The sequence below is a fragment of the Pongo abelii genome, chromosome 1 (genome assembly GCF_028885655.2).
Source record: "Pongo abelii isolate AG06213 chromosome 1, NHGRI_mPonAbe1-v2.0_pri, whole genome shotgun sequence".
NCBI lineage: Eukaryota > Metazoa > Chordata > Mammalia > Primates > Hominidae > Pongo > Pongo abelii.
In genome coordinates, this window is record NC_071985.2 from 134,490,555 (window position 1) to 134,634,733 (window position 144,179).

The window sequence follows — 144,179 nt, forward strand, 5'->3', positions numbered from 1 at the left end:
GGTGGAAATAGTCACTGGAGACTCAGAAGGGTAGGAGGGGAGTGAGGAATGACAAATTTCTTAATGGCTACAATGCACATTATTCAGATGATGGTTACACTAAAAGTCCAGATTTCACCACTAGGGAAATGTTTTGTTACATGTTATCCATGTAACAAAAATACACTTGTACCACTTAAACTTATACAAAAAAGAAGCATTCCAATATAAAACTGGGCAAAAACAGTAAAAGGTAGTTAACATGAAAGGGTGTTAAACTGACATTAAATTTAAGAAAGTATTACTTATCTCATTATTAGTCATGAAATACCAATTAAATGAGTAAAAAAATACCTTTTATATCTATTATATTGGCAAAAATAAAGGAGTGAAAATAAAACTTTTGCTTCTTTGGAGGATATACTAGGTCATGGCAGGTCAATGCTGCTGGTGATTAGAAAATAAAAAGCTATATAAATTATATATAACAGATGAGAAAATAGAGGCCCAGGGAAGATAAGTAATTTAACCAAGATCACACAGTTGATAAGTGATCATGGTGGACTTTGAACCTATATATTCAGGACCTAGATCTTATTATTATTACTACTATTTAACTCTACTGACTCTAAAAATGTACAAATTATTTACAGAGTCCGATGGATTTATTACTATAGTGAGCTCTGCTTTATCCAATTTTTACAAATAAGAATTGAGTGTTTAAGGTCTTTCATTACAGTGCAGATAATAAAATAAATTCAAAGAGCACTGACTTCCATGAACCTGCTCTAATATATATACTATTTGATGGCAAAGCACACTAATAATAATAAGGTCATCATACATAAGAAGAAAAAGCTCTGAAAATATACTTTTTAAAATACCACACCTTAATTATGTGCTACAGAAAAATTAATTCCAGACAAATTAGAGTTAAGTGTAAAATAAATGAAAGCATGTAATATTGAGATCAAATGCAGATTTACTATCTGATTTTAAGACAGTGAAACCTAAAAGTAAAGGAAGAAAAAAAACCAAAAGAATTAATCACATGCTTTGAAGAGAGAAATCTGTTCTGTTCCATTGGTCTTTATCTCTGTTTTGGTACCAGTACCATGCTGTTTTGGTTACTGTAGCCTTGTAGTATAGTTTGAAGTCAGGTAGCGTGACGCCTCCAGCTTTGTTCTTTTGGCTTAGGATTGTCTTGGCAATGCAGGCTCTTTTTTGGTTCCATATGAACTTTAAAGTAGTTTTTTCCAATTCTGTGAAGAAAGTCATTGGTAGCTTGAAAACAAAGCACCGCATGTTCTCATTCATAGGTGGAAATTGAACAATGAGAACACTTGGACACAGGATGGGGAACATCATACACTAGGGGAGGGGGGAGGGATAGCATTAGGAGAGATACCTAATGTAAATGACAAGTTAATGGGTGCAGCACACTAACATGACCCATGTATACATATGTAACAAACCTGCACGTTGTGCACATGTACCCTAGAACTTAAAGTATAGTAATAAAAAAAAGAGAAAATTTCTGTCTCAATAGTATTTTCCTGTTAATTTTAAATATATTCACTTATAAATTGCATTTATTCTTCTAAAAACAGGCTTTTATATTTCTGGTCAATTTTCCCCATTAATTTGTGTATCATTATCTTATTGGTTGATAAGAACACTTTATATTAATGGCATTTACTCTCTGTCAAATATATTGTAAATATTGTTTCTCTATTCATCTTTTGCTTTTTTATTTTCTTCTTAATGTTTTGACATGATTTTAGCATATCTCTATAAAATATATAAATAAGCTTTTCAAAGAATGTGCAAAGAATGTAAGAAAAATAGTTCAACATGACTGTTAATGAAATAAGTATTTTAAAAATGAAATATTATTTCCTCCTATCAGATTAGGAACAATTTCTAAATAATGATAAGACCTGGTGCTGGAGCAAATGCAATTACAAGTAACTCTACAACTTCTAGTTAAAATGTAAATTCGCACAATATTTTGGGAAGGCAATTAAAGAATTTACATCAATAGCATCAAAAAGAAGTTCAAACTTATAATCTCCTCTATTCAATGTATTCAGGACATTTTGTTAACCCTCTGGTTTATAGACAAACATGACATAGTGTCTGCCCTTATTGAATTAAGGAATCCACAATAGAGTCGAGTGCATGCTCAAGCAGATACAGCACCTGTTAATGGCAGAACAAGTTATTGAAATAATTTTCTATAAAGACCAACTAAAAATTCTGGATGACATAGAATAAAAGCATCTTCACACACACACACACACACACACAAAATATTGAGAGATAATTTGGCAAAAACCTAGGTCTAAGAAAATGTAGAACGTAGATAGGTAAACAAGTGTTCTAAGCCATACTTGTTTTGAATGTATTTGCCATCTGGACTAAATTTCTGTGAAATTGAGCTGGTAGTTTGTGGCTTTCAACGAATTGGTCTCTTTCATCTAAATTGTTCAGTTAATACATGCAGAGTTGTTCATAATATTTCCCTATAATTTGTTAATGTCTGCAGGGCCTATAATGATACCCCCTTTTTATTTCTGATATTGGTAATACCTTTGTAGCTTCTCTCATTTTTCTCTTTTTTAGTTGCTCTAGAAGTTTATTACTTTATTAATCATTTCAAAGAACAAACTTTTGTTTTCTTTGATTTTTCTCTATTGTTTTCTGTTTTCAATTTAATTGGTTTCTTGTTTTAAATTTGTTTTGCTTATTTTGGTTTTATTTTGTTCTTTTTCATTTCTTGAGGTAGAAGCTTAGATGATTGATTTAAGAACTTTCTGTTTTTTTAAAATATAAGCATTTTTAGTGCAAAAAATTTCTTTCTAAGCATTGCTTTAGCTGCAGCCCACAGACTTTGATATTTTGTATTTTCATTTTCATTTACTTCAATTTTTTTTGCTTTTTAAAAATGACATGTATCCACCAATATAGTATTTTACAGAATAGTTTCACTGCCCTAAATATCACTGTGCCCTGCCATTTCATCCCTCCTTCCCTCTAACCCCTAGCAACCACTAGTCTTTATACATATATGTGTGTGTGTATGTCTATGTGTGTGTGTGTGTGTGTATATATACATATATATATATATATATGTATATATATACTTTATTCAAACGGTATTAACTTTAGGGAGCCTCATAAAATTAAATGAAAAACTTTTCTTCTCTTTATGCAGTTTAGTTTAAATAATATTAAAATTATCTGTTCTTTATGAGTGATGTAGAATTCAGCTGTGAACCCATCTGATTCTAATATATAATAATAGATTTTTAAGTATATTTTCAATCATTTCTATGATAAATAATTGATTCAAGATTTTAGATTTTTCCTTAGTTAAATTTTGGTAATTTATATTTTACTAAGGAAGTATCCATTTCTTCTAGATTTTATAATTATTGTTATAGTTGCATGTAGTTTTTTGGGGTAACTACTCTTTAAATCTATTATTGTATTTCTTTACTCATTCCTGATTGTGCATAGTTTTCACTCTTTTTTCTCCTTAATCAAGTGCATGAGGGGGTTACCTAAAATAACTTATTGTTCTTTTAAGAAAACTAGCCTTTATAGTTATCTATTTTTTCTAATTAAGTTTTTCTTTTATTAATTTCAGCCTCTGTTTTTATTACTTACATGTTTCTGCTTTAGTTTGATTAAATTGTTTTTTTTTCTGATTAATTAGAAAACTACCTTTATTGTTTTTATTTTTATTTTTTAAAATAGACTTTATTTTTTAAAACACTTCTGGATTCACAGTAAAATTAAGCAGAAGGTACATTAATTTTCCACATACTCCGCTGCCTCCACATACACACAGTCTTCCCCTAGCCCCATCAACATCCTACACTAGAATGTAGTACGTTTGTTATATTCAGTGAAACTATACTGTCACATCATTATCACCCAAAGTCTATAGTTTGCATTAGAGTTCACTCTTGGTGTGGTAAACTCTGTGGATTTTGACAAATGCATAATGACATATATCTACCATATAACATCATAAAGACAATTTTCACTGCCCTGAAAATCATCTGTGCTCTTACTCTTTTATCATTTTCTCCCACAATTCTGGCAATCACTGATATTTTTATTGTTTCCATAGTTTTGCCTTTTCCAGAGTGTCATAAAGTCAGAATCCTGAGTATATAGCACTTTCAGATTGGCTTCTTTTACTTAATAATATGAATTCAAAGTTCCTCCATGCCTTTGTGTGTGTGTGTGTGTGTGTGTGTGTGTGTGTGTGTGTGTGTGTGTGGCTTGATAGCTCATTTCTTTTTTAGTACTGAATAATATCCTTTGACTGGATGTACCATAGTTTATTTATCCATCCATATACTGAAGGACATCTTGGTTGCTTCCAAGTTTTGGCAATTATCAATAAAGCTACATAAACATCCATGTGCAGGCTTTTGTGTGAACATAAGTTTTCAATTCATTTGGGTAAATACTAGGGAATGCTATTGCTGGATCATATGGTACCAGTATGTTTAGTTTTATAGGAAACTACTAAATTGTCTTCCAAAGTGGTGGTATCATTTGCATTTACTTCAGCAATGAATAAAAGTTCCTGTTGCCCCACATACTTACCAGCATTTGGTGCTGTCAGTGTTTTGAATTTTTGCATTCTAATATGTGTGTAGTGGTATCTCATTGTTGTTTTAATTTGTGATTTCCTAATGACATATGATGTTGAACATCTTTTCATATACTTATTCTGTTATATTTTTAAGTTTTACATGAGACTGCTTCTTTGACCCATGGATTATTTAGTAGTATGTTGTCTAATTTCCAAGTGCATAAAAAGCACACCTGGCATTTTCTGTTTTTCATATCCAGTTTGACTTCATTATGGTCAGAGAACATATTTTATAGAATTTCAATTTTGGAAAATTTGTTAGCGCTTGTTATAATGATGTCATCTACCTTGATGATGTCATCTACCTTGGTGAATCTTTCAAGTTTGCTTGAAAAGAAGGTGCATTTTGTTCTTGTAGGTTAATGTATTCTATAAATATTTATTGGGTCCCGATAGTTGTTGGTGTTGTTCAGTCCTTCTACATACTTGCTAATTTTATTTCTAGTGATTCTTTTTTATTTTTTTTGAGACAGAATTTTGCTCTTGTTGTCCAAGCTGGAGTGCAGTAGTGCAACCTCAGCTCACTGCAGCCTCCACCTCCCAAGCGATTCTCCTGCCTCAGCCTCCTGAGTAGCTAGGATTACAAGTGCCTGCCATCACCCCTGGCTAGTTTTTGTATTTTTAGTAGAGACTGGTATTGAACTCCTGACCTCAGGTGATCCACCCACCTCAGCCTCCGAAAGTGCTGGGATTACAGGCGTGAGCCACTGCACCCAGCTATATGACTAGTGATTTTATCAATTACTGAGAAAGGGGTATTCACATCCCCAACTGTAGTAATTAGTTTTCCTTTCAATATTGTCAGTTTCACTTCATATATTTTAAAACTCTATTGCTGGTGCATACATATGGAGGATTATTATAGTTTCTTGGTGAATTGACCATTTTATAATCATGTAATGATCTTTGTGCCTGCTAATTTCCTTTGCTCTGCAGTCTACTTTGTCTAATATTTATATAGCCATGCAAGCTTCCTTTTGATTAGTGTTGGCAAGCATATCTTTTTATCTTTTTCCATTCTTTCACTTTTTTTTTTTTGAGACAGGGTCTCACTCTGTTGCCCAGACTGGAGTGAAGTGGTACAATCATAGCTAACTCACTACAGCTTTGAATTCCTAGTCTTATGTAATCCTTCCACCTGCATTCTTACTTTTACTTTTTTGTTTTTTTTTGAGACAGTCTTGCTCTGTCATCCAGGCTAAAGTGCAGTGGCGTGATCTTGGCTCACTGCAACCTCCACCTTCCGAGTTCAAGTGGTTCTCCTGCCTCAGCCTCATGAGTAGCTGGGACTGCAGGCACATGTTACCACACTGGCTAATTTTTGTATTTTTAGTAGAAATGGAGTTTTGCCATGTTGGCCAAGCTGGTCTCAAACTCCTGACGTCAGGTGATCTGCCTGTCTCAGCCTCCCAAAGTGCTGGGATTACAGGAGTGAGCCACCATGCCCGGCCCATTCTTTTACTTTTAATTTACCTGTAATTATATATGAAATAAATTTCTTTTAAGCAATATATAGTGGAGATATGTTTTTATACCCATTCTGCCAATCTCTGTCTTATTTATATGATTAGACCATTTATATTTAATTTCATTTTAAATGATCAATCAATAGGGCATCATCCCATATTCTCTATGACCATAGAACCCAAGAATAAAGGACAGGAATACTGCCCTATTAGTGCAAAGTGGGAATTATCAATAGGCTTCGCCCAGCAGTCTCTGTGACTGCAACGTCTGATGGGTAGGGTAAATGGCACAGGTAAACCTTTCATGGTATTCACCTGGAGTATGGCAGGTTCGGTCAAAATAATTCTGTTCTACAGGACTGCCCTTTTCCTGGTCCTTTGGCTAGAGAGAGCATGCTCTTCTTGGAAACTTTTTTGCCTTTGACCTTTGGCCTTTTCTGATTTGGGTCTTCTCTAGAACTCAAGTCAGACTATATAAGTATTATCATCTGAATATTTGTGTTCTCCTCCACCCTCCCATCCCCTCTGCAAATTCATGTGTTGAAATTCTAACCTCCAAGATGATGACAATAGGAGGTGAGGTCTTTTATGAGGTTATTAGATCATGATCACAAAGCCCTCATAAATGGGCTTAATGCCATGTAAAATAGATCCAAGGGAGCTCATTTCCTGCTTCTATCAAGTCAGAACACAGGGAGAAGGTGTGTCTATGAGGAAGTGGTCTTTTGCCAGACACTGAACCTGCCAGCACCTTGCTCTTTGATTTTCCAGCCTCTAGAACTGTGAGAAATAAACTTCTGTACTTTATAAGCTATCCATTTTACAGTATTTTGTTATAGCAGCCTGAATGGATTAAGCAAAGGCCAAACAAAACAAAACAAGCCAGAGAACTCACCACCAATCCTTACCCAACCTGCCTTCTTCTCTTCACTTTTCAGTCTTCTGATAGTTGCCATTTGGATTTTGTCTAGAATTGTAGTTTTAATTAGCAAAAGAAATTGAGTGGGGTGTACTTATTTCATCTTTTCTGGAACCAGAAGTCTTCCTAGATTCTTTTCAAAAAAAACACCATTATGTTCAGTAGAATTGCTTATTACTGTAATTTATACCTTAAATATTCCTTATAGTAGTAAATTATTGAACACACTGAGCTTTATCACTTTAAAAAATATTTCACTTGAATGATACTCAAGTAAAGTTTAAATAACATGAATCTTTTTGAAAGAAATGTAAAATCATTATTTCGTTTGTCAGAATAGGAAATGAAGGGGAGATCTGTCAAATGAAGTAAGCATTAATATCAAGAAAATTAGGTTCTGGGAAAAGTTTTTGTTATTATTTTATTGAAATGAATAATCCTTTATTTTCAAGAAGCAAATTTTAGATATAAAACTCACTAGAACATCTTTTCTATGTATTTATGTATTTTATTTTTGATGTTGCATTTGTCCCTAAAATTGTTTGGGTAGTTATTCTGGTTGCGTAGATGCAATGAATCACTCCCCAGCCTAGCTCCTATGTACAGTATGCACGGCACATACTGAGTGTTCAACAAACATTAGCAACCAGACTGAGTGCTTATTTGATTATTAATTATACTTTTGTACCTTATTCCAAATTCTACTTTTCAATCTTCAACAAAATCACTGTTTTTCACATTCACTTAATTAACATATATTAAATGTCTTGTGTTCTGTGGTAGGCATAGAGAAAATATAAAATGTGACCTATTTACTCAAAGATTATAATCCCAACGAGAGAAACCAATATGTAAACAAAATCTACAGAGATAGGGGTTTGTAAATTGTTTAGGGAAACACAAAGCAGAAGGCAGTAAATTCTACCACAAGAATTGTAGGAAGCTGGTAATCAGAAAAGATTTCACAATGGAGGGAAGAATGTGGCAGGGAGCTGGGGATCATGGGGGGAAGAAAAGGCTTGCTACTGCTTGACTTTATGTTCTCATTATTTTTCAACTCCTGGTCATGTTAGAGGAGATAGAGGAGAGGATTTTGGTATGGGATATGTCAATGACACAAAAGCAACCCAAGTTTAGATTAATTATGAACAAGAGGGTATGAAAGAGGTTTCTTAGGGGGACATAATCTATCCTTCACTGGATTTAGGCTGCTTGGCGATTAGTAATACTGCTTCCTGAGAAAAAAGATTATTTATGGCAAAGCAGAGTGTAAAGCAAAAGAAGACAGAGTCCAATTTTGTTCTGAGATGCCCATTGTACATCCAGGTGAACATATCTAGTGTCCACTCTACAAATGTGTATGGAGTTCAAGGAAGAAATTGAGTGTTCAGATATAGATATGGAAGCCACTAGGACAAAGTAACGTAGAGGAGTGTATACTGAAAAGAGAAAAAGTAAAGGACATCCTCTTGGGGAATAGCGCGGCTTAGTGGAAACTGGAGTAAAAGGAGCAAGAAGGAAACAGAGAAGAGAAGTCAAACAGGTGGGAGGAGAAACAGGTGTAACCAGTGTCACTGAAACCAAGGGAGGTGAAATGTCAGAAGGGTCAAATGCAAGAGAGCAGTCAAGTAGAATAAGGATTGCAAAGTCCATTGACTTTGTCAATAGACAGTGTAAATAAACTGATACTGGCTGCTTGCAGTGTGAAAGGAGGTAAGAACATGGATACAATGTCTGTAGACCCTTTCATCAAGGATATTGGCTAAGATGGGAAAAAGGCAGATAAAGAGGGAGTCTGTAGGCGAGTAGTCAGAAAGAAGGAACAGCTTCAGGAAGAAGAATTGCTGATAGGGCAGGATTCTAGCAGAGATAAAAGAACATAAAGAATGATTAGCCTTGAATAGGATCACATGGGTCCCAGAAACCCAAAGAAAGAAAGAATCAGAACTTGTGTTTAAAATGAGTATTGTCTTTTTAAAAAATCATCTCTTTGAAATGTTATAAAATTAAAATTTTGACTCAGTTGCTTAAAAGGTTTTAGGAATACTCATCTCTTAACTTTACACTTAGAGATGGATGGATTTTACACCCCCCCATCCCCCAAAACACACACAAGTTTTCTTGTTTAAATGTAGGAATAACTTTTGGAAATTGCCCAAAGTTATTTTAAATCATGTGTGATAAACCAGGCAAGCTGGTGGATAATCCTTTGGTGTAAAATGTTTTCTGGAATGGATTTATTAACTGGCACAAAAATAAACTTTAAAAAGAGGGTCCCCAAATGTTTGTTGTTGACAAAATATTCGATAAGTTCATGGCCTTTTTGGTTCCATACTTTTATGCATTCATTCAACAAAAATGTATAGAAATTCCACTGTGTGTCAGACTTTAAGTGAGAGAGTACTTTTACGAACAGGACTCAATTGCACACGTTCTAATAAATTTGTTATTACCTAGATTTGTGTAACAATATATGCTAACTTGATATGACCACACATACTTCTCTCATTAAAACCAGTAAAAGGTAAAATTTGGCTTATGTTTTTAACTCTTCCAATGATTGTATTTCTATTGGTTCTAAAGCATTTGAGTATAATTCTCACTGACTTAATTTAAAATGATATATACTAACAAAGTAATTCAGCTGAATAGAGGGAGTTCTAAAATAGCATAATGTACTGCTGAATAAAGAATCCTGGGTTCACTGAACTTGACATCGCTTATATATCTCATTAGAAGTTTGGAAATATTAGCTGCATATAGAAAATGGGCTGGCATTAAGATGCATGGTAAATTTTCCCATAGTTTCATTATGTCTATGATGATGCTTCACTCCATTATAATAATGCCTCAACTTTTATATCACAGTTTCTCTAAGTGTGATCAGGTGGTGAATCTGCATTTTTCACAAGCTTTCTAGGTGATATTTATGCAGCATAAGATTTGAGAATCACTGCTAAAAGAGTTTGAAATTGCTGGGCAAATGTAATGAAAAAAAAAAAAACTTTGTATCCACCAGAGAAAACATGCTTTGATATTGAAGAACTATGCCCAGGTGGTCAGGTATGGCAGTGGTGCAGGCAGGCAGCACAGTGTATTGCCAAGAATATTGATTTTGGATTAAGCAGATTTGAGGTGGACCCCTGTAAACTTATTTCTAGCCTGTGTGCTTAAGAACAATGATTTAACTTTTTTGGTCCTTAGTTCCCTCCTCTGTAGAATGGTGGGAGACATTTCCTCATAAATTTACTGAGGGGATTAAATGGAAATAGAAGTACACTGTACATCTTTTTTTTTCTGTCTCTTTGTTAAACCTATATTCATTTCCCCACCTAGTCTCCATTCTAGAGGTACAATCTCAAACACCTTTATGATTAGGCCCATGGGGAATACAAATGACCTAAGTAGTCAGGAAAAGACCATAGAAAATTATGGAAATTGTGGTGAACTGGAGAATGTATACTCCACCCAAGGGCATTCTAATAAAAAATAAAATTAAATAAATCACTGCAGGTCAAACAAAACCCATCTGCTAATCAAATCAGACACATGACAGTCTCCATTCTCTGCCTTAAACTGGTCAACTCAGGTCACTTTTTATAAACCATATGCCTCTTCTTAATCATCATGTTACACATTCTCGACTTCCTGAACTAAGTAGGTGAACTTTAGCTCAGAAACCATGGATTTCCTTCCATTCTCCTGGCCTTCTCTTCAGGTATACTGGAGAACGAGCCTTAGTTAGCTCAAGAACACTTTTTCCTTTATATAGAGTTTCATTAAGTGTTGCGACCTCTTAGTTCTTCATTCTGCTCAACTTCCCATCTGCTTGAGGATGGAGAATAGCACAGTCACAATAAAGATCGAGAGCATATCAGATCATTCCTCTATTCTAGCTAGGGTAACTTATTTCATTGTTTTCCAGATTCTAAAACAAAGGTACTAATGGAGGAAACCTGATATCCAAAGGGAAGTAGAAAAAGATGGTTATTTAATTACATCAAATAAACCTGAGTTTTATACCCAGCTTCGTAACTTAGCTTCACCAACTTCTGTCAACTATCTCTCTTTTAGTTTCGATTCCCATGCTGCAAAATCAACACAATAATTCCTTGTGGTATTGTTTTGATGATAAAATGAGATGTTTGTAAAGCTTTTTGTACCACAAAAGTGCTCATCCCTGCTTTTTGAAGTCTTGCTAGGTAGTTAGCTAATGTATTTACACATTAGGATCAATCTTTTTTTTTTTTTTTTTTTTCAAATTCACACATAACAATCTTTTTTTTTCTTTTTATTATTATTATTATTATTATTATTATTATTATACTTTAGGCTCTATGGTACATGTGCGCAACGTGCAGGTAAGTTACATATGTATACATGTGCCATGCTGGTGTGCTGCACCCACCAACTCGTCATCTAGCATTAGGTATATCTCCCAATGCTATCCCTCCCCCCTCCCCCCACCCCACAACAGTCCCCGAAGTGTGATGTTCCCCTTCCTGTGTCCATGTGTTCTCAAATGGGGAAAGGATTCCCTATTTAATAAATGGTGCTGGGAAAACTGGCTAGCCATATGTAGAAAGCTGAAATTGTATCCCTTCCTTACACCTTATACAAAAATCAATTCAAGATGGATTAAAGACTTAAATGTTAGACCTAAAACCATAAAAACCCTAGAAGAAAACCTAGGCATTACCATTCAGGACATAGGCATGGGCAAGGACTTCATGTCTAAAACACCAAAAGCAATGGCAACAAAAGCCAAAATTGACAAATGGGATCTAATTAAACTAAAGAGCTTCTGCACAGCAAAGGAAACTACCATCAGAGTGAACAGGCAACCTACAAAATGGGAGAAAATTTTCACAACCTACTCATCTGACAAAGGGCTAATATCCAGAATCTACAATGGACTCCAACAAATTTACAAGAAAAAAACAAACAACCCCATCAAAAAGTGGGTGAAGGACATGAACAGACACTTCTCAAAAGAAGACATTTATGCAGCCAAAAAACACATGAAAAAATGCTCACCATCACTGGCCATCAGAGAAATGCAAATCAAAACCACAATGAGATACCATCTCACACCAGTTAGAATGGCAATCATTAAAAAGTCAGGAAACAACAGGTGCTGGAGAGGATGTGGAGAAATAGGAACACTTTTACACTGTTGGTGGGACTGTAAACTAGTTCAACCCTTGTGGAAGTCAGTGTGGCGATTCCTCAGGGATCTAGAACTAGAAATTCCATTTGACCTAGCCATCCCATTACTGGGTATATACCCAAAGGACTAGAAATCATGCTGCTATAAAGACACATGCACACGTATGTTTATTGCAGCATTATTCACAATAGCAAAGACTTGGAACCAAGCCAAATGTCCAACAATGATAGACTGGATTAAGAAAATGTGGCACATATACACCATGGAATACTATGCAGCCATAAAAAATGATGAGTTCATGTCCTTTGTAGGGACATGGATGAAATTGGAAATCATCATTCTCAGTAAACTATCGCAAGAATAAAAAACCAAACACCGCATATTCTCACTCATAGGTGGGAATTGAACAATAGGATCAATCTTAACTGAGCCAATTCTAACCACTTAGCAAGTCCATCACCAATTTTTTTTTCTTAAATAAGCAACTGGGTGGGCTGGTGGTATCTAGTCCTGGGTTTGAGCACAGACGTGTAATACATCAGGGTTGAAATTCATTGGCTTGGGGTCTTGGGAAGAGAGAAAGCACCATCTAGGAATTCTGAGTCAGTCATGGAATAGGCTGTAGCTGACTAACCAAATCTAAATTAAGGCAAGGCAAAGGAGCAAATCAAGAACAAAGTCAAGTTTTCGTAGCTTAAAGGGGAGCTGTGTCTAAAGTTAGGGTGGAGATAAAATGGCAAAACTAGAGAAATATTCTTGGCCAAAGAAGAGCAGCTTTTTATAGGAATTTTGGAGTGAAGGTAGAGTTTGCATGTTTAGGAAAACATCCTATGAATGTGTTCAAATATAGCTGAGTTGTATCCTAATTGGTATAGAGTTGAGACCCAAATTCTTGTTCATCATGATGTTGGCTCAGAGGTCAGCCAGTCAGCCTACTTGGCTGTCCAGTCTGCCTTCAGTCACAAGCTCTACTCTTGTGTCAATGTAGCTATCTAACTGAAGTAACGCAAGCTTCACAATATCCATTGTATTTTATGTGTATTTGCTTCTGCGGTTTCCTCCTGACCGTGAGCAGCTACCTCACTCTAGTGGATTTTCTTTTAAGAAACCCTGGATTCTCTGGATTCTCTTTCTCCTGACCGCAGGCTATTGTCACAGACCTTTTGCATTGCTTCTAACCCTGTCATTTTCAGTCTACATGCATGCCTGTTTAAGATGCAAGTGTTATTACTCCTTTTACACACTTCTGCTTCTTACTTGGGTCAGAAAATGCCTTCGAGTGAATGGATCAACCCAGCCTAAGCCATCTCCTGATATTTGGACTTCTTCATTCTAATGCTATTCACATCTCCCTAGTCTATCCCATAAATTACCTCCTTTATACCCTTCTCCTGGAGTAGCTGTGAATACTCCTATTAAAAGGCATTCAGTGAAATTTATGGAGGCTTCCTTCTATCTTCTAATCCTCATTCTCCAATTCTAGCTCACATCTGGAAGTTGAGGGTTCAATGTGACTAAGTTTTCAAATTATCTTTCCTACAGATTTTGAAATATGTCAACAAGATAAAACATATTTAAATAAATGTAATTTTCCCCAAACCTATGCTAATTATGTTTCTTTGGCCCTTCCTCCCAGAAATAGAAGAAGAAAATTCAATTTTTAAGGAATAGAAACAAGTATGTATAGTAGGTAATGAATACTATATATTACTTGGGTAATATAGAAAAGCACAGTGCTGCATAATACACTAATATAAATAACAGCTTACTGGGCAACATGGAGGAAGGAAAAAAAGTTAGCACCTGGTTTATAAGAACTCAAGTTTCTAAATCCCAAAATAAACCTAGAAGAAATAATATGAATTACAAGAGATTAACTTGATTTAGGACAGGTTTCATCATAGTTCTTTAAAACAGTAAACCACTGAAATTAATATAAAATATAGTTTTGATTTCCAAATGTCAATATTATATCTTTTCTAAAATACACTTGTATAAAGAACATAATTCACCTAAAACAATAAATAAACCACAAATAGAACTACTTGAATATCAGATACACAACTAAACTTCAAACCTAACAGTAAATTATACTAACTTCCTAGTCATACTGCATTATCTACTTTCAGAACAGAGATGATTACTAGATTTTGTTTTTTCTAGATTGTCTCTTGCTTCTTCCTAGGTGAGAAAAATGCACAAACACAATTCTGTTTTGTTTTGTTTTGTTTGTATTCAGGCTCATGGCTAAGGTTTTGCTAGAAGGTATATTTGGAGTAGAAAAAACATGAAAGTAAGTAGGAACTGCTGGAGACATGCATTTACAGAAACAAAATTTATCATAGAGTAAAATTTAACTTTATTGATAATGTGAATATATATGCATTTAAATTCTGATGTGCCTAGAATATAATTAAATCACTTTTGCTATAATTTTTCTCATTGTATATTATAAACGAAAAAAGCTGACAAACAAATCTCACCCATCTACACACACCAAAAATCAGTATATGTTTCAGAGCTGCATTCTAATGTACTTATTGAAGGAAAAATGTTCATAATCTGATGAAGAACATTTGTGATAATATTAAAATGGTCAGTATGTTAAATCAAGGTTATGCTTGATGTAGATCTGTCTTTAATAAATGAACCATAAAAATATTTAATACTCTCATTGTTGTATTCTTATTTTGTAACATAATTATAGGAGAAATCTTTGGACAAGAATTATCAGAAGGAGATTTATTTTAACATGGACACTGAAATGCAGATTTATGCTTTGCAACAATAACATGGTAGAAATTAATTAGATTCAATCTCTTTTTTTTTAGCCCATGAAGCAAGTTTGTGTCTTTTTATGAAAATATTACTTTTTGGCATTTAAATGTTGATTCAAGAGGGTGTAACAATGCATGCAAAAACAAGATCTGAATCAGTGGCTATAATTATACTAGCTGCATTTATATTATTTCTGTCTGTTTGAATGTGGCTTATCACATGTAGGTTTTGTGCACTAATTATTTCATGTTTTCTATAGATTTTGTTAGTTTTTGAAATATTTGTTTTTAATTAAATAGCCTGTTTCATTCATCCAATAAAACCTATATCTGAAGACTTGATATAATCTTATTGTTGATAGCAAATGAGCTTCACTATTTGTTATAAAAAGTATGACACAGTATTGGGAGCTCTTGGTAATTTAGGAGTCTTTTTGCTTTCCAAAAACATGTACTCTGATGGGCACATGAGTTTTTGTTTTTTTTTTTTTTTGTCAATTCTTCAAGATATCTGAAGAGCATTCTTTACCTACTTTGTGTCTCAGGACAAGCTTTCTCCTAAGCAAGCTCAAGATTATGTCCTTTTATACTTCTGCAATCAATTTATCATCAGTAAATTTCTGAGATAGGTGATGTTTAATGGCCATTATATAAGTGATTAGCTGGGACTCAGAATCTTTGAGTCATAGAGCTAGAAAATTACAGAGATTGGTCTTGAATTCAGATCTTTCACAGCAAAGTTCATAGTTTTTCTCCTCTACTCTATGTTTAATATCTATAGTTGACTCCTCCATTGTCTCACTCAGAGGATCTGCTATGAATCATACATGTAGATTTATTTTTCCATATATTACTTGGACCAATCAAGATACTGAGTTAATCCATTTTGATGGGGCATGAACATGCCTACTGCCAAACTCACGCATAAATAAATGTGTCTCTGTATATACACAAATATTTATATGAACAAATTTTGACAATATTATCACATTTTGAAAATATTATAAGAACTTTCTATTTAATTCAGTGGACATTTATTGAGCACCTACTGTGGGATAGGGATATATATATGTGTATATGTATAATATTGGTATTTCCTATAGAAATTTATTATTTTAATTTGCAATAAAGATATATCAACCACCAACCTGCACATAAAATGGTGTTCAGAATTTTAATGGTCTGGAAAATGCAAATTAAAACCAAATAATTAAATATTTTTCATACTTGCTAAAATTGCCTAACTACTGGAAATATTGGTGCAATTATGGATCAACACAAACTCTCATATATCCAACCACTTTGAAAAACCACTTAGTAAGTTTCTAAAAGTTGATCTTCCCTCTGATGCAAGAATTCCTCTCCTAGGTTTTTGCCAAAGAGAAAAACATATGTTTACAAAAAGATTGGCACAAAATATCTTAACAATTTTATTTATAATAAGCCAAACTAGGAAATAACTCAGATGTCCATAAATAGAAGTATATTCATGAAATACTGATAAAACTCAGTAACATTAATGACTCTCACAGGCATTGTGTTGAACTAAAGCCAGATATGAAAGACTACATACTGTATGACTCCAATATATGAAGGCCAGAACAGACAAAACTAATATACAGGGATAGAAAACTGACAGTGGTTGACTGTGCTAGGGAAGGGGTTAAGTGGCTGGTAAGGGGCATGGAGAAACTTTCTGGATAATGGAAATGGCTTATATCTTGATTTGCATGTTGGTTACTTGGGTATATCCATTTGCCAAAGCCCATCAAATTGGTCACATAAAATCTGCATTTCACTGTATGTAAGTTGTACCTCAATTTTTGAAAAGTAATTTTGTGGTAAATCCCTTTGCAAAGAAAACAACCTGTTTCTAAGAAACTTCCACCCTTTTATTGAATGTTAATAATTCATTTTAAAATTTAATATTTGCTTATAGTCAGGGGTACCAATCAGACAAATCTAGCTGAGCCATAAAAGCATGGATTTTCAACCTATTCCTGAATACTTTTGAACTTGGCTTCAGAATAGAGTTTATTCATTCATTTGTATACTTATATGTATGTTTACAAATGAGAAATAACATGCCTCCACCTGGAAACTGCCATTTTTCCAGTAAATTGATAGTAGCATGTATTAAAAACTCATATAGGTATCAAGCTATGATTTGTAACAACTGCTTCAAAATATTAAACTGTTATTTGTTAATTATTTCTAGGTGTGATGAATTTGAAAAGGACTCTAGACCTTTGTGTTTAACTGCTGCTACATAAATGAATTGTTTTGGACAAGCACACAGCTCTCAAGCATTATATGCAACACACAGGCTCAATCATCCTGAGAGGCAAAGTGAGCTTCCCTGCCTGAGCCCACGGTGCACCTTGCAGGTAACTTGAGAGGGCTCCACCCACTCTCTGTGTGAAGAGGGTTGTCCTAGTTTCCTGGAATGTTCAATCCATGGGCTCTGTGCAGAGCCTGCCAAAAGCACTGCAATTGGTTGTGCCTGTTGTGTTGGTGTTTTATGGCTCTGTTCATCTTTAATGATCTGTAGCCTCTCTCACCATGCAAGCTTCTGAATCTTGGCTCCTGCCCAGCTGCTCTATTGATCTGAAATTTGGCCAGCAAGCAAAATCTTTTGTTTGTTTTTGGGATTATTTTTATTATCTGGCTCCAGACAGGGAGCACAGAATGGGGTGGAGACTTCACAGAAATGAGGACATCCACTCCTCTGGTAGGACTCCGGAGGGACTAAGACCAGTCATCTGGTGCTATAAAAGAACACTGCTCAAAGTTATAAAGAGAATTCACATTTGCATTGTATTGACGGTAGAAACAGACCCCAGAGCAGAAGGTATTCTGCAGTTCAGAGAGTCAGGGCTCTGGGGCGCCCCTTTCCAGAGTAATCTGCTGCGAAACAGCAGACACAAGTTTATAGAAGCCTGGCTTTATGTGTGAGGGGAGAAGACTCTCCCTATCATGTTAGGGCTGGGAACCCAAACTCAAGTCTTGATTTATTCAAGCTCAATAGAGTTTTTAATTTCTGTAAACCAAAAACTGGGTTTTCAAATCTGAGTGTCCTAGTCACCCTAGTAATTTGAAATGAAAAAAAAAAGTGATTTCTCAAAAAAAGAGTTCTGTGGTCAAATATTTTGGTGAAAATCTACATACAATATTTATTTCTTAAAGATTTATAATTCATATTGACACATTTAGAAGCTATGAAAAATCCTCTGGGGGAAAAATCTATTTTCCTTTCTTTAAACTAACATTTTCCAAATTTCTTGACCATGGGATGCCATTTAACAGCGGTTTTGTGAAATATGTTTAGGATTGGAATATAAGATTTTCCCATGCAAAATCTTTCAGAAAAGGTATTTAATGAACATACATTAAGGTAAAAATGATTAATATAACGCCTTTACTGGGAGCAGGCTTTGATGGGACAGAATGTGTGTGTGTGTGTATGTGTGTGTGTGAGAGAGAGAGAGAGAGAGTGTGTGTGTGTGTGTGTTTATGTGTATGTGTAGGTATTAGAGAGGGTTAGTTATTCAAAAAATCCATTATTCTTTTCCATAATTATAAAGTTATATCTAGGATGCAGCTGCCCAACCAAAGACTGCACTTTCCAGCTTCCCTCATAGCTGGGTATGGTCATGCGATTCATATTTGCCAATCGAATATGAGAAGAATTGATGTATACAACTTCGGTCTGTGGCTTCTTCCACAGAACACAGACACAAGTCCCTAGAGTATATCATAGCCAAAATATGGAAGAAGTTTGTCCCTAAATTAACGTCTAAAGGACAGCCATTTGATAAACAGGAACAAAAACCTGTACTATTACATGAATGACAAATAAATGTCTGTTGCATTGAGGCATATTTTAGGATCTATTTGTTACAGCACTTTAGCCTTATCTTATTAATACTATATTGGGAGGAGTGATAAGCAATAATTTTTTGGAAGACATTCTAAAAATAATTAGGAAAATCACTTAAGAGCATCAAATGCCTGAAGGAGTTAAGCATTAATCACCTCCAGAGAGGATAGCCAGGACTGATGGTCCTACATTTAATTTTGCTTTTCTCATTATATTTAAGAGCCTAAAAGCACCAGCATCAGACACACCTGGTTTCAATGTTTGGCTTTGCCAGTTACTAGTTTTATGTCTTTGCCAACTTTGCCAAATCTTACTTTTCACATAATAAAAATGGATAATGACTTTCAACGTGTACAGTTATTCTGAGAATTAAACAAGAAGATATGTACAGTTTTTATCACAGTATCTAGCAAGAAACATACATAGAAAGTGATAGTCATTAAGGCTAGTCACAAATATTTTATCTGCACTCCTTCTGGGCACATAGTATGATTTCATTTCTTTATCTTCTTTAAAAGTAGTCACTGTCATGTGACCTTCTGGACAAAAGTTTTAAGAGCCACTACACAATTTTCATGCATCCCCTTTCCTACCTCAATAACTATGAAAGCATGGAGATGGATTTCCCTTTGGCCTGGGCCTTGAGAGAGGACAACTAGAACAGAGTTTCCAAATGGCCTGCATTGGACACGTAGCAGGAATGAAAAATAAATCATTGTGGTTTTAAGCCGCTGTAGCCTAATGTAACTTTACTGAATGATTCGGGAATTTGATACCATAATAACTGGAGTTCTCCCACAATATGAGCCCAAAATGCACCAAAATATATAGCATGCACTTACAGTTCAACTGGCAGTCACAAAACCTGTTATTGCAGGCTGGAAAGATGGTGACCTACATTATGAAGTCACAAACTATTTGGTAAACCTGTTGCCTGCAAAAATTTAGACGGCAAACAAGTCAGTACCCAGTGAATTTGGAGTTCTATGAGAAGAGATTGGTAAACAGAATGTCAGCCTGTGTTAGAGTTAGTCTTGGTTGCATTTGACAGGGCATTACAAAAATGAGATAAGCATTACAAAGCATTGGCTTGTTTGCAAGTAGAAATGAAAGGGGTTAGAGAGAGTTCAGACTTCTGCCTTTTTATAGGGTTAGAGAAGGCAACTGCTTCTCAACCCCAGGGGTAAAAGAAAAGAACTGAAAAGGCTTTTTAGCAACAAAGGACTATTAAAACTAAGCCTCATGAGAAGGATCAATTCAAGGATATGATTCTTATATCCATTGTTAAAATCCATGAATTAAATTCATTTCAGAGCAAAAAACCTAATTACAACAGTGGCAACCAGTAAATCCTTTTAATTGAACATTGATTAAGGAAAAGAGATTAAAAATCACTATGTGTTTTGAAAACAGTGAGACATATGTTAAGGGGATATCAAAAAAGCCAAAAAAGAGAAATAATTTAAATTATTTTAAAGACAAAAAATGGGTGTGACTGCATATATATATATATATATATATATGACTATAATACATGGATAAGGAACCCATTTCTTTTGAGAAATTTATACTATCAAAAAGACTACCAGCCTAGATTAAATAATTTGTTTCATATATGATGACCATCAATTTCCCAGCTTCCAAGGCATTATCTTCAACACCTACTTCAAATGTAAGCAAGAAGGATAATGAAGAATGCAGAACATCCCAGAAGGCAGAAGCAGAGGCCACAGAGAAAACGGAGCATAACCTAAGCATCCTGGCCTTTAATCTTGATGAGATATTTATGTTGAACTTGGTATTTTGTGATCACGAGGTTGTGTTATAGTGGTCATCAAGACTGTTCCTAAATATCATATTTTTCCACCATTTGGATACGTGGTAGGATGAAATATCTCTGATTTCTTTGATCTGAGAGTGTCCAAGTTACTTACTTTGACAAATAAGATGTGAGTGGACATGATTCACAGGGTCAATTCCAAGTAGAAATTTAGAGAGTTGGCTCATAATTTGCCACTTTCATTTTCATAATTGGCAGCAATGGTAACACAGAGAGGGAATCTTTCTCAGCTTCGGGGCTAATATGAGGATGAGCTTGCCATGCACATGAAGACTGCCATGCACGTGAAGACTGAAAAATCAACCACTGGAGTTTTAAGCCAGTGGGATTTTGGAGTTTGTTATTGTATCATAGTCTAGCCAATCGACTAATAGAGAAATTCAAGCTGATACAGAATTGTATTAGGATCAGTTAGAAGAAAGACACAAAAACAGATGTTTTGGAGCCATGTTTTTCTAATCATGGACTGTGGCTTGCTTATTAGTGGGCCATAAAATCAGTTTGGTGGGTTTGGGCCCAGCTTCTTTTTCTAGAGCAGGTTAGAAAATATCATATAGTAATATTAAGCATGGTTTCTATCTCTCTCTGTCTCTTTCTCTTTCTCTCTCATTTTGTGTGTGTGTGTGTGTGTGTCTGTGGGTGTATAAAAAATAGGAGAAAGATCAATAGAAAATGTATGTATTTCTTAGTATGACTCACTGTGAAAAACTTTGAGGGTTACTGGCCTGAAACCTAGTTAATGGAAACACTTGATTGATTGAATTTAGATATGAATGGCTATCCCCAAAGGATTTTGTGGTCTGTTGATGCCAAAGGGTACCATTCTCAAACTTTTTCTATTCAAATATTTGTTCATAGAGCTTAGTGAATAGCTTATCAATTTTTTATTGAGTTCAGATTAAACTGATAAACCAACGTTGGTGATGTATGAAATGCTATGTCAAATAGAAGCTATGGAGAATGAAGATTAGTATATATTGTCCCAGTTTTCAAAAATTGGATACAGTTAGTGACACCTATGAGCCAGTGAGCTTGATGTTGTGACAGAAAATATTATAAAATGATAAAATGGTATATCTATGAAGACTTAAAGAAGTGACAGCATGAGACTTTGTGATTAAGCTATGCCAGATGAATACATTATTTTTAATAGAATTCCTCAATATTGGTTTAGAGCTACGTTAAAGACTATGTCAAGATTTCAGGAAATCATTTGACAGAATTTCTTATAATATACTTTTAAAACATGAAGAAATTTGGTCTGGGTGATTTACTACTGGGTAGACTCAGGATTTCTGTAATGAGCATCTCCAAATGGGTATTGTTAATGAATCCGTTTATTGGAAGGGAGATAGCTAAGGGTGTGTTAAAGGGCTCTGCCTCATATCTTTCCTATTCAAATATATGTATTTAGTGCCTTCAGTGAAGAACTTATCTCATTTTGGGGTGATATAAAACTGAGATGGATATCGAATAAAGTATTTAGAGGCTAAAAGTTTAAGAATACCTTCCAAAGAGTGGAATTCTGAGTCAAACTTAAACTCTACAATTAATAAAGTTAAATGTAAATGTAAACAATGTTTAAAGAATGAACAAACCCAGAACAGACAAAATTACAGTTACACAGATATGCCTGTGTTTCAAAGACAATAGTCAATAGTAAGAGAAAACCCTTATATAGCATTTACTTTGTGAAAAATACTTTTGTGACTATTTATATTTCCTTTCCTAATCACAACAACTCTATGATGTAGGTATGACATTTCTCACCGATCATTGATGAAAAAAGCCAAGATGTGGAATGTTAAAATGACTGCATGGATGAGAAGATAAGCAGTCTGACTCCAGAATCTATTCTATCCATCTATTGTATCCAACAATGTGGTTAAATGGCTACATCATTCAATGTGCTTTTGGGTTGAGGAAATAAACGAACAGGACAGATCCAAACCAAGATAGAAGCCATGCGGTGATAAGCCTTTGTCTGAAATACCGTTATCAAATACGGGCTATCTCTTTAAGAGACATTGTAACAAACAAGAATATGTTTAGAGAGGGATTGAGACTGTATAGAGTATAAATTATGGAAAGGATCAATAATTAAAAGAACTGATAATATACTGATAATATTGAAACTGAAATGAGAAAACGTGAAGACTACAGTAGACATCTTTAGAGATTTGAATTTACATCATGTAGAAACGAGGTTCGTGTCATTGTGTGTGAGTCAGGAGAGAAGAGCCTTGGTAGAGTTAATGAATGGTAGATTTGGGGTTTGACATAAGTAATAATTTCCTAATAATTAGAGATACTTATGTAATAATTAATGGGATCCCTTATTGGGTAAATATGTTTTTAATACTACAGGTATTTATTAAAGGATGCTTAATAATATGTCAAAAACATTGTAGAGTTTTTACACACATAGCTGAATTCAGATTACATGATCTTAAGCATCCACAGTTCTAAGAGTCTAAGATTCCATGAATCTCAAAAGACGAAGCAAAGTGATGTCATTTCCCTTAGTCAGATACCACCAGAAACACACCTATATTTGACCCAATTTGGGTTTATTGACTTGTTTCATTATTAACTTGTGGGGCATCTCAATAAAAGAGTACTAGAAAGTACTTATTTTAGGATTTGTCTAGGGTTAGGTGATTTGGAGGAGACCTTAAGGAAGTGAGGCTTTATTCTGGATTTGATGCTGGGAAGAAACAGGTAATTCTATGATTGGGCATCTTAATAATTCTTCTCTTGAAGGTGAGTGAGGCAAATGTTTCAATGAGTAGTGATGCAACTACTCATATTGGCCAGGACAGAGGATATTTGGTCTATCTGTTTGGTTGGGATGATGTTTTTGTTTTGTCTATGATCATACATGATTATATAGTTGTTTTGTTTTTGTCTTGATTTATCACAGTCACAGTACGGTCTGATGATGGTACCTGTAAAAGTGTTCATGTTCAACAGAACAGAAGCTTAGCCATGAGTGCTAGGGCATTTCTTCCTTAACTCCTCACAGCGCCTGTGGCAGGATCTCCTCTGTGACTCCAAGTCCTGCTTGACAGGCCTACCTTTGTTCTAACCTCCAATGGGTAACCTATTCTCCAAGAAAAATCACAAGAGAAGGTCCTGTGTTTTATTTAAATGTGTATCCCAACAATGGAGGCCTGTATCTTAAAGAGTAGGCAGTAATATTATCATATTATTACCATATATTATAAATGTTATATAGTATATATTATGCACCTTATTACATATAGTTATATTAATATGTGGAAGTGACCTGCAGTCAATGTTTGTGTTTTGCTAGCTTCCTTGTCTGAATTAAGTAGAATGGTAGCAATTTAGGTGGAACAGCGGTCAGCAAATATAACAGGCTGAAATATGCTTTATTGGTCAAATGATTCCTAAAAATTTCAGACGTTAGATAATCTTGTAACTATAAGATTCTCCATGCCAAATTTCAGTTTCTTCACAGACACACTTGCCAAGCATGATGAAGAAAGCATAGAGGGTGTTGAACAATGTAACATGCAAACCACAATTTCGGATTTGTAGTGGCCCGGCTTGTATGTGCAAATCCACACTTTTAAGTATGTCCACTTCCTTTAATGAAGACCCCTCTTAGACAGAGTTGTTGTTGTTCTTTTTCTTTTCACGTGCATCACTGTCTCCATATAGGGTCATAGCTGTGAGTGAGGTTGCTAATTCTAAGTGCAAAATGTATAGCACATGTTTGGAAGCCCCTTTTTTGTTTGTTTGTTTAAAAAATATTGTTCACTTACACAGCAATCTAGAAAAAATACATGAAAATGACAGACATTTCTTAAAACCTCTACATAGGTGAGTCATCATAAACATCAATAATGAAGTCCTCATTATTGACATTTAAAAGTCCTCTGGAATGGTTTGGGGCTTGTCTGCGGTCCCTACAGTTATAGTTAGCTCAGTTGGTTACCCTCTGGTGCTAAGGAGACCAAGCTTGTGGCTTTGAACTAGAAAGCATTGTCAAGAGATTTAAAATTCCATTATAGTGCCAAAGGCTATGAAAGGCCAAATTCTAAACATGTGGTGGCCACCAGAGTGGGAGGTGAGAAAGCTGATTCTCAGTGCAAACCAATCACTGCCTCTTAGAAAATTCCATTTAAGAGGGTTTGGTTAAAAGTTATTGGGGGGTGTTAATAACCTCAGTAAGGGCAATAATAAGAATGAAATGCGGCCACATGTTTACTCACACTACAGCCTAGAAGTGCACAGAAAAAAAATGTACCTTTGTTGCATCTTTAATTCAAACTACTTCCTAAGGCGTGACACACTGGGTATTGAGGAAGAAAAACAACCTTTGGTCCTATCTATTCTAAAACTTAGTCTGATGTGGAAAATCAAGCTGTTCCTTTAGATAATGCTTAGTTCAACTTAGAAAAATGTCTGCTTCTCGTATAGTTCTATGTCTTCTGCCCTTCGAGCTCCTTTCAAGAAAGCAACCAGAAACCAAATGGGGAATGTTAAAGTCATGTCAACATTGAGGGCAGGAGACCTTAAGAGTGGTATTGCTGGCTTTTCAGATCTCCAGCACGTTATCTCTTGTCTACCTGGTTTCCGATTATCCTTCCATGCTAATGACAGAAGTTTGTCATGTCTGATGCTATGGTATCTTTTATCTCAGCCAGAGGTGCTAACTCAGCCCTTTTGCAGCCTTGGGGCCACTTGAATCTTTTGTGTCTCATCCTCCATTTAGTCCCTTGCCAGGCACAGTAACCCCAGCCTCTGCTTCAGGGTCACCTGGCCTTTTCCCAGGGTGGGTCAACTGTCTTTCAGCTCAGAGGAGGCAGTGAGGCCAGGGGGACACTTGAGTCCTATCCATAACACGGATTCTAGATTACTCTGAAAAAGCTGAGCTGGAAGTTCATCCCCAGGCTAACCACTTGGCACCAAGTTTGTTTAGGGGTGTCCATACATCTGGTTGGTTGGCCTTCTCACACAGTCCCAATAGGGAGTGAAAGAAAGCCTCCTCCCACCCTTACTCCCATCACTTTCTCTCCCTATTATCTCCCAGGTCCCCAATGAGTAGACTATCTTACTTCTTCTTCATATCTGGCTTTCATTTATGTTAAATTCAACATTCTGGACAGCTAAGTATGTTGTATTTAATGGGAGGTGAATATTACTTCTAAATAATTCCTGACTTCCACATCCATATTTTTCTGAGAAAAACAAGATTGATGTCAGAGGTGATTTGTTTGTAAAAAATATGGTTTGCAGAGAAATTAAAATATATTTGTCTAACATTTGCAAAGTTACTATGCTGGTTTCCTAACAAAACTAATCATTTATTAATCACTTACTATGTGCTCAGCACTGGGCTCTTTACACAATTCATATATCATTTAATTCTTACAGCAACCTGGAGAGGTATTATTCTTTTCTTCCCATTTTTCAGATGAGGAAACTGAGGCTCAGAGAAGTTATGTGATTTGTTCAAAGTCACACCGCTAAGTAGAAAAGCTAGGACTGTAGGCAGATCTGTCTAATTCTTATTCTGAGACTCTTAACCACGAAGATACTTTGTTGATCATTATACCCTTATGTTATCATATTTTTCAAAGGGCATCATGTTATTCATAATATATGAGTATACTTTTTATTTGAAATAGACACAACATAACATCTTTGCAGATGGTGACCTAAAATTTGTAAATATGTTCTGCTTTGCTAAGGCAGTAATGAGTGTACAGGGGGAAACATCAAGGGTGCGGGAACATTTTCAGGACATCTGGGGCCCATCAGCATCAAATCATTTAACAGAGTGCAAACAATTTAACACTGAGAGCCTCTCAATTATCTACTTGCAAATAAATAAATGATAAAGTATACATCTTTACCCCATAAGCAAAAGAGTACACTTCTGGGTTGCCTTCCCAAATTTGGCATCATTAGTATGGTGAATGTTAAAAAAATGCACACAAAATTTAACACTCGTTTGTGCAAAATATGAGTTAGATAAATATGTCACATATGTATAAACACCTCTAAAAACATTGCAGTAAGCCAAGCAGAAGTTCACTGTAGGTGACTCATCAGATTGGGTTGCTCATACTATTGTTTTACCAACACTTTTCTTATGTACCTGACTTATATCTGGTGCCCTAATACTTTATGTGTTTTGAACTTTCTAGTATCATGAAAAGTGCTAAGACTTGGGAGCCAGACAGATCTCGTTTGGCTTTGAATTTGCTAACTATGTGTCTTTTGTATTTTTTAAACATCATTTTTCCTATCAAAAAGTGTGACTAATAATACCTATCATCTCACAAGAAAAATTGTGAGAATGAAAGGAAGAAATGTGTGTAAAATGCCAGCATATAATATGTATTCATGTTATGGAAGCTATTACTGCTGATGTTATAATTATTACTATTTACTTCAGTCATTCACTAGCAGTGTTTTATTTGACTCACATATTTTTTCTTTTACATAAAGATTATGATGACAAGAAATATGAAGCCTACAAAGTGACTTTTTTTGTGTATGCAAAGTCACAGCCAGATCACAAATTCCAAACTTCAGTCAATGAAGTTTTCACTCTAGTTATTTCTGATTTTCTTAAACTTTAACTTGATATCCTCTTACTTTCTTTTCCTGAGCTTCATCTTATCCTGCAGTTACTCTTCTCTCCTTCCCAGATGTCACACAGTGAATACTGAGAAAACGTATGCTTCCCAGTATAGACCTCTTCTTACATATGAAACACAAATTCTAACAGTTTTCCCTTTGACATCTCTGAAATTAAAAAAAGAAAAAACCCTAAACCATTAAAAACTTCCATTTTCGGTATTTTGATCATCTAGGTTTAATGATAACAAATGATTCAATCTTGCTAGTTTGTATGTATCTAGGAATTTATTCATTTCTTCTAGGAATTGGGGTAAATGAGTCTCTGGTGTATTTACATTAATTTGGGTAGGCATTGAGGCTTTGTTTAATGACTGCTACTGCTAGAGATGCCAGGGGCTTTAAAGTCCCCTAGTGTCTTTGTTTGTGTCTTCTTTCCTGACTTTTGGTTTCCCTAAAGACTCCTCCTCAAAAGTCTTTGTCTTGCATCACTTTCAGCAGTAATCCTCTGTTACTATACCAGAGCCCTTTTGGTGTGATTGTAACATGTGGGAGAGAGGACACCTTAGAATCTTAGGATTGACTACATCTCAATCTTTGGTTAGGCTTATATTTCTGGCCTGTGACCCTCGTGTGTTTTTCCTTGTATAGCTCTCCCCACCACTTGAGGGGAGACAGGAAGACTCCAGGAAGTTGGTATGAGAAAAATACCCTTCTCCCTTGGTTTTAGGGTGAGGAGGCTCCACTAAAGTCTTTCCTCTTAGAAGTGGGCCTTTGTTTTGGAGGACCTGGGCCTATTTCACAAGGATTACTTTTCCCTGTGCTAGACAGAGCTATGAAGGGATCTCTCTCAGATCTTCATAATGGAAACCTGGGGTGGTTTCTGGAGGTAAATCCAGGAAAGTGTGACATTTCCTGTCTTCCAACATGATCACCTCCGTAGTTTCTCACTCTCATGCTTTCCCGTAATCAGCCTCCAATAATTTGTCAAAACTACCAGTTAAGTGACATCAGTGTTTGATTCCAGTGACTTCTACTCCAGATAAGTAGATTTCATCCATGATGACCCTGTGGACTCACCTGTCTCCCTAGATTTGGGGGTGATCCTGCAAATTCAGTTCTCTGATAGGTCCAAAAAGAGTAGTTGATTTTCAGTTTGTCTTTTTGTTGTTGTTGTTGTTGCTGTTTTTATTAGGATGAGAGTTATGACTTCCAGGCTCTTTACATGTAGGAGCTGAGACTAGAAGTTTTGATTGATTATCTTTTAAAAGGGATATTGATCTCAAAGGAATATATGTTTTTATGATTATAAGTTTATTATGCTCATAACAAAAAATATTAGAAAAAACAAGATTAAAGATAAAAAACAGTTTAAAATTTAAATGCTTAAGTAATTTCTACTGCTAAGGTTTTTATGAATTTCAGTATTTACGCATATACATATTTTATTCGCATTTTCCCTCTATGCCTATTTAATTTCCTGATATTTTTATGCTTACCATTATATAAACAATGAGAAATTATTTATAAACATCATTCTAATAGATGGATAATATTCATCATGAGCATGTTCTTTAATTTAGTGTGCCATCCAGTTAGTGGCTACTTAAATTGTCTTGTGTTTGTGTTTGCCTGTGTGTGTATGTGTATGTGTGTTTCCTTGGATCTCAGATGGTAAGAGTCTGTTTGCCCAGACTTCTCTGGTTTTTTGTTTTGCATATTTTTGCACCAGTGCATGCAAATTTCCTTTCTAATTCTTATTGTTTCTCATTTTCCATGATCTGTACTACCATTCTCATTTGCTATTGGCCCTATATATAATGTATCTCATATATATTCTCAAACATGCAAGTGTCCTTTTAAAGTATGAGACATTTTATGTTTATATGTCTTTCTAACTTTCAAATGAACAGTATAATGTTTTAAAATTTCCAACATCTTTAACTAAGGGACTTTTCTTTCCTAAGGATTATGCATTCTGCCATATATACATATAATTTGTTACCTCTTATTGCTGTCCAGTACACACTACATTGAAATCTATTTTACTTCCCAGTCTCCAGCACCTCAAGTAACATTGGGTTGAACATTCTCATATATGTCCATATTTGTACATATTTGGTGAGAATTTCTCTAAAGTATATAACCCAGAATGGGATCCATGGGATAAAGAGCACATGTGTTCTTACAGTAACGCTGTCAATTCTAACATTTGCTTTCTAGAATGGCTGTAATAGGGTCAATCACATTTGCTATTCATGAGACTTCCTTGTCAGCACTTGGTATTATCTGAGTTACTAATTTTGCCACTCTGCTGGATGTAAAGTGATACTTCTTTCTTGTTTTAATTTGCTTTCCTCAGATGACTAGTGAGTTTGACTGTCTCTTGATAGACCTCTTGGTCATGGGGACTTCCCTTTTGTGCCCTGCCTGGTCATTTCCTATGCCTATTTCCTTTTTGTAGCTTTAAAACTATCTCCACAAATTATTGGCTACTTTTCCCTTTAAAAGGTGGAGCTTAATTCTCTTCTTGATGGTGAACTAGACTTCTAAAGAATAGAATATGGCAGATATAATGGTGCATCACCTGATATGGTCTAATTATTACTACCTGTACCAGAATGATCCTGTTAATATTACTATGTCTTTCTGTCATGCCATAAAATCTAATAGGATGAGTGCCCAGGTTTTCTTCAAAGTTAACCTGAATATTTCTAGATTTTTACCCTTCCGTATTATTTTAGAATGAGTTTGTTGATTCTTCCACTGATAACAGGTTAAAACTGGCTTTTCAAAAATAAAAATACCATCATCATCATTCTGTTACTCATAAAGAAACAGAAATTTGTTTAAAAGGTTCAAATCATTTTTAATTCCTAATAAATACATTATTTGAATAATACGTAGCTATTACTTGTGGTACTTCTGACTCTACTCATAGATAGGACCCATCCATTTCCAAGGGGTTTGCTGTCCTGAACGGACATGAATACAGATATCAAAATTAATGACTGACATCTATAACTATGACAGCCATAAATTTCCAGATAGAGGCTTTAGCAAACAAAGGAAAATTTCTGATTTTTTCTTATAAATTTTCTGTAGCAACTGCAAGGCAAAATCTGTTCACAGAAATTCTTAGTCTTAATATACTTACTCCTCAATCCATTACTATATTCTATCAGAAATGAATTTAAAAAATAGTAGTAAACATTTTAAGTAAGAGTAACTTTACACCTGAACAGAATTCTAATAAGAACCTATATTCATTCTACTCAGAGAACACTTGTCATATCTCTTATAGGGATAGATCCAGCCATGAAGAGGGATTATAATATTAGTATGTGTCCTTCTAATCAGAAGAAAAATAATATCATTACCATAGTAGGATTAGAGGGATTATTGGTTCCACTTATTGATTTTTCTTAGAAACAACAGCCCATAGAGTTGTTTATTATGGATAATTCTGAAAATTAAAATTACATAGAGCTCTATTTTTCAGCTTGTTTTCCATGCATTATAGTGCCTAGACATAAAGTAATTAAGATGAAGACTTACCTGAAATTAGTTATTTACTTGCCAGTTAGTTACTTGCCAGTTACATGAACTAACAAACTCCCTGTTTTGTTTGAGCCAGTTTAGGATGGGTTTTATGTTACTTGCAACCTTGGGAGTCTTAATTAATGCTGCATGATATGAAACTCATGTTAGGTTAAGAGTTTAATGGAGGCCTTCCAAAACTGTCTGGATTGGTTGCTATAACTAACAGAAGGTAAATTTCATTTGAAGTACTTTGTGCTTATAAACACATCTGAAGTATCTTGAATAGTCCCAAGTAGTAAGAAAATAACCTCTAGCTTGTGTCTACTAAGTAGGAGGAGTAACCCATGCAGGGAAATTAATAGATCACTGGAAAATCAGCACATATAGATGTACAGGAAAACCAAGTGAGGAAATTATTGCTCCAGAATTTTCAGAAGTAATAGAGATATTTTGCCTCACTATATATAAGAGTGTAGAACACCATATAAACATTTTATTGCAATTCTTTTTATGATTACTATTTAAAATGCAGTGCAAGAAATCTCCCAGTAGCTGATAATGGTTTAAGATAAAATGTTCTTTGTAAAGCAATTTTCACTATTTCCCATCTACACCAATTTAATGTATTCAGTTGTTTAAAACAGCTATTTTTATATTCAGTTAAATGCAATATTACAGTTCATATCATTTTCTTTTCACAGGAAAGTAACTCTATGAATCTGAATCTAAAAATTTAAATCAAAGGAAAACAAATGTAGTATTTTTACTTGAAAAAATTGTGGAATAAAAATCAGTTATGTGATTTAACTGGGCCAACTATTTGTTCTACAAATCAACCAATTGTGAGATAAAATTGATTGGTCAATTTAGCTAAAATATTTATACAGATTTTTAATGGACATATTTATTTTGTCTTCCTATCTTTTACTTAACCATCAAGACTCAACAAACTAAAGATGGCATCATTCAAGAGACCTTGGACCTAACTCTTTTATCATTTCACTCCCAGTTTCCCAAAGGTTCAAATAGCATCTTGTGTTTATCATAACCCTTGTAGCAACAAGAATCTTTTATATATTGCATTTTTACAATACAATTTAAATTCGTCCACCAACACCATACTAAAACTATACAATGTTAATTATTGCTCTGTTTTATCTATCATTTCCTTGTGTTGGTTTTCTTCACCGACGTTCCCTTGGAATTCTCTTTTTTTCTGAGACCAAACACTATTCATGGGTTTAAACAAAAGTTCAAATATCATCTTGTGTTTATTTCTATCATAACCCTTATAGCAACAAGAGTTAACACTTGCTGAGTCTCAGCTATGTGACAGGCATAACTCTTGACATACATTATTTCACTTAATCTTCAACTAGTCTATAAGATAATTTTTTTGGTGATGATGTTGTTTTGTTTGCTCATTCAACAAATGAGGACGTGGAAACTCAGCAAGTTAATTTGTTTACCTACAATAAGTTAGTTAATAAATAGCAAAGACAGAGAAGGTGTGATCCAAGAGACAAGAGGAAACCCATGAATAGTATTTAGTCTCAAAAAAGAGAATTCCGAGGGAAGGTTGGTCAAGAAAACCAACACAAGAAAATGATAGCTAAAACAGAGCAATAATTAACATTGTATAGTTTTAGTATGGTGTTGGTGGAAGAATTTAAATTGTATTATAAAAATGCAATGTATAAGGAAATAGTCAAGATTCAAATCTGGACCTGTTTGATTTAAAGTTTATTGTTTTTTCTCCAAACTCATAATTCTCAAACACTAGTATGCATAAGAAACATCTAAAGAAGTTCTTGTGAATACCACTTCATCAGTCTCACACAACAAATCTCTAGAGTAAGGTCTGAGGTTTTTAAGAAGTACCACCCTTGGTGACTTTGAAGTTGCTAATGGACCACACTTTCAGAAACCCTGCACTCTCATGCTAATACTAACAGAGAGATTCTTAAAGGCAAGGATCTCATTGTATTTTCAGTATCCAGCACGCTACTTGATTTACAATGAGAATTTAATGTAATTTTATAGAGCTAAGCAACACTGTGGTTTGAAACAAATGCTTGATGATAATTTGGAAATATTCATCTTACATGGACATCATCATAAGTCCCATAAGTTTAGGCACCCTGTGGTTTGTGTTTTGAATTTGCACACTGATGCTAAAGAATGTCCTTTTTAATTCTCCAGTGAAATCCTGAAAAAGGACGCAGTGGTTTGGATCTTTGTCCTATGAATAATTTATTTAAACCTGTACTATTTTCATTGACTGTGGTTATAATTTTTTCATAAGGCTTTATCTTTCCTTAAAATAAACTGGCTTATCTCTACTCATTTAATCTTCTTTTTATCATGTCTTGTAAATATTTTCTGATTACAAAATCATATATGGTTATTATTGAAAATATCAAAATTTTAAATAAGAAACAGGTAAATAAATTTCTGTAATTATTCCCAAAGAGACATCATGTTACTATACCTCCTTTCAGCATTATATTTATAATTATCTATACACATTTACAAAAAAAGTAGTATTACAACATATATACCATTTCATAACCTCTTCCTGAACTTAATTTTAAATCATTAATAATTTTTATATTGTTAATTTTCTTTAAAACTACATTTTAATTGGCCACATAGCATTAAAATGAATGCATTTAATTAAATTTTGTATGTTTGCATATTTTGGGGCCATTAGGTTATTTTCAGTTGTTTGGTATTATAAACAATGTAGGGGAAATTTTAATATTTAGATTTTTTCTGACATTTAGAAAATTATTTTCTTAGCATACATTTCTAGAAGTAGAAATATTAGTTCAAAATATAATTGTCTTTGTAAGATTGCCATTGAAAAAGTTTTACTATTTACATGTCCTGATGTACACTGTATATGCAGTGTATAAAAATAAGTTTCCAGTAAGTATTGAAGGAACATATTCTTTCACACTGCATACTTCAAAATAATAACAGCCAACTATGCCAAGCCCACAGCCAACATCATACTGAATGGGCAAAAACGGGACGCATTCCACCTAAAAACCAGCACAAGACAAGGATGCCCTCTTTCACCACTCTTATTTAACATAGTATTGGAAGTCATGGCCAAAGCAATCAGGCAAGAGAAAGAAATAAAAGGCATCCAAATAGGAAGATAGGAATCCAAACAGTCCCTGTTTGCAGATGACATGATTCTATATCTAGAAAACCCCATAGTCTCTGCCCAAAAAATCCTTGAGCTGATAAACAACTTTAAAAAAGTTTCAAGATATAAAATCAATGTACAAAAATCACTAGCATTCCCCTGCACCAACAACAGCCAAGCCAAGAGCCAAATCAGGAATGAAATCCCATTCACGATTGCCGCAAAAAGAATAAAATGCGTGGGAATACAGCTAACTAAAACTCTACAATGAGAATTGAAAAATACTGCTCAAAGAAATCAGAGATGACACTAACAAATGAAAAACATTCTGTGCTTGTGAATAGGAAGAATCAATATTGTTAAAATGGCCATGCTGCCCAAAGAAATGTACAGATTCAATGCATTACTATCAAACTACCAGTGACAGTCTTCACAGAACTAGGAAAAAAAACTACTTAAAAATCCATATGGAACTAAAAAAAAGAGCCTTAATAGCCAAAGTGATCCTAAGCAAAATGAATGACGCTGGAGGCATCGTGTTATCTAACTTCAAACTACACTACAGGGCTATAGTAACCAAAATGGCATGGTACTAGTACAAAAACAGATACATAGACCAATTGAATAGAATAGAGAGCACAGACACACAGCTACAACCATGTGATCTTCAACAAGGCTGACAAAAACAAGCAATGGGGAAAGGACTCCCTATTCAATAAATGGCGCTGGGCTAACTGGCTAGCCATATGCAGAATATTGAAACTGGACCTCTTCCTTACACCATATACAAAAATCAACACAAGATGGATTAAAGACTTAAATGCAAAACCTGAAACTATAAAATCCTTGGAATACAACCTAGAAAATACCATTCTGGACATAAGAACTGGCAAGAATTTTATTATAAAGACACCAAAAGTAATTGCAACAAAAGCAAAAAGTGATAAATGGGATCTAATTAAGACAAAAATCTTCTCCACAGCAAAAGAAACTATCACAAGAGTAAACAGACAACCTATAGAATGAGAAGAATATTTGTAAATGATGTCTGTGACAAAGATCTAATATCCAGCATCTATACAGTACTTTAAAAAATTTACAAGACAAAAAACAACCCCATTAAAAAGTGGGCAAAGGACATGAACAGACACCAGAAGGAGACACACATGCAGCCAAAAAACATATGAAAAAAGCTCAATATCACTAATCATTAGAGAAATGCAAATCAAAACCGTGGTGAGATATTATATTACACCAGTCAGAATGACTGTTATTAAAAAGTAAAAAAAAAAACAGATGTGGGTGAGGTTTCAGAGAAAAGGGAACACTTACATGCTGCTGGTGGGGGTATAAATTAGTTCAACCATTGTGGAAAGCAGCATGGCGATTCCTCAATGAACTAAAAACAGAACTACCATTCAACCCAGCAATCCCATTACTGGGTGTACACCCAAAGGAATGTAAATAGTTACAAAGACATGTGCATGCATATATTCATTGCAGCACTACGCACAATATCAAAGACATGGATTCAACCTAAAAGCCCATCAACAGTAAACCATGGAATACTATGCAGCTATAAAAAAGAATGAGATCATATCCTTTAAAGGAACATGGTTGGACCTGGAGGCCATTATCTCTAGCAAACTAACACAGGAACAGGAAACCAAATACTGCATGTTCTCACTTATAAGTGGGAGCAAAATTACGAGTACACATGGAAACAAAGATGACAGACACTGGAGCCTACTTGAGGGTAGAGGGTGGAGGAAGGAGAGGATTAGAGAAAATAACTATTGGGTACTATGCTTAGTACCTGAGTGACTAAATGATCTGTACATCAAACACCTGTGACATGAGTTTACTTAGATAACAAACTGCACATGTACATCTGAAGCAAAAATAAAAATATTTTACAAAAGAAATAAAATATGTTTCTAGGAATGTCATCAGCATTAGATTTTATTACTTTTAAAAATTTGATCACTTTGATGGTGACACAAACTTTTAATTAATATCTTAATTTGGTTATGCAGAAGATGAATTATTTATTGTATTGCAAATGCTTCCTATGTCCTCTTTGCTGGATAGAACTACTAATTTGTCAGGACTTTATGACAGACCAAAAGGATGGCTTTTCCATCTCTGGTTGCAGATTCAATATTATTTCCTGATTTCATAATTTTTGAAAGTTTTCTACCAAGCGCTTCTGCTCCTCTGTTGTCATGATTGGCCCTGAGTTATCATGAGGATTAAGTGAGATATATAAGTAAATAAAGGCCAGGCGCAGTGGCTCACACCTGTAAACTGAGTGCTTTGGGAGGCTAAAGTGGGAGAATTGCTTGAAGCCAGGACTTCAGGAGACCAACCTGGGTAACACAGTGAGACCTTGTCTCTACAAAAAATTTCAAAAATTAGCCAAGCATGGTGGCGTATGCCTGTATTCCCAGCCACTCTGTAGGCTGAAGTGGGAGGATTACTTGAGCCCAGCAAGTCGAGGCTGCAGTGAGCCATGATTGCACCACTACACTCCAGCCTGGATAAGAGTGAGACCCTATCCCAAAGAAAAAGAAAAAAAAAAAAAAAGGAAACTAAATGAGAAAAGAAAAGTAAAGAGCTTATGTACCTGATACATAGTAAACATTCAATAAAAGGTAAAAATGATCTCATTATATTAGGCAAACAATTCTTGAAGTAACAGATAAGCAAAATGATCAAGCAAACAAAAGTTTATAAACAGGAAAATATAAGTATATCCTGATGCTTCTTGTGCAGCTGGAATTAGATAATATATGTGGATAGCGTTTGAAACCCAGTAGAGAACAATGAATAATATATTCAATGTGCCAAGAGAAAATAACATTCAACTTAGAATGGTATTTTCAGGGAGAAATAAAGGCATTTTCAGATAGATTTGCTCATCTTAACTAACAGACTGTCATTCTAAAGAATATTCTTTAATAAGGAGAAACATGACCCCAGAAAGAAGGTCAGAGTTATGGAAAGACAAGTCGAGTAAAGAAATGATAAGCATGTGGTTAAATATAAATAAAAAATGAGTATACAAATAATAAAAATCTAATTGGGTGGATTTAAACACACACACACACACACACACACACACGCATGCGACACACCTACTGAACAATCAGCAGAGGTTTACCAGTATAACAATTGAGAGCATAATTTCTGGCCCTAAATTATCTAATCTCCAATCCCATCTTGAACATTTCCTAATGATGTATCTTTGGTAAATTTAAACATCATGGGCTTTATTTTTCTCACATATAAAATGAAGATAATAATAGTGCTTGTCTCACAGGGCTTTTGTGAGGGTTAAATGAGGTAATTAGAATGGAGCCTGACATTCAGTGATAGCACACTCTGTGCTGTAACTAGATCTGAGTTAACTCATGCTAAGGAGTAAATATAATCATTGGACTTGACTTTTATAGAGTAACCAACAAAGAACAAAAATAGAGTTTACAGCTTCTATAGTTTTCACGGGACTGGATAAAATAGAGGAAAAAACCCTCAAACAATGAAAAGAAGACGATAAGAGAGAAAAAAGAAAAACCAAATAAAAAACAAAGAAAACTAGTAGAAATGAACACACACACACACATATGTTTTAAGTGTGAATCTTAATAATCTCCAATTGGCTAATATATATATTTGCCTTGGCCAGATACTTTAGTACACTAATAACCTTGGTTGACTTTAATAAAAATTCTGAAAATCTAAACTGTGATTCTTCAATTTGTAAAATTAATAAAGATTCAAGCTTTTGAACCATAAAAGGGCCTACTAAAGGCTATGATTTCTCAGGGAGGTAATTTTTCCTTTTCCACAGAGAACCAATGCTAAGAACTAAAAGCTTTCTTGATGTCTCACTCTGAAGAGAACTGCTCCTCCACCAGCCCAGTTCATCCTTTCCCTGAAGGTATGGCCTTTCCCAAGCCCTGGTTTTGGATGGGATAAGTCTACTCTACAAGAACTAACCCTGTAAAGGCCAAAAGTTTTTTATTTTATTTTTTTGTTCACCTTTCCACACACACTAACTGAAACTATGGTTTAGACTTCTCAAACGCCATATGTACACAAATCATATAGGCATGTAACTAAAAGACAGATTCTCGATAAGCAGGTCTAAGGTAGGGCTCACAATTCTGCACTTCCAACAAGTTCTCAGGTGGTACCAATTCTACTGTTTTGAGAACCAGCACTGAGTAGAGAGACTATGACTATCAGAGACTGCAGACCCAGGGGGCATTCAGCAGCTTCAATGCCAGCTCACCTCCAGTAATTTCTTCTCCCATTTTGTTGTTGGGTCCACAGAAGATTTCACTTAATTTCTTACAACTTCACATATTTATTTAATAGGATGTCAAATTTTATTTAGCGTGTTTCAGGTTTGTAGTATGCAGGCTTTAGTTTACTGTGTTGTGGGAAATAGAATTCTTCTCCAAATAAGAGGAAGGATTCTTACAATCCTTGGTATTCATACTTAAATTGATCCCATTGAATATTATTTGTACACCATAAAATATATTGTATGAATATAGATTTATTCAGACATTTTCATGGAATAAAAATTTAAATATTGCTGTAGATTGATTTTGGTCATTTTAAATGACCTTTGAATTTGTCTCAATGATGCTGGCAACAAAGAAAAATGAAGAAATAAAATAAAGACACAGTGAACTTTTGCATAATTTATATAAATGACAGATGAAAAACAGATCTCACAGAAACATGCTAGAAACTCAGGGCTTGGCTGTTTTCTAAATCACAGTTATACTATAGGAGACTATTGTACTTTTGATCAATGCACTTAAAAATATATTTTAAAATTCCTCTGATATATTTTTTAAAAAATCAGAATTGCAGGTTTGTCTTTGTGAAATCTGAATTGATACTTGTGCTATAAGTGCTTAGATGACTTAAAAATATTAATCCATACTTAATGGTACTTCTTTGTAACTTTTATTCGATCTTTGATGATGCAAAATAATTGGTTTCTGGTAGTTTTATGTCAGAAAGGTGAGTTCTGTTAAACACTTGCTCTCCCTTTGTTAAAGACCCATTACAATGACTATTTTTAAGTAATAAAAGGTTAATAAAACTATTATTATTTTGTTTAACTGCCTTCTAAAACAACCAACCTCTTAAAAGTTATCCTAATCAAAATCTCAAAAAGCTGTTCTAACCATCAGTTAATCTGTGATATATCTAGCGGCATTTGGATCGTAGAAGAGCTCAAAATCAAACAAATGAATGCTAAAACCGTGAATATAAATAATACTTATGAAGCCACACAGACAATCCTTCAATTTTTAAAAACAAAAAAGGATATCCACATATCCAAGTTATAAAGCATATTTTAAATAAGTACATGCCATCAAGAATAGATTTAAAAAATAAAAAAGCAAGAAAGAACCCATTCTTTTTCCACACACAAAAATGGTGACCCAGAAAAGAAACATCTATACTGGAAATAAAGAAACGAAGAAACTTAACTAAGCATAGGTTACCTCAACTATGATGTACAAATAGAACAATCAAATATGTAAGGCAGAATGGATTTATTGTAGAGAAATAAAGTGAATGAGGGCATTTTCCCAAATATGTCAAGGGAAATGATGAGATTAGCAAAAGGTAAAATACATACCATTAATGATAAACAAGGGCAAGAAATAACAAATTGCTCTTAATGGCTAATGTTCTGAATTAAGAGAGAAATAATTTGGTTGACTGAGAATCATGCAGACACTGCAGAAAGGGTTATTGACAAAAGACATGTTAAAGAAATCTTGGTTGGGAGGCCAAGGTGTGCAGATCACAAGGTCAGGAGTTTGAGACTAGTCTGATCAACATGGTGAAACCCCGTCTCTATTAAAAATACAAAAATTACCCTGGTGTAGTGGTTTGTGCCTGTAATCCCAGCTACTCAGGAGGCTGAGGCAGCAGAATCACTTGGACCCAGGAAGCGGAGGTTGGAGTGAGCCAGGATGGCACCATTTTCAGTCCAGCCTGGGCAACAGAGTAAGACTCCATCTAAAAAAAAAAAAAAAAGAAAGAAATCTTGGAACAATTTCAAAATGCACAAATTCCAAAACTGGATAGCAGAGAATCTGAAGGTGTCAGAAAAAAACTTATATTAATCTTCTTTGAATCCCTTAAAATTATTTGTAAGATATCCTTTTTTTTTCTTTTTATTATTATTATTATTATACTTTAGGCTCTATGGTACATGTGCGCAACGTGCAGGTAAGTTACATATGTATACATGTGCCATGCTGGTGCACTGCACCCACCAACTCGTCATCTAGCATTAGGTATATCTCCCAATGCTATCCCTCCCCCCTCCCCCCACCCCACAACAGTCCCCGAAGTGTGATGTTCCCCTTCCTGTGTCCATGTGTTCTCATTGTTCAATTCCCACCTATGAGTGAGAATATGCGGTGTTTGGTTTTTTGTTCTTGCGATAGTTTACTGAGAATGATGATTTCCAATTTCATCCATTAAGAACCAAACAAGTTTGAGAAGAATTAAAAAGCAAAAACAAAACAGAAAATATGAAACCTTACTCTTAAGAACTGGACAAGTGATCTTGGGTATGGCTTAGTGTAAGTGTATTAACAAGTAAATGTTATGAAGCTACGCCTCATAAATTGTTCAAGTTCTTTAAAGGTAATAAAAATTATATCTTTCAATAAATTTATAACATTCATGGTGATTGTTTCTTTCTATGATAATAGTAAGGTTATAGATAATACAGATGCCAGATTTTCCAACTCAGTGGTTCTAGTGAAAACAACAACAACAACAAAAGAAGGACTACTAAGTGAAATATGAAGTTTATCTATTTGTGCATCTTCTGTTTATGCCTATAAGTAAAGTGAAGTTAGAGAAATAACACCTATGCTCCTTTTGAAAGGACATAAAATCAAATCACATTTCTCTCAGTCATTATCTGATTAAAATGGCTTACACTGCATTCTGTGTTTTTGGCTGTTTTTGCTAAGAAGTAAAGGAGGTGGCGCTTTATCACAGAAAATGAGGAGGCTAGAAATAATGTTTTAAAAGACTTTTATACAGCTTACATTCTAAATATCTCACATAATAAAATGCAAAACAATAAGCTATTAATAACCCATGTTCACATAACCTTATAAATAAGGCAGTGTACTTTGAGAATCTTAAATCACTAATGTTTTTTATGTCTGTGTTTTTTTCTCCTATAAGAACAAGTCTGCACTAGTCTGCATTAATTAAATTTAAGTAGGATTTCTGAGCCTGGATCATCATTAAGTCTGTGGCCCTGATTTAAATCTGCAGTAAAACATTTCTCCATTAAGTCTTGTGCTTTTGTGTCATATTTCATACACTAGTTGTCTCTTAATTAAATCCATGATGGTCCACCAACACAGACTATTAAAATAACTATACTTTGCACTTGACATATTTATGAGACAGAGTCATAAGACTATAGACTGATACTTGAACTGCTCACTGAGAAATGCTAATAAGATTATTATGATGAAGGTAAGATTAGAACATTCCTCTCTTTTCTCTTCTCTTCTTTCTAGAGATTTATTTTTATAACTGCAGTTCACTTCTATTTCAGGTTCTGACTTTTTCTCCAGACCATCTGAAAGCTCTTTCATTCTAGAATGACTGCAAATTAATAGTCAATAGAAATCTAGGAAAGTGTTCACTTATATCACATGATGTTAATACAAACATTGAACTATATTTTTTGTTTTGCTTTATTCACAGCTGCAAGTAAATACGTTAATCTAGATATATGTTTGCCAATCCTTTAGGCGTTCAGAGTGAAGAGAATTTACAAGGACTGAAACGAGAAAACAGCCCTGAGTGAGAAAGCAGTTAACTTGTAGATGGGGTGAAAGGAAGTCCATATATGTCAACCTCAGACATACTGAATTTTCAATCTGCTCGCCCCAAAGAATGATGCTCTCTTTCTGCGTGAGCTTTCAGAGAACTTATCACATCATATGGTGAAAGACAGTTTCCAGTTTATTTTCTTTGGTTTCAGTGGCCTAATGTACACTTTAGTTTTTGTTTCATTTCTCTTACAAACATTTTTTTTTGTTTGTTTGCCATGTAGAGGGTGGGGTCTTTAAGGGAGAGAAATGTACTTGAAGGATTAGGACATTTCAAATTACTGAAAGTTGTGTCAAAGTAGAGACTGCAGAAAAAACAACAAGTAGAATAATCATCAAGTGATCTAACATAAACAGACATTATCTAATACAAATATAGGGAGGAGTTCACAACTGTTAAGTCCATTATTTGCTTCTTACTAGTTCAGTAGATGTTCTGTAGCTTTTAAAAATATTGCTGTGCAATTCATCATTCAGCTCTATTTTTTCAGCAGAAGTTTTTAAAAAGTATTGCAAAATAAGAGATGAACTTAAAATAAAATACAGTTTTATTATAGCAGTGGTCTGCGATGAAAAATGCAAGTATAAAATAAATTCTAATGTCTTGTCAAGAATAGCAGCCACAGTCAGGCAGCTCCACTAAACACATTAAATCTAATAAAATCACCCTCACGTACTCCTGACACTAGTAGTAATTAAAATAACTTGTTTCAAAAAAATTGGTCCTATACATGAATACTTATTGGCAATTATTTCTCAGTTCTTCAAACCAAAGATAACATAATTTGATTCTCACACAATTTTCTTGTAAATGCAGTTCATATTGGGTTTTATATGCAGCTTAAGACTGTTAATTGCCATTTTGAGCCTCACAGTAAAATAGGGTTCAATATGTTGCTTTTCTCAAGCATACAGAAATGTTTGAGAAATGCTTGTCTTAGTCTAATGAACTGTGAATAATTTACATCCTGAGTCCTATTTTTCAGTTTAAGTGGTTCTGACTTTTCTTGATGCTTGTAAAGCCTAATCAACTTGTTACATTCATCTGATTAAAGAAAGCTATGGCAAAGTAGATGAATCCAGTGCTTCTTAAAGGAAGCTACGGTGTTTTGATTTTCTAAAGGCCACTGTTTCATTTGGATCTATTCTTCCTTTGCCACACTAGATGACATATTGTAAACTAAGGATTTTATTTATATTTGTGAGAAAATATTATCTGACTTAAAATATTTGCAAAATCCCCTACCTCCTGGCGGGCGCACTCGATAACTTCCTGAATTTACAGAGACCAAACTGTTCTGTCAGGAATAAAAAGGAGCTGTTTCAGGGTGTGAACATTTTTTATTTCTGAAAGAATCACAAATATGAGATGTGATTCCAGCTAGTTCTGAACACGTGTGTAAACAGAACTATATCAAAGAGATCAAGGCAGTGAACGCATTCAACAGTGACCACTGAAAACAGCAGCTTTGTGTCACCAGCATGAGAGGGTGCTGCAGACATTTTATCTTGCACAGGGGGCTTGGTAAAGAAGTAAACTAATTTAATATTCACCATGTATTTGCTCAAGAATCATTTTTTGTTCAAGGCTTAATTTTAGAGAGACTTCAAAATATATTACAGAACCTGTGAGTTGAATGTTAGAGACAATCTGATTTTACTCCTCATTTTGTAAAAGAGGAAACTAAAGTCCAGAAGAAATAAGTAACACACTCATTATTACATAACCGTGCAACAGAATGATTGCTAACAGAACAAAAGGACATCATGATGTTGACTATTTAACATTATGGATGTGGGGAGGAGATGTGGGAAATATCTGTGAATTGACTGCAAACTGATTCTTTCTAAGACTCTATTATGCTGCGGCTGCCAGTAAAAGAGATCTCTGTTTGAAGCGACATGCCTGCCAGCTATGTGATTTTTTCATCCTCAATGTGAATTTTGAAAGACCTACATGTAGTGGAAAATGAAGAAGAAAATGAATTTATTTGCATTTTGAATCTATCTAAATATTAACAGTCCATGAAGTTAAATGGCAGAATGGATTTCTGTTGTGCTTGAATATGTGATTCAATATACATATATCGTTCCTGGAAAAACTGTTAATTAGAATGTATCAAAAGAATCATCAGACAAAGCTAAACTGTGGATATCAATCACCCAAAAAAGTCCAGGTAAAGAAACTGAAACACAGCCACTGGCAAGAAAGATGAAGGAAACACTGAAATTAGGTTTGGTAGTAAATGAGCAACAAGGAGAGGAAGGTAGGCCAGGGGTCTTAACCCCAAGACTAGGACAAGAGAAGGGTGAATAATGTATTGTGGAAAATCAAAGTAAGAAAAGGGACTGGCAGGGTTTTTTGTTGTTGTTTCTTTCGGGTGTTTTGTTTTTGTTTTTGTTTGTTTGCTTTGCTTTTTGGTTTGCTTCTGTTTTTTTCTATTTAGATAGTAAAGATTTGGAGTCCTGAAGATTATATAGTCTCTGCAATAACCACTCCACCCTGCCAGCTATAGATAATACAAATAATAAACAAATTGGCATGGCTGTGTTCCAATAAAACTATATTTACAAAAAATAGAGGTATCAGGCAGATTTAGCCTGTGGTGCTGTAATTCATCTATACCTATTATAGATAAAGTGGGAGATATGAATACATAGATAATAGGTAGATAAGAGAAAGAGATGGAGAGAGAATTGCATAGAAAGAGATAGTTGTTGATATATATATCTTTTTTCCCTTTATAAGCAACCTATCTTCCCATTCCTGGAGATGCATTTGAACATACTCTGAGAATGGTGGAGGCTTCTAATGAGAATGAATAGGCTTCTCATAAAATAAAGAACATGAAAACAACTGTTGGCAAGGATGTGGCTAAAAGCCAGCACTTTGAGGACTGTTGGTGGGAGTTTAAACTAGTACAGCCATTAAGGAAAAGAGTCATGAGGCTCTTAGAAAAAAAAAAACAAACCCTAAAAATAGAACCACCATGTGATCCAGCAGCCCCACTTCTGGGCATATATATAAATGAAATGAAATCAGTATGTCAGAGAGATATCTGCACTCCCATGCAGATGCACTATTCACAATAGCCAAGATAGAACCTGTGTCTGTTGATGGATGAATGGATAAAATGTGATGTATATACTATCCAGTCACAAAAAAGAATAAACTCCTGTCATTTGCAATAACGCAGATGAAACTGGAAGACGTTATGTTAAGTGAAATAAGCCAATAAACCACACACAGAAATATGAATGCATGATCTCATCCATATGTGGAATGTAAATATGTATGATACAGAAGCAGAGAGTAGAACAATGGTTATCAGAGACTAGGAAGGGAGGGAAGAGGAGGGGAGGTTCGTCAACAGGTACATAGTTACACTTAGGAGGAATACATTCTGGTGCTCTATTGCACAGCAGGGTAACTAGTTAACAGTAAAGTATAATATTATATATTACAAAATAGCTAGAAGGGAGAATGTTCTCACCACAAAAAAATAATAAATGTATGAGGTGATGGATGCACTAACTCCCCTGACTGGATTATTATACAAAACATATATGCATAGAAACATCAAATTGTACCTCAAAAATATGCACAGTGTCAATTAAAAAATTTAAAAAATTAAAATAAAGAACGTATCTTTCCTTCTACCACACCACAACCATCATAACTTTAAAAAATATAAATTAGATGACGTCCTCCTATGGTTGAAACTTTCTTTGGTTTTCATTATAAGTAGAATAAAATCCAAGGTTTTGGACCATGTCTGACTGATTTCATCTTATATCATCCTCTTCCTTATTCACTACACTTTAGCCAAACTGACCTTTTGATTTTTTTGAACATTGTAATTGATACCGAATTTGGCTTGCTGTCCTCTCTGTGTGAAACCCACTTTCTCATATCATAGTATGATTAGCTTCATTTCAATATTCAGATATTGGCTCAAATATAAAGTCAACAGAGATGCATTTTCCCAATTTTTTTATCGCATACTCATCAATATCTGAAATTATTCATTTATCTGCTTATTTTCTGTGTTCTTAACTAGAATAAAATTGCCATCAGGAAAAGGAATATGTCTGTGATAGTTTTCACTATAATTCCAGGACTCATAAGAGTGACTGATACATGGTAGATGTTTATTAAGTATTTGTAAATGGATGGATGGAAGGATGGATGGACGGAAGGATGGATGGACGGATGGACGGAAGGATGGATGGACGGATGGATGGATGAATAAATCAGACTTTACTTTTTCATGGTTTTTTTGGTGACACTCAAAATAGCCTTACAGTGTATTGCAAATATTATTGCCAGCTAGTAAAACAAGGTTTCAAATAAGTTAAGTTGAATGGCCCACATTACTGGTCTATAAAATGGCATAACTACAATATTAACTTTGAGTGTTTGCCTCTAAACCCAGTTTACTTATTTAACTCGTATCTATCAAAAACTCTACTACATTTTACAAACACTAGCTCTTTGTAAAATGCCTACGCATAAGTACTAGTATCATCATCATTGTATATATGAGAAAACTGAGGCACAGAGATGTTAAATAACTGTACAAAGTCTCATGAATAGCAAGTGGCAGAGCTGGAAATCCAAGCCTGCTATTCGGGCTCTAGAGTTCTTAATCAGTACATTTAGCTGTATTCATAAGACACAGCCTATGTGCAGAACTCTTGGATTTGAACCATCATAAATATCATATTTTTTTCTTACTGTTGCTATAACAAGTTACCTCAAATTAGTGAATTAACTCAAATGTATTCTCTTACAGTTTTGGAGGTCGGAAGACTGAAATGAATCTTCCAGGGCTAAAATCAAAGTGTCAGCAGGGCTACTGCCTTCTGACTCCCAGAGAAAATTCATTTCTTTGCCCTTTCTAGCTTCCAGAGGTCAACTGTATTACATGGCTTGTGGCCCCTTCCTTCATCTACAAAACCAGCGGCATAGCTTCTTCTGTCTTTGGGCTTCCCTCTGCTTCTGTTATCACATGGCCTTCTCCTGATTCTGCTTCCTCCTGCATCCTTTTTATAAGAACTCATGTGATCGTTTCAGGCCCACCTTTATAATCCAGGATGATACCCCCATCTCAATATGTTTAATTTAATCACATCTGCAAAGTATCACTTAACATATGAGTTAATATTTGCAGGCTCTAGGTGTTAGGACGTTGAGATTTTTGGAACGCTACCACATAAAATATCTACTTAGCTGCTCAAAACTGAATATTTTAACCACTTAACCAAGTATAAATGGAATGAAAGTGCATTATTAATATTGCTTCTGCTTGATGTCAACCTAGTAAAGTCTTTCCTAATGCCTTATTCTAAATTGCCACCCCCGCACCAATTTTCTGCGTCCCTGTTCAGCCTGCTGTAATTTTCTCCATAACACTGCCATCATTCACAACCATAAAACTTACAGTTTCTCCTCCACCAAAATATAAACTCTGTGAAGGAAGAGAATTTGATGGATTTGTTTACAGATCTACCCCATCCCTCATGCCTAAAACAATATCTAGCATATATCAGACACCCAATAATTATTTAATAAATAAAAAATATATTAATAAACATCAGTGCACAGGTCAGCTTCTGAGAGTAGGGTAAGGTTGATGGGCCAGCTCTGTACCTTCCCTCATACCTCACCGTATGCGTCTCTGCATCTGCATCCCTTGTGATATCCCTTATGATAAACTGGTAAGTGTGAAAATAAATAATCAATATTTTACATGGATTATTCTGCTACAATCATATTGTTTTATTATTGAACTCTTTGTGATGACAAAAACACACAATCTAATATAATGTATGCAGAAGATACAGGTGGCTAGCACATATTAAGCTAACAATATAATTTTGAATAAATGAATGGGTCACAGATTCAGGTAAAAAGAATTAACTCTCTTATTACGCTCATAAGCTTAAAATGAATCTTTCCATATGCTTAAAGAAAACTATGTTTATTGAGCATACCAGAAATCTATTAGTATATTCTAATACTGTGTAGATGCTCTCAATGATAAACCCATCATAAGTTGAAGATATCATAAATTGAAAGTGTTTTTGACTTTCTGTATTTTTAATGTATGTTGGGTTTCTCCAAAGGTAACCCCATCTTACACTGGGGAGCATACTGAATGCATAGAATTTTTGCACCATCATAAAATCAAAAAAATTGTAAGTTGAGCCATCATAAGTCAGGACCTTCTGTAATATTTAAATATAATGTATATGTCCTCCATAGTTTTCCATCTTAATCGTGTGTGTTAATGTGTGTGTGTTTGTGTGTGTGCATGTGCATATGACACACACACATACACAAAGAGTTAAAAATCTCATGTAATGAAATGGATTTTTTTTTTACTAAAAAAAATTCAAATTAGAATTTAGTCTAATTGTTATTGGTACCAGAACTTCCCAGAATTATTTTGACAGAAACAAATGAAGATCTTGAGCCCATCTACTTAAGTATGGGACTCAGAACTATCAGTCACTCTGTACCAATCAATGTCGTATAAAATGATACTGATTTCTCTAAACACACCATGATCAAGATAAATCTTTAAACTGATGGGTCACTGAGATGATGAGTAAGACTGGAATGCATTGCTATATGCAAATTATCTAAAAGACTGAAATTAGCCCTTATTTAGTTGTGGTCATCTCAAGAATGTTTTTCTAGATGTTTTATAGTTTCTAATTCTGTCAGCCAATCTGATGTGAGGTGATACAATTAATTTGACCTATGTCACTATATTGACTCTGTGTCCTGAAAACCTAATGTCTGAATTTAATTTTAGTGTTAAGAACATTCTTGACTGAATAGGCAGATTTATTTTGTGGAGTTAACTTGTCCATTCTCTGCACCGATTTAGTTTTTACCTCTCATGTGAACATCTACGAGTAACTCCTATGAAGCACTGCTTGCATTTTCAAGTTGTCCTTAGTAGTAACTTAAATACCTATTTAAATAAATCTTATTTATTTTATTTTGCTTTTAAAATGTTAGCCTCTTCCATAGACAATAGTCCTTCTTCCACTAGAATTTGCAAGATTGCTTCATAGTTTACATATGTGTGCTACATATTCATTTTGAAATTGAAAGCAAAAATCCATAATTTCCAGAAAGCTTTTTAAGATTAATGTGAAATGGCTGTGCTGCCCATGTAGGAGCCTCAAAATATTTCCTGTCAGAGTGCCAAACCAGTAGTTAGAAGTGCTGAGAATACTCCTGTGAATGTAGAATTCAAGTTACCTTGTATAATATTATTGCATTGAGGTGTCTTACTTTCAAATCAGATAAACTGTAAAGCTCAGCCTCACAAAGACTGAAACTGTCTCTAACTCCCCCATCCCTTCTCTTTTTAAAATTGAAACCACCACAAAGCTGAAATTGTGAATTTTTTACTGGAATTTTTTAAAAGTAAAAGTTGAGTTGGCAGTGATGTTAAAATTTATTGGCCCACTTCAGTAAAAAAACAAAATCTACAGATGGACTTATAATATTTCACTTTTATTCTTATTCTACATAGCTGGACTCCTGCTTAAGTAGGAGGTGTGGAAATTAATTATTTTCCTCCCATGTGTACCATCCTCTTGTGGCTTCTGTCACAAATCAACACACTTGTGGTTTTATAACCAGAATTCTATCTCCAAGAAAGCCTCATTAAATGGACGATATCACTACCTAACTAGGTGATTGGCTCAATTTGGTCATGTGACTCACTGTTTTCTCTATTCAGTATTGAGATAGGGCAAGGGCAGCCCTCATTAGTTCTATTTATAAAGTGGTGGAGTCCAAAATGAAGAAAAAGAGCACAGAAATTTCAAGACAAAGAAACCTTAAAGATCACTTGGTCCAACCTCCTCATTTGCAATGAAGAAAATTAGTCTGGAGATTTTGAGACTGTTGTCTAGAGTCCCACGGGTAGCTTAGGCTGGTGGTAGAGTTCAGTGCCTTTCCCACTATACTGCTCTATCACTCTCATCAGCCAGTGAAACAAAATCCCCTCAGCAATAAAGTAGACCCAATACCAACGGTCTTATGTATATGTGCTAGACTTCAATTCAGAACCTTCATGACTCAATTCAGTGTTCCTTCATGGTCTATCTCTTGACTTATCAGTTTCCTCTGTTACAACAACCTGAGCTGGGCCTGGTGGTTCACGCCTGTAATTCCAGCACTTTGGGAGGCTGAGGCAAGAGGATCGCTTGATGCAGGAGTTTAAGACCAGCCTGGGAAACATAGTGAGAACCTGTTTCTACCAAAAAAGAAAAAAAAAAAGTTAAATTAGCTGAGCATAGTGGTGTGTGCCTATAGTTGTAGCTACTCAGGAGTCTGAGATGGTAGGGTCGTTTGAGCCCTGGACTTCCAGGTTGCAGTGAGCTATGATCGCACCATTGCACTCTGGCCTGGGTGATATGGTGAGACCCTATCTCTGAATTTAAAAAAGAAAAAAAGAAAGAAAGAGAGAGAGAAAAATACCTACCTGACAGACAGCCTCATTAACACTCACTAAATATGCTAGGTTCAAGCACATAACTTTCTCCTTGTAAATATTATTTATCCAGCTGCCTCAAGTTCTCTTTTGTGAGAGGCAACCAGCTAATGACACCATCCTTCATGATCAGAACAAACATTACTTTTTTTGGAAGCATTTTCTAAGCCTCTCCTGATCATTCAGAGACTCTTCTCTATGCTTTTCCCAGAATACCCATCTTGTCCACCTCTTTTACATCTCTCATAAATCTATAGCAGTCATAGATCTCCTGTAATCTTCCATTAATATGAACACTTTGGTCATAGAGACTTTAACTTGTTCACTTCTCTATTCCTAGTGCCTAACATGGTATCTCACCCTGGTAAGCATGCAATATATGTTTGTTGAAAGGATGAATGTAAATAAGCATCTGTTTGATGGTCACACTCATCTTCTCCCCACTTCATCTTCATTTCCATCTCTATGCTTGTAGCTACCACTCTTTAGACATTTGTCAGCCTTCTGCTATCATTTCTCTTTATGCCAGATGAGTTTGCAATTCTTAATAATAAGATAATTCCCAGAAACTCCTTAATTGCTTTCATTTTTTACCATAATGCTCAGGGGCACAGAACAAAGGCTAGGTCTATGCATTACAAAGTGAAGGGAGACTTGGCACTCTGACCATTAATTAGATCCATGTAGATAACCAACCCAAATAATTTAATTCCTGCAATAGAGAAGGTAAGTGACTTTAACACTGCACTTTATATTTGTTAAGAAACACAACATTGCTGGAAATTGTGTGGCTATTTCAGACTGAGTTATCTCTAGGATATTTACTTAGATCGAATTAATGAAATGTGTGTTGAGTTTCCACTTCCCATTTTGCATACTCATTGTCTAAATGGTGAGAGACTTTTTTTCCTGAAATACCAGCACTGGGAAGAAGGTATAAAATATGTTTCACATCTTTAAAGGAGTTCTGTTATGTTACTGGGAGGCAAGGGGGAAGCAAAAACAAGAAAAAACTTGGATTTGAACTAGATTTATTACTAGGTAAGGCCCAAATTATCATGTTACACGTCATGAAACCATAAATAATATTAAGCTTTTCTGCTTAGCTTATCATATTAACTCTGATAAAGTTTTATATATGTAATATTATGTTTTTTTAAAAGGAAGTAAAATGTTAGGCTTTCTATTATTTTGTAGAATTAAAAACTTTGTTAATAGGATTACAGCAGGCATAGAGTACATCATGTAGTAACTTAAATGCATACTTCTTTTTTAAATGGTCACAAAAAAGTCGAAGTTATAACAATATTTTCAGATTACTGGCTAATGTTGCTAAACTATTCAAATGTAATGCTTTGCAATGATTTATTCCCATATTTAGAATGATAAATACTTAGAAAAATTAAGTACAAAGAAAAATAAAAATGTACACTATTATATAAATATTTTGTGACAAATAACATTGCAGAATAATTTTTAGAAACTGGATATTCCTTTCTGTTTGAAAATAGCTTATTAATTTAATTTATTTATTTATTAATTTTAGACAGAGTCTTGCTCTGTCTCCCAGGCTGCAGTGCAGTGGCGCAATCTCAGCTCACTGCAAACTCCACCTCCTGGGTTCAAGGGATTCTCCTGCCTCAGCCTCGTAAGTAGCTGGGATTACAAGTGTGTGCCACCATGCCCAGCTAATTTTTGTATTTTTAGTAGAGACGGGGTTTCACCATGTTGGTCAGGCTGGTCTCGAACTCCTGACTTCAAGTGATCCACCTGCCTTGGCCTCCCAATGTACTGGGATTACAGGCGTGAGCCACTGTGCCCAGCCTGGAAGGAACTTTTTAAAATAATGCTTCTGGTCCTTGAGAATGCACGTAGGAGAATGTATGTTTTATTCGCTGAACCAAAAACAAAACAAAGCATCAGGAAAAAGTAAACCATATATCATGTGAAGTATCATCTTGCCTATTCAAGACATCTGTTCTCTAGCAGTTTCTAGAATATCCATTTCATTTTTCTTTTGTTTGATAACTGCTAGATACATCTTGCAAAGTGACGGGATTGCAGGGGTTTGAGAACACATGATGATAGTTTCCTTCCATGTAGGAGACAAAAAGGCCAACCTGCAAAGGGACTTCTGTGAACTGGGGCCTCTGGCCAATTTTCAGGAAAACTCTTCTTCCTCCTTGAAGTAGTCTTTAATGGAACTAGAATCAAGCAGCTAGATGTCTGTTACCCTTCTCCTGGTTCTTCACAAGGTCCGGTAGATTATTTTCCACCAAAGGTCAACAAATCCAGGAGAGCAAATCATATCTGATATTCAGGGTCAAAGGCATTTACATCCTGTAATCAAATTTCAGGTGTATTTTTCTACTGAACCTGTCTAAACTTTCTCTGTCACTCACTGATAGAAAAGTGTGGAAAGAAGAGTACTCTGGTGGTGAGAAGATAGGATTATCACCCAGGATCTGATAGGAGTATGATATTGATGAGAGGCAAGTCATTTTATTATTGTGCTTATAAAATGAGATAACATATAACATTTTTATAAACTATTAAGATGGCAGCTTTACATATTAACATTATTAATAATTTGAGTCAGCCTTGTAATTTTTGTTTCTTAGTATTTTCTTACAATTTTCCTGTTGCTATTCTTAAAATAGATTTAGTTTTTCCAAGAATGCCTAGTGAGTACAGAAATTTTACTTCTACTTCCTTTAACTTTATCCACATTACCAAGGGAATTTCTATCCATCCACTATTTCTTGATGAATTACAAGTAGTTCAACAGGTATTATGGACGTTCACTGATATTTGGAAGCCATCTGACCCATTGCTGTTTATCATCTTACTTTCTTTTATCAGATGCTCATAGTAAACTTGGCATGATTGCTCAATTACAAGATTTCTTTTAATGAATCAATCAATTAAGCAGTCTAGTTTTATTTTTCTATGAAAAAAATGATAATTTGCTATCATAACAAAGGTTACAGTTGGGCAGAATCATATCTATGAAGTATGTTAACATTATAAGAATTTCCACAAAATTAATTTTTTTAAGCAATGATCATTGTTATTTTAGGCGTGCTTGTTCCAAGACACCATACTGTAATGAGCTACATGGTTTGTGCTGGGTAAAATCATTGCTTTATGTTTTCATGGTCAGTATAGCCCAATTGTTCCCAATTCTGTGCCTGCACTCTTTTGGCTTTTAGTGTCTTTTTCAGCTAGCAATAGCATAAGGCTTTGCCTCTAGAATAACAACAGTATCACGTCAAAGAGGAAAATGGGCTTCGTTGTACCTGTGGTTTGATGTAATGGTTGTTAGGCACGAATCCACAGAGAGAAATTTCACATAGCTCAGAGACACTCAGCATCTGCCATAAGCCTTGACCCTATTCTACAACAATGTCTATAAGCTTTGGGGAAACATGTTATTGAAGGATGTCTGATTCCAAGAACCATCACAGCTGTCACTGGGGTTTAGTCTATCCACTGGCTGATATGCTTATCATAAACCGCAAACCTTATATCGACTCTTGTTCAGATCTTGACTGTTCCCATTATACAAGAAAGAGTTAGAAAATAAACACTTGTAGCAGTTTCCGCTTAATGCTTTTTAGAATTGTGTTGGCTAGACAGCAAATCAAATATTCCCCTCCCTTCTTCCCTCCCTTTCTACACTTCCATTAAAACAAACACACAAAAATCAAATAAAGCATCAGATCATAGATATTTGTGGTCGCACTGCCAATGCTTGGAACTTGAAAATTGGACCTAAGGAACAGATATGATTTTCGCCAGTGGAGATATGTAAATCAGCAAATCAGCACAAGCTCATAGGATGAGACCTAAAAAAAAAGAAAAAAAGTCAGGCCTGGCAGAAATTATGGTCTTTGAAAGTAAGAATTTAAACAACGCTGTGACTCTAAGTATCAATGCTATACTATTGGTATTTGTGACTATCAGACAGGTCATCACACATATACAGGACAAGAAAATCTAGAAAAATAATGGAAATATTTTTTCAACTTATCAAATAGGTTGATCACCTTATCTGAGAAAGTCTGTTAATTAAATAGCTTTTTGTATCCCCATGCTTCCATGGTCATTTTTAATTCTCATAAAACTGCTGTGATTGTATCACTGCCAATAAGAGCTAAGATTGTATTCTTATGGACATCACTCCACTCTATGTTTAACTAGGAAGAGCTACACCTAGAACCTGGCAGTGTTCATTTTACACACTATAGGAAGTATGCTTGGCACAGTATACTTACCTAAGCCCACTCCCTCTATCATCTTAACTATGGATCTTGCACATAGTATGGACTTCACAAAGGAAAAGATGAACATCTGGATTCCTGCTGCTCATTCGCTTCTCTGTGCCAACAGCTTAACTTCCATTATGGTTTTGTTTAGGCCAGTTGGGGAATCATTTTTGGCCTCTGAGGAGTCTCTTAAAAACAATTAACAATATCTTCATTTCTCTGATATTATGCAGCTTACTGTAGAACCTAATTACCAATCATTGTTGAGTCATCAGTTCTGTTATTCCTATTGATACATTTCTGTTAGCTATCCTTGGATGTACTATGTTGTCACATCTATGCTTCCCACACTTAAAATTCTCTAAAATGCTATTATAATCAGGGTAAAAGTTGTCCTTTTAAAACATTTTCTGACTCCCCTCGCCATTGAGCAGATTTTTGTGAGACTCCATGAGCTTCTCTGTGAGATCACACTCTACTTGTCCTAGGCTGACAAGTGACTTCACAACAACCATATGGTGGTAAAGCCATTCATATAAAAAAGCCTTTTTCATGAGCTGTAAGTTGGTCTGTAAAAATGTGTTTTGTTAATGTGGCTATAACAACAAGTTTCTTCTGCTCAACTTCTATATGCAATAAAAAAAAAAGTTTCTCACGAGTTTTATCAGATCCATGGATTCTGGGGAGCATGGCTTTCCGTGCTCTTCCACCCCAGACTGTCACTGATCCACTGTCAACCGTGAATGATCTTGATGCCAGTCCTGTGTGCTGCAGGCCCCTGATTTCTAAGCCTCGCATTGTGACACAATTATCAGGGGAACCACATTAAAACGCTGATTCTTATGCCCTATATTCTACCCCATACCTACTGAATTTGAAACTTGATGGCAGTGGTAAGGTGAGCAGTTCTCAGATGAGAACGTTATTAGTCTTTATGTTTTTTGAAACAAATTACCCCTCTAGTCAACCCAATCCTAGTCCGCTTATTTGCATTTGAGAATTACTGTTTATTTGGTGTGAAATTAAAGCAAATTTTGCAGGACAAGATATCAGTCCTCTGGTAAAGCTAAGGTAAATGTAGCTTATCCTTGTGCTTCCCTTTCATTTTGTGGGACTGCATTCTGTCATGAAAGGAGATTTGAAATGTTTGACATGGGTACATCAGATGGTAATTACACTAAAAAATGAACTCATGATGACTTTCCTATTCTAGACACAGAGTATCCATATTGTTTGCTAAGTATCAGAAGACCTTTCATTCATTATAAATGATTATTTACTGGGAGCCCACCATATACCAGGCACCATACAGGTGTTCTGTTTCTCTGATTATACCCTGAATGATATACCCACTGTCAGTGTAATTAAGAATTAGTAGGCCATGCGAATTGGCTCACGCCTGTAATCCCAGCACTTTGGGAGGCCGAGGCGGGCGGGTCACAAGGTCAGGAGATTGAGACCATCTTGGCTAACATGGTGAAACCCCATCTCTACTAAAAATACAAAAAATTAGCCTGTCGTGGTGGCGGGCACCTGTAGTCCCAGCTACTCAGGAGGCTGAGGCAGGAGAGTGGCGTGAACCCGGGAGGCAGAGCTTGCAGTGAGCCGAGATCACATCACTGCACTCAGCCTGGGCGACAGAGCAAGACTCCGTCTCAAAAAAAAAAAAAAAGAATTAGTGATATAGATAAATCCCGAAGAAAAGATCATTCAAATACTTGAATGAAATGTTGTACAGAAGTTCTTGACATTGTAATCAGATAAGCAAAGCACAAACCCACTTTATAAAGTATGAAAATGACTTTATACAATAAATGTTTCATTATGATAGTGTCTATGGGTGTGACATAATGTCTAGGGGCCAAGGTACAGCATGAAGGCTTCCCTGAGAGGTAGATAAGAAAGCCTTAAAAATGTAAAAATGTACTGGGGCACAGAAATATTCAACAGTTGTGGGTGTATAAAGACATCCTTAGAGCCACAGTTTTACTAGAGAGGATCCCACCAACAAGAGATAGAGCAGTGGACCTGTTGGAATGGCAACACCATTTGGGTAGCAAGAATTATATCACAGGTACCTGTGGCTTCAAATATTACCCAAGTACTCTCTCTTTGAAACAGATTCAAAATGCAGTCTGGAAGGATTTTCAACCATTGTGTATAATCTTTGTAGCTATCTCACTATTCCTTTACTTACACTTCAATTTGCTAGATTATTTCTAATATGCTTAAGATTTGTAATGGAGGTCAGTCTCCAGGTTTGGCCAAAGGAGTAACTGCCAAAGTTTGTGAGTAGAGGAGTTATACTGCCAAAAGGTAACCCAGTCCTTAATTTCACTTCAAATATATGGAGATCCCAGTACAGTGATTAAAGACATTTTCATTCAACTACAAATTCCTTGAAGACATGGGCTGTATCAAGTCATTAATGTAACTTGTAAGAATAATTTCACTTGTAGTAGATTTATTTCTTTTAAATGTCCTAATGCAACCAGACTTATTCCATGAAAACTACACTGAAGGCAATAATAATAAAATTGTCACTGTAGAGAAATTTGAAAACCCAGAACACAGTGGCTCAGCCCTGTAATCCCAGTGCTTTGGGAGGCCAAGGTGGGAGGATGTCTTGACACTAAGAGTTCAAGATGAGCCTGGGCAACATAGCAAGGCCCTGTCTCTACAAAACAAAAGTAAAAATAAAACCCAGAACACACTAAGAGAGGAAGGAGGGGATTCAATATTCTGCCATAATCCTGACTGAACTCCAAGTAGTTACTGACATCCCACTGATGCCTTATTGAAAATAGTCAGTGTTTGGTTGTAAGAATTTTTCCAGAATTTTGACTTTGAAGTATTTCTTTTCTGTTTATTTCCATCATCCTTTTGTTTGGGAATTTGTTCCCTTATTCCTAAATACTTTAATAGCCAGCTAACCATCCTTCCTCCCTCTAGTTTGCCACATGGCCTCTGGGATTGAACTTCTTAAAACACCACTTGATTGGGCTTTAGATCTTCAATGGTTTCTTTCAATCACTGGATCCTGGATCCATAAGTCCTCAGTGAAGTCTGCCTAAATCCTCTCTCCATCTGAAAGCATTCTTTCTTTCCTTTAAACATTTTCTGTACCCTTTTAATGGCATCTGATGCAATACTACTTTTATTACAGTAATTTTCTTCCATAGCTTGTCTTCTGAACTCTACTGTTCTACTGTTGATGTCATGTCTGTGTCTGATTCATCTCTGGTTCCCATCAGGCTCCTGGTAAGAATGCTGAGCACATAGGAGCATAATGCTTTGCTAAGTGAGTATTTGTAGGATGAACCAATGGAGACTCTTGGCACTCTAGAAATAGAACTGAAAATTTCAGATTCTATAGCCAGTGCAAACTATATGTAATGTTCTTAGCCAAATATATTTATTAAAACCTTGGAACTCTGATCTTATACATAAGATTCTGTTTAGCAATGAGGTGCAGTGAATTATAAAGCATGACTCCTAGGACACTGTGCTGACTGGGTGGCCAAACATTTACAAAACAATCCAGTTAACCATTGGCTTAGTTTTATCATCCATGAAATGGGGAGAATATCAGCCTCATGCTATTGTTGCTATGGTTCGCCAAGACATCCTATGTGAAAATGTTATGAAAAGTAACAAGAACTATATAAAGATTCGGGTTATTGTCTTATTTTACAAATACCACTACTAAATTGATTATTTGCTTATCTGTTTCTCCCACATTTTTGCATATGTAAATATATGGACATGGCTGGGTAAGGTGGCTCACACCCATAATCCCAGCACTTTGGGAAGCTGAGGCAGGAGGATCACTTGAGGATCAGGAGCTCTAGACCAATCTGGCCAACATAGTGAAACCCTGTCTCTACTAAAAATAAAAAAATTAGCCAAGCTTGGTGGCATGCGCCTTTAGTCCCAGCTACTTGAAAGGTTGAGGCATGAGAATCACCTGAACCCGGGAGGTGGAGGTTGCAGTGAGCTGAGATTGCACCACTGCACTCCAGCCTGGGAGACAGAGTGAGACTCCGTCTCAAAAGTGAAACATAATAAATAAATAAATGAACAAACAAATAAAAATGAGGGGAAAATCTATTTAAACAGTGCTGAGACCAAATATTTTAGTATTCTTTACTATGCCTCTAAATATTTAATAGATTATTAGTAGACATAAACATAGAAGACACTATTTCACATTTGCATGTTAATGAAACATTATAAATTATACATTATTTTCTATGTGGAGTACTGGAAACAGTATTCATTTTTTATGGCCATAAAAACTTAGATTGTCTCCTGAAACACACATCAAATCCCCTTCTGTAATAATGCCAGAAAGATCTGCAAGCTTTTTAAACCATCTCTAGCGAAATCACATAGATTTGTTTGTGCCGCTTTGCAACACGCTAGTGTGAAAGTTCATTTTAAACAAAACAGTTTTAGTAATGTCATTACTAATGTACATTTGGTCATCACTAAAAAATGGGGTTTTAATATGAATGTTTCATTTTAATATACGGCAGAGGAAGCAAGTTGCCCTGAGTCAGCAGGAAGTGGTTATACACCAGAGAACAGCCTGATTGTGTTAGATTCATCCAGAACACTGAACAGCCCAGAGACGGTCCAAGAAAAAACAACTGGCTTTATTCAAATGATTAGGCTTACTGCAGCTCAGTAGTGAGATTCACACATTCTGCTATTATTTCTTGACCTTGTGCCAAAAACTCCTACTTACAGTAATAATTAGAATTAGTGTTTCCAGTGCATGCCTCCATCTTCCTAACAAACACTAAAAAAAAAGTGGCGCTTACAAACTATGCAGTTAATGAACATTTTCTTTATTTTGTTTGATTAATACAGCTCAATTTCTCTAACTCTTTACCATTACACCCAAATATATCTAACTTTTATAGCTAAATCACTACAAGTACCACTACTAGTACTGTCAATACTAAAATTTTGAAAACAACCAGTGTTTCTTTCTACCTCTCATTAAATTTTAAGAAACTCCTTTCATTTTCCTGGTCAGAGCACATACGTAAAGCTGTCTTTGACTGCTGTCATTCTGGGTTCTGTGCATTTTTGGTCCAGTAAAGTAGAAAACCGTAAATACCACAAATATTGAATCACAAATGTTGCACTTAGCATACAGCACAAATTACCGTGCCTGTTGTTTTAATGAGCACAGTTTGTGGGAAGGTCTGGAAGGGCCCATGAAATCTTCGTAGATGTTGATGAAATGCTTCTGTCTACATTGCCAGTCTGAACCCCTCACCAGGCTTCTCCTTAAGCTCAGCATGCACTTCCATGAAGGGATTGGCAAGAAGAGTCATGTCATATTTATGCGTTCAGTGATTCTTGTAGCTCTGTGGTTATTACCACTCATAGAAGCCTAACACATACATCCTAGGAGTTTACCCTTAGTTGGCAGGACCTAATGGGAAATCAAATAGGAATCATAAGGTGTGAAAAACAAACAGGAGAAAAATAATCAAAACTTAAAAAAATACTTCATAGAATAAATAGGAAGAGTGAACTGAATTCCTTGTAAGAGACAGAAGTCAGGATTGGAATCCCAAAACCTAGATTGGACCCCATACCTCTGCCACTAACTGATTTTACTCTGATTGGATGAGGCATCAAGTTAGGAAATTTGGGCACTGTGAGCCTTAGTTTTCTTATTTACAAAATTAGGTGAGCAAAATTCCTACTTCAATCACCTCACTGGTTTGTTGTCAAGAATAAATAAATGGATGCAAGTCTTATAAAGTCTACATGGCTACAGGTTGGTGATTTTTTAAGTTCATGGCAAGAGACTGTATGGTCAATCCATCACCTTGCTCCCTTGCTTCAAGCCCTCTTTGGCTTCATGCAGCACTTGGTATCCACGCCCCTTGCTTGGCCTACAAGTCCCTCCTAGCCCTGGGCTCTGCTACCCTTTTCAGCATGGTCTCCTACATGCAGCAGCGACATAGGCCTGGGAAGAGGCCAAGATCATTTTCACTTCAAGACCTTTGATATGCAGAACCCTCTGAATGGCATGCCCTTTCTGGAGAACCTGATGAGGCTGGCCCCTTTTCCTGCTAGCCTAGCTAAATTTTACCTCTTCAGTGGGCCTTTCTTCGCCTCTAGCTACAGTACCTTCTCCCACAGCATTCCCTATCTAACCTATTGTCTTTTTGCAATCTGAAATTATCCTCCCTGCTTCTTCGATCACCTGATTACCCAAGAGTCCTCACAGAATGTAAGCTAACTAAGAGTGGGACTGTTGCCTGTCATGTTCACTGCTTTAAAATTGGCACCTGGAAAAGTGCCCAGCCTGTAGGAGGGACTCAATAAAACTTGTTGACTGACTGATGAATATGACAGTTGGCAGTTCACTGGGAGGGATAGATAGTGGGAAGGGCCCAGCTGGTGTTTGAACACCCCGACCACTGCCCTTTTTGTAAACCATCTTAAATGTGTCCTGTGCCTTCATACTATGAAGGCACATACCATACTTCATACTATGGCTCCTGGTCTCTCCCTGTCTGAACTACCCATGTATCTTCACTCTATCTTATCTCCCAAGGTAAAAGTAATAATAATAATAATATTATTATATATATATATAATATATAATATAATATTTATAATATAATAATAATATTATTATATATAGTATATATAGTATATTATATAATATAATAATAATAGTATTATTATTATTATTGAAAAAAAGGAGCAATATCCTTTTCCTGAGTGATAAATCGACTGATACAAGTCAATTATTGGGAGATATACCTAATGCTAGATGACGAGTTAGTGGGTGCAGCGCACCAGCATGGTACATGTATACATATGTAACTAACCTTCACATTGTGCACATGTACCCTAAAACCTAAAGTATAATAATAATAATAAATAAATAAATAAATAAAAGTTAAAAAAAGAAAAAAAAAGAGTAATAATAATAATTGGGCACTAACTTGTAGCTAAGTATTTTACATATGTAATCTCATTTAAATCCTTAGAACATTTTATTTTTGAGTGAACCAAGGATTAGAGAGATGAAGTAATTTGTAGAAGGTCTCACCACCGCAAGAGGCAGGGCTTGCCCTCAAATGCGTGTTGGTGAGAGACTCATGCTCTCTCCTGCATCATAGTGCTTTGTATATAGCAAAGCCCTTGCAGAGAAGAACTCACACTCTTGCTTCCACACAGCTGGATTCATTTTTTCTTCCCCCCAGTATCCGCTATCCTGGGTGATAAATTGACAGAATTATCAGAGAAATGAATCAGGTAGCTCATGCTCTTGTTTTTTCATTAATGTATATATCTTTTCAGAAGCCTTCTGAATACAAAATAACTGGCAAAGGGACACTCCAGATTGATGATCATAATAATAGCTTACATTTATGGAGCACACACTATGTGTTAGGCATTTGAAGCTTCATGACAACTCTATGAGATATATCCTATTTGGATCCCTTCTCACAAATGAGGAAACTGAGCCACAATAGAGTTTAATATCTTGCCTCATGTCACACAGCTAGCAAGTGGTGGAGCTGGGATTTGTACTCACTAGCATGACTAAATAGGCAGTGTGCTCAATCACTATGTTAAGCTGATGGGCCCCTGAGATCAAGGCAAGGGCTAGTTTACTTGGCCTACATGTAAAAAAAACTCATCTTTAACAGCAACTCATTTTTCCACGTAACATCTGGCCTAAGATGAGCCCTTAAATAAATCATTTCCCATTTTTTGGCAATGTTAGTTAATGCTTCAGTCTTGTGATTATTTTTAATATTAGAATGATAAAAAAAGTAGCAGTCTTGGATAAATAACCTATTTTTTATTAGATACAGATGAGCCATCATCCAAACAATATCATTAATCACCTTAATATATCTATCACCATCACTTTCTCTAGATTTGTTTCTTCCTTTGTCAATGAGAAATGTATGAAATAAAACAATTGTGTGATAAGAAATCATGCAAACAATTCACTGGCATTTCCCGTTTCTATTTTAGAATTTTTGTTGCTGTTGTTAAAATCTCAAATATTACAGATTTTAGTTAGGCCCACAATATCATTAAATTTCTCAGTTAAATAAGGGAGGATTTTATTTAAAAAGGAGCAGAAATAGTTGCACAAAGACTCCTAAAGTAAAGGTAGTTTTAATGAGACCTTTTTTTCACTAAAAATGATATATATTTTAGAGAAAGTCAACCAAAAGGGGAAAAATATGACAGAAATTTTGGATCAGGCATTTCGTAATTAACCAACAATTTCCTGATGATAAGGCAGAAAGCAAGCTAAATCTTGGAGAAATTGCCCTCTGGGGAGAAAGGAAAAAAGGGATTTTTAGTTTGACGGTACCAGCACCATTTTCTCCTCCTGCTGGTTCAAGGAGTTCTAAGCACCCTTCTGTAAATCATCATCTCACATCTATTTATTATCTTCCAGCTCCGTGCACAATACTATCTGTTACACATGGATACCAGCAATAATACACGGGGGGCTCTGGTGTAGGAGACAGTAAGCTCTGTGCTCATCCACATTCCGAGTCTCATCCTGTAACAGGGAGTTCCTGCTCATGCTGTAGCCACCATCATCAGCAATTAACACAAAGGTATTATGTTTCTAGTATTCATTCCTCTTTACTTTACTTATGCAATATGATGTTAGCCACCCAATGCTATATGGATACAGAAAGTGTCTGACTGCCTTACAGCAGCATAAGGTGGAAGAGATTATGTTTATTTATTTAATTTTTTTACCGTTAGAGAGAGCAATTTAATAGGAATTTGTTAACCTGCGTTACAAGATACTTGTATACACAGTAGCACTGTTTCTGTTCAGTGGAGAGCTAAAATAAAATGAATTCCACATCCCTGCCAGAATTCTACAAAAATGTTAGCTATTATTGCAGAAGAGGAAATAAAACCCAGTGGAACAAAAATTAAGAACTTTAAATGTATGCTATGTTGCAGTGATTCTCAACACAGGCTCTAAAAAGCTTTAAAAAAAATCCAGACACCCAGCACCCATCCACGAGAGATTCTGATTCAATTAGTCTGGGGTGGGACCCAGGCACTTGCATTAAAAAAAAACCAAAAACTCAGATAATTCCAATTTGCCCGCAGAATTGAGAACAACTGGTCTGGGGACAAAACTTCAGAGCCCAATTTGTTTTAGTACTAGCACAATCGTTTACTTGTGAGACTTTCTACCAGTGCTTCATCTTTCATTTTGTTTCTAGGTTTCATCTATCATAAAGAGTTGTCATAACAATTAATTAAATCTTGTAAGTGAAACTACCTTGATAAGCATAAAATGCTATAAAAATATAAAATGAAAAATAAATGAAAGAAATCTCTGAAATCGAAGAATTGTGAAGTCTATCGTCAATTCTAACATGATTTTTAGACTCAGAATATTTGTCTGACTTCAAGCACATCCTTTTACACATCTTAACTTTAGTTTCCGTACCTGTAAAATGGAAACAACGTATTCAACTGGCAGCTCACAGCAAAAGAAGATAAATACCCCTTATAGAAGTGTGAGGATTAAAAGACAGTATCATTAAGGTATGAATCCAATCCAGTTTAGTTTTGTTCCTCTTCCCTTAAGGTTTATCTCAGAATCAAATTAGTTAATATATGTGAGAGCATATTATAACTATGATTCATTATCATTATGCTGTTGTTATTGTTATGTTTTCATTATGCCTCATTTTATTTAGCTGTAAAATGAGAGTATTGAACTAAATCATTCTAAAAACATCCTGTAAGCACTAAAAACCTGTGATTGTTAAAAAACATGGACAACCTTTGTACTCATTTGATTCTGGTTCTGTGTGTGTATGTGAGAGAGAGAAAGAGACTGAGAGAGAGAGAAAGTGTGTGTGTGTGTGTGTGTGTGTGTGTGTGTCTGTGTAAGTTTCAGGAAAAAAAAATTAATGAAAGGAAGTTTCCTGAGTTGTCTTAGCCTAGAATTCATCACACTTCGTGACTGCATTATTCCTCTGGGACAATTCACAGGAGAATTCTGAAGAGTTCACAAACAAGAATCTTGTTCTATTCTGGAATTTAGGTGTACCTTGACTTGGGCTGATTTTAACTGGTTTGGATACTGAGATTTAACTTTGTTTCAAGCCAAAAGTCTGAAGGAGCAAGCCCAGTAACTATATGCTGCTCTCTAGAATAGCCTGAAGATGTCCAATTCAAGTTGCTGGACTGTCTGAATCACTTAGAAGCACCGAACCTCCTCAAACAGACCCGTGTAGCCAAATTTCTGATGCTGGATTTGGAGTAGTAAAACACATTTCTGGATTTCTGAAAGCATTTAAGAGAAGTAACAGGAAAATGCTGCGTTCTGTTAGTAGGTGTGTACGTGTGCAGCTTCTCTATTGTGTGAATTTTTAAACTTGTCCTCTCTGTGGGATCATTTTCTTTTGGGTATAAATATTCTCAGGTTTCTCCACTCTTAAAACAACATTAAAATAAAAATAGAAATTAAAAATCCTCTCTTCCACCAAATATTTCTTTCTAGCTGCAGCACTACCTCTCTTCTTGCTTTCATAACCAACATGTTTACAGCACCATCTGTGTCTGCAACCTATGTTTCGTCTTTTCTGATTCATCCTTAAATCCCCTGTAACCTGGCCTTGTCTCTACCTTTGGCCAAGACTGGCAGTGTTCTCCTATGTGTTAATTTCAAAATGCCAGTTCTTCCCTTATGTGATCTTACTGAGTACTACTGCACTTCTAATTCCATCGATCACTCCTCTTATCTCAGACCTTATCCTCCCTTGGGTTTATAACACTGATCACTCCTAGTTTTTCTTCTCCCTCTCTGCCCTGTCCTTGGCTTTCTTCAGGCCCTACTCATGCCATTTGGTTATTATACACTGATTTCCCAGGAACCTACCCCTATACTTTTCTTCCAATCACTCTACACACACTTTCTGGACAGGCTCATTCACTTGCATGGTAGCAATCACTACCATTCCTGAGTTCCTCAAAAGCAGCCTAAGTGGGGCAAATCTTTACATGCTACTACTTTCTTAGGAAGTACAGTCTCAGAAAAGCATGAATGAGCAAAAAGGAAAATGAGTAAGGGAAGGAGTAAGAGCAAACACAGCTGCAGTTTTGTGAAAAGCACAACTGATTTTTCTCTCACAGTTTGCTTCAAAAAGGCTGTATGTATTCCCATGTGTCTGGACAGTGTCCTATGCCTCTTCAAATCCAATATATGCAACTTTAAATTGAACATCTTCTTCACCGTTCCAGTCTTAATATCTGCTCCTCCAACAGCATGTTATTTTTCTGTGAGTGCTACTTTCATCAACCTACAAAACTTAAATCATCCTTGAGCTTTCCTTCTGCCTCACACCTCTTGGTCCTGATATCTTGAGGTCACCTGATTTCAGCCCCTCTTCCACTCTCACCATTCATGCTTTCATTTGGTTTTTATTTTTTCTTAACTTTTTTCATTCTTCCACTCATTATTTTTCCAATCCATGCTTCAGCATCCAGGGTTACCTTCTTAAAGAAATATTTGGTAAAGTAATTCCTTGGCATACAAATACTTAAATGACTTACCAAAGCATTCAGGATAAGGGTGGAAGTGCCTAGCATAACATGATCTGAACTTGACTTCCACTTCAGCCATACCTTGCTCCATTCCTCTTTTTAAACTTTGAGATTTAGCCACATTGAATGACCTGTAAGTTTCTCCAGAGTGTTCTGTCTCATTATGCATTCTTCCTTTGCACACGCTCTTTATACTAATTATAATGTCCCCCTCCCTCAACTTCTTCTTCTAATTTATACCTGCTCATCCTGCAAGACTTATACCATCTTCCCCAAAACGCTTAACCTCACCCAGTCCCCTTCCTGCCATATGAGCTCAGTACCCTTACCATTTGCTCTCTTTACATGCTAACATTGCACTTCTCACACACCCTGCTATGAAAATATTTTTTGACAAATGTAAGTGAATGGCTAATTTTACCTGTACTTAACTGGGTTAAGGGATGCCTGGATAGTTGGTAAAATATTATTTCTGGGTACACCTGTGAAGGTCTTTTGGAAGAGATTTGCATTAAAATTGATAGACTGTGTAAAGAAGATCTGCCCTCATCAATGTGGGTAAGCATCATCCAATCTATCAAGGGCCTGAATAGAACAAAAGGGGAGAAAGGGGAGACTTGCTCTTTCTGTTGGACCTGAGACATCTCCTATCATGTATCTCCTCTATGTGTATCTCCTATCGGTTCTGTTTCTTTGGAGAACTCTGAAAATACAATAAGTCTTGGAGATTTCCTATTTGTAGGCTCTGCTTAACCAAACTTGCCAAATCTTGGATGCTGGGAGGGTTGAGTAAGCTAGTGCCCATGAATAAATTAGACTATGTTAACAACAAAAGAGTTACTGGATGTTTTTCCATCACTCGAATTGTGTCAGGCAGAGTGCTAAGCATTTTACATATATAATCGAATTGTCAAAAAATTAGTTTTGGGTTAGTCCATTTGTATTCCTTTTTCAGACCCAGGTTAAACCACAGGCAAATGTATCCCTGTGACCAGGATCAGATTTCCTTTCCAGCATTCCCTGCTGCTGTTCCAGGACTCTTCCTCCTATTAAAAGCTAACATTTATTGTGCTCTTACTATGGTTGAGCCAGGCACTGAGCTAAGCCTATTAATCTTCACAACAACCTGATGTGATAAAGACTCTTTTATTCCTATGCTGCAGAGGAGAAAAATATAGCACAGAGCGATAAAGTAACTTTACCAGGATATATTTATAGTAAGTGCTAGAGCTGGGATTTCATTATAGACCCCAGATTCCGGAGCCCGCACACCACTCAACATACCATTCCTATAGCCAGATGATATTGTGGTTGAAGGCATAAGAAAATACAGGCATTGAGAAACCTGGCTTCTGGTCTCTGTTCATTTTTATTAAGCTACAAAACTTTGTCGTGGTCACTGGAACTCAGTTTCCTCATCTATCAAAAGTGTGAAGTTTAATTCTGATATTCACTATGCTTTCTTCTGACTTCTATTTTGGTGAGTCTATTCTAAATGTTAAACTGAGCTTCACAAGCTCCATGGGAAAGGGAATCATCCATGTAGTCTTGACAGCCAAAAAACCCATTTGCAAAAGATTAACGAAAAAAAAAAGAGCCATTCACCAGAAGAGTGACAGGACAGGTACAGGCCTACACACCTCATACTAGGAATCCAAATGTCCCTTTGGATCGGTCTATTCTAAATGACCTCACTGTTGCTTTTTAAACCGGTTTATTATGGAAACAGTTTATAAAATTATTCTTCCTTTGTTCAGTTATCTTGAATTTTTATCTTTTACTTATTTTGCCAGTTAGATAAATAAAGTTATTTTCCAGAACTACTCAGGCACATCCTTCAGGGGACTGAACAACCACAAGGAGGCCACTTTGTAGCTCATGTCTCTGAAGATGAGGACCCCCAAGCTAAGGAAAACACCAAACACCATGCTTCCAGGGATACATTTAGGAAAAAAATATGATTCCAAAAGAAAGCAGCCTGTGTGACACAGTATTTATCTTCCCATTCACCCTAGTTGTGAGATCATGGTTGTAAATCTTACCTAAGCAGCCTCCAAAGGTAGGGATGTTGTGGGGGAGGTGAAGGGAAGAATTAAGTGTATATGTAAAAGGGTCCCTTTCCAATGGAGGTCTCTACATTTTGCAATTAATGAAAGATTAAGAGCTCTGGCTCCAAGCCCTGACTTTCAGTCCAGGCTGAATTAGCTACACAGCCTCCAATGTCTCCTCATCTCTGTGAGTCTCTGATTATCTACAAAATAGGTAGCTGGACAAAAATGAACTCTTAAGTTCCTCAGAGTTCTAAACATTCTATAATGCTGATTTTTGCTAAGGATCCAGAATTTGAATTTATTTCGTAATCCCAGATATTGCCACTGAAATGTTTTTTTGTTCGGCCAGTTTCACAAGCTCAGAATTTCACACTCAGTACAAAACATAATAAAGGCAAACAAAACAAAACAAACCCTAACAAACAAAAATCCCTCCTATTCCTGTCATTGAGTTTAAAGATGAGAAAGTGGGCTGCAGGTGACTGTCTTGGGTAAACTGCAGCGTGATCACCTTGTCCTGGCTTGGGACCCTCTTCTCTTGGATCAGAACCAGACCAGCTTTACGAAGAAGCCAGTTGCCTCTCTACATCTCATCTGAGTTAGATTTGAATGAAAAAATTGCAAATAAAACTCAAAAAAGGTTTTTGTTTTTTTTTTAGAAGTCAACAAATTGCTGTTAACTAAAAGGTTGTTTGGGCCCTGAATCAATTTTATTTCTTGTCTTTTTGCTCTTTTGAAAATAAAAAATCTCATTTCCAGCTCATAAAGTAGCATTTGTTCTTATTATTCCATACATTAGAAGTCAACTGGTAATTCACACAAATTAAATTAGTGATTTTGCATTGAATTTACTGACGACAAACTATAGGATTCAGCAGTTTGGCTCTGATAACCTTTAAAATGTATTAATTTCACCAGTGATTTACATAGGGGTTTATTTCCCACTGCTATAGCTTCATTCTCCAAAGCAGAAATGCCTCATGGTTTTTCAATTTGTTACCTAATCAGCACAATATATTCCTCCTTTTCTTCTTTGTATATTGTCTCCTAAATTTGAAACTTCAATATTTGAAGAAATTGTACCAAGAAATCTCACATGGCTTTTCTATTTCTGGGAACCTTTAAAGGAATAAACTGAGAAAAATTATTACATTGAACTAGTGGTACTGCCTTGCAAACACAGCAGTCTTAAGATGATTGCATTCAAATGAATTTTTTTTCAAATCATGATACTTGGACATTTCAAAAATATTTCCACAAATCCACCTAAAGCTCCTAATATCAATATATCAAAATCCTTGGGAACTACACCAATGACAAATATTGAAGTTCTGAAAAGCAGTTTCCTAAGGTGATTCTGATGAGGCATACTGTGTGACAAAAGCCGCTCTCTACTCCCTAAATGCCCCCGTTCTGGCACCAGACTGAGGACGTAAATTCTCTCCAATCTTGCGCTTCTTTATTGTTATCTCCAGGTTAGAGGACCCCAGAGACAACTGGGGTACAGCCACAGTTAAAAAAAACTCAGGCTTTGCTAGTCAGACAGAAATCCAGTTTCTTTAACTTACTATAATTCTATGAGCATCATAACTATATACTTCACATCTAGTTAAACCTCTGGCAAAAAACAAAAGACCCTTCTTCAGATTTTAAGGTGATTTTGGAGGTGTTTGTCTTGGCTAAAGGCAGTGAAATCAAACCGTATATTGAGAGTGAAAATACTCTATTTTTCCAAACTCAATTCAACAAAAGTGCTTATCTCACAGGAAAAAAATATATAGCGATGAGCACTAGGAACTACCAAAGTCCCCACCACAAGTGTCTGGTGCTCCATGTTGGGGGTGCAGAACATTTAGATGAACCAAGGGGGTTGATGCTGCAGGGCAAGAGTTTGGGAAGAAATGAACGTGTATTTGGAATTTTATACTGGGCAGTGATAAGTGTTAACAGAGAAAGTGGGAAGAGATTTGGCCATTTGAGTAGAAATATCTACTTCCTAATATGCCTTGGAAAGTTGACAAAGAAGAAATCTTCAGGGAACTCTTTTTTGAGGGCTGCCCTAGAGAAACTTGTTTTGAATGTAAATTGAAAGAACAAATATGACAACAACAGTAACAGCCTTAAAGAGATTCAGTAGTCTATAGGGATGAAATACAGTCAGCCCTACGTATCCATGGGTTCTGCATTCATGGATTCAACCATCCCTGGATAAAAGCACTCAAAAATTAATTTTAAAAATAACAATACAATAGTAAAATAGGAAACACCATAGTGTAACAACTATTTACATGACATTTACATTGTGTGAGGTATTATAAGTATGTAAAGATGATTTAGAGTATATGAGAAAATGTGTGTAAGTTATATGCAAATACTATGAGATTTCTTTATTAGGGACTTGAGCACTGGCAGATTTCAGTGTCTGTCGGGGAACCTGGAAACAATTCCCTGCAGATACTGAGGGACAATGGTAATACTCATAAAAAGTCATTCATCTTAAGTCATCGTATTCTTTTGATTGCGTTATATTTGTTATATCTGTTCTTCGCCACGTTTGAGTTTTTCTGACACTGAATCTGTGAGGTAAAAATATATGATGTACTACAAATTTTATTCATAACAAAATACACATACCATGATATAAGCTATGAAACATTACTTTTATATGGCTAAATTTGTTTTTTTATTTATGTATGTTTCTTATAAAATACAGTTTCTTATGTAAATGTTTCCATTTTCTTTGTACGCTGTTTTATAAACACTCCCCTTATCTTTTTCTTAATGTTTATTTTTATGAAAGAGGCTCTGGTTTTATTTATTTGTTGATATTGTGTGACATTTAAGCCAACTCCGTTTCTTAAGCTTTCTTTTTTTGTAATTCACATTTTCTGGCTTAGTAGCTATTCCAGATGAATGTTAGAAACCATGTTTTTTTCATTTTCCATTTTCCAAATAAACTCTCTTGGTTGATTACTATTCTTTTCTTATTTTTTTTTTTTTACTTTGTATTTTACATTTGCAGATTTCCACTAGGAATAAAGAGAGAAACAAAGATTACAACTTTGACTTAACTAGAATCTATACTTAATCTAAGTGATGAATTTGTCTTCAGTTCCTGCAAAATCCTCACTGTATCTCCAGTTTCTAGAACAGTGTCTGGCACAGAGTAGGCAGCCAAACATATTTTTTAAGGAATTAATTATTAAAAACACTCCCAAGATCAGTTGATCCATGAATCTTCCCAAGGCCAGCCCAGGAATGGTGCCAGTCCAAATGGTCTGCACCAAAGTAAAACTGGTGGGGTTTTTGCCAAGCAGAGCTGAAAGCAGTCTAATGAATCCTATCCCCAAAGGGAAGCTAGAGGTCAAAGCCATTGTAAAATATCATTTTACCTAGAGTGTAGATAGGGTGCCAGTTCTTAGCCTCTTCTTAAATGTTCCATCCTGCTTTTATTAATTGCGCATGTCCCATTAATTTCTAAGGCATGGCAACATCTATGATCTCACTGATCATAATGTGGGTAAAATCAATCTAAAGAGCAAGACCGTATCATATTTTTGAACCAAACAAGTGACTTCTAAAGTGTAACTGGGAGAGCAAAAAAATACCAGTGAAAGGAAATAGAAGTAAGCCACTAACCCAGGTCATTACTTTAAGATTGCATAGTAAGTTCTCAGTCCAGGTGACTTGGATATTTATTTCACTGAAAAGAAAACAATGTATGTATTAATCAAACAGTATAACATAATTCTTAAAAATATATGTATAAGCCTCATGATGAGCATTTGAAATATTTGCTTTTTAAAGTTACATATTCTAAAATAATATCCAATTTACTCAATACAAGTAAGGATATATATCATCAAAGTATTTGTATTTTATTTAAACTCTTTTATGCAAAATATGCATGTTTATCAGAAACTATTTAGCCTCTAGAATGTCTGACCTAATAGATTTTGGTTATATCTCTATGAGGCTGCGTTAGTTTGTTGTGGTAATACAAGCCAAAGTTTAAATGTTATTACATGGTTAAGAAAGATACCTTTATTTATTCATTTAGTTGGTTATTTATTTAGAGAATAAGACCATGTTCTAGTGCTTAAGGAAATTGATTTGCAAACAAGAATCCTACATCTTGTTTTAGTCTCTATTTTTGGCATTTTATGTAGTCTTAGGCAACCACCTTTGCAGTCTGTCCTTAGCACCTGCATTTGGAGAATCTTCTTGCCAAGGAGATTCCAGGAGTCAAATCAGGGAAGTTCTGAGACAAGATTCTGGTTGGAATCAGCACAACGAATTCTTGCCATACCACAAAAAGGTTTCTAAAATGTGAAGATTACTTCTACCCTACCAGCTGTTCCAAATGTGTCAGATTATTTTCCATCTGCTTGTGAGCGGGAGCAATGAGGAAAAAGGCCTTTCTTTTGTGCACAATTTGCAGCATTAAAATTTCTAGTCATATTGTTGACGTTTCTGTGATTGTAGTATAGTCGTCTTTCACATAATGACATTTTGGTCAAAAATGGACTGCATGTATAATGGTGATCCCATAAGATTATAACAGAGCTAAAAAAGTCCCTATCCACTGGGGACGTTGTAGCTGCCATAACATCATAGCCCAATGCATTACTCACCTGTTTGTGGTGATACTGGTGTAAACAAGCCTACTGTGCTGCCAGTTGCATAACAGTCTAGCATATATAATTATGCTTTTCTTTTTCTTTTTTTATGTTTAATGTATCCAACTGATTCATTTAATTTTTCTTTTCATATTTAATGTAATGGCACATACAATTATGTACAGTTCATAATACTCAATAATAATAATGAATAATTATGTTACTGGTTTATGTATTTACTATACTATACTTTTTATCATTATTTAGAGTACATTCCTCCTACTTATAAAAAATTGTTAACTGTAAAACAGCCTCAAGCGGGTCCTTCAGGAGGTATTCAGAAGAAAGCATTGTTATTATAAGAGAGGATGCTCCATGCTTGTTATTGTCCCTGAAGACCTTCCAGTGGGACAAGATGTAGAGGTAGAAGACAGTGATATTGATGATTCTGACCCTGTATAGGCCTAGTCTAATGTGTGTGTTTGTGTCTTAGGTTTTAACAAAAGATCTTAAAAAGTAAAATAAATAAACAAAAAATTTTAAAATAGAAAAATGCTTATAAAATAAGGATATAAAGAAAGAAAATACTTTTGTACAGCTGTACAATGCATTTGTATTTTAAGCTAGGTATTATCACGAAAGAATCAAAACTTAAAAAAATTAAACAATTTATAAAGTAAAAAGTAATAGTATGCTACTGTTATTTAGTATTGAAGAAAACAAAACCTCATACAAATTTATTGTAGAAAAAAGCCTCATATAAATTTATTGTAGTTTAAGTGTACAGCATTTGTAAAGTCTACAGTAGTATAAGGTAATGTCCTAGGCCTCCACATTCACTGTGAAGACCACTAGGCCTTCACTCACTCACTGACTCACCAAGAACAAATTCCAGTCCTGCAGGCTTCATTAATGTAAAGTGCCCTATAGAGGTGGACCACATTTTATCTTTTGTATTGTATTTTCACTCTATCTCTTCTACATTTAGATGTGCTTAAATATTCTTGCGTTACAATTGCTTGCAGTATACATTATTACATTGTGTTACCATTGCTTGCAGTATTCAGTATAGAAACATGCTGTACAGGCTTGTAGCCTCGAAGCAATAAGCCCTGTCCTATAGCCTAGTACACACCTAGGCTATGCCGTCTCAGCTTATATAAGTGCACTCTATGATGTTCCCACAACAATGAAACCACCTAACAACGCATTTCTCAGCACCTATCATTATTATTAAGCTACACATGACTGCATACAACATTTTTTTTCCTTCATCACCCAGGCTGGCATGTAGTGGTGCAAAAACAGCTCACTGCAGCCTTCATCTCCCACACTCAAGTGGCCCTACCTGCTTAACCTTCCCAGTAGCTGGGACTATAGCCGTACACCACCACCCCCAGCTAATTTTTGTAATTTTTTAGAGATGAGGTGTTGCTGTGTTGCTTGGGCTGGGCTGGTCTTGAACTCCTGAGCTCAAGCAGTCTGCCCACCTTGGTCTCCCAAAGTGCTGAGATTATAAGTGTGAGCCACCGTACCCAGCCTGTATATAACTTTGAGCTAAACAGTATATGTTGGAGAAAGGCCACAGCCAGAAGAACAGTACAAGCTCATGTGTACCACAAGTTTCAGAGCATTCCAAATCATGCAAAATTTATTTTAAAAGAGGGAGGTAACTGCTAATGTAAACAAACATATATTAGGTTGGTGCAAGAGTAATTGCGGTTTTTGCCATTACTTTTAATGGCAAAAACCGCAATTACTCTTGCACCTACCTCATATATATGTTTTAGAAATAGAATCAACGCTGTTTCACTTAGTTAATAACTCCTGCTTATTCTTTAAAGCCTATCTGTTGCCACAGACCTGTATTCTCAAGCAGAGGTCCAAAGCAGAGATAATTACTTCCTCTTTTGTGGTGTCTCTGTAGTTTTTATATTCCTGGATTATGGCATTCATGCAACTACTTATATAATGGCTTTCCCCACTTCTTCTTTCTTTTGCCCTTAGTTGAAATTTGAGATTATGTTATTCAGCGATATTCATCTCAACATTTTGCCTATCACACAAGAGACACAAAGTAAGCTTGGTTTACTTATTGAACATGCCAGAATTTTATTTTTATTGTCAGAATCAAATTTTGTTTTCTTCTATGTAGGCAGATGCTGTAGTCCAGGGGTTAGCAACCTTTTTCTGTAAAAGGCCAAATAGTAAATGTTAGCAATTGTCAGCCATATGGTCTCTGTTGCAGTTACTCAGCTCTGCTATTGTATTGCAAAAGCAGCCATAAACAATATCTAAATGGAGGAGCTTGGCTTTTTTACAATAAAACTTTATTTACAAAAACAGGCAGTGGGCTGGCTTTGGTCCACAAGCTATAATTTTTCAATTCTTGCTTTAGTCTACTAAAAAGATTCTATCTCTACTCCTTGCCCTCATTTTTCTTTCTTCCCGCAATGTGTTTCCCTAACGCTACCATGAGCTCCTGTCCTCATTCTCTCTTCTTTTGTCATCTGGTAAATTCGTTCTTAAATATTAAGACTCCATTCCAGCAGAACCTCCTTTATGAAATATGTCTTGACCTCCTTAAAAAGCATTGACCATTCTCTCCTTTGGGCTTCCACCATGGCTCTGTTATGTGATGGATCCCATCTAATGACGTTCACTTGTGTAAATTTCTGTCTCTTATTTTTGACTGGGAATGCCTGGTGGTTAGAATTGGGTAATTAATCTGAGTATCCCTATTACCTAGCATATGTCTGGCACACAGTAGGTACCTAATAAATGTTTGCCAAATTTTTAGAAATAATTGATTATTACCAGGGATCCAGAGTACTTAGAGATAGATTACAAAGTATGAATATATAATTTCAAATAGGTGTTACACTTTTTCATTTATATTTGCTAGATTTGCAAAGTCAACAACTAGCTCGTAATGTAACCAATTATGTCATGAAGCAGCCAGCATTTCAATCTCTTCCATTAGGATAGAAATCACATCCTTTCATTGAAAAAATATGCAACTGGGATAAAAGTGAATTCCAAGTCTGAGGGATAGCAATTAGCAAAATCAGTGTCTGGGGCACTGCCTGTATATAATTGGACTCATGGACTATTGCCTGTAACAATTGCAACAACAATATCTAGCACTTGCCTTGTTCAAGCTGCTTTGTGCAAAATAATCCATTAGAGCAGGCTTATAGATCCAACAGCAACATACCACACCCCTAAGTAAACTCTGAGCTGTTGCCTGTGCTGAATTTTATTGCTCTTGATGGACTGCACTTTTCAATATGCTGCTTCCCACATCTGTGGCCCTATTTCCAAGAACAGAAAGGATATGTGGAGTTTACTTTCCTAGTCAGAAATTTTACTTTTTCAGCATAGTCAGGCCTACAAATCTGAGTTGAGTGTCTCCTTTCTATTGGTTTTTTCTTAAGTATTGACAAGAAATTATCGTGCCATTCTCGCTAGGTTTTCACTATGGAAATGGAATGGATTTTGAAAACTCTGCCGAATACTAGCAGGTTAGCGCTGTCTGGAAGGATATTTTAGGTCTGATTTAAGTTAACACCTACCCTGAATTCCTCAGAATTGGCATTTATATCTAACTTTCATTGCCACTTGCATTCAGGTGATTCTTAATCTATGTCCCTAGTCTTAATTACTCTCTGAGCACCAGACCCTAAATTTGGACAATACCATACAGAAACCAATTCAGAGCTTATTTAATTTTCTCAACTCAAAACCAAGCTAAATATTTAAGGTGCCTCTAGGAAGAAAGCCAATTCTGTCACTCACTAGCCAGAAAACACTTCCTGTGTCCATCTCATTCCTCTGTGAGACTCCTCATTCCTATTCAAATATCTCCATTACCCCTCTAAGGCAGAGAAAGTATAGAATTTATTGTGTCAACTCTGGAGTCTGTTGGATGCCTAGTTAATGCAAATACAGGATGTCCAGTTAAATTTGAATTTTAGATAAAGAATAAATAATTTTTAGTGTAAGTATGCCCCCAAATTGCAGAGAAATTAAAAGTACTCTCTAATTATTGTATTGCTCCACCAACTTGCAGGGGACATACTTATACTAAGAAATTACTCATTGTTTATTGAAATCCAAATTTAACTGAATGTCCTGTATTTTTATTTACTAATTTTCACAATCCTGAATTATGCCATTAATCACCTAAGCTTGCCAAATTTCTTAGCCCTTCTGTTGAATGGCTACAATAATGGTACCTACCTTCCTAAGGTACTTAGCCATGTAACATGTTAAAACAGTGCCTGGCACATGGTGAGTGATTAGTAAGTGTTCCCTCATTTTATTATTCTGATCATCTAGAGCAGGGATGGGCAAACTTTTTGTAAAGGGCAAGATAGTAAATATTTTACACTTTGCAGGTCATATGGTCTCTTTTGCAGCTATTTGACTCTGAGACTCTAGTGTGGAAGCAGCCACAGACAATTTCTAAACAAATGGCCGTGATCATGTTGCAATAACAATTTATTTACAAAAATAGGCAGTGGGCTGAATTTAACTGGTGGACTAGAGTTTGCCACGATCTAGATTAAAACTCTATACACTTTATATATCTTATGACATTCATCTACTTCTATTTAAATATTATTGCCCCACCCTCTTTCATTACATCTCCTATTTAAAAGAAACTTTTGATGGATCACTGTTGCCTAATTATCTAATAATTCTAATACTACCTTATATTTAGATAGAGTGTGTCTCCTTTTTTTTTTGTCCTGAGATAGAGTCTTGCTCTGTTGCCAGGCTGGAGTGCAATGGTGTAATCTTGGCTCACTGCAACCTCCAACTCCCTGGTTCAAGCGATTTTCCTGCCTCAGCCTCTGGAGCAGCTGGGATTACAGGCACGCACCACCATACCCAGCTAAGTTTTGTATTTTTTTGGTAGAGACAGGGTTTCACCATGTAGGCCAGGATGGTCTCGATGTCTTGACCTCATGATCCGCTCACCTCAGCCTCCCAAAGTGCTGGGATTACAAGCGTGAGCCACCGTGCCCAGCCGAGTGTGCCTCACTTATTAAAGTGCTGCATATGAATATATCTAGTGAGAGTCTAATGATATCTGTATATGTATGTGCACGTGTACCTGTATATTGCGTATTTCATTCTTCAGAGCAGTATCATGGAGTAGGGTGGTATAAACTTTTCCCTTATATTTCTTGATCTTTTATTTTTTTGTAGATTCTATTTTTTTCTTCTATGCATTATCTTTCACTTTCTCCCACAGTCCCCTGTAAGTCTTCTATGTTGCAATCAACCTGGAAAATTTGCCATTTCCTGAAGATTTTCCTGCCTTTCACGAACTGCACGGGTTTCTGCATGTTCCTTCTGTATTGTGATATGTTTTCTATCCCTTCTCTCCATGTGATAGTCTGTATATTCATAGAACTAGTAGAAACCTAGAAAGACCAAGTTTCTAAAACAGGAAGCTAGAGGTTGTCTGTACCCTCCTCATTTTATAACTGTGTGGTGAGCATGTGTATATGTACATATATTCCAGCCAGTTTGCACCTTCCTGTTTATCCCCTTTGAAGTCACATCAGTTCTTTGTCCAAAGCTTGAGAAATAAGATACCAATGTGCCAAGATCCAATTTGGCATCATGTTTCTCGATACTACTCTGATTGCTGTTGTCACTGAGTGACTGTGGCTCGGCACAGTAATAGCTTTGCAACAAAGAAAGCTTAAAACCAGAAGAGAAGTCAGTTCTTTAAAGAAAAATTTTAAACAGTTGAGAAATTAGAAGCCCTCTCTTATTATTGTATTGCTCTCCTTTCATCTTTAGCCTTCTGATGTTTTCTTTTCATTTCCTCCTTGATGCTCTGAATGTATTACCAGACATTTTAATGAGATGTGGCTAGGTCCAGCCCTGGCCAATAATTAACTCCTTCCTCTCTGTCAGACCGTAAACATTTTCTGGCATTTCTAGCCTCTAGGAGTTTAAGTGTGGGACTTCAGTAAGAAAGTGTATATCACCTTCACAATTTCCAGGATAAGCTGCTTCTCAATCAGCAGTGAAGAATTCCACTTAAGAAGGCAACTTCAGATAGATTCCGGGAATGGGGAAACAGAAAAAGCAGGAAGATAGAGGCTCAAATAGAAAGGCAATTTTTGACTGGCTTGGAAGAAGTATGATGTGACTTAAAGAGAAGATGAGGCTGAGGAGAAGATTGCCACAACAATCACCACAAAGAGCAAGAGACGTATAGTTCCAAAGTCTCAAGTGAGACAGGGATTGAAAACATTAATCTATAATCCTCCTCATCAGAAAGTAAATTTCACAAAGGGGAATGTGGAAGAGATAAAGTTTAAAGTTCCAATACAGAAATCCTATTTTTCCTCCAGAAATGTAAGTTAAGAATTTGACAAGTTTTGCCAAATGTGTATGCATGTTCTGTATCTCTGCACAACTCAGAAATCATTGATTACGTGACATTTTGAAATGGTTCAATTAGGCAGCTCAAAATGCCTGCAACATGAATTATACAAACATTGCTGAAAGAGTCTCTGTTTTAGTTTTAAAGCTTTGCTGGTTATATTCCTTTTCCTTCTTCAAATCACTGTGCTTTCACATGAAAAGCACATTACTCTTTCTCATAAACATTCCTCAATGAAAGCTTCAGAGTATTTTGCCATTACCTACAATTTTTAATACTAGGGTTTCAGAATATTTAAGCCGTGAGGAGCCCAGTTGTCCTCATCGGTTCAAGAGAAAGTTTAGAAGACAAAAAGTTATCATATAATCTGGTTTCACAGCCTCATCTGCACCCTAAGGATCTTTTCTGTAAGGTGATAGCTAATGAAGATTTCACAGAACACAACAGATTGCTGGGCAAAAGGACTTGGAGCAATGGAACAAGAAGCTTAATGGTTCCCAATGGTCACAAATCAGAGGTGTCCATACAAATCACAAGCACCCCATTGGGAGTGCTAGCTCTGGTAACAGGAATGGCTGCATTGACCCTATGGTGATTTGGGCCCTGCTTTTCTGTGCTCTTCTTCCTTCTCAGCCCGGTGTGTTGAAACTTCATTGATGTTTGGTTTCCTAGCTTACTTTTTCCCTTCCAATTAGCACTTCCATTTCTTTGCTGGGAAATAACATCTCTTTCCTTTGGACAGATTCCAGTGTGGCTAAAATCAGGTGTCCTGTCCAGCCATGTCTTAACCTAGAAGGAGGCACTTGACCCAGCCTAGGCCAATCACTAGTTCTGGCTTAGAATGTGAATCATGAGTACATGACACACAAATAGAAATGATAGTAGGGTCCATTCATCTCACACCCCATCAGCAGGCCTTGCAACCTATTCTCACAGTCTCAGATTCACAGACCATGGAAACACCACCGTGCCTGCAGTACACTCCTGATGGCAGCAGCCACCCGTCTGGAGTGGCTGCTGCAAAGACACTGGCTGCAGTGGGGGAGGAGTGGCCAGGGCTGCATACTTTGTGGAGCCAGCCGGGTTGGGGAACATGTGGGAGCCCCACTCCCTACCAAGTTGACAGGGGCACCACCAGGAGCCCCATGCTCCTGGGCGCAGCTCTAGCCTCCCAGCCACAGCTCTAGACCTGGGCATCCCTGTGCTCTCAGGGCTCCGGAAGCCTCCCTTCCTCCACAGGCTTGGAAGTACTGGCTCCTGCTCCCTGGCCTTGCCCCACTCCCAGGGCCTGCTCTGAGGCAGAGCAAAGTCATGGCTGAGCCTGAATATTGTTGGAACCTGGTCAGGTGTGTATGCACTTGGGGCAGTGGTAACATGCCAGCCCCCTGCCACCACGGCACCCTCCAGACTTTGAACACAGACAAACACAGGAGGGAGGCTGGTACGAGGCTGAGGTCAGCTCAGCATTGGCCTGTAGATGTCCCTTGGCAGGAACAGCCTGGGTGCTGTGGATGGCATGTTGATGACAGCAGGTGACAGACAGGCTCCTGGGTGGAAAGGGGAGCATGGTGCCCCACCTTCATGCCACAGGTACAGCCTGAAGCCTGGGGGCCAGGCTGCCAGTTCTGGATGGAGTCTGTGGCCTTGGGTAGGAACTTATTGTGCTTTTTCTGGTCCTGCCCACAGCCGCCCAGACCAATCAGCATGCACTTCTTCCCTTCTGAGCACATAAAAAGCCTGGACTCAGCCAGACTTGAATGGACGTTGGGACTATGTGCCTGCAGAGAGGAGCTACCCACTGTGGATCTCCTGAGGGCTGTTCTATTGCTCAATGAAGCCCCTCTCCATCTTACTTTCCCTCCAGTTGTTCACATATCTCATTCTTTCTAGACACGAGACAAGAACTCTGGACCTGCCAAATGGCTGGATTGAAAGAGCTGTAACACAGACAGAGTTGAAACGTGCCTCCCTGCTCTTTGCTACATCGTGGGCCACGAGAAAGAGAGAAGAGCTGTGACCCTTCAGGAATCCCAGGCCACATCTCCAAGCTTCCAGGTCCAACTGTGTTCCCCTCATCCACACACAGGTGCCCTCAGCGGAAGATGTGTGTGGTACATCTGGTCCAGCTGCAGGCTTGCATAAAGCAGGCACCTGTACCTGCACCTGGAGCTGCCTGCCCTGCCACAGCAGCTGGTGTGCCTGGCTGTGCACAGTGGCGAGACCCTGTGCTCACTCACCCACACACCCCTTACTGCTCCATGCCTGGTTCTCTCTTGGCAGGTGTGGGATCCAGGCCAGTAGTGTGAGCTGAGTGCAGCCTGCCAGGCCGAGCGGGCAGAATGAGTCCAATGGTCATGAGCAATACTCAGGTGGAAGGCACCGCCAGCCACAGAAGTTTCCTCCTGGTGAGGAGACACCCCAAGGATCTCATAATAATCCCACACCTGATTTCTAGCCTTCCTATAGATTCTATGAGCTTCCAGTATCCCTAAAAAATACTCCCTTTCTCATAAGTTAGCCAAAATGAGTTGCTCCTGCTACAAGCAAAGAGATCAACTGACAGGTCCAAGTCTGTGGTAAGAAATTGCCAAGAAGCATTTACTGTACTCTCAGGGAAACTGTGTGTGTGTGTGTGTGTGTGTGTGTGTGTGTGTGTATGTGTGTCTAAGTGTTTATTAGTTTATTTTCATGCTGCTGATAAACACATACCCAAGACTGGGCAATTTGCAAAAGAAAGAGGCTTAATTGGAGTTACAGCTCTATGTGGCTGTGGAAGCAGCAATTCACATCTTACATGATTGGCAGCAAGCAAAGAGAAAGAACTTGTGCAGGGGAATTCCTCTTTTTTTTATTATACTTTAAGTTTTAGGGTACATGTGCACAACGTGCAGGTTTGTTACATATGTATACATGTGCCATGTTGGTGTGCTGCACCCATTAACTCGTCATTTAACATTAGGTATATCTCCTAATGCTATCTCTCCCCCCTCCTCCCACCCCACAACAGGCCCCGGTGTGTGATGTTCCCCTTCCTGTGTCCATGTGTTCTCATTGTTCAATTCCCACCTATGAGTGAAAACATGTGGTGTTTGTTTTTTTAACAGACACTTCTCAAAAGAAGACATTTATGCAGCCAAAAGACTCATGAAAAAATGCTCATCATCACTGGCCATCAGATAAATGCAAATCAAAACCACAATGAGATACCATCTCACACCAGTTGGAATGGCGATCATTAAAAGGTCGGGAAACAACAGGTGTTGGAGAGGATGTGGAGAAATAGGAACACTTTTACACTGCTGGTGGGGCTGTAAACTAGTTCAACCATTGTGGAAGTCAGTGTGGCGATTCCTCAGGGATCTAGAACTAGAAATACCATTTGACCCAGCCATCCCATTACTGGGTATATACCCAAAGGATTATAAATCATGCTGCTATAAAGACACATGCACACGTATGTTTATTGCGGCACTATTCACAATAGCAAAGACTTGGAACCAACCCAAATGTCCAACAATGATAGACTAGTTAAAGAAAATGTGGCACATATACACCATGGAATACTATGCAGCCATAAAAAATGATGACTTCTTGTCCTTTGTAGGGACGTGGATGAAGCTGGAAACCGTGATTCTCAGCAAACTATCGCAAGGGAACTCCTCTTTTTAAAACCATCAGATCTCATGAGACTTATTCACTATCACAAGAACAGCACAGGAAAGACTTGCACCATGATTCAATTACTTCCCACTGGGTTTCTGCCACAACAGGTGGGAATTCAAGATGAGATTTGGGTGGGGACATAGCCAAACCATATCACTGTGCATATGTATATGATGAAGAAAAAGATGGGTACAGTAACATTTTCATCTGGAAGTTATAGAAACCAGCATACAAAGGTGAAGTTTTTTAAGCTCTGTCCAACACAAGAAAACGCTACTGCTATGCATTTTCATGCTTCCCCAACAAATTAGAAGGAAGAAGTCATGGGAGATTGCTCAATCATGTAATGTCACTTCCTCCCTCTTTGAAACACCACCAGGAGCTGTTAGCAGAATACTCTTGGTTTTTAACATGGCTTACAGTAAGAATAACTTGAAATAAAGTAGGAGCTTGTTGCCTTTAAGTCCTAGGAAGGTGAAATCTCATTAATGGTTGCTGCTCTACCCAAATTCACCTGCATTTCAATACCCTCCGTTCTTATGCCTTTTTTTCCAAAAATCTCCCTAGTGTTGGAGAACTGGGGTTCCACTGGGGCATGTGCTTTCATTAAACCTCCACATGTACAGGCCAAACCAACTCTTCAAAGCCCCCAGCGTGAAATTCAAAAGAAAATGAATATCCAAATTTGAGCACTTTCTTTCAATTGTTTTCTCCACCTTTTCTTCTCTCAACAATTTGATTGGAGAAGTTTCCTACTTTACATGGCATTCTTTTTCTGGAAAAAGAAATTGCTTAAAGAAGGGAAATATTTAGGAACTCCAGATTTCTTTTTACTTTACCACTAATTGCTGTGTAACTCTGGGTGACACAACACTTCTAGAAAATGGAAGTGACATTATTAAAGATAAATGAAAGTTTTTAAAAGTTGCATTGTATTGCAATTTAAAGAAGATTTGGAAAACTCTGGCCTGTCTTTGATTTAGAGTGGAGAAAGGGAAGTGAGGAAGTGCTAACCATGAAAATTTTAATGTAAAAGTTGAACCACTCCCTGCTCAGTAAGAATTAAAAGAATGGCTTATGAAATCACCGTAATATAACTTGTAGAACTAGATAATAAATAACATTATTCACCAGGAAATTTCTTAGAAAATATTGGTTCTTTGCACTGAGCCACATTTTCAAAGCTTCCTATAGTTATTTCAAGAAAAAAGAGAGTCATAGGTTGCTCACTGCATTAAACACATCCCTAAGCACATCCCCATGTTAAAGTTGGACATGTGAGTTACTTTAGTGTCATGCCAAATTCTTTGACATGGAGCATGCAGTCATATTATGTTTATATGTGGAATATAAATTCAGAAACAATAATCTTAAATGTACACGAACAAAGTGGTTTATACAAATGATGCTTTCCTTAAAATGGAATTTTGAGAAGTTTCTTCATTATGTCCCTTAACCATTTTTTAAAATGTTTGTAGGCTTCATGAATACCCAAAACTCCAGAGGAGGCCTAATCTTTAACCTACATGAGATGTGATAGCGGACATAAGGAATATAGAAGAAAAAGGTCAGTGAACATGGACAGAGAGGTGATCGCTGTCACCTTTCCTCTGACCCCAGCTAGTGGAAAGAAATCAGTTACCAGAGCCTCAGCTGGCAAAAATGACTACTGTTTCTATGGAAGACAAAAGAAAATTATACAAAATATTTTCCATAATGTTCTTATCATCATTATAGAAAATCAGAGATTGGGAAATGTATTTTGGACAGTAATTACTCTTCACGATCTTCACTTGAAAGTTCTTAAAAATGCATCTCACCCCATGTTTGTAGATGGTGGAAACTTAAAAGGAAACAACACTTTATTCTTATTTTGGAGACTTTAGTTTATACACACTGATATGGTTTGGCTGTGTCCCCACCCAAATCTCATATTTAATTGTAGTTCCCATAATCCCCACATGTCGTGGGAGGGACCAGGTGGAGAGAATTGAATCATGGGGGTGGTTTCTCCCAACCTGTTCTCATGAGCTAGTTCTCATGAGATCTGATAGTTTTTAAAGGGGCTTCCACCCTCTCTTGGCTCTCATTCTTCTCCCTGCCACCATGTGTATAAGGATGTGTTGACTTCCTCTCCCACCATGATTGTAAGTTTCTTGAGGCCTCCCCAGCCCTGCAGAAATGTGAGTGAATTAAACTTCTTTTCTTTATAAACTACCTAGTGTTGGGTATGTCTTTATTAGCAGCATGAGAGTGCAATAGGACAGTAAATTGGTACTGGTAGAGTGGGGTGCTGCTAAAAGGATACCCAAAAATGTGCAAGCAACTTTGGAACTGGGTAACAGGTAGAGGTTGGAGCAGTTTGGAGGGCTCAGAAGAAGACAGGAAAATGTGGGAAAGTTTGGAACTTCTGTGAGACTTGGAAGGATCAGAAGACAGGAATATGTGGAAAGGTTTGGAACTTCCTAGAGACTTCCTGAATGGCTTTGGCTAAAATGCTGATAGTGATGTGGACAATGAAGTCCAGGCTGAGGTGGTCTCAGATGGAGATAAAGAACTTGTTGGGAACTGGAGTAAAGGTCACTCTTGCTATGCAGTGAGAGCATTTTGCCCCTGCCCTAGAGATCTGTGAAACTTTGAACTTGAGAGAGATGATTTAGGGCATATGGCAGAATACATTTCTAAGTGGCAAAGAGTTCAAGAGGAAACAGCAGAAAAGTTTGAAAAATTTGCAGACTGAGGAAGCAATAGAAAAGAAAAATCCATTTTCTGGGGAGAAATTCAAGCTCGCTGCAGAAATTTGCCTACGTAACAAAGAGCTGAATGTTAATCACCAAGACAATGGGGAAAATGTCTCCAGGGCATGTCAAAGACCATCACAGCCATCCCATCCCATCAGAGACCTGAAGGCCTAGGAGGGAAGAATGGTTTCCTGGGCTGCGTCCCAGATGCTTCAGCTCCAGCCATGGCTAAAAGGGGCCAGCATACAGCTCAGGTCATTACTTCAGAGCTTGCAAGCCCCAAGCATTGGTGGTTTATATGTGGCCTTGGGCCTGCAGGTTCACAGAAGTCGAGAATTGAGGTTTGGGAACCTCCACCTAGATTACAGAGACGTATAGAAATGCCTGGATGTCCAGACAGAAGTTTGCTGCAGGGGCAGAGCACTCATGGAGAACCTCTGCTAGCACGGTGCGGAAGGGAAGTGTGGGGTTGGAGTCCCCACACAGTCTTCACTGGGGCACTGCCTAGTGGAGCTGTGAGAAGAGGGCCACCATCTTCCAGACCCCAGAATGGTAGATCCACCAACAGCTTACACTGTGCACCTAGAAAAGCCACAGACACTCAGTGCCAGCCTGTAAGGCAGCTGGAAAGGGAGCTGTACCCTGAAAAGCCACAGAGAGCCTACCTCTTGCATCAGTGTGACCTGGATATGAGAAATTGAATCAAAGGAGATCATTTTGGAACTTTAAGGTTTAATAACTGCCTTATTGGATTTCAGACACAAACAGGTTCTGTAGCCCCTTCATTTTGGCCAATTTCTCCCATTTGGAATGGGCGTATTTACCCAATGCCTGTACCCCCATTGTATCTAGGAAGTAACTAACCTGCTTTTGATTTTACAGGCTCATAGGCAGAAGGGACTTGCCTTGTCTCAGGGGAGACTTTGGACTTGGACTTTTGGGTTAACGCTGGAATGAGTTAAGACTTTGGGGGACTGTTGGGAAGGCATGATTGTGTTATGGATTGTGAGGATATGAGATTTGGGAGTGGCCAGGGGCAGAATTATATGGTTTGGCTGTGTCCCCACCCAAATCTCATCTTGAATTGTAGTTCTCATAATCCCCATGTGTCATGGGAGGGACCAGGGGAGATAATTGAATCATGCGGTGGTGTGGGGTGGTTCCATCCTTTTCTCATGACAGTGAGTTAGTTCTCATGAGATCTTATGGTTTTATAAGGGGCTCCCCCTTCACTGGGCACCCATTCTTCTTCCTGCCATCATGTGAAGGAGGTATTTACTTCCCCTTCTGCCATGACTGTAAGTTTCCTGAGGCCTCTCCAGCCTTGCAGAGTGGAGCCAATTAAACCTGTTTCCTTTATAAATTGCCCTGTCTTGGGCAGTTCTTTGTAGCAGCATGAGAATGGACACACACACACACATATTCTGCACTTAGGTTTTGACAGGCAATAAATAGTTTTCCCTAATGTACTCCTCCTTCCTCTTCCCCTATTTCTTGTAATCCTCCTTCTTCTTCCTTTTCTTTTTCTCCTTTGTCTTTCTCTTACTCTTTGATTCTGTCTTCATACCTGAATGCTGTATAATTAACAAATAACTATACACTTAGGAGTATGAACAAGAGAGCAAGTCAACTGATAAAAGATAAAATTAGAGTTCTTGAAGAAAAATAGCAGCTCCCTTGTGTCTTTTGAGGATTATTGGGTATACAGTGAGTTCCACACATTTTGTACACAATGCTGTTCTTAATTTGTCTTTTCTGGTTAGTCTTTGTTGCCAAGCTAAATTTTAAATTAATTGTGCCAGTAATCCACTATATAAGCATCTTCTATGTTTTTTTGTTTGTTTGTTTGTTTTTGTTTTTTTTTGACAGAGTCTTGCTCTGTCTCCAGGCTGGAGTGGAGTGGTGTGATCTCAGCTCATTGCAACCTCTGCTTCCTGGGCTAAAGTGATTCTCCAGCCCCAGCCTCCTGAGTAGATGGGACTATAAGCACACACTATCAAGCCCAGCTAATTTTTGTATTTTGAGTAGAGACAGGGTTTCACCATGTTGGCCAGGATGGTCTTGAACTCTTGACCTCGTGATCTGCCCACCTCTGCCTCCCAAAGTGCTGAGATTACATGCTTGAGCCACTGTGCCCAGCCTGGATCTTCTATGTTTTTTTAAAACATCTAGAAAATGATACTAAATAGCCCATGCTGAACATATACTTGATAATTGGTTGATGTTTGATTGTCCTATTAATGGACCAGAAGAAAGATTAATAGATTTATAGATTAAAAAAGAAATTATATAATAAAAGGTCAGAGTTCAGGAAGATTGTATTATAGCAGAACAAGCTTTTTATTCATTCACTTATCAACAAAAAGTACTGAACATATTACATTTCTTTTGAAATAGTTCATCCTAGAGTAAGACGATGAGGAAGAAACATTTATTGTCTGTACTAGGGTAAATCCTGAAAACTTACCCTCAACTGTATTAAAAGGGCGCCTACTTTAGAAAGTTACTTTCCAGGACACAATGACACCAGAAGTAATAAGCTGTGATGTGTATTATCAGAAATAGTTGCTAAAGGTGGACTGCGGACAGCTCACCATAGGAAAAGCACTGGCCATCTCAATAGAGCCACAATTGGGAAGGGCACCACGGCAGCCTCCAGTTGAATTAGAAAAGTTTCCGTGAGAGAGAGAACATTACATATCAGCCAAGGTCAGAGATTATGAAGTCATCTAGGAAAGTAATTCTGTCAAAGAAAAAATAGTAGTTACAATGATAACAACAGATTTTATTCAGGATTACTGTAATTGGGAACAGAGATTTCAGTATAAAGCTGTGTTCAGTTCTTCTGGGCAAGGGAATTTACAGCCAGAGGACAGGATAGGGGTCAGTGGATGGAAAATTTGTAAGAGGAAACATTAGGGGTAGTGAGGATTCTGGCTAAACTAACCTAACAGGATTCTTGCAGAAGATAGACCGGGGTGATCAGATATCACCTGGGGGACAGTGGAGGGGGGATGAACCTGACTAGATCTCTAGGGTGATAAGATATTGAGGGTAGAGGGTTCTGGCTAAAATGACAGCAGGGTTCTTGCTAAAAGTGGATTTTATAAAAAAGTGCATAGATGGACCTACGAGAAGTTTCAATCATGAGCCTGACTAAAATTTGGTCAAGCAAGGAATCATTGTCATGTCTCACTAGTAAAGTATGTTCCTGCTCCCACTCCATACCTATGTTGGAGGAGAGAACAGCTGGTGAGAGAGGCTGAGGTGAGAGAATCAGTGAGAAGGTCAGCAGCCTACCTTAGTCTGTCCCAGCTTGGGGAGAGGGGGATTGAAATTAAAATGTTGGTTAAAGTATCAGGCTAGACACTTTGTAATTATTAAATTGAGACTGTACTTAAAAGACAATAGGGCTTTTAAAACAATTTTTTTTTTCATTTTAAGTTCTGGGGTAAGTGTGCAGTACATGCAGGCTTGTTACATAGGTAAATGTGTGCCATGGTGGTTTGCTGCACCTATCAGTCCATCACCAGGTATTAAGCTCCACATCCATTAGCTTGTCCTGATGCTCTTCCTTCCCCCTGCCCCCAATCCCAGACATACCCCATTGTGTGTTGTTCCCCTTCCTGTGTCCATGTGTTCTCAGACAATAGGGCTTTTTATTACCTGGATATTACTGGAAAACTTATAAGATTGCTCAAGTTTCTATCTTGGGAGGACAACCGACACTGAGGACATTTAAAGGGTTACTGATAGAGAAAATGAAAAATGCTTTTCTGATTACTCCCTACAAATCCTGCATGTTCCATATGTAGGTCATGAGCAAATTGCTTCATCCTAGTGGGAGATTTTCCTTTTCCTCGATTTGTTCTTCCTACCCTTTCAGTTGTACCCATACTATGGAAACCATGACCATGTTTTTCTCCACAATGAAAACACCACTTCATCTTCACAGCTTACAGCCTTAATTATTAAGCCACACTGAATTACAAGCAGAAGGATCTCATAAAGCCTGGTCCATGTGCTATTGCCAGTCAGCTCACTCAGCCTTTTCTCTGCAGCATATGAATTGGCTTAGAAATATTTCTTGAGTGAGAACTTTTTTTTATTGCTTTAAAGACAACAGAGGTTTACTGTTACATAACTGTGGAGGCCGGAAGTCTAAAATCAGCATTACTGGGTAGAAGTCAAGGTGTCCACAGGGCCACGCTCCCTCTGAAGACATTGGGGGATAATTTTTTCCTTGTCTCTTCCAGCTTCTGGTGACTGCTAACATTCCTGTGAGCAAGAGCTTTGAGCAAGTTTCTTGGAAATGTTGTCTGCGAAAGAACTTTGCTTCACCATTTTCTGAATGCTTATATTCAGCTCCATGGGTTAGAATTATAAAGAAGAAGAAGGAGGAGGAGGAGGAGGAAAAAGAGGAGGAGAAGAAAGAGGAAGAAGAAAAAAGAAAGAGGCCAGGTCCGGTGGCTCACACCTGTAATCCCAGCACTTTGGGAGGCCGAGGCGGGCAGATCACGAGGTCAGGAGATCGAGGCCATCCTGACTAACATGGTGAAACCCCATCTCTACTAAAAATACAAAAACAAAATTAGCTGGGCGTGGTGGCAGGCACCTGTAGTCCCAGCTACTCGGGAGGCTGAAGCAGGAGAATGGCGTGAACCCGAGAGGAGGAGCTTGCAGTGAGCCGAGATCACTCCACTGCACTCCAGCCTGGGGGACAGAGCAAGACTCCATCTCAAAAAATAAGAAGAAAGAAAAGAAGAAGAAGGAGAAGGGGAAGAGAAAGAGGAAGAAGAAATAAGAAAGAAATAAACAGAAGAAGAAGAAGGAGTAGGAGGAGGAGGAGAAGGAGAGAGGGAAGAGGAGGAGGAGGAAGAGGGGAAGCAGCAGCAGCATGGTTTGTCTCTACTTTAATAAACAATTTTAAAAGAATTATAATGTATACATCTGGGACTAGCTACGAGTTAGGCTGCTCTAATGTGGTCAAAATGACTGACTTAAACTAAGTAAAGTTTCCTTCTTTCACTTAGCAGTCTGTGTGTTAACAGTCTATGTCTCACTGCCAGTTCACTCCATGGAGTTGGGACCCAGGTTCCTTCATTCTGGTTCTACGATCCTTCACACCAGGCTCCTACTTTCTTATCTAAGAGGGCTTATCCAGCTCAGCCATCATATTAAAATTCTAGCTGATGGGGAGATGAAGAGGAAAGAGGAGGTATACGAATCTACACTCTTATTTTAAAGTATAGGAATTAAAGTATAGGAATCTATAGTTCTAAATATCATTTTTTTTTGTTCACATTCCATTGGCCACAACTAATTTAAAAGGATCCTGGGTAATGATCTCAGCTAAAGTCCTATTAATACAGAGGAAGGGGAGAATAGATAATGGGGAAAACAACTGGCAATCTCTCACGTATATACAAAGACTTTTAAAAAGAACTCTAGTAATAGTCACCCTATTGTGCTACTAATACTAGATCTTATTCATTCTCTCTAACTGTATTTCTGTACCCATTGACCATCCCTATTTCATACCTCCCTCTAAGATTCCCTTCCAAGCCTCTAGTAAAAATATATTTTAAAATAACTAAAAGAGTGGAATCAGAATGTTCCTAACACAAAGAAATAATATAGTCTTGGGGTGATGGATACCCTAATTATTCTGATTTGATTACTACATATTATATGCCTGTATCAAAACATCACATGTCCTCCATAAATATATACTACTATTATACACCCATAATGTTTTTGTAAAATAAAGAACTCCAGTATAAAATTTCATTTCAAGTAACATGCATGTTTCAGGATAGTTCTTCCAGATAGTAAAGTCGGGGGCAAGTATTCCAAGTGCTGATATTGGGTTTGGAAGGTACCAACTGAAAGTGTTGAGGATGAAGAAAAAAATGGGAAAATGAAGCAAGGAAAATGCCATAGCAACGTGATTTGATGCATCACTACGGCCATCGTTTGTCAAGGCGCTGTGAAGACCACAGCAGTCACTCAACATGTATTATTTCTTCATCATGCAAGACTTCTTCACAGAACTGACAAGGAAAAACTGCACCCAAGAGCAGTTCACAAATGGCAGAAAGGAAGGAGATATTATCCACCTGTTTCCTGCCCAATTCTTGTTTTCCAATAGCCAAGGCTTAACCCTCAGGGCTCTAGGTCTTACGAATGTCTGAGTCACTGCTTGTATTCAAGTCTGAAGGGTGAAAGCCAACACTGTTCCAGTGAAGCAATTTTTTAAAAGATAGAGACAGCTGAGGGACTCTAAGAAAGTGCACAACACTGTATCTAATATAATACATTAAGGTGAGAAATGTAATACTTAGTCCCCATTCCTGATGTCTCTTTTTATGTGGAAGGATTTCCATTAGAGTCATAGTTTTTGCCTTTCTCCCAACTTTCTCATTTACTCATCTCCATGGAAAGAGGAATGATTTATGTGACTGGTAAAGTTGGATGAGGAAACTCAGCACATGTGGCTCAGTCACTTCCCCGTGTTTTGTGATCTGTCTGTTTGCAGAAAGCATGTTCTCTGGTCGGCTTGGTGCCACGAAGTAAGCTTGCTGATGAGGCCCTGCCCCTGCAGATGCAGGGAGGCCTGCAGTTGTCTAGTTGGGATGACAGCCTCTTTCCGAGGCTGGCTTTAGGAGCTGTGTCATTGCCTTGAACTTTAGCTACATTCTCCTGTATCTGTTTTATCAGTAATAACGCTGATCGTTTTATTTCCACCTGCGTTTTCTCTCTGTCTACCTCAGAATTCTGTTGGATAGTAGGGAGTTACTTATTAGCTCACTAAAACTTCAACGAAAAAAGAGAAAACAATCATTGTCTCTACAGAGTGACTCTCTGCTGCTATTTAAAAAGGGAGGAAATTATAGGTGGTCATCTTATTTTTATTTGTATCATAACTATAGTTTATTGAGATGAACAGTGGTAAGCACTTTATGAACAATATTTCATTTATTCCTATAACAGACTTGAGAGGTTTGCAGATAAGCAAGCTGAGCCTTATTTCTAAAGATTAACTCATTAACTCATTCAACATGAATTTATTGAATACCTGCTATGTGCAATTATTAAATGAAAAAGTAGGGAGGATCTACCCTCATGTAATATAGAGTTTAGAGATACTCATTAATCAATTATTCATAGGAAGAAGTGTAAAATTGCAACTGTAATTACTGGCATACAAGAAAGATACTTTGCAATATGTTCAATGAGAAAGAAATGACTAAACTGGGTTCTCAAGCATGAGTGAGAATTAATTAAATGAGGTATGTGAACATTGTGGTTGTTTAGGGGTGTAGGAGTGGCAAGAGAAGCTAGAACTCCAGACAGAGGTAACAGCATGTACAAAGGCTCTGTGATATAAAGAAGTATGGAGAGGACAAAAGATAACATAACATGGCCAATTTGGCTGGAGTGAAGAGTGAGAGCAAGACTTGAGTAGAGGCAGTGCTAGATATGTACAGGGGTTGGAGTATGTTTTAGGCTCATTAAAGGCATTTTTACTTTATTTTAAAAGGAATCAAAAGCCATTGTGAGGTTTTAAGTGTGTTGTGGTGCAACGATACTTGCTTGATTGCAATTTGGAGACTGGATCAGAGGCAAGTCAGAATGCTTTTTATCAGTCAAGGAACTGTTGCCAGCATCCAGGTGAGATGAACTGACGAATATGGTGGAAAGATGTGTATAAATTTTATTTATTATTATTATTGAGAAAGAGTGTCTCTCTGTCATCCAGACTGTAGTACTGTGGTCTGGTCTCAACTCAATGCAACCTCCACCTCCCAGGCTCAAGCGATTATCCTGCCTCAGCCTCCCAAGTAGCTGGGATTAGAGGTGCGTGCCACTGCTGCCCAGCTAATTTTTGTATTTTTAGTAGAGACAGGGTTTTACAATGTTGGCCAGGCTGGTCTCGAACTTCTGACCTCAGATGATCCACCCATCTCTGCCACTCAAAGTGCTGGGATTACAGGCCCATGCCACTATGCCCGGCTAATTTTTATATTTTTAGTAGAGACAGGATTTCACCATGTTGGCCAGGCTGGTCTTGAACTCCTAACCTCAAATGATCCACCTGCCTTGGCCTCCCAAAGTGCTGGGTTTATGCGTATAAATTTTTAAAATGTGTAGGGGATAGACTGGATTACATATGAGGCATGAGGGAGAACAAGGTGTCAAGGATGGCACTTATATATCAGGATAGGGTGACTTTCTAAGAGGATAGAAGCTCTTTCCACTATAAAATAACCATAAACACATCTGCCTGAGAACTGTTTACTTAGACAGAGATAATCCAGCACACTGCTTGACCAGGTTTACAACAGGTTCTTTCCCTCCTTCATGTTTGCAATAAATGTCTACCTTAAAAAATCATAACCAGAGCATTTCCTTTAAGCATTTCCCAAAATATGTGTTACTGGGATAGAAAACAATACAAAATTGTCCTGATGTACAGTTAGACACTTGGTCAAAATTATACAATTGTTCTGAGTTTCAGATATATTCTTTCCTATGTAAATAAATATTTCTATGTTAACCAGGTATATTTTGTGAACCTGGTGGACAGAACTACTTAAAGTGATTGTACTTTTGGATATCTGGTGGGGTTTTTCTTATTGACCAAATTTCTGGGAGATAATTAGTGGGAGTGAAAGGTAAGAAACAAAGGAAAGGTGTAGTCAGCCAAAGGCTGGTTTTTATTTAGCGGGCCCTATTTTTGCCTCTTCTTTTCACATACTGCAGATCCCTAAGACAGATATAACTATACCAAAATACCTATTGTGTTTTGCAGCTGTGTGATGGATGCTTTGCTAGTTATGGATTCACAAATACCATGTCTTAGCTTAGCTAACAAGGCCTTTTTTTTTTCTTAAATGAAGCAGAATAGTTAAGTGAAAGCCCCTTAATTTCAGCATGAGAGCTCCATTCCAATTAAGCCTGAAGAATCAAAGAAAAGAGAGTTGATTTCATTTTTTTTTTTCTAAAGTGAAAAGTAGGCAGCACACTAAAAGATGAAAATGGTACAGTGGCATCTGCAAATCACACATTTTTATTCAGAACTTAGGTTCAATGTGAAAAACCCCAAACTATGGTATGAAAAAATAAAACTTACACACAATTTATTATTGTATTAATAAGTAGATGAGACAGACATTAGCCAATGCATTTTTATTTACCTTAAAATTGCAAATGCCAAAAGCCATCAATAGCACCATTTCATTATTGCCATGCTGTGCATGGCAACATAATATCTGTGTATGATTATCATCACTTTTATTAACATTTCCTGTGACCCTGTTGATATCAAAGGCACCATTTCTAGAAACAATTTTACTATTTGAGGAATGCAAGTCTACAGTCAGCTGCTGCACACTGCCGCCTATATTGCTGACTTTGCCCTATTAATTACTGTTGGGCCTAATTAACCAAAGATATTAGTCAAGATAAGCTGGGATATGCTCAAGAAATATATTTACTCTGAGGTCTCAGACATTTTACATGGTGAGCTATATGTACAGCTCTGGTTGGGGGTGGATGGTCAGGGGGCCACTAGGGGACCCAGACTGACCTTATTACAACTGTCTGACGCTGCCATTCCAAAACATGGCTTCTAGGACCTGCTTCTAAGCACCTCAGTCCTAAGTCATGCCCACTTCCACTCCCAGCCAGAATTCATCATCCAACTTCAACCTAATTACAAGGGATGTTGGGAAAAGTAGGGGAGCACGTGGAATATTTAGTAAGCACTACTGTATTTGTTACACTACATTAGTCAGCTCTGTACAATATAAGATTGACCAGATGGCAAACTTTGATTGAAATTCTTCTAAAAAAAGAATTTGAGCATGATTTCGTGAGAGGAGTGTTACAAAGATTCATCATTAAAAAGAGATTCTGTCTAGTCTGGAGAGGTGGCGCAATGAGCATGGTTATTACAGAAGATTGATGTAAAGGGGTAGAAGAAAATGAAGTAGTTAAGGGAAGAAAGAAGAATAACAATCTAAGATTCCACACCCATGGAAGCAGGCTAAATAAACTAATTAACCAAGATGACCTTGGAAGAATAAAAATAAAACATGAAAACTAAATATAACACCTTGAGAGCTTTCGTGTTCTCATGAGGAGTTTTGACTTCACATGACGAACCTCTGAATAATTTTGAATACAGGAATAATACATGTGCAGGGGACCTAAGGCAATTCCAATTGTGGTGTTTCAAACTGAGCAAAATCAAGATTAGTATCAAAGAGATGCAATGGTCTGGAAATTTGTTGAGGATTTAAGAATAGAGAAGAAGGTGCATATTAAAACGATGAAATATCATTTCAGCAACTCAATCGATGTGCATGTAATTCAAAGAGCAGAAATGAACTATGATGACCCTTAGAGTTGTTTATCATAATGTTTAAGAGTTGGACAGGAAATGGGGGGAAAGTGATAAATGTGCAGAACAAAGGAGAGAGAAGAGTACGAGGAAACGCATCTGCTTCTGGTCTTGAACTCCTGGGCTCAAGTGATCCTCCCACCTCAGTCACACGTAGCTGGAAGCACAGGCATGTGCCATCATGCCCAGAAAATTTTTGTCATTTTTGTAGAGAAAGGTCTCACTCTGTCGCCCAGGCAGGTCTCAAACTCCTGGGCTCAATGAATCCTCCTGCCTCAGACTTCCAAAGGCTGGGATTGTAGGTGTGAGTCACCACACCCAGTCTGATTCTGGTCTTTTAAAACTTGAAAACAGGCATCTATATACAAAGAGGTGCAAAATATTTTTCTCTTTCTATTTTACTTTTGATTGTATTAATCATGGAAATAGAAATAATTTAAATTGGTCACAAAGCTCTATAATAAATACTTAATATATATAATCTTATATTTATAACATATTATGATCCAGTTCATTATGACAAATTATGGTTTACAGATGGCAAGTAACTTACCAAGATCAATTAGCTGATAAACTGGACTTGAGTCCAGATTTACGCAAAATCAAATTGCCAATGAAACTTTGCCTCTCAAACTCTCTATTTTTCTATTTTTCATTTCTCCAGTTTTTTTTTTACTAATTATTTTACATCTATATATGCCATACTTCACAGTTGCAAAAACCCCTTCCCCCCCCCAAAATTAGGCTATACTTTACAAATTAAATTTTAGAGAGATAACAAGACTATGTAAGGGGGTAAAATGTTCAGGTCCTCATTTTTTCCTAATTCAGATCCTACTGGCATTTAGCAGGGAAATGAAACAAAGAATGAATGTACCACACAAAGAACTCCATATTTACTTTAGATATCAAATTATGTCTCCACAATTACTAAGCAACTCATTTGTAAACAAAAAGGACTACTTATCCATTTTTTAAAAATAGCTAGTGCTGCATAATCTCTGCATGTTATCAATTCTGGAAAATAAAAAATAATAGATCATCTTGGTTTTCTAATTGTGGAGAAATTGCAGTACTTACTCTTTTTTTCTAGTCTTGGTTACACTTTTATATTTTCAGGCATTTGACTTGGATTTAAGTTTTCATCTCATAAATTAAGTTCTATGGAACAATATTTCATTTTATTTTCTTTTTTATTATTATACTACACAATATTACCTGGAGTATTTCAACTGCTTAATCAATTTCTCCTTGGATTCTCTTGGATATTACTTTAAAATTACTACAATTGACTCACAGACTTAGTTGAAACCCTTTCCCCGCACTCCCCAAACCCCAACTTACTTTTCCCTTCTTATTTCATGAAATTCAAAATCGATAATAACCTCGGCAAATATTATGGCATATACAATGAACAAAATACAATGAAGATAGCAGAAACACTGTTGTCAGTGCACTTCCTAATGCCTGGTACTACAGCAAGATGTTTGGAAATCCCAAAGAGCAGCAGTGATTTTACAAGCAGGTTACAATTTTTATTGACCTCCATCTTCAGTCCAATATCTTTGTTCTAAAGAGTGGAACTAGCCCTTATAAAATAAAATTTCTTCATGTTAGGAATCCCAGCTGCCTTGTTTTCCCCAACTAAGTTATGTGTAAAACATAAAGAGAATTCTTAGATCTGCTGGGACAGAGGGTTGCTAGGGTGACTGTTAAAGAAAGTGAGCCTGAGACTACGAGAGATCAATAAGAAAAGGAAGGCACTAGGGGCTAAAGTTAGAAATATTAAATCTTTGGACAAGACCTTTTTTCTCTAAAGCTTAGAGACCTAATTGGTTTTCTTGGTTTTATCTTTCAGCAATGGTTACCTAACATACACACACCCCTTTTCAGATCATACACTTGTTATCTCTCTTCTTTCTTCAGACTTCTTCAAGACAGACATGAGATAAGTAAAAATTCATAACCAAGAAAGAGGTGCTGCTTTTGGCAGTCATATTCCATAGCTCACATTATCTCATTATTGGTCCCCAAATTTCTCTCTGCTTATTTTCCCCATTACCCTTGCAAGAAGAAGATAAATGGCCCATAACCTTCAAACTGAAACCTCCTCCCACTACAGAGACATCCCTACCTATATAAATAATAATGAACTGCAACTGAAAACATCATAAAAATGTAGTAAAAGTGTATTTCTCACTCTATGTAGTGGTCTCACACAGGAAGAAGGAAGAAGAGGAAAGGAAATAAGGAGAAGGCATGCATGCCTTTTAAAACCTCTGACCTAGAAGTGACACATCCAAAATCCATTGATAACTTATTATTTGGCCACACCCAAATACAAGGGTGGGGAGAGGATTGGAGATTATAATTCCTGATTGGATAGCAGCATTACAGCAACAAATGTACGGCAAAGAGTCTATAATGAAGATTCTATACCATGAACAGAAAAACAGAAATGTTGATGGATAGTCGGCTATTTACAACACTATTTAAATGTTAACATCAATATAATATAATAAATGTGCAATGAAATATCTGATGTTATGCTACTGTTTGGCTGATTTATTTCCTTTGGTTGATTAAACCAATGGTTTATTGATTGTGTGCTTATGATGTGGCCAGATGCTATTCTAAGTGTTGGAGATACAGTAGTGAATAAAACAGACAAAAATTGCATCCCTTATGAAACCTACATCTTAAGAATGGTAAGTCAGAAACTAAGAAAAATCTGTACTAAATTCTATAATATAATTAAAGAGACTAGTGCCACAAAGCAAAATAAAACTGAGGAAAGGGATAGGAAATGTGAGAAGTGAGATTTCAAGGATGGTCACGGAGGACTATTGAGAAGGTGATATTTGGATAGACCTGAATGTGCTTAGGGAGAGAGCCACTCAAGAGCATTTCAAGTAGATGTAGAAGTTCAGCTGGCATGTACATGGAGCAGAAATCTTTGTGGCTAGAGTAAATAAGGAGAGCACTAGGAGATGAATTCATGAAAGTAATGAAGGAAGGGAAGATCACACAGTCCTGCACCCTATATAAAGGCTTTGTATTTCACTCTAGAGTAAGAAATTTATTTAAGGTTTTGATCTGAAAAGTGCTATGTTCTGCTTTTACATTTTAACACACTCACTCTAGCTACAGAGTTGAAAATAGACTAAAACAAATGCAAGAGTAGAAGCCCATAGAACAGTTAGGAGGCCATTAAATAATTCAGGTAGGCAATACTGGTAACTTAGATCGAGTTGCTAGCTAGAGGATGGTGAGACATCATTACATTCTGGATACATTTTAAAGTAGATCCAGGACGATTTGCTGAGAGACTGGATGTGGGCATGAAGGAAACGTAAGGGTCAAAATGACTGTAAGATTTTTTGGTCTAAACAACAGGGAGGTTGTTGTTGCCATTAAGAAATGGAGGAAGACTTTCAATCAGGTTTGAGGAGGGATATAAAGAGTTCTATTTTGAACAAATTGAGTGGAGATGCTTATTTATCCTCAAAGTGGAAATGTAGGCTAAGAAATTGGATATAGAAATCTAAAGTTGGCCAGTTGCAGTGGCTCACACCTGTAATCCCAGAACTTTGGGAGGCCAAGGCGGGTGGATCACAACGTCAAGAGATCACGATCATCCTGGCCAACATGGTGAAACCCCATCTCTACTAAAAATACAAAAATTACGTGGGCTTGGTGGTTTGCACCTGTAGTCCCAGCCACTCGGGAGGCTGAGGCAGGAGAATCACTTGACCCCAAGAGACAGAGGTTGCAGTGTGCCAAGATCGTGCCAGTGCACTCCAGCCTGGTGACAGAGCAAGACTCTGTCTCAAAAAAAAAAAAAAAAAAAAAGAGAGAGAGAGAGAAATATAAAGTTTAGGAGAAAAGAACTACAGATGTAAATTTGGGAATTTACAGCTTATACAAGACATTTAAATCCATGAGACTGGATGGGATCACCAAAAGGGTGACTGTTAAAGGAGGATGTCCCAGGGATAATCAGTGGAGCATACATACCAATGTTAACAGATTGGGGGATAGTTAAGGAGACGTGTATCTTATTTCATTCTTCACATCTGGAAAAGTAGACTAAAGGTCAACTAAAGTTCCCAGCATCACAGTCAATAGGGCTATCCTGGAAGATAACTCAGAATAATCATAGTTAAGAAAAATAAATGGATTGTATGCATTGTTTTAGCAAACCTATAAGTGCTAGAATGCATACAATTAATTATAGATACATATTTTCTTAGACTCATTTCACATAAAGAATTCAGAGTTCTGACAAATTATCATTTTCAATGAACTTAAATGTTAATTCATTCTTAAAACAGGAAATAGGGGGTTTCCCAACATTAGTTTCCAATCATAAAATAGGCAAATTTCCACAAGTTCGGGGCTAAATCACAGCCATTTGCTGGGATGCCATAATCTGAATTAAGAAGATATTTAAACGAGAGTAGGTTTTCCAAGTAGAGATACCAGCATAAAATAACTATAAATTTCCAGTCTAAAAACTTCAAGTTTAAGAGTTCTATTAACTCTTCAGCCTACCAAATTCTATCTACTCTTCCTAAATAACAAATTATCTCTAGTTTCCTTTCTACCTCTAATTAATGGAATTTTAAGTCAGCCATACTCATATGGAAAATACTGTGGAAATTAAATTAAAAACAAGGATACTAATAATCACTAAACAAATTTTCAAAAGAGACTGGGAAGAGTACACAACAATCATAGTAGTAGTATAGTTAATACTTAAATAATTGTTTCTATGTATTAGGGACTTTTCATAGCACTTGATAGCTATTTAATATAATATCATAATAATCCTTCACAGCAGGTATGATTATAATCTTTCTTTTACTGATGAAGAAACTCCGGCACAGAGAGGTGTAGTAACCTGCCTAAAGTCTCACAGCTAATTAAAAAAAATCAGGATCTGGACCCAGGCGCTCTTGCCCCCAAATCTTTGCTTTTATCCACCATGCTATGATTACATCATCATCAAATTTTTTCATTATTTTATTTACTGCTCAACGTTATGTTTTCTTTGACCTATTTATTTCTATCCGTTGATTAAACCAAAGATTTCCTTAGAAGAATTTTGGCATTTTTGGCATTCACTGTCACAACAAATAGGCCCACTCACCATCATTGATTAACTTCACTCACTACTTCAATTAAAAAATACTAAATATCCAATTTATGTCAGAAATTAAATTAGGTTCTAGGTTTTGTTGGTCAAAAGAGTGAAAAGGAGTATTGGGCATGTAAATTTGACTAGAATTTAATTTGATAAGTGATATAGATCTGCACTGGATCCTATGGGAGCAAGAGGAAGAGGATCAGAAAAAAAATTATTCTAATTCCAAACTTACAACAGGGTTAGTAGGCAGTCATTTGATGAAGAAGGAAACAAGATGGACAGGCAGGTGTAATTGTGTGAGCAAAGATATGGAGACACAAATGAAGGAGAAATCTCAAGTAGTTCAACTTTTATTCATATTTCAAAGTTATTGAGGACCCAATAGGTGCCACAGACTTCCCTAAATGCCAAGAATTCAAAGAATAAGACACAGTCACCATCCTCAAGAAAGGGTAAGTCTGAAAAACGAAATTTTTTTTTGCATAAATTGCTTAAGACCTTTATGATCATTGCTGTTTAATTCTAGTTTCTCATGAGTAGCAAAAATCAGTATATCCTAATACTTGGGGACTGTAGTCTTTGTTTAGAGGATATTTCCATTTCCACATAATGGTCTTCCCTCACAAGAAGAAGGAACTTAACTTGCAGGGCCCTATGTCCCTGGCTATGAAGCTCTGATTTTATCCTAATGGCAAGGGAGTCTTTGAAGGCCTTAAATCTGAGACTGACATGAGATGGAAATGTCCCATGCTTCATGTGTTTTAATGTGCTGCTTCTCCAGCTATAATGTCTCTTTTAAAAAGAGTTTAAATCCTGAAAAATGGATAACAGAATCATAAAACAGTAAACCTCATATAGCAATTTACTATAAAGCAGAAGCTTCGATATAAAATGATGAAAGATAAAGTAGGCATGTAAGTTACCCTTAACATCTGTGCCGAATAAATTTAAAATACTCGAATTTCAGATGCAGAGAATAACAATTGTGTTTGCTAGCCAGAGTCTGCTTTGGTTCATTTGAGGAAAGCATGTCAGTCATTCTTAATGGTCTCTGCAAAATCCTAACCATGTCTTTGCCAAGACTCTCATGTAATAGTTACATGATAAGCCCCACTGTGCTTCACAGTAAATCAGAGAGTTCCACAGCTAAGTTACACGATAAGCCTTGCTATATTGAACAGTAAATCACGGAATTCCTCAATAAAGTTACACACTAAAACTCCCTAGCTTATTTATTTATTTTTTTCTTTATAGTATTATCTCCCAGTGGTGGATAAAGGTCAGCAACTTGCCTTCTGCTGAGCTACTTTCCTTTATCCCTTCTGCATACACATTTCCAGAGAATGCTTCAAGTCCCTCCCATCACAGCTAGAAAATGGTGAATATAAAACTTGACAGAAACCCCAAAAGATCTCAGAACTGGAATCTATATCAATAGATGGATGAGGATAGGAATGTAGGATGCAGAAGGGGTATGTGATGTGAGAACTCCATGACAGAGAAGGAGCAAATCTATGAAACCTTCATATACCATTTGTTCACGAAGAATCAATGGAACATAGGTAGTAGTGACATCAGTAAAATTTCTCTAATGGGAATTTAATGATTATAAACTATTACATTACCAAGATGCAGTTGTGTTTCCCTAAAGGCATTATGAATATTATTTAATGCACACCTGCAGATACCCAGTACTTATTCAGCTATGACAGGGTACTAATGGAGCCTGGGAGTAAAGAGTAATCACAGTCTGTCCTCTCCCTGCTGCTCCTCCCCAGGAAACAGAGTCATGCATAGAAATAACAAACTATGCTACTCGGTGGAGCATAGGAAACAAGAGGTGGTCTTCGTGATTCACTAGTCAGGAATCTATAGACTAGGAAGACCTTTTATCACAAAAGTCTGTGTACCCCTCAAGACAGATTTCCTTCTATTCAAGTTTAGTTATACATAACTGACATGAACAAATATGGCAGCCTAAAATAAATACAGCATACTGAGATATGAAATGGCTAACTAGTGTATGCTCAAACCTAAGTCTCAAATACAAGCACTGATTTTAAAAATTAAACATGACTTCTAGCTTATCAGAAAAGATTTGCAAGCAGAGTAGTACATTGGCTGCTCGTATTACTAAAACCTTATTACTGTAGAAAGTAGCCTACAGTACACTTATAAGGACACTATTATCATAAATAATTAAACTCAAACAATGGTGAAAATAAATAACCATAGTACATTTTGTACTTTAATAATCTTCTTTTGACTGTGGTTGTTTGAGGACCATTGGGTGTGTGTGTGTGTGTGTGTGTGTGTGTGTGGAGGCGGGGTGGTTAATTCTTATTTACTTAAGTGCTAATTCCCTTAAATTGGTAACCCACAATTTTTTCTCCCAGTTGTCAATTAAATTTAATAAGGACATATTTTATGGGCATTGATCTTATGCAAAATACTATACTATTAGTACAACAGTACAAGAAAAAAATTTGGTAAGAATTGCAAGTTTCAAAATTTCAATTTTAAGCACATTTTACCTAGTACAAATGTATGTATGTTTTTTTCTATTATTTATCAACATGCCTCAAAAATTCAGTCAATTTAAGTGTGGGTCTTAAGGCTTATTTCCAAGCTTCAAAAAGCTTATACTGTGTTTTTCTTCCAAAAAAAAAAAAAAAAGCTTTATTCCAATGATCCATAAACAGAAAGCATTGTGATTAGGAGACATGCATTAGCATAAAAATTCAGCATTAATTATATGTTTCTCTGATTTTCTAGAGGGATGGATGCATGGGTGGATGGTTAGATAAGTAGATGGATAGATAAATACTTACAACTTTTTTAAAAACACAAAAATATGTAAAAGGAAATATGTGCCATTTTTGGACATTTAATGAGTCAAGATCTGAGCTACTTGTATTTAATACACATTTTTTTTTTAATCCTCATGACCACACTTTGGTTACATTTTCACACATGGTCAGACTGAGGTTCAGGAAATTAATTTTCCTAAGCTCATGTAGTTAATAAGAATCAGAGCAAGGATTTAAACTTAGATTTGCCTGGTTACCAAGCCTGTGTCTTTCCTCTACACTGTACTTTCTTACACTTTCAAATGTGAGAGTAGATCAAACTGCACAGAGATTGTCCAGGGCCTCCCATTGCCTGTCTGGTGAAGAGATGAGTAGGAAGAAAGGTAAATTCACTTTCCTTTATATAATGTGCTGGCTTCTTCAAATTACATCAAAAAAAAAGGGTAGAGTCAGGGGAGTGTTTACTTGGTGCTGCTATGTAATAATCACTCCAAATAGAAAGCTTGTAGTGGGTAAGAAAAAACAAACAAACAAAAACAAAACCCAAAAAAGCAATACATCATATAAACTTTTTCTAATTTTCTAATTTAGAAAAATACTTTCCAATTAATATCTTTTCAGAGAGTGATATTTAGAGTTTTCAGATTATCCATATTCAGATTCAGATTTTCTTAACCATGTGACTGGGATGAGAATAGGAGAGAAAAGGTGAAATACATGGAAATTGTTTCTTCAGAAATTTAAATTTTTATGTGTTGAGTTGTTTACTCATCCACATTCAAAGCAGATTTTTCTTTTCATGCACCACTGGTTCAAAAATAGCCTTCATCAGGACACTCCTGGGATTGGCCTAGAATGCAATTTTTTTTTTTTTTCTTGTCAAGGCTCTTAGTCATCTCTGGAACTTGGAAAGGAAGGCTAGTAGATGTCTTTTTATCTTAAATCTAATTATTCTTCTCACTGAAACCTCATAAGCTTAGTGAAAGTCTCACAACCTCTGATGATGTCTGACTACCAGGGAGTCATTACACCACTCGCAAGTCTTGGCAATGCAATGAGAATCCTGTCTAGCAGGAGGGGTAACATGAGGTGAAGGGAGGATATGACCCTGTCCTCCAACATTAGGAATTAGGTCTGGGGGTAGCATTGAGTGGTTTGTGCTTCAAAATGAGCAATGTCCTAAAGGGTAGATTGTTTCATTGAGTAGAATGAAGAATTTTCTCTGACCAGTGCCAATGGAATGCTCCCTGTATTGAAGAAAGTGAACTTGATGCTATCTAGGGAAGGAAGAGTATTCATGCAAGATCCTGAGCTGTGGTCACAGGAGGCAAAAAGGGAAACCAGTGAGTGTCCCTGTCAGGGGAAGGGAGTTACTATTTGACAACATCAATGCAGGCAAGCACCTTTTGGGCAGTGCTCAATGTGACAATGCTGAATGCCTAGGGACAATCAGGTTTCCTGGTAAGTATGCATTCTCCAGAATGCTTTTAGAAGCATATTAGCCAGAATTTTTTAAAATTTAATTTAATTTTTTTTTTTTTGAGACAGAGTTTCACTCTTGTCGCCCAGGCTGGAGTACAGTGGCGTGATCTCAGCTCACTGCAACATCCATCCCCCAGGTTCAAGCTATTCTCCTGCCTCAGCCTCCCGAGTAGCTGGGAATACAGGCGCCTGCCACCACACCCAGCTAATTTTTTGTATTTTTAGTAGAGATGGGATTTCAGCATGTTGGTCAGGCTGGTCTTGAACTCCAGACCTCAGGTGATCTGCCCACCTTGCCTCCCAAAGTGCTGGGATAGCAGGCGTGAGCCACCACGCCCAACCCAGAAAGTTTTAATGTTAAAATTTCCCTCCAAGCCAAACTAAGTCTTTGTACATATTACCATACTATTTTACCAGAAATATTAACTATTTTATGCCTCTTTCCTGCCTGAAGAATATCTAATATCATCCGTTTACTTAATGAGATAAAGTGCACACACTTCAGTCTGGCAGTCAAAACATTGTACTTTCTGGACTTGATCAACATGTCTTGTTTTATACCCTACATTGTGCTGCTCAAGGTCTTTCACTATAATTATTTTAATCTATTCACTGTCACTTAAAAATACCCAATTTGCTCATCTCCATGTCTTTTGCTTATGCTATTTTTCTCTTCTAATCTGTTCTTCTTCCTCCCCTTTGCTTCATTTAAGGCTGCAAAGACTCCATAAAGCCTTGTTTGAAATCACTGCCCCTGCAGTGACTTCTCCCACTCCTGAGCTCCTATAGTATTTAATGTCTGGGAACCTCATTTGGTTGACACTTGCTGTCTTCTATTGTTTATCTTTATGTAAACGCTTTTCTAAGATTTGTGTAAGCAATTTTCTACTCATGACCATACCTGATTCTTTTTTTTTTTTAAATTAATTACACTCTCCTCCTCCAGCACCTTTCAGTAGATAAATCTTTAAGGTTTGAAAATTTAGGCTGAAAAATACATGCTAAGAAAGGATGTTAATGTAAACATATTTAATAATTACTAAGTTCATTTTTCACATTTTATCATGTAATTTTTCAAAACAGCTCTGGAAGGTAAATGATCTCAGTTTTATAAGGGAGGAAAGTAAAGCTCAGAGAGATTTTCAAACATGCTAAAGTCAGACCATCCAGTTCATTATTTCATGAGAAATATCTCTTATCTACTTCTAGATCCCCAAAATACATTTCCTTGCACATAAATAATTTATTTGCAATCAGTTTGCAATGATCTATTTTTAAAAAAACTAATGGATATATGTTGGAGTGATGTTTGCCTCTAAATTCCAAGTGTTGTATTTATGATACCAAAAATTTTAGGGATTTGGTAAGTTCTGACATATTTGTCATGTAGAAGTAACTTAAACCTGGTTTGCATCTCATAAAACTTTTAAAAAGTGTTAACTCTAAACAGCTGGGAAATACTAGGATAACTTTCTATCCTAAAAAGGGATATAAAACAAATATATGTAGAATAGATATTTAGGTCACTGTTTTCCAAAATTCAATCCAAAGAACTTCCACAGGATATCATTAGATGTTCTATTTCTTCTCTTTCTGTCCTTCCTTCTTTCTTAGTTGTGTGTGTGGTTGGGGTGATCTCTAATCAAAAGCGTTTGGGAAATACTGACTTAAAGATTCTTTACTATGACTTTAAATATGAGAAGATACATCATGACTCTCTGGGGTGAAGACAATATGGAACATTTCCCAACAGAATTTAACCACAGGGACTCTTCCTCACAACACCTCATAATACTGAAAGTCCATGAAACAAGCTTTGAGAAACATTCTTGAGGTTATGACTATATATGAAATATTTCTTATCGGTTCCTAAAGGACGTATGGATGTATGTGGTAATTCCTAAAATTAAGAATGCTGTCGAGAATGTATCCTCTTCATATGTCCTTTAATGCGTTGGAGGGGTTGGATAATGTGACCATGGGTCTAAAGTACAATCATGTTTCTACTCATAGCTTAGAGCTTATAATTGTGTGCTTCATCATCAAGTTTTCATCCACTGATTTGGGAATCCAATTGTGAGTGAGACAGCTCAGATGTATGTTTACCGTGTGCAGTGAATATTTATTGTACTTTTCTAATCATAGCCCCTTCTCCATTCTTCTGGTAACAGCACTCACTTTCTGTGGGCAACTGCCTTTCCTCATGCCTGTGTGGTTCCAGTGGGCCTGCCAAATGTGCGTCCAAGCGGCTTGGCAAGTGACACAGGTCTGGTAAATCACAGTTTACATTCCCCTTGCCAGCGATGGGTCTAGCAGAGAGGAGGGCATGTGGTCCAAGCCTGGCCAATCAGAGTCCTTCCCAAAGCTCTTAGGATTTGTATTTGGAGAAGAAGAGGTCCTCCAGCTTCTATATTCTGGAAGGATGCATCTCTGGAGCTACCAGTGGTCAGTCATATTCTCCACATATCAACAAATAAAGCAAGGCAACTTGCTTACTATGAGAGTGAATAAAGCTGTTTTGAGACAAATAGAAATGAGAGAGAAGGGTAGATAGTAAGAAAAGCGGATGGGGGTGATGGGGCTAGATTTTCCAAATTCCTGCTTTTGGTCATATCTGAAGAATGAGTCACCTTGGACTTCCCAGTCACATGAGCCAACAAATTATTTTTTTTTCTGCTTAACTAGTTTGAGTTTCTGGAGCTAATAATACTTATTCCAATATTAGGGTGGCTTTAGCTAGTGTGCTGGGGAAAGCATATTCTCTTACTGACTTGGTACATGACTGGGTGCTGAAGGTCAGTGTGAGCGAAAAGAGACTGTAAGTTGTTTAATTTATCAAGTACTACTATTGAGACAAGACCTTGAGAAAATACATAATCCAATGCCCTGATGGTGCAGGTGAAGAAACTGAGGTATATAAAGCTGAAGTGACTTGTCTAAATATATGACATCACTTTAGTAGTAACACAACCAGGACCAAACTCAAGTATATCTTCTTTTCCATTAAAACATATTTGCCATTTTTCCCCATTTAGTAGGATATAATTTTCTGTGTTGGGAGACAGCTTATGTCAGTGGAAAGGACACTGAAATCAGAGTGGGAGATCTGCATTTAAATCCCAGGTCTGCCATGTCCTTAAGCAAGTTACTTACCTCACCGAACCTGAGCTCTGAGCTCCCCTGCACAGAAAATGAGGCTAGTAGTCTATATCCTGCATAATTAAATGGATGATTTCTGTTAAAGCATTTTGTAAATTCTTCAACATTATTCAAGAGACGTTCTAAAAAGATTATTCTCTATCATCATAAATTTGCTTTATTTTCCTATTTTGTAAAATGAGGGTTTTATAACTCATTTCAGGGGCAGTTACCCCTTTATCCATTTAGGGTAATGACCTTATGTTTTGCAGTAGCTGTTTCATCTTATTCTCAAACTGGTAAATGCTAGCTTCCCTAATATCCATAAAATATGTTTAATTCTAGATGCATATTTCAGGATGGCAGCATAGACATGCGCTACAACTAATAAGGCCTATCCAATTTTTCTGATTCATATTCCTTATGGCAGGGTCATTTGACAGATTTCTCTTTCCTCAGCAACTCCAGCACACTGATTGACACTTGATTTTTTAAAATTTAAAAATCATTTTTATTGAATATTTTTCTGCTATAAAATCAACATGATAATTCTCCCTATAAGATTATCAGAGAGAGGATGGATGCTAGTTGCCAATCTAAATGCCCTCAAAAAACTTGTGTCCATATATTTCAAATGACATAATTATATAAAAACTTTAAGATATGTTTATGTAGAGAGGAAGTAAATTTTATTATCCTTTCCAAAATTGGTTCCCTTTTTTATTCTTCCCTACCCCACTAACATCAGAATTGACCTTGTAACTTGCTTTGACCATTGAAATGTGAGCAAAAATGACATATGCTACTTCTAAGAAAAGCTTTAAGAATTATTGAGTGCTTCTGTCCTGTTTCTTTTTCCCTCTCCCATGATACTAACAATATCCCAGATTGGGGATGATACTCTAGTCCGAGTCCCAGAATGAAGAACCAAAGAAAACACTCAATACATATGTGACATAAGTCAGGAATGCACTTTCATTTACGCAAACCCCTACACTTTTAGGTCTTTTGTTACTGCAGCATAACTTGGCCTAAACTGGTTGACTCTGTAACGATATGTTGTGTATAATGATCTACCATGCATTAGTAATGGTATTTCCATTTTAGTACAGATAGAGACTACTGAGGTATAAGAAAGAAACCCACCCAAGAGAAAAGTAGAGAAACATGAACTAAGGAAACTACATGTTATCAGTAATTTACTGTGGCTTTTTTTTCATTACACAATTGATTTTTAAAAAGATAAATTCAAAGATTTTTAATGAGGTTGGTTCCTATATATTTAACAATGTCTGGTCATGGAATCTAAACTCTGCTAATTGATAACCCTGATATCAATCCATAGACGTTCTTTAAAGTGAAAGCAAATCATAATCACACAGTAGCACTATTGACTTTTATTGTATTTTACTAGAAAGAATTAACCAGAATTGCCCTTTGAATTCCTCCACCATAAATTTCTTCACTGTATCATTTTTTTCTCTCTTTATTTAAGACATTTATACAATATCACTTGGTCATCAAAAATTTCCTCCAAAATTTTACTCAGCAAAGAGCATGCACATTGTAATTGACAGTAGATTTTAAATACAATTTGAATATTTATCAATTTCACATATAAACCCAGGCAATGCATATTTGATCACATTATCATCTGCTGTTAATTTCTTATTAAAAGTTAAACAATAAACATGCTTACACTCCTCTTAGAAGAAAATTGATTTAAAATACAAAGTTTGTTTCAAATGCTATTTAAATTGTGTATCTCCAAGAAAATCTTCAAATCAAAATAAAGAGGAATATGTGAAACAATTTCCAATATAACCTGACTTACTTCTTAATCTCTCTGTCCAGTGGCATAATATCAGCTCACCAACAACTATGCTTATGATATGGTTAGGCTTTTTGTCCCCACCCAAATGTCATCTTGAATTGTAATTCCTATAATCCCCATAATTCCTACATGTCAAGGGAGAGACCAGCTGGAGGTAATTGAATCAAGGGGGTGGTTTCCCCCATGTTGCTTTCATGATTGTGACTGAGATATCACGAGATCTGATCGTTTTTTTAGTGGTTCTTCCCACTTCACTCTGCACTTCTCCTTCCTGCTGCCTTGTGGAGAAGGTGCCTTCTTCCCTTCACCTTCTGCCATGATTGTAAGTTTCCTGAGGCCTCCCTACCCATGCTGAACTGTCAGTCAATTAAACCTCTTTCCTTTATAAATTACCCAATCTCAGGCAGTTCTTTATAGCAGTATGAGAATGGAATAATACAGCCTGATTTGTACAATTTAGGTACATTCCATTCTAATTTGATTATAGATTTTATCAAGGTAAAAATCACAGAATAATAAAAGGGAATAAAAAGCACCAACTTTCTGAGCTTCTTTGTTGTATTTACATCTTAAGAAAATTTGTCTTTAGTTGCGAATTAAAAATGAGTTGTCAAGTTCCCTAAATAATTAATGTTGAAATGAACAACTGTTGCAAGTACAACACATTGCATTTAATGTTAAACAGCGTTATATTTACTGTAATTCCACCTTTCATCCTAATGTCAACCTTTAAATCTTTAATGCTTTAATCACACCTCTTTTGCTGATATCCCTTGTGAGTTCCTCAAACCAATGCCCACTCTTTTGTGATAAGGTGGGCATTTTATGCTGCAAGGGTTAGTCAGCAGTGATTGTTAATTATTAAGGAAAACAAAATGCAGCTGCTGGAAAATTGTGTTTGTTCCCAGCAGGGCATGTTACCTTTAATCTCTACTGACATTGAGGCAAGTGAAGTCATAAAAGGGAGATAATGCATTTCAAGAACATGGCCCCATAGAAAATTAAAGAATTTCCTATAAAATTAATGAGCCTAATTACCAGATAATGTCTGTATTTGCCTTTCAGTAAGTTATCCGCCTTTCTGATAGAGAGCTGGAAAGAGAGGAGGCAGTGGGTGGGGCCCCAAGGAGCAGCCTTGCTCCTGATTTGGTGGAGCCAGGAGAAACAGAAAGAAAATCTAACCACGTACCTTAGGGCTCCTGGAAACGGAGAAGAAGATGAAAGGCTAACATTTTTTTTAAGAACATGCTATGTACATGTTCTCACTTTTAAATGAAAGCTAAACATTGAGCACCCACCGACACAAACATGGGAACAATAGACACTGCAGACTACTGAAGCGGGTGGAGTGGGGGTCAAAAAACTACCTGTTGGATACTATGCTCAGTACCTGAGTGCATTATATCCATGTAGCAAACCTGCACATGTACCCCTGTATCTAAATAAATGTTGAGAAAAGATCTTAATAGACAGGTGGAGTACTTTTTTAAAAATACAAAACAGAGATCATATTAAAATATTTTATGTCTTTTGTCTCTTAATTACATCGTTTGGTCATTTTTTCTTAATTGGCTAGAATCTGAAATCAGCCTTCGCTAATTTGGTTCTTTAGAAAATTAAATCTGTAGCTGGACATGGTGGTACACACACCTATAGTCTTCGCTACTCAGGAGTTTGAGGTGGGGGTGTGGCTTGAGCCTAGGAGGACAAGGCTGCAGTGAGCTATGATCATGACACTGCCCTCCAGCCTGGGCAAGAGAGCAAGACCCTGTTTCTAAAAATTAAATTAAATTAAAATAAAAAGTATGCGTTGTGTGCAAGGCAATAAATGAGCGCTTGGGTTATTATTTTAACTATCTGAGCCTTGATTCCCACACTTTAAACTGGGGCTATTTAAAGGATTAACTTGACATATTTTATTTTAAGCTCTTCATACAATGCTTGAAATAAAAAAAAATCACTCATTAAATATTACCAAATAGTCATTTAATTGCTACTGTTCTCCTGAGAATTATATACCATTATCTCCATTATCGTTATCTCCCAGTTCAAACAGCTGGTGTGTAGGGGGCACAAAAATGAACCTGGATCTCTCTGGTTACAAAAATTGAACTGAGACTGTGGCTTAGATATATCTTAGATGTGTTTCTCCCTGCTCCAAAACAGGCTGATAATAGTGATTGAATATTTATCCCCTTTCTTCAATAGATAAATTTTGTTTCTAACTTAGTATTTATGTAAATTCAAGTGGAAAAAATGTCTGTGTGGAAATTTTAAAAAGGAAGAGCCTCAATGAAGAGCCCCTCAAAGAAACCTAAATTTTCACATTTTTAAATGCCTACTTTGCATTGCTTGAATGCTGCAGTATCATTCAGGAGTCAAAAGCCACAATCATCATCCTAACAATGAATCTAGAGTAGTAAGAATAGATACAGGCAATTACACAAAGCCTAAACATGTTTTAAAAGGTTTTAGGGGGTTTAACTGAGCTTCATATAGCTTCTGGGGCAAAGGGAATTTTATTTGGCCAGATGTTTTGGGACCCCAGAATTTATGGGGATCCCCAGAACAGTCTCAAGGTAAAAAATAAAAAGATTCCTAACCATCATTGGCCCATGAACCACTCTGAAAATCTTTTGAATCCCATGGATATTCTGCTGAGAAAAAGAAATGCACGTATGTACTTAGGTTAAGAATCCCATATAGATTTTGCTTTTGACATAGTGATTTTTAAGAATTTAAAGTCTAAGTTAAACTCTTTGAAATCTAAATCCAAAACAGTTGTAAGCCAGAACAAGTGTTTTTGTACTATACTCAGCCCATGAGGCTTCCCTGAGGATTAAGTTTGGCCCTGATGTGCTCAGCTTGCTGCTGAGTGATCACGGGGTGGTCAGGGATGCCCAGAGCACAGTGTGCACTCAGAATTGGTGAATCGGTACTGACTGTTCTGGAACATCTGGCTCAGCCTAATGGTGAGGACCCTTCAGAAGCTGTATCTTTTCAACCCTCCAGATATGCTGGTCAAAATGAAATTACTACTACTACTACTAATATGTGTTACATAGAATATATTTCATAATGAATATTTTATATAATTAAGTATATATGAAGACACTTTTAAAAATTATAAGGCATTATATGCAAGTTATAGTTCAGGAAAAAGATGAAACAAGAGAGAGAGAGAAATGAACATTTTCCATTATTTCATTTAGTTCTTATAACAGCCCTCAATAATAACGCTATTTTACACTTAAGGAAATACATATAAATGTTTAAGAAAAATTTTCTCACTAATATCCTAAAGTTGTTTAATACACTTCTCTATGATGCCAAGATTAAATAAATCACTAAGGTATGAAACTTGGGCAGAATATTCTTTAATGAAGATACTCCTTACTGACTTTAGATTGATGTCCCAATCAAGGAAAAACTGCATTCAGCAGCTGCACTTCCTCAGTTGTAGGAGAATACTCATAATACTCAGAACCTATGCAACATGGCAGGATAAATCTTAGTTGTTAAAACCATGATCAGATTCAGACACAATTGGGTTCAAATCCTCTTCCTCCCATTTACTGAGTGTGTGGCCTAAGGCAGTTTACTTAATGTCTCAGAGCCCCATTTGCTTCATCGATTGAAGGAATTTGTCAGAGGCTGTTGTGTAGATGAAGTGACAGATGCAAGTTAAGTGCTCAGCATAGGTCTGGCAGGTTGTAAGCCATCTCGGAATGTTATCATTTGTCCTGTCATTTGTCCTGTATTTATTACATAACCCCTACGAGCCCCTTTACCATTTACGGGAAGTTGAAATTCCAGGAGAGTTAAAATACCCCTTTATATGGGTGTTTTATGCTTATGGAGTTGTATCCCTTTCTCTTAGGTGTTATCCCCTTTGCTTCACTTCCACTCATATACCATGCCTTTGTCTTTGCTCTCTCTAATCAGGCTTTCTGCTCAGCACTGGGGGAAATAGTGATGAAGAAGGCAAAGTGCCTGCCCCGATGACTGCAAAGTTTAGTGTGTCAGAGCAGAAGACATTAGTGACTAACTGACACAAAAGTGCTATGGGGGCCCAGAGAAGGAACAAAGAAAGATAATTACCTTAGCTGTGGTGGGTGAGGGACAGTTTGGCATAGGAAGCAAAGCACAGCATGTACCTGTGGTTGCAGGTGAGGCTAGTGAGACACCTCGAAGGCAAAGGATGGAGGCATAATAAACCTCGAGAATCTAGACTTCCCCCTGAAAGAAATGAGGCCTTAAGGATGTGGGGAGGGAGAGGATGTAAGGGAAAGGGAAGAGTAGAAGGCAACTCTCAAGAGGGAGGCTAGAGTAGCAGAGGAGAGGGGTGCCAGGCTTGATCTAGAGGTACACATGGCGGAGCAGATTTAGGGAAAGAAAACGACTTCAGTTTGGAGCACACTGGTTTAGAGGTTTGTAAGGATGTTGAATGATTCTTTTTTTCCACCTAAAAATAAAATTTGAGATGTGGACCTGTTTATTAGCTTCCTGGGGCTGCCATAAAAAAGGACCTCAAACCAGGTGGCTTAAAACAAGTTTATTTTCTCACAATTTTAGAGGCTAGAAGCCCAATATCAATGTGTTGGCAGGGCCATATTCCCTTTGGCTCTAGAGAAGAATCCTGCCTTACCTTTTCCTAATTTTTCATAGTTGTCATAAATCCTCTGTGTTCCTGGGCTGGTAGATGGGTCACTCCATTCTCTGCCTCTAACTTCACCTGACTTTCTCCTCCCCTATATCTTTATGTCTGAATTTACCCTGCAAAGACTCTATTTTCAAATGAGATCACATTCACAGCTTCCAGTGAATATGAATTTTGGGTGAACACTATTCCACCCAGCACAACCCCTAACAAGGGTAAAAGAGAGGTGGCATCCCATTTATGAGAGTGTTATCAGTAGTTGATGGGCTTTAGGGAAGCCTGCCATTGATCCAAGGAAACTGTGTACACCACCTGGGCAAGACCATCACTTGGTGAAGGCCACCAGAAGCACAGAGAACAGAATGAGCAAGAGTCTGCCCAGTAGCTTAAACAAAAAAATCTCATCCTCCTGTGTCCACCCTCTCTGCCTAGACCTGGTAGTGCTTAGGAAAAGAGGTGTCCCAGGGATCTGCATAAACCCCTGGAAGTGAGAGGGCTGGCCAAAGCCACTCTCCCCACTTAACAATGAAGAAGAGAGTTTGAATTAAATATGGAATTAAAGTTGTAAACTAGACTGGACTACATTTTAATAATTGACAGTGGCTGAAAAGCTCTGGAATCTTCCCGTATGTCATGAGATTCAATATAGTAAGGTTGGATATTACTAAGGCAGTTATTGGAAAACAAAATTCAAATCTATACCTTAGTATATGGATAGAGGGCCCTTTGATCATCTGATTACAGGCATTTGTGAGATGTCTAATTAGGCTGAGATGTCACAATGAAGGTGTAGCCAAAGGTGTTAACAGAACTCGTGAGAATAGAGGAAGATACCGCAATAAGGTGATCTAATCCAGCATGTCTGTTAGGCAGGACAACACCTAAATGTAGTCACAGAGAGGATTTCACACCAAATGAAAATAAGACAAGTTCTCATGTTCTGGAAGCCAAAGCAAGCCCCAGAGGACTTGTACTACACTGACCTCCTTCTCTAGCTCTGCCTTTTCCTTGTCTTTTTACCATCTGCAAAGGAATTTAAGTTTTACACAATAATATTCTTTTTTTCCTCAAAGCATTTTCTTTCTCCAATCAGGTCACGATAGTTTCTGGCACAGATCATTGATCCTTTTAAAAATACCCAGTGCCACTTTTCAAATAGCTAACCACACCCCGCTGCCAGTCAACCACATTCCCTGAAGATGCCCACTATATGCAGAGCAGGATATTAAAAGCCAAACAAGCAAACTGAAAAATGAAAAAGGAATATTAGAGTTGATCAACATGAGGAAACTTTATTAGCCACAGTTTCAATCCCCTCTGATCTGAATAGGTATTCCAAACATATTGTGTGAACTGGGGTTCAACATAAGGTACATTTTTTAAAGTCTGCTTTTCTAGTATTATCATACCAGCTGGAGTTACTTATTTCATTCCAGCTCAGTAGGAATCTACAGGCTGCATAAAAATACATTAAGGAATATTTATAAGATGGCAAACAGGACCAAATATATGGGAAAGAATAATATTGTGCATTGCTCATTACAAACATGATTATTTTGTGTATGTAACGGATGTGTTGTTAAAGCACAGTGGGTTGTTTGAAGTTTACAAGTTTGTTATGGATTGATTTATTCATGAAATGCTTTGTTTCTATGACAACTTTATTGGTTTGCCTGTGGTCTAAATACATATAGGCATGGCAGGAATTCCACGGTACAAAACAAATTACACAGTCACCCCTGAATCACTTGCTGCCTTTAGGGAGTGTAGCAAAAGGATTTCCAAGCAGGGCAGACATCACCATTCCCAGAGCCAGCGTTAGAGACATCACATAATAAAGGAGAAAAAGGCTTTTTAAAAAGAACAACTTAAAAGTCTCCAACAGCCTCCAAGTCTGTTATAGAAGGAAAGATTGAAATGAGCAACGAAATGCCCAACATAAGATAAGAGAAATACAATCTACCCACAATGCATGAGGGTTTTATTTAAGAAAAACACTGATCAAAGGCCCATATTTCCTGCTATAAATAATACCCCTTGAAGAATACCATTAATATTCACAACAGTTGTGTAACTACAAAAGAAACTGAGAATTGTTGTTTAGAGAAAATAATAATGGATTTTGGAAGATAAAAGGAAAAGGTGGAAGAGAAAAAAAGACAGAAAAAAAGATATTTACTGCGGACCAAAGATCATTATTCAGTGAAACTTAAGTCAGGGAAATCATGCCTAAGGGGACTTAGACCTTGTGAAAGCTAGAAAAAAGAAAGTGGAATCCAAATTATATTCCTCATATTACCCCTGAAATGCATCCCCATGTATGCATGGGAGGAAAAATTAAAATGAGAGGGATTATTTAGAATAAAATTATTGCTCTTCATAAATTTAAAGAATCTCATGCTACATCATGAAAGTAGCCTTAAACGTGGGGGCACAGTGATGATTTCAGTGAAAAATACATACGAAGCAAAATATATTTTCCCCAAATCTCTGTTACATATTTTTGTAAAAGTTCCTTCAATTTTTCTGCTCTTCTTTTATTTTCATGAACTTTTGTTGTGTGTTGATAAATGTCAAAGATCGATTATGTGGTATATGACGACATACAAAACTTAGAATTTCAGTTCCTCTTTCAATTCCCACTAAAGGGCTGGATTAGACAGCCATGCGTCCACCATGGTACCCAGCCATCACACCATGGCAGATTAAGTCAGAGGTGAACATCTGACTTAGGAAAATCAATCCATTCCCTTGCCAACAACTAATTCGTTTCTTTCAATAAATTGCATATTTAGAAAACAGTAGGGGAGAGGAGTACAAAATGAAAGGTCACGTCAAGTGAGGTTTGAAGTAGCCATTGTCAGCCATGACGCACCAATGTTGTTCTCTAGAGAAAGGTAGAAACAATGAAGCAGAGGCACCCAAAGAAGATCGATCACATTGGCCACTAAAGATGTGAGGTGAAATGCAGCAGGTAGATGCCTCAGTCCCTGGGGGCTATAGTTCCCAAGAGACGTGGTTATAACTTATTTCTCTTAGGATATCATACCTCAACAACAAATTGTTCATTTGAGCTAGCTTGAGGAAATTTCCACTGCAACTAAAGAGCCTTTATTAAACTGTGTAATCAGAGCTTGTCATTTCTAACCATGGTTAATTCATCTTTTCAATTGAAATTTGCTACTTAAGGAAAGCTATATCAACTATTGATATGACGTAGGTACAGAGTTCTGGTAACTAACTGAAAAAAAAAAAAAAACAAGCATACCCTAGACATTATCAGTCCATTGCTTGGATAAAATTAGCCTAATTTCTTGGTGGTCCAGTTGGTCTAAGCACCAATCATCAGTAAAATTTCAGGCCAATATTGGTGGTAAGCATCTCTGCAGCAACAAAGCAATGTTGTATATATCTTATATACTACACAGGACATAATTGTCTTTATTTGCTGCATTTGATAGTGTCCAGTTCGATAAATTTGGAATACGGAACAACCTGGAAATCATCTCTTCCTTAAAAAAATTAAAATTAAAACAAGTGCACAGTTGTATAGTTTACAAAAACCGCCCTTGTGTTAGTGAATCAAGACTATATTCACATACAATAGTTGAATGTTTCATATTTTGACTTTAGGCTTCAGGGTGTTTACTGTGATACTGTGAAGAACTTTCATAACACCATCCTACAAGGCTGCCACTGCCATGTAGTATTAGGAAATTGCCCCTTACATACTGTCATGTTTCTCTTGAATTCAAGCCTCTCCCAAATTTGAAAAGAAATCAGTAAACATGTTAATAACTATATCCCACCATAGTCAGTTTCACAATTTGACTCAGAAACACAGAAAAAGAATGAGTAGACTTTCAAGTGCACTGAAAACTAAGTTTTTCTTGGGAAAATTTAGGTGCTATAGTTACTCAATTATTCATACATCCTTTTAATACAGGTTGTTTGAGGTCCTTTGATGTACAATACTGGGTCCCTCCTTGGAGATTACCCACCATCGGATAAGCCAGATAATTCACAAGTAAATAAAGCAGTAGGATACTGACGGATGATGACAAATGCTGTGTAGGAAACCAGTGTGGGGCTGAGAAAGTTACAAATAGCGAGGAGGAGGAGATAAATGACTTTAGATAGAATAATTAGGAAGTGATTTTTAAGCTTAGCCCCAAAGAGCAAGAAGAATTTAGCCATGGGGTAAGAAAGTGGAAAGGGGCAGAAACTTTCTAAAATGGAAGGGAACAGTAAAAGGAGGTCTTGAGGCAAGACGGAGCTTGGTATGTTTAAAAACTAATAATGATAATAAAATTCACAGCTAACACTGTTCCAAGCACTTTACTTCTGTTTGGTAATTTAACTGAGAGAGGACCAGTGTGGCTCCACATGGAAAGTTCTCAGTATTTATTGAATGAACAGATTTTTAAAATAACTGCCTACTTCCTTTAAAATGTTAATTACTTATCCATGTGATGCAAAAAGTAAGATGAGAAAGGGCACTGACATGTGAATATTGAAAAAGATACTCAGATGACACTGATTTGCACACCTGCTATTTAAGTAAATACTGCAGTTCTAAGTCACAAGCACATTTTCAAGGTGCAACTCCTGGAATACATATTTTTTACTCCATGGTTACCAAAAGGAAATCTGTCCTGATGAAAGGCCACTGCATTGCACAGCTCCCGCTTTGCATGCCTTCATGGGCACCATTCACATCATATTCCTTGTGAATGGTGCTGTCTAGAATTTTGTAATGTGGCAGCCCTGCTGACAAAGCCATATTTCCAGAGGTCACCAGGAGTCTGACTTACCATGATCATGCTTACCTCCAAAGGTAAAAAAGAAAAGCGAAGAAAACTTCAATCTTCTTGGAAGAGGCACTCCGAGAATCCTTCTAGGGAACACATACCATATGAACATTTTATCTAACACTTTAGTGCCTGAACCGTTTTGCTAATTTGACATGGGAAGCACTAATAAGATAAAAAGCTCAGGCGCCCTTATCCCATTAGCACTTCCTCTATAGTTTTTCTGACCCACATTCTGACCTAATCTCTCCCTTATTCCCCATGATTTGTATTGTACTGATTAAAGCCTTCATCCTTTTGAAAAGATGCTGGGGAATTGTCTGGATTTCACTAAAATGTCCAGCTTAAATTACTGTGTGATTTTTAGCTGATCAGAACCCATTTAGCATAGGCGGCTGTGGCCCAGTCAGGGGATAGGCGACAGAGTGCACAGAGGATGCAACCAGAAGGAGCCAGTTAATAGGCAATTAAGGCTTCATTGCCTTCCCACCACCACAAAGCTCCTTATCTGGGCTCACAACCACGAGCAAGAAAACCAGCCAGTTGAAATTGCTGTTTATTTTGTTTGGCTATATCAGAGTTTTCTTTTTGTTTTGTTTTTGGTGGTGGTGGTGGTAGTGTTCTTTCCAGATTCATCTGCATTTAGTCAGAACTCATATTTTTCAACCTCCCAGTCTTAATCCTGACCAAACTGTTTTAGAATGTCTTTTTATTAGAAACATGTAGATTTCTCATTATTAGAAACATGCCAGTTTATTTTAGAGAAAAATAATTAAGGGATACGGTTGTATTCATCCCTATCACTCTAAGTGAAACATAAAATCCCTCTTTGCTCTTCCGCCTGCCAGGGTACATATCCAGGCTTCAGTTATTTCTTGTTTTAATTACCACAACCGCCTACTTCTTGGCCTTTGTTTCCTATATTTTCTTCTCCTAGTTCTGTTTAGATTATTACTGCCAAGTCAATTTCCCTTTCATGCTAAGGACCATGTTGACGTAGTCCTTGGATTTGACACAAGCTTCTCTAATATTTATGCTTCAACCTCGGACTCTGTCACCTTCAAAGCTTCTTTCCTTTATTAGCACCTTGTTTCCTGCCTCTCCACCTAGCTCAGTTTCCCAGTCTTTTCTCTCTTCCTGCTCACAGTTTGATGAGTTTGATGACTGTATGTAGGTAGAAGGCCCATCCGTCTTTATTCTATTGGTCAAAGAGGGCCCCGTACTAGCAAATAGGAGACCTGGTGACAGTCTAGCCATTACCTGGCATGAGTGTTCATTTCACAGAGGAGTAAACTGGGGCACAAGAGGTGCAGGTCGTTGGTCTGCAGTCACGCCGCAGGTCAGTGGCAGAGGCCAAGTGACATCCTGATTCTTCCCAGGGCTCTTGCTCTTCACCAGTGGTTGCCAGTGTTTCCAAGCATGAGGGTCCTTTCTTGATGTTAAAACTTTTGCAAAGAGATTTCTGGTTAAAAATGGTAGCTAGAGGACATTTGTTTATCCCGTTTCCCTAACAAAATTCCTGTAAAAAATCTAAAGATATGAATCCATATTATCTCCAGAAAAGAAAGAAGTCATCAATGGATAAGAAAATTTTACCAAATTCTGGAAAACAGTGGTTTAAAAAATGACTGCTGATCAAGGACAAAAAAAAAAATCATAGACTAGAACTGAGTGCTTTTTTTTATTAGTAGCCCTATCAATAAGAATATTTTAAATATACCCTTTCTCATATATATACACATACGAACATATATGTATATCTAAAAAATGTGTCTTTTTAAATTACTTGGCTTTCTAAGCAATAAAATACATTTATTTATCACTTAGACTGGAGTGCAGTGGCACAGTCATAGCTCACTGTAACTGCTAATTCCTGAGCTCAAGCAATATTCCCGCCTCAGGCTCCTAAGTAGCTGGAACTACAGGCATGTGCCACCATGCCTGGTTAATTTTTTAATTTTTTTCTAGAGACAGTGTCTCACTATGTTGCCCAAGCTAGTCTCAAACTCCTGGCCCCAAGCCATCCTCCTGCCTCAGCCTCACAAAGCTCTGGGAATACAGGCATGAGTCACCATTCCCAGCCCCTTGTTTTGACAAAAAATAAAAAGTACATCAAAAGAAAAAGGCAGCATTTTAAAACCGAGCAATCATGTATAATGGAAATTACATTTTTACTTTTGAGTGACTAAATGCCCAAAAAAGTAGTTTAAATTCAGGAATGTTTTTAAACAAGTTTCTAATTTATCAATCAATTAGTATCTGCATACATATGAAACACAGTACATATATATGAAGTGTCACTTTTTCAATATATAAGTACTGTTTGATATCCATCTGGATGATCAGACCCCTTGAAGTCATGGTGTTTGGGCAACTACCACTACAGATTATTCTTTCCATCTGCTAGGGAGTTTAATGACTAACAGCTTGAATCCAGTTAAGATTAAAAAATAACGGAACAGTAAGATTCTCCTTGTCAAAACATGATACCTGAGCAAAAGAAGACATTATTTCTTTGTGGGACCCAGTGCCAATAGAAGATTTACATACTCTACAGCAAATTTGAGCATTTGAAAAAGAAGGAAGAAGGGAATGAGTCATGAGGCAGAAAGTTTATTTACCTATGGAAAGAGAAGTAGAGTTGAATAACAAATCAATGCATTTGAACATTGCAAAAGGCTCCTTAAAATCATACTTAGGCGATTGGGCTCAACTGGTACCAACTCAGGCCTGATTCCTTTTCCTAAATAATTCAAATAATTGATTTTTTAACTTTTATTTATGTCTATTTTCATAATTTTAGTTATTTAGGTAATTTCAGAATAACATTGCCTTCAGTCTCCATTTGCTTCTCAGAAACAATGGCAGACCTTTTCCACCAATGATTATATCATAGGCAGCATTCCCATTTTCCCCAGACACTTTCAGTCAGTCCCAACCTTTTTCTACACCCTGTGTGTAAGGGACATTTATCCAGAACCTCCAGCAGCAGTTCTGGCTTCACTGAAATTACACTTTGCAATTATTGTATTTTCACTATTTTGTAATGACATTAAGTTTATCTTGATAGCTTTCAGAACTTGAAAGTCTTAATTCAAAGAAAATGATTAAAATGGCTTGATTCTATATTCAAGCCAAAATTAAGACTTCTTTTCCAAAAACAGAAAATCCTTCTAATACAGAAAAATTTGTATTCCTTTCCTCTGGAACAACTCAAAGTTACTATTATCCCAACTTCTTTAAAAGCACATTTGTCTCTTGTTCACTTTCTCTTTCCCTTTATTTTATCTTTTTGTTTGTATGTCTCTGTCACTCTCTCCTCTCTTACTGTCTTAATTTTATATCCCTCAAAATTTCAAGATGAGGTATGAGGTTCTATGATCATGTTGGAACTTTGAATAACATTTTTGTGACAGTCATGATTATACCTATCTTAACCAATAGCCTCGTAATGAGCAGATAGATTTATATGTAAGTATAATTCATAAATAAAGAAAATAGGTACACTCAATCTCTCTTTATTAGACTTAAAGAATAAGTTGCTTATAGTCAGACCAATAGATAAAGAAAAATCATTTTAAGGAACAACTCAGTGAGCTAAATTAAAGAAGCATAGACTTCTTAGAAAAAGTTATGATTTCAGCAAATATTTTATCCTTGTACATGACCCTTGTCAACAAAAATGAAGATGGGTAGTATGGAACCCAAGCCATTGTGATATAGCAATAAGTATTATACTATTAATAATCATGCGACTTTTCTGCAAAATGTCGGAAACACGTTACTTTTATTTATGATCAGTCAAGTCAGTAAAAGACAAGTCTGTTACAGGGATTTGGCCTGATACCATTGTTGGGGCTAAACACTTTCTGTAAGGCTGCTGTCTTTGTGTCTGCTGCTTGGGCATGAAGTCCAGAGGGCAGACAGTGAAAAAGAGAACATGATGTAATATAAGGATATTAAGAAAAAGCTGGAACCCACAGGCGTGAACTGCAACTCCTCAGAACAGAGCGAAACCACATTTATTGGCTTTGGTGGTATGGGTGACCTGCGGAAGCAAAGGCCCTTCATCATAGTGCTATAGAATTGGTCCAAAAGTTGGAGAAGCTGAAGGAAAGTTTAGAGGAAAGTTGAGCAGTTGCAGGCTCAGCTGCTGCCTCATTCCAAGGGGATGAATCAGCAGATAAGCGACAATGCGTGTGAACCACAAAATAGCTGAGGCTTCCTTCCTGCCTTCCAAATCTTGCAAGAATTTCTCCATGGCCCACCCTCACCAGAAATGTAATTCAGCCTAGCCAAAGTGGCATGTTACAAAGCCACCACAGTTTGTATATGGATCATTTTTGGAATTACCCTTTTCTTTACCCCTACTTCCAATCAAAAATACATTTCTATCAAGTCTACTTCCAAAGCATGTTTTGAATTCATCTTTTCTTTTCCATCTCTATTTCTACTTTCTAGCAAAAGCCTCCATTTTCTCCCATCTGGACTCTGCATTGTTTAATCTTTCTGTCTTCATTCACTCTTGCAGGTCTCCAACCATTCTCATAAAAGCAATTATGCCTCTGCCCTCTTTAAGGTCTATCAAATCTCATTTCCTATAAAATCAAATCCAAATTTCATGACAACACAATGCCCAACATGATCCCACCCCAGCCTCATCTCAGGACATTCCTTCTCTAGTCACACTGGTTTCCTCTTGCTTCATTCCTGAATCCCTCTAAGCACATTTCTGCTTCAGGCCTTGGCACATATAGTTTGCTCTATCTGGAATCATATTTCCTCAGATTTCTATTACGCTAGCTGCTTTTAATCATTTGGAAATGCCACATTCTCAGAAAAGTATTCTCTGAACACACAATTAAAATGGGTGTCCCCCTCCAATTCTCCAAGTGTTTTTTTCTCAAAGCACCATGGTTTTTCATTCATAACATTACCATAGTTCGGAAATATATAATTATTTGTATCCATTTTTAAACTACCTGTTCCTGCCTTCCCCCACTAGATTATACATTTTTATAAGGCCAGGGGCAATAACTTTTCTCTCTACCACTACACATCTAGAGACTAACTCAGTACTTGGCATCAATTAGTCAATAATGTATGTGGAATGCATGATTGAATGTGGCATTTCTGGATTGCATGAATTTATACCAAATAATCAGCTTAGTTTCACAAGCAAGAAAAAACAGAGAAGAGATATATTTACAGTTGTAAGAGGAACAGCAGGGATTATTTCAGAGACTTATGGCATATCCAGTACATTATTATGTTATATTAAACTGATTTTTTTTAAAAAAAATTATGTGGAAACAGAGAAACTACTTAGGATATAATATTAAATTAAAAACCAAGGTAAAATATATTTAACATGATTACAACCAGTTTGTAAAAATATAGATGGGAAAGCAAGGGAAAGGAAATGCATTGATATGTTAGTATTGCTTTACTGAGATTGCAAGATTAGGATTGTCTCTTGCCCCTGTTTTTTAAATTTTCTGTGACAAGGCAAAAATAGAAATGTCTGACTTTTTTCATATTGAAAGACTATTTTTTTAAAGCAGTTGTTGGTTCACAGTAAAATTGAGAGGAAGGCTCAGAGTTTCCATGTACCCTTTGCCCTCACATATGCATGGCCTACTCTATTATCAACATCTCCTGTGCATTTGTTATAATTGATAAAATTATATTGACACATCAGAATGACCCAAGTCGAAAGTTCGTATTAGCAAACATTTGTTATAATTGATAAAATTATATTGACACATCAGAATCACCCAAGTCAAATGTTTGTATTAGTGTTTGCTTTTGGTGTCCATTCGATGGCTTTGAGAAAACGTGTAATAAAATGTATCCATCATTACAGTATCATACAGATGCTGTATTTTCACTGCCCTGAAAATCCTCTGTGCTCTGCTAATTCACACCCTCCCCCACCCCCCGCTGCCTCCCTCCTGGCAACCACTGATCTTTTTACTGTATTCATAGTTTTGCCTTTTCCAGAATGTCACATAGTTGGATTATACAGTATGAAGCTATTTTTGGTTGGCTTCTTTCACTAATAACATGCATTTAAGGTTCTTCCATGTCTTTTCATGGCCTAATAGATACTATTTCTTTTTAGCACTGAGTAATGTTCCATTGTCTGGATGTACCACAGTTAATTTATCCATTTATATACCGCAAGACATCTTGCTTCTTCCAAGTTTTGGCAATTATGAACATAGCTCTTATAAACATTAAAGTGCAGGTTTTCTGTGGACATTAGTTTTAAACTTTTTGGGTAAATACCAAACAGCTGATCATACGGTAAGAGTATCTTCAGTTTTATAAGAAACAACCAAATTGTCTTCCCAAGTGTCTGTACTACTTTGCATTCCCACCGGTAATGAATGAGAGTTCCCGTTGCTCTACATCACCAGCATTTGGTGTTGTCAGTCTCCCAAATTTGGGGGATTCTAAGGGGTATTTAATAGTATCTTACTATTGCTTTAATTTGCATTTCCCTAATGACATATGATATGTAACATGTTTTCATATGGTTATTTGCCATCCATGTATCTTCTTTGGTGAGGTATCTGTTAAAGTCTTTGGCTTAATTTCACATTGGGTTGTTTGTTTTTTATTGTTGAGTTTTATGAAACCTTTGTGTTTTTGAATAACAGTCTTTTATTAGAAGTACCTTATGCAATTACAGTGACATACAACATAATGATGTTTCAGTCAATGACAGACTGCATATAAAACAGTCGTCCCATAAAGTTATAATGGAGTGGAAAAATCTCTATTGTCCAGTGACATTATGGCCATCAATAGTGCAATGCATTATATCATAATGCAATGCATTATATCATAATGCAATGCATTACTCATGTGCTGGTGTAAACAAACCTACTTCTAGTCATATAAAAGTATATATAGCACATACCACTTCTCTCATTGACTTATTTTACTATACATTTTTATGTTTAGATACATTTAGACACATAAATACTTACCATTGTGTTACAGTTGCCCACGGTGCAATAACTTCTGTACAGGTTTGTAGCACACAGGCAATAGTCTATAATATACAGGCTAGGTATGTGGTAAGCTATATCATTAGGTTCATGTAAGTACACTCTGTGATGTGGGCACAACAACGTAATCGCCTAACGACACATTTCTCAGAAAGTATCCCCATTGTCAAGTGATATCTGACTGTATTATCTTCCAACCTGTGGCTTGACTTCTCATTCTCTTGATGTCTTTCACAGAGCAGAAGCTTTTAATTTTAATGAAATCCATCTTATTAATTCTTCCTTTCATGGATTATACCTTTGGTATTGTTTCTAAAAAGTCATCACCATACCCATGTTCATCTAGGTTTTCTCCTAAGTTGTCTTCTAAGCGTGTTATAGTTTTACATTGTATATTTAGGTCTATGATAGATTTTGATTTAATTTTTGTGAAAGATGTAAGGTCTGTGGCTAGATTCTTTTTTTATCTTTTTCTATTTCTTTCTTTCTTTTTCGTTTTTTGTTTGTTTGTTTGGTTTTGGTTTTTCATCCAGCAGCATTTGTGGAAAAGACTGTCTTTGCTCCATTGTATTATCTTTGCTTCTTTGTCAAAGATGTTGACAATATTTATGATGGTCCAATTCTGATCTCCATATTCTGTTTCATTGATCTATTTTCATTTGTTTATTTTTTTATCAGTACCACACTGACTTGATTAATGTAGCTTTATAGTAAGTTTTGAGATTGATCATGTTGTTCTACCAATGTTGTTCTTCTCCTTCAATATTCTGCTGGCTATTCTGGGTCTTTTGCCTCTCCAAATAAACTTTAGAATCAGTTTATAAATATTTCCAAAATAAGTTTCTGAAATTTGTATTGGGATGGCATTGAATCTATAGATCGAGTTGGGAAAAACTGACATTTTGATAATATTGGATCTTCCTTTCCATGAACATGGATTATCTCTCAATTCATGTAGTTCTTTGATTTCGTTCATCAGAGCTTTGTAGTTTTCCTCACATAGATCTTGTACATATTTTTGTTAGATGTATATGTAAGTATTTCAGTTTTGGGGATGCTAGTGTAAATTGTATTGTGTTTTTAATTTCAAATTCCACTTGTTCATTGCTGGTGTGTAAAAAATAAATTGAAGATTTACATTAACCTTGAATCCTGCAATCCTACTATTATTGCTTTTTAGTTCAAGGAGTTTTTTTGTCCAATCTTTCGCATTTCCTACGTAGATTATAGTGTCAAAGACCAAAAGAGTTTTATTTCTTTCTTCCCAATTCATATATCTTTCATTTCCTTTTCTTGTTTTAGTGCATCATCTAGGACATCTAGTATGACGTTGAAAAGGAGTGATAGGAGGGGATATCTTTGCCTTATTCCTAATCTTACTGGGAAAGCTTCTCATTTCTTACCATTAAGTATGAGGTTATCTGTAGGTTGTTTTATTTTAATCTACCTAAGGAAGCTTCTCTCTGTATTAATCAGGGTTCTCTAAAGGGACAGAACGAATGGAATGGAGATATATATATATATTTATATATATATCTCCATATATATATATATCCATTTTATATATATATATAAGCTTATATATGTATAAGCTTATTAAATATTAACTCACAAGTTCCCACAATAGGCCGTCTGCAGGCTGAGGAGCAAGGAGAGCTGGTCTGGGTTCCAAAACTGAAGAACTTGGAGTCTGATGTTCAAGGGCAGGAAGCGTCCAGCACAGGAGAAAGATGTAGGCTAGGAGGCTAGGCCAGTCTCTCTTTTCACATTTTTCTGCCTGCTTACATTCTAGCCGGGCTGGCAGCAGATTAGATTGTGCCCCCTGATTAAGGGTGGGTCTGCCTTTCCCAGCCCCCTGACTCAAATGTTAATTTCCTTTGGCAACACCCTCACAGACACACCCAGGATCAATATTTGTATGCTTCAATCCAATCAAGTTGACACTCAGTATTAACCATCACGCCCTCTAACCCTAGTTTACTGAAAGTATTTATCATGAATGGGTGCTTACTTTTATCAAATGCTTTTTCTGCATCTACTGATATGATTGTGTGCTTTTTCATTTTTAGCCTATTGATGTAATGCCTGACATTTTATGTCCTTGATTTACAGAATAGTTTCACAAATATTATTTTAAGTGATACTCAGTAATCTTATATGGTGGCCAGTGCTGTACACAAAATCTCCATTTTACAATCAAGAAGCTGAAAATTACAAAAAAAAAAAATTTTTAGTTACCCAAGTCTTGCAATGGTGGTGGTAGGGCTGGTTAGTATATTAGCCAGGCCAGACTTTACGATTTTAGTTCCAAAGCCCTTTCTATGTTATCCTATTGCCTTTTAGACAATGCTACATATTAGGACAGTAAAACATTGAAGGCTAGAGCCTAGTATGGGAATGGCAATTATGGTGCCCCTTCCCACCTCCACACCAGATGAGAAACTGCTAATCTATCATGGGAATTTTTCTGAGCCCAGAGGTAACTTCAGAATCCTCCCTAACACAAAACTCCAGCTGTCACTACTGATACAATACACATTGACTATCACAAATTCAAGCCCACCTAAAAGAGAGAAGAAGAAAAGCAGTGCAACTGGATAGAGAGCTATGGCTGAGGCCAACTATGGTCAAATTTATTGTCTACGAAAACAAGTAACGCTGGTGACTGAGAGATTTATTAAATAATCCTTTGGGCTTTACATAGATACTGGGTATAATAATCAAATAGCATAAAATACCAAAATGTTATTGTCAAGATATACTAGGGAGTGGTAAAGATATGGAAACATGTTAAATATTATCTGTCATGTATATTAAAAGAGACATGGGGTGGAAAACCAGTGCTATGAAAAATAAGTGCTAAAAACATGGCAAAGTTCAGGAAATGGAGGGTCCATTGTGGTAATCTGGAGAGCTTTCATATGGATATACTAAAACTTAAGACAGACCTTAAAAGAGAGGCATTATTCAGATAGGAAATAGACATTTCAAGTGGAGGAAGTGGCAGGTGCTATGGTACAAATTGTGGACAAAACACTGTAAAGGTAGAATAAATAAAGGATTCTTAGAATAATGGGTAGAATTGTAACTCTTTCTATCATAGAATTTAAGACTGAGGAGGAATTACATGTACTATCATCATTATTCTTGGTCCATCCTTTCATATTATGAATAAGTCTGAATATCAGATAAGTTATATTATTTGACAATGATTACAAAACCAGTTAGAGACTGAGTGAATAATATAATCCACTTCTCTTAATTCCTACTGTAATGCTTCTTCCACTATCCTGCATGACTTTCATATTCATTGGACATGATAGTGGAAGAAGAGGTAGCAAAAGTAGGAGTCAGATCTCTTAAGCAGATAAAGCATTTGCATTTTGTTCTTTAAGTAATGGAGAACCTCTAAATATTTTAGAGCACTATAGTGATATCATGGAAATTGTATGTTAAAAAGATTAATCCAAAAACAGTGTACCAGGTGTTAAGGATCAGGAAGAGTACATTGGAGGTTTTGCAGTTGTCCAGGTCTGAAACGGTAAGGGCCTTCACTAAAGTGGCAGTTGTTAAACATGGGAAAAAGAGAGGGTGGAATATAAGCAATACATCTACAGGACTTGGTAACTGGCTTGAAGAAAGGAGAATTTGAATTCAAATTAGAGTATATACATATACATACGTGTGTGTGTGTGTGTGTGTGTGTGTGTATATATATCATAAGATATATATATCTTACGATAAGCGGGCAAAAGCCATAAGGGACTATTAGAGTACGAATAGACAGGAAAATGATGATTTTGTTTTTGACAGGTTTTGTTTGGGTTAAATCTGTGACACTCAAATGCAAACATCCTCAGACAGTAAGAAGTGTTGGCTGTGTTAAAAGAATAACAAAAACGAAGATAGATTTGAAATGAAATGAGAGCTCTGAAGCAAAACCTAGAAAAATAATAGTAGTAGACCACAAACAGTGCCTTGGGACAAAAGTGCATTGAAAGAGCATGGGGGCTTCTAAGTAAAAAAAGGACAAGTGCTATAAACATTTGGGAGCTCAATAAAAATTGATTTATTTTTCAGCATGTTACTAGGGTAGAGAAAACTGTATTATCTTGAGGTAAAACTACAACACTAGAAGGATCTGCTCTTCATAAAGACATTTTACAATTCCAAATGTCTCTTCCATCTGTCACTAAAGTGGGTGGAACATACTGTACTGTCTTAGAAATTTGAGGGCATTTATATAAAAAGTACTTGGGCAAATGGCAATTTCTACCACAATAGAAGCATATGTAGAATTGTATAGTATTCTGTAAGGCTCAAAGAATTTTCCTTCACTGTAAGTTCACTAGATCAGTAGTCACAATCTGAAGAGATAAAGGAGTTTCTGAGTCATATTTATGTTCAGGACATAAACCCTTTATTGCATTCAGATGAATGGGAAAGGAGTTGGCAGCAGTACACAGGGAAGACCAGGCATGGCTGTTTCTAGGGTGAAAGTTTTGGAACTGAGGAGGAAAACTAATGTACAGATTTGCCTCTCTTAGAGAGGGTTGTGATATAGAGGAAGCTGCAACCTCAGCACGCTGATGCGGGGCAGGCAGGACCTTGATCCTGGCAGACACTTCCAGTCTCTGTCTTGACTTTCCCTAGTGACAGTGTAGTTGGCCTTCTGTTTCTTTCCTTAAATTGAGGGTTTCTATTCCAAGCCATTGCATGTACCTTAAAATTCGAGTGCAATGTAGATCAACACACATGAGGAGAAAATAGAAAAAGGAAACACTGTATTTCTGGTCTTTACTTCTTTTTGATTCAGTTTGGTCATTTACTAATTTTTGTTATAGCCGGGTACAGTGGCTCATGTCTGTAATCCCAGCACTTTGGGAGGCTGGGGCGGGCGGATCACTTGAAGCCAGGAGTTTGAGACTAGCCTGGCCAACATGAGAAACCACCCCCCCCTACTAAAAATACAAAAATTAGCAGGGTATTGTGGCGCTTGCCTGTAGTCTCAGCTACTAAGGGAGTTGAGGCGGGAGAATCACTTGAACATGGGAGGCGGAAGTTGTATTGAGCCAATACACTCCAGCCTGGGAGACAAAGTGAGACCCTTTCTCGAAAAAAATAAATAAATAAAATAAAAATAAATTTGTGTTACTTCTGCTGCTTTCATTTTACTTCCTTTTGAATTTCGAAAGCATTTTGTATGAAGCATTTTAAAAAAACTGAAAATTTGACCCACTTTTACATAAAGTTCTCATTTTATTTTTCCCTGGAAACTAAAATTAGATGTTTGGATTTTTTTTTTTTTAATAAACACAAACATTCAGTAGTGAGGTTTGTACACGAGCAACAACTTCTGTTTGGTATTTGGCACTTTTCCCCCCTCTGATGAGTCACATTTGTATAGCTGAATTTAGAAACAATTTACTAGAAACATTGCCAATCTTAATATTATGCTTCTAACATTTTTTTTTAAACCACTGATTTAAGATAGTAGAAAAAGATCATGACAAGTAAAAGTGACACAGGTGAAATAGCTGGAATCACCTCACTTTTCTCTTTGACAGCAAAATGACAGTTGGATCATAGAGAGACCTCATTCACATTTGATAAGCTCTAGATCTTAAAGGATATTCTAAATGCCTTTCCACTTATTTCTGATGGAATGGTAACTATACAGTAGGTGTTCCATAAATATGTGTAGAATAAAAGGAGAAGGGAATCAATATCTCTTAAATTTTTTACAATAGAGATATACAGATTGAGTTTTCCTTTTAAAGACATGAAACTCAAAAAATTTAAATGAAAGCTTTGTCAGGTGTAAATCTTACAATGAAAATTTTTGCTTGATGCCAAGTCCAGTGTGCTTCCAAATTCACTTATCTATGTTAGCAACTGTATTTTTTTAAAGGGAAAAAACACCTTATTTAATATATCCTTTTATTCATCCACTTGTTCTTAAAATAAGACCCTGCAGATTGATGAGTGACTGGCAGCTCTGCATTAAACTAGAATTCGGAGACTTCCACTCATGTCTCATTGTGTACCCAAAACACCACAACCTGCCATGGAACCACACAGCCACAGTTGGCCATGGCACAGGCTCATTGCACACTCTGAAATGACAGCAGGTGGCTGTAAGCTGAAATCAAGGGCTAAAATTATCTTTACAATTGTGCCTTGACCCTGTGCCTACAAATATAAGAAGCAATAATTGTGTATATGAGTTATAAAAAGGTATCTCTGGGGCTTAAATTTTTATTTTCAGTGGCTGTGGTTTATGTATTTATAATCATGTGTATGTTTAAGCTTTGTTTTGAGAGATACATGATAGATAGATAGATAGATAATAAATAAATAGATATTTAAAGTTAGCAAAAGGTTTCAGACGTTATTTCCCCTTAGGATATACCTGTCAATTTGGCTTCTAAAGCTAGGTTAATGTCCGCATTTGGTGTTTTTCCAATTTACAGCAACAACAGTAGAATGAGCTTTCAGATTCTCACATAGAGAGAGTCACACAAATCAGGAACCTTAAGTCCAGAAACCTTTTGTGCTGCCTATAAAGTATAGACCTAGTGTTTCAGCAACTGTGGAGCTGTCATCAGCAAGAGAGGAAGGCCTAGAAGGAAAAAGAATGAATATTCATACAACAAATGCCGCCCAGAGAAGCTGGGAAAATAACTGATAAACCAATATATTTGGCTGAGGTATTACACATGATTGAAAGAAAAAGACATTAAAATATGGATGGGTGGAAGGCATTTCAGGAGGAACTAGTCACCAGATGGTAAGTAATTATAAAGCTCTCATTCTTTGTATCTGTAACTTAGAAAAATGGTCATAGTGAAAGGATCTCTGAGAAGGATACTTTATTTTTAAGGGATCCTCATATAAAGAGTAAGTTCATGTTGATTCCAAACAAAAGGTTAAGGAGCACATTTTGGATTCTTTGTATCTAAAGTGCCAAATTCTTTAAAAATTAGGAAATAGAAAAAGCTATACATATTTAAAAAGTCACTCTCATTGTTTATGGAGTGAAATAGCACAAAACAAAAGAGAAGTAAACCACAAATTTACCTAGGGATACCAGAAGCTTGTTTTCCACAGAGAGTTTTGGCCTAAGGCATTTTAAAATTAACTGACTGGGTCAAGGGAAAAGTACTTCATAGCCTGCACTAGCTAAAACTGATCATAAACATGTTGGTGATAGCATAAGAAACTTACACTCAAAGCCACTAGGCCAAGTAACTAGATTCTGAAAGTTACTTTATACTTTGGCCTAGAGTTCATAAGCAAGTAACACACTGTGGACTTTATTCCCCAGAGAGTTTGAATCAACTTGGGGGCCATATGAATTTGTGAACAGCATGTATTATGGGGTTCAAGGTTCATATGACGCCAGTTTAGAGGAATTAAGTCATAGTCGAAGATGGTAAATTTATTTCTGAAAATGATAGTGGTGAATCGTATTACAAAATGATTTATTTAATATGAAATTTATAGTTCAAGCTACTGTGTATGCAGCAACCTAAATTCAGAGGAAATAACGTGCTCCTACCTCCCAACTCTGTCACTTTCTCTGGAAAAGCCACCTGCATTTCTAGAAGAGTGCCATATGTTTATACACAGAAAGAGACAAGGGCCTTTAGTGGTAGGCACATTTTTCGTGGGCAGTCTGGAAGGAAGGAAGGAGTTCGGGATCTTGTTACTGCCGCCTGCTCTTTCCCTACACAGGTTGGCCAAGGGTCTGGCCTGGAGTCTAGCAGCACCTGAAAGTTCAGCTCTGCTCAGTTCTTGTATTCTGGAGACTCTGCCCAACAGTATGTATGGACCACCTTCCAGTAACAATGGTTATTATGGTCGGGAAATTCCCCCACTTTGCTCCATACCTTTTGTGCCCAGGGTTGCACAGAGCCCTGATGGTCCTGGATTATGTGGCTGTGGTCATCAAAGTAATATCCATCACACTTCTATAGTCTATCTAATATCTTCTTATAGACCTCAATCCTCTGATAATCAAACCAATCTATACTAGAAGAGAAGCCCAGCCCCAGGTCCTTTTCTCAAATTTGGTATTTGTTTCTGGTGTCCTTGTAGCTATTCAAATCCCGACGTGATGCTGAAATCTGCCATTCACCAGACATCCAACGATTGTGTCCTACCCTCCCTTCTCAGATTGGGCTCCTTTGGAGAACACCTCTAGCCTAGAATTTATAAAAATTGGCTATTGGCCTTGCCCTGATGACTCAGACTGTTGATCTCTAGAAAATATCTAGCTGTTCAGAGTCTTTTTAAAATTCCCACTGACAAGTATCCCCTTTCTCTATTCATTCACTTGAAACTCCCAAAACGTTTTGGAGTCAAAGTCAGCCCAGCCATATCAAACTGAAAGTCAGTGAAACCAGGTTTTGATGCTGACTTGCTACCAACTGTGCAACCTATAGCAAGTTTCATAAAATTCTGGAGCTTCAATTCAATTTCCTCATTCACATAAGCACTAAATTCCCAATGAGGTTCCCCCCGATTTCCAAAGACCTTTGATTTTGTGGCTACATATCAAAGGTTAAGAATAGCTGTAAGAACTAAACTCTTAGTAAAAGGCTTATTTAAGTAGATGTTCCTTAGAGGTGAACAAAAACACCAAAGGAAGTTTCCTTTGAATGTATACAGCCAAATAAATCTAAGCATGACCTGAATTTTTTTAGAAACATGATTACAGGCATCACTGTCCTTTGTATTTGAAGAGAGTGCTACTGATAGTGGTTGCTATGTCTGTGGATAGGAAACTAGAAACATCTAAATGTGCTAGAAAACCCTTTTCAAACACACTGAAAGGGTAATCTTATTTGCAGAGCTTATCACTGAAGGTAACTTTAGCTATATTATGAACCACCTTTCCCTTCTATTACTGACCATCAAGTAAATCTGTCTGAAGCTAATATTTGCAACTGCCCGAAGCACTACATGATTGGAAACAGCTTCTCAATGTACCTCAAATGGAATTTTAAAAATATTTTTAATAGAAGTGTTACATTCATCTTATTATTAGCGGCATTATCACTATTAGTATTCAACTGTCTCACTTACAGTCATCAATAATTTTAAGTCTAACTAAGCCAGAGGTTTAGGCCTAAGTAAATAAGACAATTGCTTGAAATATACCAGCTTCACTGATATCACAGAACCCAGCACTCTATTAAGTTTTTGGAGTAATTTAGAAGATTATCAAAATAGAGGTGCTTAGTTCACAGCTGTCATAGAATTAGCAACAATTCTTCAATTTTTATAGACCCCAAAAACACTGAAATCATTTTAACTTTTTCTTTTATTTATTTCAAAAAGGAAGATATACGCATCAGTTAAGTCTCACTAACATATTTAATCTTCATTTCAACTGTCGTTTAGTGATGAGGTAACTGAGTCTCTGACAAGTTAAGGCATTTGCTCCAAATCACACAGCTAAGAATACCAGAACTCAAAAAAAAGTAGATTTAATTTCTTAAAAATCTAAAACCTGTTTTTTATAAGTTATCATGAAATAAAATTCTAGATATTTGACAAACTGGGGAATTATTTGTAGACAAATGGTTACTCTTTTAAATTTTTTATGTTTAATTTCTGTGGGTACAGAGAAGGTATATAGATTTATGGGGTACATGAGGTGTTTTGTTATAGGCATGCAATGCGTAATAATCACACCATGGAGAGTGGGTATCCATCTCCTCAAGTATTTATCCTTTGTTGTGCAAACAATCCAATTACACTCTTTTAGTTATTTAAAATGTACAATTAAGTTATTATTGACTATACTTACCCTGTTGTGCTTCAAATATTAGGTCTTTCTATCTATTTTTTGTACCAATTAACCATCTCCACCTCCCCCACCCCACCCTTCCACTACCCTTCCCAGCCTCTGGTAACCATCCTTTTACTCTCTATGTCCATAAGCTCAATTGTTTTGATTCTTAGATCCCACAAATAGGTGAGAACATGCAATGTTTATCTTTCTGTGCCTGGCTTATTTCATTTAACGTAATGCTTTCCAGTTTCATCCATGTTTTTGCAAATGACAGGATCTCATTCTATTTTATGGCTAGATAGTACTCCATTGTGCATATCTACCACATTTTTCTTTACCCATTCATCTGTTGATGGACACTTAGGTTGCTTCCAAATCTTAACTATTGTGAATAGTGCTGCAACAAACATGGGAGTGTAGATATCTCTTCCATGTACTGATTTCCTTTCTTTTGGGCATAAACCCAGCAGTGGGGCTGCTGGATCATATGATATCTCTACTTTTAGTTTTTTTGAGGAAGCTCCTCCAAACTGTCCTCCATAGTGGTTGTACTAATTTACATTCCCACTAACAGTCTACAAGGGTTTCCTTTTCTCCACATCCTCATCAGCATTTGTTATTGCTTGTCTTCTGAATATAAGTGCCAGAGTTTTTATTTTAATGGAAGTCTACCTAAATGCAAAATCTCAATTTACAACCAGCCTGTGATTTTTTCATTTTGCTTATTCATTTATAGATTACTCTTTAATTACAGAAATGGAACTGTACCAGATTTTGAGAAAATGAAGATCAGCAGTACAGAATCCTTGCCCTTCAAGAGAACACAGTCTACATGGGGAGACATTTGGCAGAACACTTTTCACCACTGTGTGGTAGGTTCTATGAAAGAGCAGCACAGCAAGCCAGGGAAGCACCATGGGAGGAGGGATAAAGGATGCACCTAGCTATGTCTTCAAAGGTTGAGAAAATGTTAGCCAGAAGTAGCAATAGAAAAGTGTGTGGAAGCATGGAGACCTTACAGAGAGTAGTGCTTGTAACCAGTTCTGTATTAGAAGAGCAAAGAGTACACACTGAGAAAATGACTTGGAGAACTAGGATGGGGTCTAGAGTACATATACAATAGTGATAAGTTTCAATGTTATTTTGAAAGCAATAATGATATGCTAATGGATTTTTGTTAGTCATGACAGTATGGAGAGTAGTTTTCAGGAAAGAAAATTAAAATAAGGTCTGCTACGAGCACGTATAAGTCAGTCAGTTAATTAAATAATTAGATCCTGAATTCACTAAGAGGCAATGAACGTATAAGCCCATAAGGTTAGGAGAATGGACACATTTGGTGGAGATTAAAATATTACAATGCGCTGGGTTCAGTGGCTCACGCTTGTAATCCCAACACTATATGAGGCTGAGGCAGGCGGATCACAAGGTCAGGAGATTGAGACCATCCTGGCCAACATGGTGAAACCCCATCTCTACTAAAAATACAAAAATTAGCTGGATGTGGTGGTGCACGCCTGTAGTCCCAGCTACTGAGGAGGCTGAGGCAGGAGAATAGTGAGCAGAGATTGCACTACTGCACTGCAGCCTGGTGACAGAGCAAGATTCCATCTAAAAAAATACAATGCACAGGATTTGGATAATGAGTAAATATGAATGAAAGAAGAGGGGAGATAAGAAAGACATTTTCATGTTTCTAGTTAGACAAGGTGGAGAACCTAGGTAGAAAATCAGATTTGGAGGTGGGGGTAGCATGTTCTATTATAAGCAAGTTAATGTTGAGGTAATCATGGGATCCTAAATACAGCCATAGGCATAGAAAACAAATTTATTTAAAGTGTTTGAATGTTACAGTCTAGTGCAAACTTAGTTCTGAGAATCATTGATACATAGGTGTAGATGGTGAAATGGTTTGGCTCCGTGTCCCCACCCAAATCTCATTTTGAATTGTAATCCGCATGTGTGAGAGAGGGACAAGATGTGAGGTGATTGGATCATGAGGGCTGTTTCCCTCATGCTGTTCTTGTGTTAGTGAGTGAGTTCTCACAAGATCTGATGGTTTTATAAGGCAGTTTTCCCTGCTCTTGCTTGCTCTCTCTCTCCTGCTGCCATGTGAAAAATATCTTTGCTTTCCCTTCACCTTCCACCATGATTGTAAGTTTCCTGTGGCCTCCCTAGCCATGCAGAAGTGAGTCAATTAAATCTCTTTCCTTTATAAATTTCCCAGTCTCAGATATTTCTTTAGAGCAGTGTGAAAATGGACTAATACAGAAGGATTAGGCAATAATTTATTAGTGAGAAAATAGTCAAATATATAATCCTAGGAATAGTAACATACACTTTTTTTTTTTGGAGAAAAGGGAGCTGTTAAGAGATAAATAGAAGTAATGGTAAGAACAGACCCACCTCTAACATTTGCGGGGCCCAGGACAAAAGCACAAAATGGGTCTATACAAGATTCGACCCTTTTCTCTTCTCATCCCTGACTCCATCCTGCCATTTGTGTATGTTATGTGGATAGTGGACAACCCAGTCTATAAATCCAAGTTCCATTACAATCCCTTCCCTTGCAAATGCCACTCTTTGCCACAGTTTAGGCCAAGGAAATATGCATTTTGGTAGCATAGTTGCCCAAGTAGAACAGATTCAAAGAAGAGGATAGTTTAGTCCTAGAAGCAGGCTCCGAGCCATTTGGTGGCACAAGTACTTGGAGCACGTTCTGAGGGTAGGAGGAAAGCTCCAGATATGTGTGTCTCTTTGGTCCTGAGACTCTTCACCTGTTGAGAAGGACACATCTAAAAAGGGGCCCAAAGAGTAGCCTCTAGTGCATGAAGACAAGGGAAAAGTGCCCCAAATGCCCTGACCTAACCGATAGTATTGGGTGGGATATAGAAATTTTTTTACAAAGCCATGGAAAGAGAAGGTTCCAAGATATTAAAAGGCAACAGAGATGGCAAGTAAAAGACAAGTTAAAAAGTGTTCATTATTAGCAAAATTAATATTTGATAATATTAAGGAATTATTATTTTATGGTGTGATAATTGTATTGTTTATTTATTTATCTTTTCTGTTATGCCTATAGCACTGGGCTTGTTTCTCTGTAGATTACAGCTACCCCTAGAACTATGACAGTGATATCACTCTTCTGAATTAGACAATGTCTGCTGGTTGAATTTTTAATGCTCATGACGTGACCACAAAATCCAGCATCTGTGACAATCAAATGTAACAATTAGTAGGATTTAATTTTTAAAAAGACAAAAGTAGGAAATACACACACACGTACAACATAACTTTCAAGGACAAAATCTGTCATAGTGAGACAGATGGCAGATAATTTTCTAGGATTTGTGTCTTTACCCTAATTGATGTACCTTTACTGATGTCAAAAAAGAAAGACAAGTAAAGAAAAAAGATCCTAAAAGTTTATGGGGTTGATAACCTGACTTATGTTCCTTCTGAAGTGCCTGGCTTAGTGTGTTATGCATAGTAGATACCCAATAAATATTTGTGAATGATATTTGAACCCACTGGAGATAACAGAAGTGCTTCCCATTCAGAAGCATGCACTACTTCTAAGTACGCCATAATAGGAAGCTATTCTAGAGGGACCAATAGTTTTGGTTTGCTTTGGTCTTTACCAGTCATCACAATGGAAGTCCCACATCCTAAGAAACCCCTGAGCCCTAAGCAAATGAGGACAATTGCTCATTCTGTGTTTGACCTACATATTAGGTGTACCTCAGAAATGTTTTTCACGGACAGTATTCTTTAGGAAAGATGCCAGATTCACCAGATGAATTCATCTTTTCTCTTTCCCAAGACCCAAAATGAAAGAAGAATATATATATATTTTGATTAAACACATTATATCACAAAGAAAATCAGCAGTCAGTCAAGCTATTTCAAAAGAAGTCTTAGAAAGCAGAAAATCAATAGAGAAATAACTACTGCTTCAACAGGGCAAAGCAGACTACAGGGTAATGCAAGCTAAGGGGACATGAGCTTTGAACCCCCGAAAGCTTCAGGACTTTGAGGCACCAGGTAAAGCAAAGTGGGATTAAGGTGCGGGTTTAGAATGGGGAAAGTATTGAAAGCCTGTATACTGGAGAATCAGATAGCAAGCTTCCTTCTTCACACCAGATAGTGATCTGATGAGTGATAACCATCCTGCCCCGCCTAACACACCCACAAAAGGGAGGAGGTACATTTTCCAGACAAGTTGAAACAAGATGTTCAGAATTTAGGGACACTAGATGTGGTAAACAGTAAGGGTAAAATTTCAGGTTGACAGAAGGGTCAAATGAAAATCTGCATCTCAACAGGAAACACCATAGTATCACTCCCTCCACCACTTCCTAAAAGACAGCAGTCTGTCAGTCAAGAATCAGACTAGACAAGGACATCTCCTGACATCAAGGACTCTGTATCTACCTCTCATATGCCCTTTCTTAGAAAGCTGTTAGAGTAGTGTACTTTATCCACCTTTATTGGATAAAAGTGAAAAGAAGCTAGGATGACAACTATGTGTCATGCCTAAAAATTAACCTGTGATTAACACAGATACAGATAAAAATAATTTTAGAAAGATTTTAAAATCTATAATTAATACAGATTTGAGTAAAATGAAAGATTTTTAAAGGGAAAAGTGGGATTAACATATTTTGGTATTTTTGAGCATTTGGAAAAATAGCGATAATGTATGATAGCATATATAAAGTAATTTTAAATGTTCAAATATATATAGTATAGTGCACATGTGAAAAATAAGACATTTCATAATTGCAGGAAAAAATGTAAAAGAAATGAAATTGATTCTTAATACATTATTTTCTCTTCAGTAATATTTATATAATCAAAATAATGTAAACTATTGTTTTACCTAAAAATTATTAGAGTACAAAACTCCAGAGGAGAGTGGGTGATGTGGGAATGTGTAAGAGAGCTAAATTATCATTCATCATAACAAGAAAAGCCTAGATGGATCTGAAAACAATAACTTAGTTATGGTGAGCACAAAGCCCTTTTTGGACTTAGAGATGTGAATTTTAAAAAGCCCAAATAACTGAAGGAAGCTAAGCAGTCAACTTGATGGGGTTGGGTAATGTGTGAGCCCGTATAGAATTTCAGGCAGTGAGCCTGGTAGTCATGCCCTGGAAGAAGAGAATTTGATATGGAGTCCAGGCAGCTGGGCAGGTTTGAGGTGAGGGTAGAGCTGCACAGAGAGGTGAAATCTTTGAGGGTTGTGTCAAGTATATTAAAGATTTTATTTTAATCCTAAGAGAATTTAGAGAACATCCATCAAATCAGCAGTACACAGAATGTGATCTGAAGACCCCTGAAGGTTCTTGTAGCTCTTTCAGGGGTCCCAAAGGTCAAAACTATTTTCATAAGTAATACTAAAAAGCTATTTATCTTTTACCCACTTTCTCTCACAGTGTATGTTCACAGTGGAGCCTTCCAGAGGCTATGTAAATTATGATGTCATTTCTCAGATGACTATATGCATATTTGTATTTACTAAAGTCATAATCTTAATGTATAGATATCTGCATTTTCAAAGATTAACTCAGTTTGTTATCAGCATTTTTACTGTGCTCTTACTATTTATTTTTTGTTATATCTGCTATAATTTTTGTAACCCCATTACCTTTCAACAAACTATTATTTTGAAACCCTGAAGTTTTCCTTGCACCTATGCAGAAACACACAAATAACTAAAATTACTTTCATGTCTTGTTTTGCATTAATATTTTTTAGTTTTGAAAACTTTTCAAAATTATTCTTTTTCAAAAATGTTACTGTCTTACAGTGAAATAATATTCTGTTCTAAAATTTAAAAAACTTATTTATAATATATTTTTGTTATATTTTAGGATAGATCATTGACTTTTAAAGGGAGATTTAAGACTTGCTTTCTTAACCCATAGCTGCGCTAGTGAGGTCTAAAGATGCTAAAAAGATGAAACTGACATACCAGAGAGTTCTCTGACTCACAGAAGAGAGGAATGTACTGAAAAGAAATGGAGCAAAACTGTAAATAAGAAATAAAACTATGACAAAAGCTATCTTTTCCTCAGCATTACTGATGTGTTTTATGCAACAGAACTTTTGGAATAATATTTGGTGCTAGTAAAGTTGTGGCATCATTTTGAGTAGAATCAATCAGAGTTCAAAGGAAAAGGAATTGAATATTTTATATGTAGGTAAGATGAATTCTTTAAAAGCCAAAAATTGCTCACTACTTTTCAGACCAGAAATGAAAAATCCACTAAAACACTTTACAGATTAAGTTATATTTTGTATTGGATGGAGACACACATACAATCGTTGAAAGACTAACAAAGCCCTGTAGAGCTGACATTGCTGAAATCTCTGGATGAAAAGTCAGTAAAAGAGGGCTAGGCGCAGTGGCCCACACCTGTAATCCCAGCATTTTGGGAGGCCGAGGCAGGCAGATCACTAGAGGTCAGGGATTCAAGACCAGCCTAACCAATATGGTGAAACCCCATCTCTACTAAAAATACAAAAATTAGCCAGGCATGGTGTAAGGCGCCTGTAATCCCAGCTACTCGGGAGGCTGAGGCAGGGGAATTGCTTGAACCCAGGAGGCGGAGGTTGAAGTGAGCCAAGATAGAGCCACTGCACTCCAGCCTGGGCAACAGAGGGAGAATCTGTCTCAAAAAAAAAAAAAAAAAAAGAAAGAAAGAAAAAAGAAAAGAAAAACAAAGTCAGTGAAAGAAATCGTGGCATTGTCACATTCCAACAGTACAGTAGTTTGTTGAAGTAAAGACTTAGTTGCAAACATGAGGACTGAGTTTATTTCTCCTCTGAGAATTGTACTTTTGCCTTATGAGCAGACCAACCCTCAGATTTGTTAGGTTATTGTTTTGCTTGTAGGCATCTAATATCAGCACCAACTAATCATTGAAGAAAATTTATTGCATTTTAATTTATACCATTTGTGAAGTGATATTTATACCATTTGTGAAATATTCAGAGTTGAATGCATTTTTCTAATCTCATGATTTATTCTAGAAAAAGCCATATCACTACTTACACTGTTGTGCAGAAGCAATGGAAGGAAGCACATTAGCATGAACAAATTGAGGCTGCTGCTCTGAACTGTACTAGTAGTGACTGCATTCTCCCAGGCACTTCCAAGGAGATTGGGGAGCCAGTGTCACTTAAGAATGCCTTGGTAAAGAAGTAAAAATGATCACTCCCATTAAATATCAACCATTAAGCTGTGGGTTTTTTT